At 36.0% G+C, this 143244-nt stretch overlaps 14 protein-coding genes, 2 long non-coding RNA genes, 1 other non-coding gene and 1 pseudogene across 26 annotated transcripts; 11 read left to right on the forward strand and 7 right to left on the reverse strand.

Annotated features, from left to right (window-relative positions):
• Positions 1–11299: 11299 nt before the first annotated feature.
• LOC125582627 lies at positions 11300–11406 on the reverse strand. Its single transcript, XR_007320084.1, has one exon. It is a non-coding gene; the product is annotated as a small nucleolar RNA R71 (small nucleolar RNA).
• A 6195-nt stretch (positions 11407–17601) lies between these two features.
• BNAC02G37340D lies at positions 17602–18863 on the reverse strand. Its single transcript, XM_013865334.3, has one exon. The coding sequence runs from the start codon at positions 18472–18474 to the stop codon at positions 17839–17841; it is 636 nt and encodes a 211-aa protein (XP_013720788.2). The 5' UTR covers positions 18475–18863; the 3' UTR covers positions 17602–17838.
• A 4468-nt stretch (positions 18864–23331) lies between these two features.
• LOC106401620 (inactive LRR receptor-like serine/threonine-protein kinase BIR2) lies at positions 23332–25701 on the forward strand. Its single transcript, XM_013842165.3, has one exon. It carries the CDS (start codon positions 23546–23548, stop codon positions 25352–25354), a length of 1809 nt encoding a protein of 602 aa, XP_013697619.1. The 5' UTR covers positions 23332–23545; the 3' UTR covers positions 25355–25701.
• Positions 25702–25751: 50 nt separating this feature from the next.
• LOC106439428 lies at positions 25752–28053 on the forward strand. 8 transcript variants are annotated; one of them, XR_007319098.1, is made up of 6 exons: positions 25752–26071; positions 26143–26308; positions 26540–26614; positions 26720–26851; positions 27340–27545; positions 27658–28053. It is a non-coding gene; the product is annotated as an uncharacterized LOC106439428 (long non-coding RNA). The 8 variants fall into 8 exon arrangements; XR_007319094.1 differs by having other exon boundaries at positions 25753–26071; positions 26143–26312; XR_007319096.1 differs by having other exon boundaries at positions 25754–26071; positions 26185–26308.
• A 2072-nt stretch (positions 28054–30125) lies between these two features.
• Positions 30126–31429, reverse strand: LOC106424560 (CLAVATA3/ESR (CLE)-related protein 25). The gene is made up of 3 exons (XM_048746988.1): positions 31069–31429; positions 30590–30651; positions 30126–30498 (listed from the first exon to the last, which is right to left on the reverse strand). The coding sequence occupies exons 1-2, from the start codon at positions 31335–31337 to the stop codon at positions 30618–30620; spliced, it is 303 nt and encodes a 100-aa protein (XP_048602945.1). The 5' UTR covers positions 31338–31429; the 3' UTR covers positions 30126–30498; positions 30590–30617.
• A 3682-nt stretch (positions 31430–35111) lies between these two features.
• On the forward strand, positions 35112–35690 carry LOC106424550 (60S acidic ribosomal protein P2-3). Its single transcript, XM_013865316.3, has one exon. The coding sequence runs from the start codon at positions 35175–35177 to the stop codon at positions 35514–35516; it is 342 nt and encodes a 113-aa protein (XP_013720770.1). The 5' UTR covers positions 35112–35174; the 3' UTR covers positions 35517–35690.
• Positions 35691–37297: 1607 nt separating this feature from the next.
• On the forward strand, positions 37298–37777 carry LOC106414239 (uncharacterized acetyltransferase At3g50280-like). The gene has a single exon (XM_013854924.1). The coding sequence runs from the start codon at positions 37298–37300 to the stop codon at positions 37775–37777; it is 480 nt and encodes a 159-aa protein (XP_013710378.1).
• A 7950-nt stretch (positions 37778–45727) lies between these two features.
• Positions 45728–47627, forward strand: LOC106421596 (annotated as a pseudogene).
• An 8556-nt stretch (positions 47628–56183) lies between these two features.
• Positions 56184–59335, forward strand: LOC106421627 (serine/threonine-protein kinase PBL36). Of its 2 annotated transcripts, none has more exons than XM_013862454.3 (6): positions 56184–56847; positions 57042–57367; positions 57455–57590; positions 57669–57805; positions 57882–58005; positions 58474–59335. In XM_013862454.3, exons 1-6 carry the CDS (start codon positions 56646–56648, stop codon positions 58971–58973), a joined length of 1425 nt encoding a protein of 474 aa, XP_013717908.1. In that variant the 5' UTR covers positions 56184–56645; the 3' UTR covers positions 58974–59335. The 2 variants fall into 2 exon arrangements, with proteins under 2 accessions (XP_013717908.1, XP_013717909.1); XM_013862455.3 differs by having other exon boundaries at positions 57045–57367.
• Positions 59336–60018: 683 nt separating this feature from the next.
• On the forward strand, positions 60019–62899 carry LOC106421628 (V-type proton ATPase subunit d1-like). The gene is made up of 10 exons (XM_013862456.3): positions 60019–60353; positions 60767–60887; positions 61231–61338; positions 61448–61550; positions 61660–61740; positions 61835–61920; positions 62024–62083; positions 62178–62226; positions 62304–62438; positions 62520–62899. Exons 1-10 carry the CDS (start codon positions 60173–60175, stop codon positions 62649–62651), a joined length of 1056 nt encoding a protein of 351 aa, XP_013717910.1. The 5' UTR covers positions 60019–60172; the 3' UTR covers positions 62652–62899.
• Positions 62900–63986: 1087 nt separating this feature from the next.
• On the forward strand, positions 63987–67632 carry LOC106421606 (FACT complex subunit SSRP1). Its single transcript, XM_013862435.3, has 15 exons — positions 63987–64195; positions 64299–64484; positions 64597–64702; positions 64867–65003; positions 65067–65150; positions 65226–65320; positions 65449–65557; positions 65648–65734; positions 65843–65935; positions 66034–66231; positions 66323–66468; positions 66545–66800; positions 66883–67065; positions 67146–67224; positions 67341–67632. Exons 1-15 carry the CDS (start codon positions 64142–64144, stop codon positions 67466–67468), a joined length of 1941 nt encoding a protein of 646 aa, XP_013717889.2. The 5' UTR covers positions 63987–64141; the 3' UTR covers positions 67469–67632.
• A 29-nt stretch (positions 67633–67661) lies between these two features.
• Positions 67662–69704, reverse strand: LOC106421608 (cytochrome P450 81D11). Its single transcript, XM_048746991.1, has 3 exons — positions 69157–69704; positions 68414–68797; positions 67662–68333 (listed from the first exon to the last, which is right to left on the reverse strand). Exons 1-3 carry the CDS (start codon positions 69652–69654, stop codon positions 67713–67715), a joined length of 1503 nt encoding a protein of 500 aa, XP_048602948.1. The 5' UTR covers positions 69655–69704; the 3' UTR covers positions 67662–67712.
• A 6463-nt stretch (positions 69705–76167) lies between these two features.
• On the reverse strand, positions 76168–83350 carry LOC106421607 (cytochrome P450 81D11). The gene is made up of 3 exons (XM_048746990.1): positions 82698–83350; positions 77032–77415; positions 76168–76953 (listed from the first exon to the last, which is right to left on the reverse strand). Exons 1-3 carry the CDS (start codon positions 83193–83195, stop codon positions 76327–76329), a joined length of 1509 nt encoding a protein of 502 aa, XP_048602947.1. The 5' UTR covers positions 83196–83350; the 3' UTR covers positions 76168–76326.
• Positions 83351–89723: 6373 nt separating this feature from the next.
• Positions 89724–98657, forward strand: LOC106421551 (trichohyalin-like). The gene is made up of 7 exons (XM_048749216.1): positions 89724–90098; positions 90448–90868; positions 90939–91481; positions 91569–92111; positions 92198–94017; positions 94225–98067; positions 98152–98657. The coding sequence occupies exons 1-7, from the start codon at positions 89751–89753 to the stop codon at positions 98509–98511; spliced, it is 7878 nt and encodes a 2625-aa protein (XP_048605173.1). The 5' UTR covers positions 89724–89750; the 3' UTR covers positions 98512–98657.
• A 722-nt stretch (positions 98658–99379) lies between these two features.
• LOC111210342 (loricrin-like) lies at positions 99380–102332 on the reverse strand. The gene is made up of 2 exons (XM_048746992.1): positions 101893–102332; positions 99380–101780 (listed from the first exon to the last, which is right to left on the reverse strand). The coding sequence occupies exons 1-2, from the start codon at positions 102241–102243 to the stop codon at positions 99639–99641; spliced, it is 2493 nt and encodes an 830-aa protein (XP_048602949.1). The 5' UTR covers positions 102244–102332; the 3' UTR covers positions 99380–99638.
• An 8818-nt stretch (positions 102333–111150) lies between these two features.
• On the forward strand, positions 111151–112086 carry LOC125582475. The gene is made up of 2 exons (XM_048749217.1): positions 111151–111736; positions 111851–112086. Exons 1-2 carry the CDS (start codon positions 111151–111153, stop codon positions 112084–112086), a joined length of 822 nt encoding a protein of 273 aa, XP_048605174.1.
• A 16029-nt stretch (positions 112087–128115) lies between these two features.
• Positions 128116–129421, forward strand: LOC125581476. Its single transcript, XR_007319099.1, has 2 exons — positions 128116–128601; positions 128984–129421. It is a non-coding gene; the product is annotated as an uncharacterized LOC125581476 (long non-coding RNA).
• A 2707-nt stretch (positions 129422–132128) lies between these two features.
• LOC106362638 (clumping factor A-like) lies at positions 132129–134783 on the reverse strand. Of its 2 annotated transcripts, XM_048746993.1 has the most exons (4): positions 134359–134783; positions 133121–134249; positions 132699–133072; positions 132129–132613 (listed from the first exon to the last, which is right to left on the reverse strand). In XM_048746993.1, the coding sequence occupies exons 1-4, from the start codon at positions 134704–134706 to the stop codon at positions 132302–132304; spliced, it is 2163 nt and encodes a 720-aa protein (XP_048602950.1). In that variant the 5' UTR covers positions 134707–134783; the 3' UTR covers positions 132129–132301. The 2 variants fall into 2 exon arrangements, with proteins under 2 accessions (XP_048602950.1, XP_013657960.2); XM_013802506.3 differs by having other exon boundaries at positions 132699–134249.
• Between the last annotated feature and the right edge of the window lie 8461 nt (positions 134784–143244).

Below are 143244 nucleotides of genomic sequence, written 5' to 3' on the forward strand. Positions count from 1 at the left end.
TTTCAGTTAAGTCGTCTGGACGACTTATTTTCAAGTCGTCTAAACAGACGACTTGCGAGGGGTAGAAACGTAAAAACAATTCCGTTTTTTTGTTTGGTCACAAGGGGATAGTTGTAATTTTAATAGCCTTTTAGGTTACTTTTGCCTTTGACCCAAATTGGGGTATTGTTTTGAGTTTGACTCCAAGTTTTGAGTCACACTTGGCAATTCTCCCTTCTTTCAATGTACTACCCTTGAAGTGAAGGAGTAGTAAGTACATGCACGTGATCGAATCCGTCATCTTGCGACATTAAAACCTGCGAGCAATTCCCTATGCGAGTCATGTGCGTGCCTAGCAGCCTTGCCTTGCCTTGCATGCACAGCCTTTGCACAACAAAACTCTGCATGTTTATTTATGACTACTATTTTCGCATAATTTATTTATTTATCGTATAATAGAATAAAATAGTACTATAAGGTTTTGCTACATATTTCGAGGTACGATTATAACTGGATAATGTTTTTTATACTAAAACTTAGGAATGTCAAACAGGTTGATTCGTTTCGTCCCGTCCCGTACCGCAGCGAGCTCGTCTTCGAGCGGGTCACGGCGGGTCAGGTCCGCACGGGCTGCGGTCCTCAAAATGCTGATCAAACACGTACCGCAAAATATGTAGGTCTTTGCGGATCGGTCCGCGAGACATAAAATTACAAACAGACATATGGCTCCTGAACGCTTCAAGACATGATTCAGGACGCTTTATCAGTTTCATGACGCATCAGTAAGTGAGTTTAGTCGACGATTGAACTGGATAAGGCAATACCATTGTTACTTGAAGATTTTAGTTGGATCAAAACACTAGTTTATTTACTTTTGTTAGACTCCAAACATTTTTAAAATAAATAATATTTTAGTTGTTGAATCCAAATATTATAACTCATAAGTTCATAACAAATGCTTTAGTTTTCTGAATCCAAAATTAAATAAAACCAACACCAAATCAAAGATGCGAATCCCAAAAATAGATTAAAAAAAAACACCAATCACACTTCTTGTTCTTCATCTTTATCACCAACAAGCGACAAAAAGATGAAAATTTCTCTTCTTCACCATCAAATTCATCTTCTGCAAATAAGAATAATAGAAGTCAGTTAAAGATGTATTGAAACCTAAAACTCCAAAATGTATGATAATGTGAACAAATACATATAGGCAAAACTATGAAGAGCTTATGGCGGGAACTAGATCTTCTTCTTCGGTGGAAAGTGAGTTTTCAAATTTCTTATGATGACTCGAAGAAGCTCCATCGGTGCAGATTGAAGGCGCTTGGGAGACCAGAAGCATCATCGACCCTAAAACCACCATCACCGGAGCTACATAACGTCGAATCACCTTCTCTCTCTCTCTCAATGTTTTAGGCGAAAGCAGAAATATGGACTTAGGGCTGCGGGTCTTCAAAATCCCGCAGGTTAAGCCCATCCCGCTTTCGACCCGTCCTGCTTTCGACCCGTCTCGCTTTCGACCCGTGTCGCGAGGCCCGGAATTTTGCGAGCTTACCAAATGGAGGTCCAATCCCGTTCCGCAGCAAGCCTTTACGGGACAGGCCCGCGGTCCAGATCCTTGATTGTCATGGATAATGTTAGCTAGGTATTTAATAAAGTGTGATATTATATATAGAGCCTAAATAGTCACTGGCTTACTGCTCTTCTGTTACGGTTGGAATACATCAACAACAAACGTACGTTGTTTGCTTTTGCTACATTCTGTATAACTACAGTCAATAATTACAAATGTGAAGTTTTGGTACGTGCGAATATCATGGGAATTGTTTTTACACAATCTGGACATATGATATTGTATAGTTTTTTTTTTGGTAACATGATATTGTATAGTTAAATAGCTTAACCTAATTTTTTCCAACTTGGGTCAAGATTAATGTGTATTACTATTTACTAAATATGCACCTATTTGGTCACTGTTATTTTAAGCGATACATCAGTTTCCCGGATATAATAAGCATCTTGTTGACAACAAAAAAACTCTTATAAAATAATCCAACACTGGTTCCTCCATTATTTACTTTGATTTCTTGTATGATGTAAATTGATGATCTATATATTTCGTGTATCAAATCCATCCAAAGCCTCCATTCAAAGAGCAATGTGTATTAGGTCTACATACATCTTTGTAGGATCGTAAATCCTAACATGTAAATCTTATTGTATAAGAGATAATAAGATATATTATGCGGAAAAAAGAATATTATGCGATCATAGATTATGATATTATATCCAACATTGAATCTTTGCATTATATACTGGTGAGAGCTTGCTATCGAAGCAAATATTATGTGATCAGATATTAACTGTCTTCCTTCAGGCGGGGGTCTAACTATTTCTGGTTGTCGGGTACCCGAACTCGCATTCCTGAGAATATTTAGGAGATTTTACCCGTTATACTACTACTATCAAAGTTTCTTCCAAGGATTTTCCCATATATAATTACGTAATGAAAATTCAACTATAATAAATTAAAATATATAGTTTTGAAAAATATATATTTAGTTGGTAATTAAGAATATATATATTTAGCTAATATATATATATACTAGTTATTTTGTCTGCACATGCGAGCATAATCATTTTATGAATAGTTATTATTAAATAATTTATCGTTATAAACATGAAATTTCATATACAAAATGATATATTAGTTGATTAATATTTAGTTATAAATCTTTATGTTTTCAGTCTTTAATTATTTATGATTAAAATGTATTCAGAGATAACAAAAAAATATAAAATTATCTTTTAACCATACAATATATTCATTATATAAAATATATTCATTATATAAATATTAGGTTAATGTAAATTATATAATAAATAAACTTAATTATCCACTAAGGATATCGACGACTCTAACCGTTCTAATGTTTAATGTGAAAAAATCATTTCATAAATAATAGTATAGATGCTTACATAAAAATATATATAAACGATAAGATACTAAAATATTATATATAGTTATATGGTTAATTGGTTATATTTTATTAAAATTTCCTATGAATATTTGGACTGCGTCTCTAACTTTTTTATTTTTCTATTCTACTTCCATAAAAAATATTTTATTAAATAGGATGAGTTCGGAGAGTACCATCCGTTGTTAATACATGCTGGTATAGAATAAAATATGTTTACCAGCAAAAATCACATCGGAAGTTTAAGAAAAACTTAATTAATACATAAAAGATTAAGGGCAATTCACTAATTACTGATTAATTTTAAGTTGGAAATTTATGATAAGCATGAATCTAATATAGTATCAGAGTCCATTTCTCACTTATTAATATAATCATTTCAACCGGTAATAAATATCCTACTAAACCCTCGCGACCAGATATAAGTATCCTAAAATTTCAAGATTTTTGGCCGATAAGAACCATAATGTTGAAGAGGGGTATTAAAGATGAAGTATCTCACATCCAAAGTTTAAGAAAACCTTAAGTAATATATAAAAGATTATGGGCAATCCACTTATCAACAATTGGTTTTAAGTTGAAACACAATAAAACCAAATTGTTGTGCTTAATAACCACTATCCCAACGCATTGTTGGTATCTTCATAAAAGTTTGAAATATACATATACGATGTTCTCATACGATGAATGTGTGCGTTCGCGTTTGGTCGTTTGAGAGACTGGTGTTAGTAACTTAGGATCTCAGGTTATAAGCTCGTAAAGAGTCCAAATTTGATTTCTCTGTCGAACGACCGATTTATGCATGAATAACTTCGATCATGTCTTAACGTTTACTCACTTTTGTATGTCGAACATCTATGAAAATACCAAATGGAAGAATTCTTAAAAAGTTTCTTTAAACGATCTCTAGTTTATTAGCTTGATTTTTTTTTTAATTAACCACAGTGTCTGGAGAGAGGTAAACCGACTATTCTATAGACTTCAAAAGTGCAATGTTAAATTATCTGGTGACTAACGTGGATCGGACTGTGTGTTCACCGTATTAAGATTACCCTTCAAAGTGCCATTAGCTTGACTTTTACCAAGTACAATGCATTAATGCTGAATCCCATATGCATCATTCCCAGTGTGAAAGAAAAATATAACATGTACGATGTGGGAATATGTGGAACCCACTAGTATGTTTAGAGGTCGTAGTTTTTCTTTTGTCATCAACTTAATAGATTCAAACAGAATTTGCAAACCAAACTGGTAATTCCACATTCGTATAGACATCAAAGGACGGTTGCTACTTTGCACTGCGTGCGAGACTATCCACCCTTGAATTCTGCGCGGATATACCAGTTTAGAACTTGATTGTTTCACTGTGCATTTTGTGCTAATTGAAAATTTAATACTTACTTTAATTGTATATAGTTCAAGTATTGACATATACACAATAGTACAATAATGTATATATATGTGTAATAACATCACAGATAATTACCTTAACTAATTCAGTGAGAGATCTAAATTCGAACAATACCATCACGGTTGTTGTAACTAGGCCTGGGCATAAAATCTGGAATTCGAAATCCGAACCGAACCCGAACCGAAAAACTCGACCCGTTATCCGACCTGAAACGTAAAAATACCCGAACGGATCTTGTAGGGTGGTACAAAAATATCTGAACCCGAAGTGTTATTAACCGAACCCGAACGGGTAACCCGAAAAATCCGAAATTAATAGTCAATATAAATATTTTGAAATATATATAAGTATTCCAATTAATAAATTCAATATTTGTGGTAATATTATATATAATAATAAATATTAAAATTCTAATAAATGCTTTAAGTACACAATTAATTAATTATAAATAAGTATTTTATAATTTGCTCATTGAAATAAAAAGGTTACTCTCTATAAGGCAATACATATTGTTTACAAATAATGTTTGTTTTCATGCTTGATTTAACATTTTATTGTTATTTTATCAATTTTATATGTGATAGATTAATTTTTATTTAATTTAGATTTTTTTTTTTTTTATGTTTTACTTCAAAAATTTTGATTTTTACTTTTGTTATATCTGAACCAAACCGATATAACCCGAACCCGTACGATATATGATTACTTTATGGGTTTTATGATGTAATACAATTTTGAACCGAACCCGAATTGTTATTATCCGAACCCGACCTGTACTAATAAAATTTTAATATGGGACTTAGAAACGTAAACTCAAAAATCCGAAAACCCGAAAAACCCGATCCGAATGCCAACGGGTACCCGAACGCCCATGCCTAGTTGTAACAAACTCCTCGAACTCTGGCCATATGCGCAATATCCTCAATAGAGAAGTTTCAGTTAGGTATTAAAGATACAAAATGTCTATTTTAGTTTGATCTTAGTTCGTTATCAAAAAGAAAAAAAATTTGATCCTAGATAACATATAAGAGCACTCGCATCCATTAGTATCTCAAACAAAATATCTCATAAATAAAATACTAAGAAATTTAATTTTATTTAATTTTATTAGTGATCTATATTATTAAAACAGAAGAAGTAAAAAATCTACATACAAAAATAATAGGATTATTACATTTATTTAACTTATTATAATTTTACCTACAATTAACTTAGTTATTATTAACTATACACCATAACCTAAATATTATATAAATATTAAAAATTATATATCTAGAAAGATATTATTAATTATCTTTTTCTAAGATTACATTTAATAATAGTTAGCTACTATTAATATTTAATGACATAAAGAAAATTTATGAGTATAGTTTTACGGTTTATTCCAAAAAACATGTAAAATATTGATGAAATAAAAAACTAAATGAACAAAACATAAAACATACTTTAATTTAGGTTTGGGCATTCAGGTACCCGTTGGGATACGGATTTGGCCAGTATTTTGAATTTCGGTTCTAAAAGTCTCATTTTAGTAAATTTGTAAATACGAATCGGGTTCGGATATAACAAATCGGTTTTGGTTCAAATTTGTATCACATCCTAAAACCTATAAATAACCATATATCATTCGGATTTGAGTTATATTGGTTTTGTTCCGATATATCCAAAGTTAAATCCAAAATTTGAAGCAAAACATAAGAAATAAATACTTATTTATATATAATTGGGCATTTAAGGTACTTATTTAAAAAAAATTAAATACTTAGTTTAGATATCATTTCAAAATAAATATAGAATTGAATATTTGAAGTAAATATTTATATTTGTGATTAATTTGGACATTTAACTGATTTTTCAGATTTTTCGGGCTTTATTTTTGTTTTTCGGGTTAATTGTTTAGGTTTGCCAAAATAATACGTTGGGTTCGGATATGTTTTGTACCGCACTACAAGATACATTCTGGTTTTTTTACATTTCATACCGGGTACGGATCGGATATTTTTGGTTTGGGTTCAGTTTGGAATTCGGGTTACGGATTTTATATCCATGCATACATTAAATAAAGAAAAATGTGATTATAAAAAGTTGTCAACGAAAAATATCCCGTGCTTTAAAAGGGCGGATCAAATCTAGTCTATTTATACTATTAAAATAGAAATCATGATTTCTTTCATGTGTGTGCTTTTTTATTTGGACTATCCCTAGAAAATTTATTAAATTTTACATAACTTAATTATAATATCTTTTAATATCTTTATTTTTATTTGAAATACTAATAAATATCTTAAAAAGGTCTGACAAAAATCTTTCAAATATCTTTTAGAATCTTTTAAAATATATTTTTGAAATTAGTTAATTATAATTATAATTATCACAAAGTATTATTAGAAACTAAATTTTAGTTTAGTTTTGATTGTAAACAACAATTAATAATAATATAAATTACTTTTAATAATATTTTAATGATAATAACAATTTTAAATTGATTAAATTTTCAAAACTAAATTTAAGAAATATTTAAAAGATATTTTTAAAAAGAAATATTAATTTCTATTTCTAATTTAAAAATAAAAATATCTTAACTATTTAGCATATAAATTATGACTTATTTCATATGTGATTTTCTTTTTAATCTAGACCACTTAGAAGTTATACCTTTAAATGCTTTTAACATTTAATGTCATTAGTTTACACCTCCATTGAAACATTTGATCTTTATTCATATCTTATATATAAGACTTTAATCTACTGTTATTAGCATACGTGTATTTCCCTAAGTTAAAACCAATTCGGTTTATTAGTTAAACAGCGATACTAAATTGGTTTAATTAATCACTATATACCAAGTTTTCTATTATGTAGGTTCAACTTAATTTAACTTCCACATATATTTTAAATTTAGAAATAAAAAAAAATTATGTAAATCAGTATTGTTACATAATAATGTTTTCAAATTAATTTTCTTACAAAAATACAAAATTTATAAATTTTATAGTAATAAAATTATACTCCACACAAATATTTTTCTAAAATTAGATAATATATAACACCAAATTATATTAATTTGTTGATATATTTTTTTGCATAACCTAAAATATTTTTGTATTAAAGAAAATCTGCACGGTCGTGCGGGTTAAGATATAGTTTATACTATTAAAACAGAAATCATATAACTTTTTCATGTGTGATTTTTTAATTTAGAATAAAAATTTTAACTAATATATTTTTAATTTGGTTTAATTACATTATGTTTGCTCATTTAATCCTACGTATAACACCTAATAGAATATTTCAAGAATATACTTTTGTGATCCATTTTAAAGCACTGGGAAGCTTTAGTTCAATGTATATAGGTTCATCAAATGTAGATGTATATTTTATATTAATAAAAATTATGATTCATGATTTAAAACTATACGTATGTTTAATTTGACACACATCATCCTTATATAATATTGAATATTCTTGGGTATATCATTTAGGTGACTACAATATTTAGTATGTTTGTGATTTTTAAAACTATCAAAATAGAAGTTATGACCTTTTCATCGGTAAATTTTTGTTTGGATCATCCAATAAAAAAATTATCAAATGTATGTTTTTTATTTACCTAATAATATCCTAACAATAATTTTTTATTTAACTAAACTTAAATATAAATGAAGTTATTACACAAACTTGCATACAAATTTTAAAGTTGAAATATTAAAATATTAATCTAAAATATTTAATAAATATATTATCTACTATAGTTTTCAACAACAAAACTTAAATATGACTCTATGTGCTATAAACATTTATTCATTAAGGTATGCTCCGTTTATGACATTTAGGACGCCTAAAATTATGAATATCTAATACAAAATCATTTATACAATTTCAAAAGAAAATAATTACAATCAATCAGTTTAATATCTAACAAATCAGTTGCTATATAGATATTATAAGCATATACTACAATAATATATATCCTATTAACTGAAATCATAAAAGAAAATAGTATATATTAAAATTTATTTAGATATCATCATATAGAAGTCTGTCATCCCTGCATGTTGAGTGTGAAGCATTAATATGGGCAATGGAGTACATGAATACCCTTCAATATTCTGATGTAGTATTTGCGACGGATTGTTCTCAGTTGGTGACGATGGTGTCGATACCTGAAGAATTGCCAGCTTTCTCTATACATTTGGAAGAATTTAACCGCAGTAAAAGTTTCTTCTCAGACTTCCGGATCAAAAATATACCAAGAGCACAAAACACCTTGGCGGACAAGCTTGCACGTGGTGCGAGGAGTTCTCTTTCATCTATGCTTTATGTTGATTCCACCCCACCGGTTTGGCTCTCTGAACCGGGTGGTTTAGCTACTTAGTTAGTTATTGTTGTAAAAAAAAAGATATCATCATATATTCATAAAACATAAAATGAAAACTATATATATGTATATATATACCTTCAGCTAAATCTACAAAACACCATATTGTCATACTCATACCTCTCAACATGTTCATCCTAATATTTAGAGTTTTATATTTTTTTTGGTCAAAATGATTTGGAGTAACATCTATAAATTTTTAATCAAAGACATTTTTTAGTAATAATATTAATTAAATCACATAAAATAAATTATAGAATTAGAAGATAACACCAAAATATTTACAATTAATCACAAATTTTTGGATTTGATACAAAAATCATAAATGCGTAAAACTCGTGCGGATGTAAAAATCAAGATTTAGTTATTTTTTATGTTCACCTTTTCTAAGTTTCACATATTATTTTCAGTTTTACGCATTTTAAACAATAAAAACATCCCATTTCTTTTGAAGATTACTGATCCAACAGTGCATTGATATCTTGCATATTTGCATTGTTTTATCTATTCATCCATGTGCATTTTCATCATAGAGATTAGGATTTAGACATGTTTAGGTTGCATTTTGCATACATGAGTCTCTATTAGGTACTGGAGTGCCACATGGAGTTCTTAGGGACATTTGGATGCATTTGGAGCTCGAAGGAGGTGAAATAGGTGATCATTAAACGAGCAGAGCATGGGAGCGACCTCCCGGAGCGACATCACGAAGTCGCTGTGTCCCACCTCTCAGAGCAACCTTCCTAAAGCGACGCCATGAAGTCGCTCGCGTTCTCGTTACTCCGAACCGTCTTAGATGACCCTGGAGCGACCTCTCAGAGCGACCTACCAAGGTCGCTCCCGATCCAGAGCGACCCGTTGGAGCGACACACCAAAGTCGCTCGCGACCTCTCACCCGGAGACACCAAAAATTGGCCTTGGAGCGACTTCCCGGAGCGACACCTGCAAGTCGCTCCGCGTTACTTTGCTGCCGAAAATCATGATTTCCCGAGGACCTTTTTGCAATTTATTTTGGACGTTTTGCACTTGGAAAAACCTATGTTTTAAACATCTTTTGTAGCCACGAGGCAGACCATCTTTGGATCTATTGAGAAATACACAAAAACTCTCTTGAGAAGTTCATCTCTTGGATTTTGATTGTTATGTTCTTGTGTTCTTGTTGATTTCTTATCTATTTCTCTACATGATTAATCTGAAATCCAATATGGGTTTAAGAGGAATCATGGAGATTAGTGAGTAATCACCTTTTGAATTCATGGGTTAGGGAGATCAAGGGTGATTAGGTTAGTTCTAGGATGTTTTAGTGTAGATCATTCTTGTTCCTTGCTAGTAGAGTATTCATAATGCATCTTCTGAGTTGGCCACTCAAAAGTTGATCAATAGGCATTTCCCACCCAAAAGGTGTTTGATGAAATGCCTGAGACAACTCTCCTAGGCTTTTAGTATACTTTGCCAAAGACATTTGTTGTTAAAGATGCTAAGATAGCTAATAGACTTGTTCGTAATGATTGCTTTCATATTATTCAACCAAAGACATTTGATGTTTGAGATATGTTAGCAAATGAGCATTCATCTAGACATAGAGCTTGCTTAGAATTGTGTCTAGGCTTAAGGTTGATAGTTTGATTGATCATTTGCCATCCTTAGTTCGATACTTGATCACCCAAGGTCTAATCCCTATGCCCATGAGTTCTCTTTTCCCTTAGTCAAGAAGTATCATTCTGTTATTGCTTTCTAGTTTTAGTCATAGCTTAAAACCCATCTAAATCATTGGTTGCACTTAGATTAAGTGAGTACTTGCATTCTCAGTGCTTTGATATCCCTCAGAACTGGTTCGACAATCACTATACTACAACATTTGTCTTAGGAGCCTTGAAAACTCCTAACATCAAATTGGCGCCGTTGCCAAATTCTGAGTAGATTTAAACATTGAGATTTAGTCACTTGCTTGAGACTAAGTCATTTTAATTTTGTTTTGTTACTGATTCTTCTTCTTCACCTACCTTTCACTTTCAGGTGTATGAACTTGAGGAGCAGGGGTCCATCAAACCTAGTTCCAATAGTAGCAGACATCAGAGCTTTTGAGAGGGAGTGTGCTAGAGCTAGAAGAGAAGAAGAACACCAGGCCCACTTGGATATTGATATGGCAGATCCACCGCAAGGGGCAGAACACCAACCGCGGGCAGCTCGACCCATTGGCACTTACGACCGCCCCAACATACATGGTCACAGATTGGAATCCGAGCACCAGCTGTGGCAGCCAACAACTTTGAGGTCAAGTCAGGACTCCTCAACGTGATCGAGAACAACAAGTATCATGGCTTGGCTCTGGAGGACCCATTTGATCACTTGGATAGGTTCGACAGCTACTGTGGGTTGTCAAAAACCAATGGTGTGTCCGAAGATGCCTTAAAGCTCAAGCTATTCCCTTTCTCTTTGGGGGATAAGGCACGTCAGTGGGAGAAGTCTCTACCCAGCCACTCTATCACCACTTGGGATGAGTGCAAGAGAGCATTCTTGGAGAAATTCTTCTCATCCTCAAGAACTGCTAAGCTGAGAAATGAGATCTCCAGTTTCCAACAGAAGAACTTGGAAGGATTCAGTGAAGCCTGGGAGAGATTCAAGGGCTACCAAGCTCAATGCCCACACCATGGTTTCTCTAAGGAGAGCTTGCTGAGCACATTCTACCGTGGTGCTCTTCCTAAGTACAGGGCCAGACTGGATACAGCTAGCAATGGGTTCTTCTTGGGGAGAACTGAGGAAGATGCAGAGGAGCTGGTTGACAACATGGTAAAGAGTGATGCAGTCTACAGTGGAGACCACGACAGAAGCAGTCGAACAGATGATAAGCAGACGAGGAAGGAGTTGAAAGCTCTACAGGATAAGATAGACATCCTCCTTGCTGATAAAGCCACACAAGAGCAGCTGCACTTTGTTGGTAACCCAAGCCAAGATACACCACCTGTTGTCCATGAGGTTGAGGGTTTGGAAGGTCAGGAAGAGCTGTGTTTCATCAACAACAATGGTAGCTGGTACAAAAAAGAGCCCAACTTTCAGTACAACAACTACCAACAGAAATCCTATCCCAACAACCAACAGAGTGGTTATCCGCCTCGAAACAACCAGCAAGGCAGCTATCAACCTCATCAAAACCCTCATCTGGTTCCTCTGCTCCTCAAGAGAGCAGCACTGACACCCTGCTGAAACAAATCTTGGAGTCTCAGACTAGAAGTGAGAAGCATGTTGGTTATGAGTTGAAGAACCTTCATTCCAAGATTGATGGGAGCTACAATGAGCTCAACAACAAGTTCTCACATCTTGCTTCTACAGTCAAGAATTTAGAGAATCAGTTTGCTTCCATGAACACTCACCAGACTCGCCAGCAAGGATCTCTACCTGGAAAATCTGACCAAAACCCCAAGGAGGCCAAAGCTATCACCCTTAGGAGTGGTAAGCAGTTACCTCCTACAACCCTCACCAGGGATGCTGAGAAACTAGGTGAGGAGGTGGCCATCAACTTAGATGATGAAGTGGTGATTGTTGATGAGAAATTCAATGATGAAATCTTGGAGAAGATTGTGGAAGCCAAGGGTAAAGGAAAGGTTGGGGAAGAGAAGAAAACAGTGAAGGATGGTGAAGTTCTTGCTCCAGCAAGTGAGAATTCTTTTGTTCCTCCTCCCTATGAACCCAAACTACCATTCCCTGGTAGATTCAAGAGGCAGCTGCTAGAGAAGTACAAGGCTTTGTTTGACAAGCAAATGAGTGAAGCTCAGGTTGCAATGCCCATCATCGATGCTTTCATGTTGATTCCTCAATACAACAAGTTCCTGAAAGATGTTGTAGCTGCAAAGAAGAAGGAAATGGAAAGCATGATGATTCTTACCCATGAGTGCAGTGCCATCATCCAAAGGCTTGATGTTCCAGAGAAGTTAGAGGATCCAGGATGCTTCACACTACCTTGTGCTCTTGGACCTATGGTATTTGAGAAATGTCTCTGCGATTTGGGAGCTAGTGTCAGCGTGATGCCTTTGTCTGTTGCAAAGAAGCTTGGATTCACTCAGTACAAGAAGTGTAAACTCTCTCTGGTGTTAGCTGATCGTTCAGTAAAGTACCCTGTGGGCATCTTAGAGGACCTACCTGTGAAGATTGGAAGGTATGAGATACCTACAGATTTTGTGGTGCTTGAGATGGGTGAGGAGGCTCAAGACCCATTGATTCTTGAAAGGCCATTCTTAGCTACAGCAGGAGCAATTGTTAAGGTGAAAGAGGGCACGATTGATCTCCATTTGGGTAAAGGGCATGTTCTCCACTTTGACATCAAGGAGAAAATGAAGAAACCAACTGTGTTCGGGCAAGCCTTCTACATTGAAGAGATGGGCACTCTTACTGATGAGCACCTTGAAGAGTTACCACCTGAGGACGACGAGGAGGGAGCATCTCCCTACTCATTCTCCATAGAAGGTAACCCACTACTTTCCCTTGTATATACCATTTCGTTTTTTGCATATTAGTTTTCTCTTTTTGGGTATCTCTCTCTCCTTGACAACACAGAGACTGTGTCATTTAAGTTTGGGGGAGGTACCAAGTATTTGATCACGTTTGCTTTGATGATTTTGAGTCTCATGCATTGCATTATACATATATATTTGCATAAAAAAAAAAAAATTCATTTAGTTTGCATCATTGGCATTTCTAGGAGAGTCTAGAGCATATAGGTTGCATTTACTTGCATTGGGAGCAATGATTTGAAATGCCTTGTAAAGAATTACTTTGCACCTGAATAGCTTATGCACCTCTCAAAAACACTTGTATGCTTCGAGCCTTGAAGACTCTTCCTGAAACTTGTTGATTGCTGAAACTCAGTCTTTGAAGCCAACTACAACCTTATTTGAACTGAACGAACTTAATGCTTCTTGCTCATGGTCCCTTGTGTACTGAGTCATGGCTATACACACCTGAGTTGTCACATCCTTTATGCCAATCTTATTCTGACAAACTCTAGTGGTAGACCACTCCCAAAACCTTTCCCTCCTTTTAAGCTTTCATTGTTTGATGAGTGAGGCCTTCTTCGGAAAGTCTTACATGTGCATAATGTTGAGAGTATCGGGAACGACAATGCTTGATCTTCATTCTTGCTAGATTGGGCACTCTATTGTCTAGCTATAGGTGGGGGGGGGGTGAGAGTTGTGATTATGATTTGGGAGCAATGAAAAAGGAAAAGAAATAACTCTTTGTGTTTAAGTGAATTGTCTTACTGGGATAAGTAAAAAAAAAACTTCTAGCTCAAGTTATGAAAAGTCTTGGCCCCCATTTAAAAAAAAAAAAAAAAAAAAAAAAAAAAAATATGAAAAGAAAAGAAAAAGAAAGAAAAAGGGGGCTAGCAAAGTTGTTAGGAGCTAAGTAATGTTTTGAGGTTGTTAAAATCCCTTGTAGATTTCAAAGAGAAGGAGTTAATGTTCTTAGGATCTTTTGGTGAGAGATGTGAGTTGGGTTTGACATTTGAGAATGATTGTGTAATTGTATGTTTGGGAAAAGGGTAGAACAATGGAGATTGAGCATTGTATGCATGAGTTGATCCCTTTCTTAGATATATTATGTGCAATGTCAAGGCTACTTGTTTCGAGAGTAAACCACCTTAAAGATTTTATGTTTCGAACCTCTTGAATCACTTGAATAAAAGCCTTCCCTTACTCAACCCAATGACTTGGACCAACTGACCATTTGCAAGAATTCACTTGATGCTATGCTTAATGAACTTGAGAGTTGGCTGATTTGCATGTGTGAATGCATGATGATGAGTGTAGGGATGAAAAGAGTTGAATAGGCCTAGAGAAGCTAGAGTATAATAAGAGAGGATGTACTAATGCTGAATTTAGATGTTGATTTGAGTGCTTTGTGTGTTTCTTTTGGCTATGAGCTCTCACCTTCAAACCTCTCTCCCTATGAGTTCTAGAAAGTTCACTTGTGGACAAGTAAAAGAACAAGTTTGGGGGAGTTGATATCTTGCATATTTGCATTGTTTTATCTATTCATCCATGTGCATTTTCATCATAGAGATTAGGATTTAGACATGTTTAGGTTGCATTTTGCATACATGAGTCTCTATTAGGTACTGGAGTGCCACATGGAGTTCTTAGGGACATTTGGATGCATTTGGAGCTCGAAGGAGGTGAAATAGGTGATCATTAAACGAGCAGAGCATGGGAGCGACCTCCCGGAGCGACATCACGAAGTCGCTGTGTCCCACCTCTCAGAGCGACCTTCCTAAAGCGACGCCATGAAGTCGCTCGCGTTCTCGTTACTCCGAACCGTCTTAGATGACCCTGGAGCGACCTCTCAGAGCGACCTACCAAGGTCGCTCCCGATCCAGAGCGACCCGTTGGAGCGACACACCAAAGTCGCTCGCGACCTCTCACCCGGAGACACCAAAAATCGGCCTTGGAGCGACTTCCCGGAGCGACACCTGCAAGTCGCTCCGCGTTACTTTGCTGCCGAAAATCATGATTTCCCGAGGACCTTTTTGCAATTTATTTTGGACGTTTTGCACTTGGAAAAACCTATGTTTTAAACATCTTTTGTAGCCACCAGGCAGACCATCTTTGGATCTATTGAGAAATACACAAAAACTCTTTGAGAAGTTCATCTCTTGGATTTTGATTGTTATGTTCTTGTGTTCTTGTTGATTTCTTATCTATTTCTCTACATGATTAATCTGAAATCCAATATGGGTTTAAGAGGAATCATGGAGATTAGTGAGTAATCACCTTTTGAATTCATGGGTTAGGGAGATCAAGGGTGATTAGGTTAGTTCTAGGATGTTTTAGTGTAGATCATTCTTGTTCCTTGCTAGTAGAGTATTCATAATGCATCTTCTGAGTTGGCCACTCAAAAGTTGATCAATAGGCATTTCCCACCCAAAAGGTGTTTGATGAAATGCCTGAGACAACTCTCCTAGGCTTTTAGTATACTTTGCCAAAGACATTTGTTGTTAAAGATGCTAAGATAGCTAATAGACTTGTTCGTAATGATTGCTTTCATATTATTCAACCAAAGACATTTGATGTTTGAGATATGTTAGCAAATGAGCATTCATCTAGACATAGAGCTTGCTTAGAATTGTGTCTAGGCTTAAGGTTGATAGTTTGATTGATCATTTGCCATCCTTAGTTCGATACTTGATCACCCAAGGTCTAATCCCTATGCCCATGAGTTCTCTTTTTCCTTAGTCAAGAAGTATCATTCTGTTATTGCTTTCTAGTTTTAGTCATAGCTTAAAACTCATCTAAATCATTGGTTGCACTTAGATTAAGTGGGTACTTGCATTCTCAGTGCTTTGATATCCTTCAGAACTGGTTCGACAATCACTATACTACAACATTTGTCTTAGGAGCCTTGAAAACTCCTAACATCATGCATGACCTAGATCCTCCCCCCCATCCCCTCCAGAATTTCTTTTGCTACACACCCTATAAAAATTATAAAATATATACACATGATATTTATAACGTTTAAATGGTCAATTGCTAGAAGTATTTGAACGTTTAGAATTTACAACATTTGCGTCCTCTAAAGATTCCAAGGTGATCGATCACCCATGAAGATAGTAAAAGCGACTCAGTAACTAACCAACCAACCAAGAAAGATATGACATTTATATTACCTGTATTGTTTATACTTTATAGGGTTTTACTGTATATACATTCACTAAACAGGCGCAAGACGCATATATCCACCAAATCATAAAAGACGCAGGTTTCCTTAAGTGGCAAAAGGCTTCTCAGCCATTAGTCATCACCAATTGCTTTTCAACTTGGCTTACTAGGAGTGACTATCGCTCCTTCACAACCACCAAACCTCACATCATCTCTCGACGTAGACATCGACTATGGACGATCACTATTTAGTGCTTTCGTTTTTTTCTTAGATATTTTGATTTGAGGGATTAAATACAACACAATAAATATACATTTTCATAAAATTACTCTCTCCGTTTCGTAAAGATTCATATTTTAGAAAAAAAAAAAGTTTCAAAAAGATATATTTTTTTATCTTTTCAATGTATTATTTAATGAAAAATTATAAATTTCAAAAAAAATTAATGATGTTTATTGGATTTTTATTGGCTAAAAATTATGAAAATTGTTATTCACAAAAAACAATGCATGTACAATCCAGTTTTAATGTGTTTTCTTAATACGTGCGAAAAATCTAAAATATGTATTTTTTTAAAACCGATGGAATATCCTATAAAGCGGACCAAACACTAAGCTCAACCAATAGATTTCAAACAATGACTGGGAGTTAACTGTTCAGCCAAAAAATTCTACAAAGCCATTATTTAGATTAAAACTACAAAAAAACTAGTCTTTATTTATTGTTGTACTTTAGCCCCTATTATTAATAGTAGCGTTCATATCGCAGGGTACTCAATGTTTTGCTTTGCTTCTTGCATTAATCTTCAGCCCGCTGAAGCTTAAGAACTATCCCCAACCACGACCAAAATACTCATCCTTGATGAGACAATCGATCACTTTGAGAACATAGTAATAATTTGTCCAACCAATTATCGTCAATACTTTTGGGGTTAGTCTTTTGGGCTTGGGCTCCATACATTTGGGCCGTATTTGCTGTTTATTCCGTCTCGCACAGACGGAAAAGAAAACAGTAGCTTCCAGTTTGGGCATACCAGGCAGCAAGTGAGTAGCCGATGCTACTCGTCTTGTCTCATCTCTCTCACTGTTTGTTAAGAGATGGTGTCTTGTGTACATGTTTCGCAATAGTAATTGTCAAAAAATTTTGAGGATTGTTCAGAAACTAACAAGGATATGCTATCTGATGTAAGTTCTCACTTATCAAAAGAGCTGTAGATGAGATGCAGCAGCCAACATTGCCAAGCAGAAAATTTTGCAAGTCTTAAGCTTACTTCTTCAAGGAGACTAAATATGTTGACCCTTACGAACTATATTTTTTCTCATTTCTTAACAACTTTAGTGAAAGCCTATCAAGATACTGAAGCTACATTGTTCAATATAGTATTTGGGTTCTTATGACATTAAATCAGTTACCAAAAAAAGATTGTAGAGGAACTCTTAAACAGAACAAGTGACCTCCCGACCTAAAATGCTAATGTCAGAGTCTTTTGTTCGCATCTTCTGGTTAGTTTTTCTGTCTCTACCTCTTCTTGCATCAAGTACCAAATGTTGCCTGAACGTTGTGATGAAGGCCTCTACTCTCTCGTTCAGCTCCTCGTTGGATAACCTCCCTGGCTCAGATTCATCTTCTTTGTCATGAGAGTCTACTGAATCCTTGTGAAGCAAGCAATCTTTCACAGTTTCCTCGAACTCGGGACATACACTTCTCGTCTCCTCCACGATACAGTTCTTGATCACTTCCTTAGGCTCCACGACAACGGAACAAGCTGGTTCCTCCACTACCCTTGTCTTCTTGGCCTTCTTACTCTTCCTCTCTCGCATCATCCTCAACGCACCTCCTCGACGAGTCTTGAAATTGTGATGAGTCTCGCCGGAAACAGGACGAGTCGATGTGAAGTAAACGGCTAAGAGAACAACGTTGAGTAGAAGAAATACTAAAGAACGCCATTGCTCGATCAAATAAGATACAGAGTAGAAATGTTTTAGACAAGCCATCGAGAGAACAACGAATGCAGTCAACAAAGACGTACACATGTTCTCTTCCTCCACTCTAAGGTCTCTCTTCATCTCCATTGCTATCTCTCTGTCTCTCTCTCTTTCTTTCTCTGTTCTGTTCTTTCTTCCTCCGAGCGATGAAGCTGAGATTCTTATACGAAAATATTTCAAGATTCCTTAAGGTGGGTCCAGACACAAATGGCGAACAGAAAGAACAAAATGAAAAGACAGGAGAAGGAGAAGCAGAAGGAGGAGGAGTTGGAGACAAGAACAGGCATGCCCTCTTCATATCTAGTTTTATTACAGACATTGTATTATTACTTTCTTCTCAGGCTTTTCTGATTTCCTCTGTTTTTTTTTCCTGCTTTTCCTTGGGGACCATTCTTTCTTAAAACAATCATTTTTACCAAAAAATCATTTTTCAACTTCCACTATACGTAAATGTCTTTTTCATTTTTTTTTTTTAAATATGCTAATTTAATCTACACATCAAATGAAGATTTTTCAACCTTAATGTTTAACATAAATAAATTGGTTTATAATCAATTATTGAAATTTACGTCTTTATAGATACATGCAAAATAGCTCACAATGAACATTTTTTTTGTCAAACCAATGAACATTATATATATGAAAAGTATTTGTTGCCTATTGGGTTAATATTTTCTTAGTGAACAGAAAAACCAGAGAAGTGTTAGCTACTCAAAGTTCTGTGTTCAATGGGGAACCGCATGCTAGCAAATAGGTGGGAAATGGAGTAGTTTTCGCAGAAACTTGGAATTGTGTAAACAAATGATATTTTTGAGTTGATTTTTAAAAATATATATTGAATATTATAAGTTGATAACACTACATCAGGAATATTTAAACCTACAAAAAACAATAATTAAAACAAATTACACGCCTGCTGCTCTGTCTTGTTAATTCCTTCACAGCAGTGTGGCCCCATGTTTGCTCGTCTTTCCAATATACATAATAACAACTTTGGTTCCCCAAATTCAAATGACTCGAGAACATTGGGTTGTCACAATAAGGTGGAATTAAAAAAATATGGAGCTGAACATGGTTTCCCTTTATAGTACTAATACGAACCGTCGAAATGCTTTTCATTTCACTTTCAGCCGATAGGGCATATCAAAGAAACAAAATGTTTTTCATCTTCTTTTTTTTTTTTTTTTTTTTTTTTTTTTTAATCTTCTCTTTTTTTTTTTGCTAAATTTAAATGTATAAACTCAGATTTGAACCCATGACCTTAAACATGTATACAAAAACAATTACCAATAGAGTTATACACGTTTTTCATCGTTTCACGTTCAGGATCATGCAATGAGCTAGGATCAGGAACAAAGTTAATGTTGAGAGAGAAGCAAGTATCTACAACATCTTGACTAGGATTCAAACTCTTAACAACAACCTTGTGAACAGAGATTGTTTCTTCTCTTCCTTGTTCGCAACATGTAACACACTGTAAAGCCTTTGGTTTCTCCGGTTTGGGAATCGTGCAAAACCAAAACTTAAACATACATTCGGGCTGGGCTATTTCCATCAAATAGGCTGGGTTATTTAAAAGACAGTGGACCTTAAAACTTCAGAAAAAGGTTAGAGTTGGTGATGTGGAACTATCAACTAAATTGCCATTATGGCCTTTTTGCCATTTTGGTCAATTTCACTATTTGAACACACAATTTTCAGCTGGTTAATAATAATTCAACTATTTACGAACATTATTTTAATAGTCTTGCATATGAATATTGTGAAAATCCTAGTTTAATACCTGACTAGCACTATATAAGTTTTGTGTTTGGTCTATGAAAACACTCGAGTGATAGCTACAATTAGTTTAAAGGTTGGTCAATAAAGGAAGGCCATTGGATGAGAGAATATTTTGCTAAGATTTTGTTTTTGGATGGTCGTATGATTATCAGAGCAATTGTGATCATGTATAGGTAGGTTAGTTAAAAACTATTTAAAAAGAAACAGTATCATTGAAAAATTCCTACTTGTTGAATATAAAAGTGCACATTTGACCACACTAAACCCATACAGACCTAGAACCCAATTTGCTGTCACCAAAGGTCTACGGTGACAACACACACGCATGTAAATACAGTAATAGTATTGAACTATTGATTATCAAAGATACAGATGCATTATGCATTTCTATCAGTTGATTTTTATAATCTTTTTGTTTTATATCGTTTTGAATGTAAGCAAAGTTAATATTGCAAAAAGCTGCTTTCGAGGTCATACCAGAAATACAACAAGTTGTCCATAATAGATCGCCTTAGTTATAGACCATCTCCAATCCACCCCTATTTCTATCTCTATATTTTCTCCTAAAATAGAGCAACTCTATTATAGAGATGAATAGAGCTAGAAATTTTAATCATTGCCCGCGGGTCCCGCCCCGTTTGACCCGCCGCGGGGCGAGTGCGGGTCGAACCATTTGAAATTTTTAAATCGCGGGTGCGGATGCGGGTCGAGATTATTTTGAGCGGGGCGGGTGCGGGTCAGCCGAATTTGAATCGCGGGTACCCGCCAATCCGCAAATTAAAAAAAAAACATTTTTGAAAAAAAAAACATTTTTTCGTAAAATATATAAAAAACAATAAATATTTGTATAATTTTAATTATAAATATATTTTTTAATAGTATTTTTTAAAAATAACTATTATATAAATAAAAAATAATTATTTTTAATTAAAATAATTATTATATAATTAGAAAATAATCATTTTTAATTAAAATAACTATTTTTAATATAATTAATATTACCCGCGGGTTTGGCGGGTTACCCGCGAGTTTTGGCGGGGCGGGTGCGGATATAAAAGTTTTTGTTTGCGGGTTATGCGGGTCGAGTTTTTGAATCGAAAAAATGATTCGACCCGCGGCGGGGCGGGGCGGGTCGGGGCGGGTTGACCCGCGAACCCAGCACTAGAGGTGAAAATGCTCCAATGTATGCCTCTATAACAGAGTTCCTCTATTTTTAGGGGAAAATATAGAGATATGATATTTCTACATCTAAATATAGAGGCAAAAAATAACTTTACTCTATATTTTTTTTTTAAAATAGAGGAACTCTATTATATAGGCATACATCAGAGCATTTTCAGCTCTATAATAGAAATCTCTATTTTAGAGAAAAATATAGAGGTGTAGATTGGAGATGCTCTTTTAAGTGTGGATTCTCTTAGTATTACAAAGTTTGGTATGCATATGCAATTTACTTGAAAAAATGTTGTTCGAGATTGAAATCAGTGTTGATGTATAAAAATAATACAACTAAAACTCTTTTTTTGACAACACAACTTAAACTATTTAAAATATTGACAGAGAGAATACTTGATTTCGAAGTCATAAACCCTTTTAATATTTAATTAAGATGGTGTTATGTATAATGATTAATTACTACACTAAGATAACACATGCACTTTGTGTAGGGTGAATTTATTTATATATATTATCAAAAAGTTTTTTTTTATATATATTTGATCATTTCATTTATACATATACAATGTTTTTTGTTGTTATTATATAATTTCTTTCCGATGGACCGGATCAATTTTTATTAAAAATTGTGGGACCAAACTATAATTAATATATCATGGGTTGATCGGATTAGACATTAAACAAATTATGACACAAAAATCTTAATTTTTTTTTTCACCGAGTACATTCTTGAAAAAAGTGAACAGTATTGTCTCCACAGTTGAATTATTTTGACATTTTATCTTCCATATAGTTTTGAAAGGTTTCAGATCAACCATCAAATTGATACATGTCATTTTAATGATTTTAGTCGTATGCTTAAGGAAAACTTACATTTTTGTAATTTAAAAAAGTTCAAAATATAACATATAAGAAAAAATATAACATATAAGAAAAAATATAACATATAAGGTTCCCTCACTTTTGTAATTTAAAGTCGTTTTAAAAATATTAAAATATAACATATAATGTTTTCTCATTTTTGTAATTTAAAATAATTTAAAAAATTCAAAATATAACATATAAGAAAAAATATAATTTTTTTATTATATGGTTAATGTAATTTTTTATTTTTTTAATAATATAAAATTAAAAAAAATGAAGAAGGATGCGAAAACTGTTATCAAATCTTTATTATTCATGGTTCATATCGGTTCTAGGCAAATTTCAAAATTAAAATATTAAGGTCTCAATACGCTTTCAATGCATATTTCAAAATTAACATATTTATGTATTTTAAATGGTACATAGTTTAATTTAAACAATATTAATATATATATATTAAATAAAAATTCATATTAATATGATTGTATGATCATTTGTATTTTTTCATAACAAAAAAATTAAACCATTGATCACAAAATTTTCAAAGGGATTTTTAACATTTTTTGTAATTTAAAGTCGTTTTAAAAAATTCAAAATATAACATATAAGAAAAAATCTATTTTTTATTATATGGTTAATGTGATTGTTTAATTTTTTTAATAATATAAAATTAAACAAAAATGAGGAAGGATGCAAAAATTGTTATCAAATTTTTATTATTCATAATCATTAATTGTCATATATATGTTAATCATATTAGGTAATTCCGTAGTTTTTATTTAAAGAAAAAATACACACTTCTTATATTTTGGGTTAATATAATGTTCCTTAGTAATTGAATTTGGACCAACATTTTTTCAATTGATTTTTAAGCTGTCACATAAACTAAATTGTCTAACATCTAAAGATGATCTGTTTTTAATTAGTATAAACTCAAGATTACAACTTTTTAAATGATACTTAATTAATACAGAGGAGATGCCAAGTCAAACTTGAGAAAAAATAAACAACCATATCATTTTATCAACCTTACAAACTATTCGAATATTCATCTACTTATTACAAAACCAAAGAAAACTTTCATTTTAAATGCTGATACTTTTCAAACAAATAAAAAGAGAAAAATTAGTTGTTGTTTTTTTTCCGGTCTTAAGATGAACAAGAAAATAAATACAAAAAGACAACAAAGTCGACGACTCCTCTTCTGCATCTAATCTCTAACCCTTTTGAGACGACCGTTCAACGCGTCTTGTCTCTCTGCAACTCCATTGGCAGATACCAAAAAACATTAATTCCAATCCAAACCACAAAAAGACCTCTCAACACTTCTTCATCCATGGAGAAGATCATCCCAAACCCCATAAAGCTTCTTCCTTTATCAATCTTCATCATCCTCCTCCTCTGTTTTTCTCCCCCCGCCATGGCTGCCGACGAAGACGACATAAAATGCTTAAAAGGAATCCAAACCTCCCTCACCGACCCTCAGGGAATCCTCAAATCATGGAACTTCGCCAACACAACCCTCGGCTTCCTCTGCAACTTCGTCGGCGTCTCGTGCTGGAACAACCAGGAGAACAGAGTCATCAACCTCGAGCTTCGAGACATGGGTTTATCCGGTCGGATCCCAGAGTCCTTACAGTACTGCGGGAGCTTGCAGAAGCTCGATCTGTCCACCAATCGCTTATCCGGTAACATCCCTCGAGAGCTCTGTACTTGGCTACCGTTCTTGGTCTCTCTCGATCTCTCCAACAACCAATTGAACGGCGAGATTCCTCCTAGTTTAGCTGAGTGCAGATTCGTAAACTCTTTGGTCCTCTCTGAGAATCGGTTAACCGGTCAAATCCCGGTTCAGTTATCCTCTCTAGGGAGGTTAGCGACGTTCTCCGTCTCCAACAACGACTTAACCGGTCGCATCCCTTCTTTCTTCGCCTCCTCGGCTAAGTACTCATCTGATGACTTTGCTGGGAATAAAGGTCTCTGCGGCCGTCCTTTGTCTTCAACCTGCGGAGGGTTAAGCAAGAAGAATCTTGCTATAATCGTTGCAGCTGGTGTGATCGGTGCCGCTGCTTCGATGCTGTTAGCGTTTGGCGTTTGGTGGTATTACTACGGTACGAGGAAGAGAAGGACTTTGAACGAGGAAGGAGTTAGTACCTTAGCGCAGAGGCTTATCAGCCATAAGCTTGTGCAGGTCTCTCTGTTCCAGAAGCCTCTGGTTAAGGTTAAGCTTGGTGACCTCATGGCCGCGACTAACGGTTTCAGCTCTGAGAATGTTATTGTTACCACTAGGACCGGGACCACGTACAAGGCGGTTCTCCCCGATGGGTCGGCGCTCGCGGTGAAGCATTTGAGCGAGTGTAAGCTCGGGGAGAAGGAGTTTAGGTACGAGATGAATCGGCTGTGGGAGCTGCGGCACCCTAACTTGGCTCCTCTTCTTGGCTTCTGCGTCGTGGAGGAGGAGAGGCTTCTTGTTTATAAGTACATGTCGAACGGTACGCTGATGAGTTTGCTGGAGGGTGATGAGGAATTGGATTGGTTAACTCGGTATAGGATCGGTTTGGGTGCGGCCAGGGGTTTGGCTTGGCTTCACCATGGGTGTAGGCCTTCGATACTCCACCAGAATATTTGTTCGAGTGTGATTCTCGTTGATGAAGATTTCGACGCGAGGATTGTAGATTCAGGGCTTGCTAGGCTTATGGTTCCTTCGGATAATAACGAGAGTAGTTTCATGACTGGTGACTTGGGTGAGTTTGGTTATGTAGCTCCAGAGTATTCCACCACAATGTTAGCTTCGTTAAAAGGTGATGTGTATGGACTTGGGGTTGTTCTTTTGGAGTTGGCTACAGGGGTGAAAGCTCTTGGTAAAGAAGGTTTTAAAGGGAGTTTGGTTGATTGGGTGAAGCATCTTGAGAGCTCGGGGAGACTCGCTGATGCAATTGATGAAGAGATTAGAGGGAAAGGGTGTGATGAAGAGATTATTAAGTTTGTTGAGGTTGCTTGTAACTGTGTGGCTTCAAGGCCTAAAGAGAGATGGTCTATGTTTAAGGCGTATCAGTCGCTTAGAGCTATGGCTGAGAAACAAGGCTACTCGTTTACAGAGCAAGATGAAGATTTCCCTTTGATTTTCAACACACAAGAGAATGAATGAGACAGTGTGAAGTTTAAAGCCTTATGCGAAAACCTTATCTTGAGGTAATTATTCGTCTATAGCATCTTGTACTACCGTCCTACTACCAAGTTAGAAGATGCATCATTCCATAAAGCTTCTAAAAATGTATTTGTAGACTTGTGTTATTGTAAAAGAGAACAAAGTGTATATGCTAAGTGTCTTCCCTTGTGTCTCCAAAAAGTAAAAAGACAGTCCCTCTATTCCAAATAGATGATGTTACATGACGTTTTAATAGTTTTATATTAGTTTTAGTTTTATTGAAAAATGTGAGATAAATGATATTTTATAAATTTTTTTGATAATTAATTAAATTAATTTTTGTTTATCTATATATATAAAGAAAGCATTGTATCTCTCCTGAGGGCTCCACGTCGGATGCCACGTCGGAAATAGAGTCTCTCTCGCGCTGACACGTCAGATCCGCAGCGTATCATTTAAGTGTGATCCGGTTGTTACGGGCTTGGCATTTGGGCTTCATGCTATGTCCGTACGCGGCCCGACTACCACAATCTCCTCCTGGTAGAACCCTAATCATCCTCTACGCTCGCCTTCGTGATCTCCGCTCTCCTTCGATCGGCGCAGCTGCGCTCCATCTTCTGTAACGGTTCTTCGATAATTAATGGACTTAAATCGTCTTAAATCACCACTGCGAAGCTTCCTCCTGCGCTGCTCCTCTGCTATAAAAAGATCTCACCGGTACGTATCGCGTTACCTACACTTTAGTACTCTCACGACTCATTGATACTCGAATCTGACCCACCGCTCAGTTTGCATTGCGGTTGTGTCAGCGATCTCTTCTCAATGCACAGATCATAGTGGCGTTGTGTCTTGCAGCGGCGATTGATGATGTGGAGGATCCGGTTCGGTTAAGGCATGTGTTTCTTTCTAGGCTGAAGAGAGGTGATGAATCAGAAGATGAACAGACCTGACTTTGTAGGTATCATAATTTTTCAAGATCTGTAATCGTATTATATTTTTTCTGGATTCGTAGTTCATTGGCCCAACGTTAATTGGAAAGGTGAGTGTTACCTTGATTTATGTTTAACGCTTCGAGTTTGTTCCTAAAGCTGTGTTTTTTTTTTTTTTTTTTTTTGTGCGACTTCCTAAAGCTGTGTTTTTTCTCCCTCACATTCATGTGTTTTTTGTTGCTGTTGTTTCTTGCAGTATCCAACTCAGCATACTTTGATTGGTTGGTTCCCCTCTCATATTCATCATCAAATTGCTTTCTGCAGTCTCCAAGTAAGCTATGAACATCTTTCAAGAATAGTACGTTACTTTTACTTTGAAAATTTTCAATCCTTTGTATCAGAAAGTAGTTACTAATTTGCATCTTTTGTTTTCAAGTCAAATAGTCCTAAGGAGAAGAAGAGATACAGCCATAAACAAGCATTGGATATTGACGATGCAAACACCGTCTCTATCACCATCAATCATCTGCCACCTCCAATCAGTTTAGGACTTTACTAGGATTCTGGAGTTAAGTTTTTGGTTAGACCATTTTTTTTTTTTGTTTGCTTGCTATGTGATACTTGATGTAATCTTTGCTTGAGACTGCTCCTACTTACGAATTATATGATTCCAGTCACTGTGATGTGTTTGCCTGAGTGTGTTAAACACGTCCTGTCTATTTCTATAGCAATGTGATACTTGAGAAGAAACGTTCTATGTTTTATGTTACTAAAGTGATGTTGAAGCTTTGTTTCTTTTCTCTATTTCAACCTTATATTTGAGTCTCTCTCTCTCTCTATTGTTCTGCTCAGTTATTTTAGATGAATATAGTGTATGTATCCTTTCCTTCTTTATGCTTAGAGTGTTTTCATCTTTACTTGGACAACTATCTGCAGTTTCATGTTAGAATATCTTTATACACCTTGGAGAGAATCCTTTTTGAATCGCTGTTTCCTTCAAAATGATAACCTAACATTCTTCTATTTACTTCATTACTTGTGGTGTTACATGCTCAGCTTCTTAAAGATTGCGGCACAACACCAGCTACACCGGTTTAACTTAGGAAAGCATCTGAAAACCTGGAAACTCCTCAACGTGGAAAACAATTTACATCTTCCCAGTTTGATTCTTGGATCTCCAGTTACTCTGATGTAGTGTTTCACTTGGATGAGAAAACACCTGAAGCCTATGGAGAGGAGGTTTCAGAGCAAACTCCTAGCAGGTGAAGACGTGCCAGATGTTACTTTTCTCAGCTAGATTCTTACATAACTTAATAAGTTCTGAACGTTTCATGGATCTTGAATTTACTCTTCTTTTTTTTTTTCCAATATCAGTTGCATAACGTATTCCCAAAACAGTGCAAAGATCTCCACTGGATATAGCCATGCTGGTGAAGAAAGCTAAGGAAGCATTGGTGCTGCATTCAGGGATGGGGTGGATATAACTAGGCACCAAGTTGCCACTGACAGCAACGGGAAAGAGAAAGTCAGTGCGGTTTGAATGTGATTTTGATCAGTCTTACTTATATATAGGTTTGGGGTGTCATTATTATGGAAACGAAAGGGCGCAAGTAAGGATTTTAGTCATACATCATTTTTCTCATAAGTCCATTTTCCACACACCCTATGGGCTTATTAGCGGAGGTTCTATTCGTTTTGTTCGCTACACGCCATCCAAAATGAACCTAGAATTTATTTATATATGCTAAATTATCATCTAAAAAAAAGTTTGACGATAATTTCGTTTGATAAAATATGTGTAGTACAGTGGTTATTGAAATATAATTTTTGTATATATTGTAACATATGTATAACGTTTGATTTAAAAATATTCAACAGATACATATTAGGGCAATTCTTTAAAATAGCTATTTTTAAGTTTTTGTTACAACAATAGCATTCAAAAAATAAAATGATCAAAATAGATTTTTTTTAATTTTTGAAACTTTAAATATTTATTTTTTATTTTTTAAATTTGAAACTCTATCTCCAAAACTCCACCTCTTGATTTTAAACCTTAAATCTAGATTATTAATCCTTGGATATAAGTGCATATTTACTTTTTAATAAAATTTATTTTGGTCATTTTCCTATTTGAAGTTTATTTTTGTGAAAATAAAATAAAAAAGGCTATCCAAAGAAATTTTCATTAAAAAACCACGTAAAACTTCAACATATATAATATATTATACGCAACGACTTCTAAACACAAACATTAAAATAAAATGTAATAAATTTAATCTACATAATCCCTCCACACCTAAAGATTCTTAACAGCTATAAAAATTCTAATACATTTATGTTGCAAATGCTAACACAAAACGCATGCAATCAAAATACACAATAAAATTGTCATACAAATCACACATAAGTTATATTCTGTGCGAAGCGCGGATCGATCCTAGAACGTTTATAGTTGGTTCAACCATGAACCAGTCAAGTAGTCTGATTGGATCCATGCTAGGTAAAGTTTACTGTTTTACATAATTAAAAATATATTTCAAAGAGAGTAAGAAATCAAATAAATATTAAAAATAAATATATCTCAAAGAGAGTAAGAAATAAAATAAATATTAAAAATATATAAAACATAAAATAACTTATATGTTAAATCTCAACTGCAATTCTGAATAATACCACTACCAGTATTGAAAAATGTAAAATAATGACATAATAAAATGTTTTTATTTTGATAAACATATGTTTTTAAATAAAAAAACAAAACTAAATAATAAATAAATTTTTAAATTATTTATAAATTATTAAAATAAATAAACATATATTTTTATAGCATAATTATTATTTTCAAGAGAAATTAAAATATTTTTTATTTATAAATTATTAGTTATTTTCAAAATTGTTAACATAATAAAAAGTTATTAGTTATATTTAAAATTGTAAAGACTTTTAAAATATATTAGAAATATGCATTGATGTAAGAAAAGTAAAATATAGTTTCATTTATACAATTTCAATAAACCTATTAAAAAAGTTAGCCAACAAAAAAAGGAAAGCTGAATATTAACACAAAAACTACATAAATAATATTAATGATTAATATATATTATTAAACTAAACATTTAAAAATTTAAACAAATATTAAAAAGTATAATAAAAGTCCCGCCCGTAGGGCGGGCCGACCCTAGTATTTTTAAATACTACTTGTTAGAAAACAGTGCATATCTTGATTTTTGTGCTCTCTGTCACAACATCAAACTATTTTGGAATAGAAAGGGAGTATTGTGTTTGTTTTGGTGTTTATGACTAACTGATCAATAACAAGGTTCTGAAGAGAACTGTTATAGTAAGAGCAAGCGTCTTTCTTGTGTTTTGGAAGAGTGACAAAACAAACTTTTACTTGTGTTTTCTTTTAAGAACCTAAAGGAACGTGCAGAACCAGAATATATGTCCCATGCAGAACAGGATAAAGAGGGCTTTCTCTGCAGAATCTTTACTTTAGGGTCTGCTTCTCAATACAGTCAAAATCAAACCCTGGAAAAAAGAAGTTAAAGAATGCAAGAAAGAGAGAGAAAGGGAGGTTTTGCATCAATACATCACTCCTTTTGTATTTCACTTTGTCAGATTCTCAAAGTTGAGAAGAACCCAAAAATGAAAGTAGAAGTGAATCTAAAGTTGTACAAGGACAAGCTTCTAATAAGAGGCAAAATCATTGAGACTCTCTTAGTTGTTGTAGTCGTGGAGATATATTACAAGGCATAGATTATTAATAAATCAGTAATTTAAGGAGAAAAATGAGTTTTTGAAAACAGACAACTTTAGTTTAATGGTTTGCTTTAGCAGAGGAAACACAAAAGCAGACTTTAAACTTAAATAAATAAAAGACAAAAAAAGAAAGAAAGGACTATGAAGAAAACATAAGCCTATAATCAATACAAATGTTATTACAAAAACCCTACAAAGTCCTTAAAAGTCTTAATATCTGCATCAATGTTCTCTCTACACCTTTACTTTTAAAAGTTTGTAATCTCCAGACACAATGTTCCCAAAAAGAAAAAGAGAGCAAGACTTCACCTTTGGAAAACAGAGCAAGGCTTTCACAAGCTATGTGTTCTTAGCATATAATCTGAATCTGAAGTTATGGACTGCCCCAGAAGAAAAAAGTAGCTTCTTGACGTGAAAACGCAATTGAGAAGGTCGAGTTATCCACTATCTTGTCTGAAAAAGGTAGAGAAACTGAAGATGAACTAAGCCCACAAGAGACATACATTATAATGACATGATTATCTATAAAAAAAAGTTTGCATACCTTACAAGTCGTATATATTGGAGCTAGATCATACTCGTGGTGGCCGTCTTGAAGTTTCTTTCCTGAAGAGATAGTTTTGAAACAAAAGCTCAGTAAAGTTGAGTCTTCTGCTATAGAACTTTAACTAAAGTGGTCAAGTACGTCACAAGTGTCTTTAATTAGTTCTTTTTAAAACATAGAAATTAGAGAAACAGTGATAACATTATCTGCTTTCTAAGGACAAATAAAAGTAGGAAGGAACAAGAATTCCACAGGCTAACAATCTTTCTAGAAACCAGTAATTATCGGTATATGTGTAAAGCTACATCTAATAAAATCTTGAATTCAGCAAAAAAAAAAAACTAATACTAGAAGATCAGTTTTCTTGTATAAACATATACTTAAACCAAGTTCAAGACCACATCCTCAAAATGATCTCTGATACCAAACTCAAATAAGAAAATATAAAAGATAGAACTATGAGAGAAAATATGATGAACCTGTTGTGGATAGGATCAGCTCCATTTGGAACTTTCCGCTTGCTAACATGAAACAGATTCACATCTTTACCACTAAAACGCAAACTCTTGACCTTTTCTGTTGATGGAACACTTGGTGCAGCGTTTGCTAAGATACCAACAAGAAGAAACACAATAATAACAAGAGACACAACAGCTCTAACCAAAGCACTAATGCCACTTCCACCCATACTGCAACGTATGTCCCTACAGCTGAGCAACCAAACACAAGAATAAACTGAGCAGAACATTCATGATGTTGGTGAAGTGACTGTCACATAAATAGAGAGAGAGATATGGACAGAACAAGCATTTAAGTTGTTTTTATATACCTTGGAAAGACAGATCCGTGATTGGGTCTATTTAAAAATGAAGGACACAAAGCAGCATCATACATAGGTAGGTGTCCACGTAGAGAGAAAAAAGGAAACAAGAAGAAGAGAAAGTTATGGAAAAACATATCTTTACGTAACATATGGGCCCGTTAAGTACCTTTTTTATTTGCTTTGAGATGTTATTTTTCATGCAGCAAGCCATTGGGGACCTCACAGGCTCCCCTAACTACATATATTTTAAGCCATTATAAAGCATATGACAGTGTAACCTTTTGTGACTTGAGTATTAGCAAGCCGATTACTTTCTTTACCACTATCTTATCTCACTTGGATGTTTCCTTTAAATAATAAGAATCAATTAAGAATGTAACAATGCATAAATAAGAAACAAACCTGTGAAAAAGATATAAAGCCACAACTTTCTTCCTTGTTAAGTATTCCCTCCTTACCAAGAACCAATTAGCAGAAAAGAGTATTCACTAAACAATACCTTAAAGCAGATATGAAATTTTAAACTGATTCAGAAACATATCCAGATTGTGAAGAAAAGAATCCATATCTGATTGACAGCTAGGGAAGATGGAGTCAGTTTGTTTCTATGTCACAAGCAAACTTTCTTTTGGCCTTGGTGGGAAAGAGAAGCTTGCCTTGTACATAGTAAAGCCAAAGTTTAAATAGATATAACCCCACAATTTTATTACTATATATATGTATCTCCTGTATTGTATAGGGACCTTACACATGATCATGATGGTGTCCTTCTGGTATTGATTCTTACAGTGATTGTGTGAGTAAAGGCATCTCAATATTTCCCTCTAGCGTTTTCTAATTGCGTGCTCTATGTAAGAGTAGGTTACCAAAGTAGAATAAATTAGAAAGAAGGGAAGAAAGGTTGACACATACCTCAGTTATGTCCCTTTCATAAAGGTTTTGTCTAAGTTATAAGAAATGTTTAGGATAGTTATTGATGTACATCATACATACATATATCAGTTGTGTGTAGCAAGTTGTCTCTCAGACTTAAGGCCATCAAACAAAGCCATATGTAATGGGAAAAAGGAAAAAAACTCTAACTGACATTATATCTCAAAGTGTGTACAACTGTAGTTCTGCTTCATAAACACACAGGGAGGCATACACCATTATATTAGTGCAACTTGTTTCCATGCTAGGACTTGGCAACAAACAAAATGAAATCTGATGTACAAAAGGAACTGCAAACATATAACATGAGATAGTAAGAATATGTGACAACAAGAAACAGAAATGAAAACTAAATGATCTTGGCTGTTGCAGTTTTCCTTCTGCGCAAAATTGAGGTTGCTAGTTGCTTAGGATCCCACTACTTGTGTCTGAGAACTCATGGGTGAAACAGGATCCGAGAGAAGAAAATCGCTCCAGCAGAATGTAGTATCCGGTGCTTGAGCCCCTTGGTTGATACTAAGAGAAGACGATGAGGAAGAAGAACATGAAGATGTGGTTCCACTGACCAGATGATATGGCTAGAGAAATGAAATGAAGTAGTTTGATAGATTCTTGTCATGTTTTAAAGAAGTAAGTTAGCAATTAGGTATCTTCTTTACCTGCTGCCAATGATTCTGTGACACTGAATGATAAGCTCTTCTTCATGGGGAGAGAAGCTATCATGTTTAAGGTCAGGTCTTAAGTAATTAGTCCATCTCAGTCTACCGCTCTTTCCACATCGATTCAAAACCTGCTTTCTTGGGGATCAAACTCCAGTTTCCTACACCATGGATTGCAACATAAGTGAGGATCTTAGCGTCTTCTTCTGCGGTCCAGTGACCTTTCTTGACATTGGACTTGTCACAGCATGGAGGTCTTCCCATCTTTTTGAGTATTCAGACACAAGAGAGAAGAAGAAGCTGAGAAATGTCTGAAAGTATCTGCTTTATGGAAATAGAATGATGCAATGTGAAAGATCTGAGAGAGAAACAGAAGGTGAGGATCTCATGCTTTGAAGGCTCCTAATTAACGGTAATTGCATGATTGTTACACTTCATTAGATATATAGAGCTTCCAAGTGCATGACGTAGATTAGACAACTATCATGGCGTGTATATACACTACAGAATGTATATTAATAGTTTAATACACATCATCATCATGTGTTGCTTGCTTGAGGTTGATGATAAAAACAAACTGACTTATACTAAAGTTTTGGTCATAACTGAACATGATTTTTTTTTTAAAGAGTTTGATTTTACTTATTAGTCTTAACAGAGGACTAGTCTGTCTAATTGATAAAGGTGCTGTTCGTTTGCTCACTGATCCATCTGGGTGAAGAGGTAAATCGATGTTCTACATTATAATGTTACATTCAGATGAATCACCCAGCTGAATTTTAAAAAACTCATCTCAAATTCTCACCCAAATGAAAGTGAGTCTTGATGATGTATCTCGATACAGATGCATCTAATTCAGTCCAAAATAATAAATGACAAAAATAACTTTTTAAAATCAAAATATTATTTTCAAACCAAAATTCTATTTTTTTTTGCATATACATTTTTCCGCTAGAACCGAAAGATGTATTTTCCCGCCAAAACTAAAAAACAATCTTTCCCGCCAAAAACGCAAAAATGCATTTTTTCGCAAAAAAAACGTAAAACACACATTTCCATAAAAACGCACATTTCGGCCAAACCAGCAAAACCACACTTTTCGGCCAAAAAGGTAAAACACACTTTCCCGTCAAAACCGTAAAAATGCATTTTTCCGCCAAAAATGTTAAACCGCAAAAATGCATTTTCCGCCAAAACAGGAAAACCGTATTTTCCCGCCAAAACCGGAAAACGCATTTCCCTACCAATACCGCAAAAACGCATTTTTCCGCCAAAACCGAAAATCTCATTTTCCCGCCAAAACCGCAAAAACGCATTTTCCCGCCAAAACCGCAAAACTCATTTTCTCGTCAAACCGCAAAAACACACTTTTCGTCCAAAACACATTTTTCGTCAAAACCACAAAAACAAACTTTTCCCGCCAAAACCGCAAAAACACATTTTCCCGCCAAAACCGCAAAAAACGTATTTTCCCGCCAAAACCGCAAAAAACGTATTTTCTCGTCAAACCCGCAAAAACACATTTTTCGTCAAAAACACATTTTCCTCCAAAACCGCAAAAACGTATTTTTCGCCAAATGCGCAAAAACTCATTTTTCCGCCAAAACCACAAAAATGCATTTTCCCGCCAAAACCACAAAAATGCATTTTTTCGTCAAAAACACATTTTTCCTTAAAAACCGTAAAAATATTTTCGCCAAAACCGTAAAAATATTATTTTCCGCCAAAACATAAAAAAAAAAATATTTTTATTACCAAGTTCACCTGGATGCAGATGTAAATTAGAAAATGAAAAGCAAACGAACATAGTTGCATTCAGATGATTCGATGCAAAATGAAAAAACGAACTAACACCCAGGTGTCTTATCAAAGATGTACTAACGAACAGGCCAAAGTAAGCACAAAACAAAACACACAAACTGATTTAGATTACTAAACCACAATGGTTTACATAAAAAAAAAAATTATTATCCTCATTAATGGGCAAACATATGGGCCCAGTAAAGGCCCACATTCGGCTCGCTTTCGTGTAGCGTACGTACGAAGGAAAACCCTAGAATCTCCTCCTCATTATGGGGAGAGCACTATCAAAACCCCTTTAAATACACAATTCTAAAATGCCCCTCTCAAACCCTAGCAGTCAAAAATTCTCTTAGAGTAAAAAAAAAAGATGAAGGTGATCGCTGCTTTCCTACTCGCGAAGCTCGCCGGAAACGAGAAGCCGACCAAAAATGATCTGAAGAACATCTTCGATTCCGTTGGCGCTGAGTTCGACGAGGCGGAGACAGATCTGCTCTTTTCTCTCGTGAAGGATCACGACGTGGCCGAGCTGATCGCGGCTGGGAGGGAGAAGATGGGGGCGCTCTCGTCCGGTGGTGCAGGTGTCGCTATGGTGGCTGGAGCAGGAGGCGACGCTCCTTCGGCGGCTGAGCCAGCGGCGGAAACGAAGAAGGTTGAGGAGGAGAAGGAAGAGTCGGACGATGGTGAAGGCATGATGAGTCTTTTCGATTGATTTTAGTTTATGACAGAAGGCTTGGAGGATCTGATCTTATCTGAAATATTTATCGCTTTTTCTTTTTTTTTTTAAAAATGGATGGATCGTTGTTGATAATACCTTTTTAAGGATTATTAAAGACTTGTTATCTATCGTTAAATGATCTATCTTAATTATGTTACTCAGTTATGATTTTGTTGCCTGAAAGTTGAACACCACAGTTTCACCATGCGTTTCTTTGATAAATGGTTTTAGTAGTTTGGGGATAATTGTTTGTGGCTAAGGTTAGTGTAGGCGCTGTGTAGCAGAGACGAATATAAACTTACCAAGAGCTGATTGTTTAGGATACATCAATTTTAGATTTTGAAAGGTACGCTGAAAATACACATTTTGTAAATATGGATGTGACTCTTCTAATCGGTTTCTTCCTCATTGTTAACTTTTTTTATTGATACACTCAGAAACTAACTGTGAAACTGAAGCTGACACTTTATTGAGAGACTCTTTGGAGCTGCTCTTGTTTCTGCCGATTGCGAGTCTCTCTTGTTAGACTGTATATCATGGGCTCTAGTATTTGGGCTTTTGACTTTGTTCCTAATGAGCCTCTCGAAACCCAATTGCGTGATAGTGCGTGCGATGAGAAAATTTTTACTGACATCGTGGCATTTGAAAATCCGCCATCGTGTAAAATATGTCATCCTATCTTAAAATAACTTTTCGAAAGGTACTTTTTACGTAAGAAATTAGTATAAAATTCATAAACTAATGATAAAGAAACGAAGACCTCAATGCGGCTTAGCTGTTAACTATTATTTCATAAACAGACAAAGAAAAAATCTAAACTTGTAGTCGGTGTTTGTATTAAAGGTACTACAGTTAACTAGAATTATAGAATTTTTTCTCAAATTTTTTTTTATAAAAATAACGATTTCCTTAAGAAAAAAAATGATCTTTAGCTCATACTTTACCCAATTTTAAAATCTTAAAAATGTTTAAGTGGTTCAGTAGACCATTTTTTACCACCTTTCACCTAGTCCTAAAGTTAAAGATCATAAACTAAAAAGACTAGTGACGTTATTCACTGTAATATACGCTATGATTGAACTAAATATAATCGTAACATTCAATAATATTCTGCATATATATGATCAGTTTCCTATAAAGTTAGTTTCATGGCAAAGCCCTTTCTCAAAAAAAAAAAAAAAAAAGTTAGTTTCATGGCAGCTTCCTTGGACCTCTAGAGTAGTATATAATAGACGGTAATGAAGCAACAAAACCAAAGCCAAGTCTCAAGAGAAGAAAAAAAAAACACAAAGACTCTTTCGTGCGACACAGGCAAGAGTCTTGAGACCCAAGAAACCAGAAAAAAGATGCTTGAAATCGTAGCAATATGGGGCAAGATGGTGACGAGTATTATGCTCATTTGGGCGATGTACTCGCAATACACCCCCCCCCCCCCCCCCCCCCCCGCCATATCCGATCTCACCTGGAGATGCACTTCTAAAAACTCCTCGGATGGCTCTCATTCTACGTCCACATCAAGTTCAGATAAGTTAACAAATCGACTCGAATAATAAATAATTTGACGAGTAACAGATAATGGGATCTGCTAATCAGGCCCATACCGTTAGACCACGTGGTAGTTTTGAACTGTTAGGTGAGATCGAATCATCTATATATACATACACTCGGCATATGAAGCGTTTGGTGAGATTGAATCATTTAAATATACGCACATCCCTCTTGATCACTACACTGACTCACCCATTGGTGTATAATCAGTTTTTTTTTAAAAAAAAATGGCAGATGATGTTGTAGTGGTCTCTGAGACCATAGTTCGACCAGAGAGCAACGAGGATGGATCGGATCGGGTTAAGATCCATCTCACTCCATGGGATCTCATCTTCCTTCGAACTGAATACGCACAAAGAGCTCTTATCTTCCCGAAACCCGACCCGAAAGTGAACGTGATCTCTCAGCTGAAGTCCTCTCTTTCCGCAGCTTTGAAGATCGTCTATCCATTCGCTGGACGTCTAGTGAAGATCCGCAACGAAGACGACGAAACGGCGTCGTTTTACATAGACTGCGATGGTTCGGGTGTCAAATTCGTGCATGCAGATGCTAAAACTGTGTCGGTGAGCGATGTTTTGGAACGTTCGGGGGATAACTGGAACGCGTTTTTTCCAGCAAACGGAGTTGAAAGCTTAGAAGGTGTCACGGAGTCTTTGCTTGCTCTCCAAGTAACGGAGTTAAAAGACGGAATCCTCATCGGGAACTGAACCAGGAAGCATGGAGATTCAAACGTCTTTATGGTCTCACGTTTTGGATAAATTATTGGCTGATGCTGAATTTTTACAGCATGTCTTATGTGTTCATCCAAGTCGATTGTAATTCCTTCTTTTATGTTCTACATTTCTGCTACGCAATCTGTGTGTTAAAGAAATAAGAAAAAATCATATTCGGTGTGATAATTGCACTTTTGTCTTCAAAAGCAACACTATATTTAAACCATAGACGATATTTAGTCAGAATGGGGCCTCTACATTAAACTAAAATATTTATAGTGGAGGCATATAGATTTGGATTAATAACTTACACTAAATTTTTGTTGGGTTCAATGGCTCCCACCTTGTTCTATGTGGCTCCGCCACTGATAGTGCTAGTGGTAGCTAGTACACTAACCCCTCCAAGGGCTTTTGTTCAAACTTGTTTCTCAAGTTTACGATAATATTTAATGGAAAATATATTATTTAAAACAAATGAACCTCTGCTACATCACCATAAATTAATCAGAAATATACCACCTGCCAATTTAAATATTAGGTGAAATTGTGAAAGCAACACCATATTAAACTCTAGACAATGGTAGTTAATTTTGATATTTAACTTTTAATTTTTTTTAATAAATTAATTGAAATTAGTACTATATTTTAAGAATCAAAATGTGTTATAAAATTCAATAATTTGTGTTATTTTGTGTGTATACAACTATACACTACAAAAAATACTTGTTTAGCATCACTTATTTGTATATTTGCATTAATTATAAATGATGTAAAAAGTTTTGCATCACTTAATTAAATTACTTTGAATGTGGTGATGCAAATAATTTGCATCATTATATTAACAACTGATATAAAAATATATTTTATTTGCATTAGTTATTGTATATGATGTTAATATGTATCAATTGTGAAAATTGAAATTAATACATACATCAATTTTCCAAATGATGTTAATGTTAGTATCCGTGAAAATAAATGATTTCAATTATTTATTTAATAATAAATAAAATAAATTCTATTTCTATTTTAAAAGTAGTTTAATAATTATGAAACTTAATTTAAATATTATTGTAATTTTAAAATTACGAACGTCAATTAAGTCAATAAAATTTGATGTCAAAAATATTTTTGTATTCATAACTTTCTTTCTATTGAAAATACAAATATATAGGAGAAAAAACACTAAAAAGATATACTGAGAAGTCTCAAGAAAAACAAATGAACTGAAAAAAAAGAAAAAGTGGTAAAACAAGCCATAAAATACTAATTACATTTTGGATTTATATGGCAGTGTAGTTTTAATGAAATCGAAATAAATGTGACATAATCACGTTTTGAATTTGTATGGCAAGATAATAGATATTATTCGGGTATGTGTCAAAATATATATGTGTGCAGAAAGCTCTTTAATTGTTTCATGAAGTTAAAAACTGAATATGTTTAATGTCAACTTGACTTTTTGAGTTGTTTTTTTTTAAATTAAATTTGAGTTTCAGTATTCGATATTTCAATGAATAATTTGGAAGTTTTATTTAATGAAATAAACAAAAAAAAATCTAGCAAAATGTATGCCGTTTATTATCACCTTCTACAATAACTAGCTCCTTTCTCCGCGCCACACGCAGATAATATATTTAAATTTGTTACATTTATTATTTTTATCTGTATGTGAATTTTTGTATATTAAATTATATATAACTAATTTTCAAATTTGATTTTTTTATATATTTTTAGTTTGAAGTAAGTATTTCTATTATATGTAACACAATTAACTAATAAAATATGAAGAATCAAGTCCGAGATTTTAGAGTTATGTAAGAAAATATAATTATGTATAGAACATAAATTATCTTAGTTTAAAAGATCGGAATCTCATCTCAAATAAATTCACGAAAATAAAAAGTACTCCAATAACCTACTTAAAATATAAAACCCCATTTAAAAAAAAAAGCGTACTTAATAATATTTTTTTACGTGTAATAGTTGAAAACTGACAATTGGATATCGATCTAGAATATTATTTTAATATATCTAATGGTAAAATATTAATTGTAATAAATAAATTTTGAATTTTGTAATATTACATGAATTAGAAGTCTTTAAAATCTAAAATCTATTTTATTAACATAATATATTTTTTATTCATTTATTATTTTGACGCTGCAAAATATTGCTTTAGTTTTATTTGTATATTAATTTTTTAATAATTTTGTTTCTTTTTAAGTAATTTTAAAACTATCAAGAATATAATATATTTAAAATTATTTATTTAAATTTATCCAAATATGATGTCTCATTTTTATGTGTGTTTGCGTTGAGCATATTTAATTTGTACTTTGTATATTTAATAACACCTTGTTGCGTGCCGTTTTACGGTTTTAATAGATGTGTTGTCATTTCATTTTTATTACTACTAACATGATTTTTTAGTGATCAGTGATAATGTATTTTTAACGTTATATATTATATTTTATCATATATTTTCTAACTCTTCATGCTGACACTTTTTTTAGAATCATTTTAATTAGATAATAGGTTTAAAGATGTAAATAAAACTGTGTATGTTGTAAATTTAGACTTTTTAGTGTAACTGAGCACTATCAATTATGAAAATTATATTATGATTTTATTTTACTAAATTTTTTTTCTGTGTATTTTTTTTGTTTTATTTTGTATTTTTACAATTTTATTGTCTTATTCTTTAATTGCAGAGAATTGCTATTTCTAATTTTTGTTTCATATACCTTAAAAGTCTTCGGTTAATTTTTGTTTGTTTTCTTTCTCCAATTACAATGTACAGTTCGACTGTTTCTTTTTTTGGGATCAAACTACTAATATCATCAGATAGAAAAACTTAAACTCCAAGAATGAAGTGAGTATTTGTGATAGAGAAAACTAATTTAGCCACTAATATAGTGAGATATTATAATATTAGGAGGTATGGAAACTCTTCTCTGTTGTCCTACGCTGGACATAATTAAGTTGTTGTCAATTGATTCTATATTTGTGATAACTGGAAATACATATTTATGTCTTCCTTACATCATCTTTAATTGGTTTACGGTTCGACCATTTCTAATATACTGAGAGTAACATAATATTAGATGTTGATTATCTCCTTCCACTTTACAATTTTGTCCTCATATCTATATAGAGTTAGTTTATAGATTACTCTATCTGTTTCAAAATTTAATCAGCTTTAATTAAAATCTGCAATATTTAATAGTTATTACTTTAGAAAACTGTCATTTAATATATAAATTTAATCAATTATACAGTAATTTACATAATGTAATTGGTTACACAATATCCAATAAATATAAAGTTACATTGAAATATAAAAACAATTTATATAGTGAAACAAAAAATACTTTTAAACCATTATATTATAAAATTAAAGGAATATTCAAATTATATTGAAACATTAGAATAGTAAGAATCAGAAAAGCTGAAATCTCAACGCCGATCATTTACGTCGGTCATGCCTTAGACCATCTCCAATGTATTCCTCTATTTTTTTCTCTAAAATAGAGGAATTTCATAATAGAGATGGATTTGTCTCTCATGTATTTTTATATTTTCTCTCCTAAAAAGAATATTCTTTCTAAATTTACAAATCATATTTTTTATATGTGAAAGTTGAAAACCAGCTCAATTTATTTTAGTATTTTATAAAATTATGATATTATTTACACTAAATATTTCTTTACAAACTATTATGTAAATAAAAAAATATAATTATATTTATATAAATAATATATTTCACAAAAAAAATATTTTCGGTTGTAATTGTTTAAGTAAAAAGTCAAAGGATCATTTCGTAAAAACAAATAGAGGAGGAGACATGGCAAAAATATTGTTTCTCATTGGCCGATTATTTTCGACTACATGGACACTCTATCTGAGGTTTATATCCTCCAGTTTTAATTAAAATCTGTAATATTTAAAAGTTATTAATTTAGAAAATTGTCATTTAATATATAAATTTAATCAATTACACAGTAATTTACATAACTTAATTGGCCACACAATATCAAATAAGTATAAAGTTACATTGAAATATAAAAACAATTTATATAGTGAAACAAAAAATACTTTTAAACCATTATATTATAAAGCAAATGAAATATTCAAATTATGTTTAGAATAGTAAGAATCAGAAAAGCTGAAATCTCAACGTCGATCATTTATGTCGGCCGTGCCTTAGACCATCTCCAATGTACTCCTCTATTTTTTTTCTCTAAAATAGATGAACTTCATAATATAAATGAATTTGTCTCCGAAGTATTTTTCTATTTTCTCTCCTTAAAAATAATATTCTTGATATATTATTTTCTAACTTTACAAATAATACTTTTTATTTGTGAAAGTTGAAAACCAACCCAATTTATTTTAGTATTTTATAAAATTATGATATTATTTACACTAAATATTTCTTTCCAAACTATTATGTAAATAAAAAAATATAATTATATTTATATAAATAATATATTTCACTAAAAAAATATTTTTGGTTATAATTGTGTAAGTAAAAAGTTAAAGGAACATTTTGTAAAAAAAAATAGAGGAGGTGACATGGCAAAAATATAGTTTCTCATTGGCCGATTATTTTCGCCTACGTGGACACTCTATCTAAGGCTTATATCCTCATTTTATTACTTGTTTGATTTTAGTATTTTATAAAATTATGATATTATTTACACTAAATATTTCTTTACAAACTATTATGTAAATTAAAAATATAATTATATTTATATAAATAATATATTTCACTAAGGTTATAATTGTTTATGTAAAAAGTTAAAAGATCATTTTGTAAAAAAAAAATAGAGGAGGTGACATAGCAAAAATATAGTTTCTAATTGGCCGATTATTTTCGCCTACGTGGACACTTTATCTAAGGCTTATATCCTCCTTTTATTATTTATTTTAGTATTTTATAAAATTATGATATTATTTACACTAAATATTTATTTACAAACTGTTATGTAAATAAAAAATATAATTATATTTATATAAATAATATATTTGACTAAAAATATATTTTCAGTTATAATTGTTTAAGTAAAGAGTTAAAGGATCATTTTGTAAAAATAAATAGAGGAGGTGACATGGCAAAAATATTGTTTCTCATTGGCCGATTATTTTCGCCTACGTGGACACTCTATCTAAGGCTTATATCTTTATTTTATTACTTGTTTGATTTTAGTATTTTATAAAATTATGATATTATTTACACTAAATATTTCTTTACAAACTATTATGTAAATAAAAAATATAATTATATTTATATAAATAATATATTTCACAAAACAAATATTTTTGGTTATAATTGTTTAAGTAAAAAGTTAAAGGATCATTTTGTAAAAACAAATAGAGCTGGTGACATGGCAAAAATATAGTTTCTCATTGGCCGATTATTTTCGCCTAAGTGGACACTCTATCTAAGGCTTATATCCTCATTTTATTACTTGTTTGATACACACTTTACTTCGTGGAGAACAAAAGCGATTTTTTTTTTGTTTTTTGTAATTTGTTAAAAATAGTAAAACTCTTGCAAGACCTTACTTTTGAGTTTTGAGTGATTGTATTTTTTTCATGTTTAATCATAATAATTAACTAAGTAATGAGATTATCAATTTCATTATTTTTAGATAAAAAGACATTAAGTCTCTTTAATCTAAATCTCGGTTCGGTTTTAGGTTATTTTTTTATTTTTAATCTCCTAAAATATCACTACTATTCTAAATCTATATTTATTTTGGTTTGTTGGGTTAAAATGCTTGAGGTTTTTGGTTTTTTGGGTGATAAACCAAAAACTATTATTATTAGTTTGGTTCATGTTATATGAGTTTTAGACAGTCTTGATATCGAACCAATAGTTTCATATTATAATTTCTAAACGCATGCAAAATCAAATCAAATCAAATCTAGATAATAGTAAAAGACAAAGAAAATTATTAAGACAAATTATTTCTCTACAATTTATCCGATTGTAAAAGGAAACATTAAAAAAAAAAATCTAATTTCAACTATTATTTAGTAAAAAAGAGGTATGCAATGATATGTTACTGTAATCGAGTTTGAGAGGTTTGTGAAGGAAAAAAAATGTCAATTAGTTTCTTGAAAATTGTATTTCAATTTCTATGTAGAACCTTTGTATAATCCGTTGAACTATGCATGTGAGTATATTGACAAAAAAAACCCATAAAATATTATATTAGAAAAACGATATTGTTAAAGTTTATTTAGGAAAGAACATTACAATAAATTTGTAAAGTTGGTCTGAGAAGCTCTCTACATGTGTCACGTTAGCATATTCATTCTTGAATTGCTGTGAGACTGTCACGTGGCAAACATGAACACATTAATCTCACGTGTTTTCTTTTAATATCTAGGAGATTGAAAGTAGTGTTACCAAAAAAAAATTTAATTGAAAGTAAAACTGTACTCCCTCCGTTCCTAAAAGATAGACTTTTTAGTATTTTCACACATATTAAGAAAACACATTAAACTACCATAATAAATGTATCGTTTTCTGTAATTTTCAATTTTCAATAACTTTTAACCAATAGTAATTCAATAAAGACAATTAATTTTCTTGAAGTTTACAATTTTTTCATAGAAAACACAAAAAATACATCTTTCTGAAACAAACGTTTTTTCTAGAAAGTCTATTATTAAGGAACGGAGGGAGTATTATTTATGACTATCCAGAGTTTTTTTTGTCAAACGTTCCTTTACTGATATTTTCCACCCATCACTGCTCTATAGTAACTTAGTAAGCTTATCCCATTGATTTTTTTTTAAACATCAAAAATTGCATTTTTTTTTTTATTTTGGGTAATTTATCGGATTAAAGAGTTAGACGTGGTCACGAATTAATGTAAAAACAAAATTCTTTGAGTACATAACCCGTTATCGTGTAAAACCTGTCACCACCATGTCTCTTAATAAATTTTCAAAAGCTACTTTTATGTGAGAAATTAATTGTCAATTTTATAGATTAAAGATAAAGAAACGAAGACCTTAATTACGTAAATGCGGCCTAGCTGTTAACTATTATCTAAACTTGTAGTCGAAGGTGTACTAAAGTCACTACAGTTGACTACAATTATAGTTATAATGATTGGCTTAAGAAAAATTATCTTTGGCTCATACTTTATCGAATTTTTAAATCTTAAAAATATACTTTCCTTTGTTTCTATATAAATGTCACTTTTACATTTTCACGCATATTAAGAAAATGACGGAATTGTATATAAGTTGGTATTAATTTTACTTCTCTGACCAATAGTATTTGAGATAAATAAAATTATTTATAAAATCAATGCAGTTTTCAATTAATTTTTAGCTTAAAGTAAGTATAATTTGTAAAGTGACATTTTTCTGTAACAAAAAAGGTTAAAATGACAGTTATTATGAAACAGAGGAAGTACTATCTAAGTTTTTTTTAATATAAGTCGTTTTAGAGAATTTTTTATGTTCCAAATTATATGACGTTTTCGGTTTTCTATGTAAAATTTATTAACATTTATTTTACAAATGATAATATACCTTTTATTTTATTATTGATTGATTTGTGGTTAGGTAAATAATTAATGATGTTTTTGTTTAGAAAATATAAAAAATTAATGTTTTTTTAATCTATATGCACAATTCTAAAACGACTTATATTAAAAAATGGAGGGAGTATCTAACTAGCTTTTATAGAACCGTAAGGATAATCAGTAGACCATTTTCTAGCGCCTTTCACCTAATCCTAAAGTTAAGATCGTCAACAACAAAGACTAGTGACGTTAATACACCCTGAAAGTAAACTAAATATAATTAAGAAACAAAATTATCGTAACGATTTCCACAAGATAATAATATTCTGCATATATATTATCAGTTCCCTATAAAGTTAGTTTCATGGCAGCTTCCTCGGACCTCTACAGTTCTATATAAACGCCGGTAACGAAGCAACCAAACCAAATCAGAACACACTTAACAAGTCTCAAGAGAGAAAAAAAACACAAAGACTCTCTCTTGCAACACAAGCAAAGAGTCTTGTGACACAAGAAACCAAAAAAAAAATGCTTGAAACCGTAGCAATATGGGGCAAGATGGTGACGAGTATTATGCTCATTTGGGCGATGTACTCGCAATACATCCCTCGCCATATCCGATCTCACCTAGAGATATACTTCTACAAACTCCTCGGATGGCTCTCATTCTACGTCCACATCAAGTTCACCGAGCACATAGACGAAGGTCTCAAGAGAAGCGAGAACTACGACGCTATACGCAACTACCTCTCCACCAATACCGCAGCTCGTGCTCAAAGGCTAAAGGCCAACGAGTCCAAAAACAGCAAGTCGTTGGTGCTTAGCATGGACGACCACGAGGAAGTCGAAGATGTGTTCAACGGTGTGAAGGTGAAGTGGTACTCCAACGTGAAGGTGACTCAGACACAATCTAACTACGGTCGGAACAACTCGTACGAGAGAAGGTTCTTTACACTCACTTTCCACAGACGACACAGAGGGATGATCATAGACACTTATATAACTCATGTTTTGAGAGAAGGGAAAGCTATTGGTGTGAGGAACAGAGAGAGGAAGCTTTACACTAACAACTCGAGCTCAGAGTGGTATCCATGGATGTCAGGGAAGTGGAGCAATGTTCCTTTTCATCATCCCGCGACGTTCGAGACTTTGGCTATGGATCCTGAGAAGAAAGAGAGGATCAAGAAGGATTTGGTGAAGTTTAGCAAAGGGAAAGATTATTACAAGAAGGTTGGGAAGGCGTGGAAGAGAGGTTACCTCTTGTTTGGTCCTCCAGGGACAGGGAAGTCCACTATGATATCTGCAATAGCAAACTTCTTGGACTATGATGTGTATGATCTTGAGTTAACGACTGTGAAGGATAACTCAGAGCTGAAGAAGCTGTTGCTTGAGACACAAGGTAAGTCTATAGTTGTGATTGAAGATATAGATTGCTCTCTTGATCTTACGGGTCAGAGAAAGACAAAGAAGGAGGAAGATGGTGAGGAGGAGAAGGATAAGAAGAAGGAGAAGAAGGATAAGGAAGAAGATGAGAAAAAGAGTAAAGTGACATTGTCAGGGCTATTAAACTCCATTGATGGGTTATGGTCAGCTTGTAGTGATGAGAAGATTATTATATTCACTACAAACTTTGTGGATAAGCTTGATCCTGCGTTGATAAGGAGAGGGAGGATGGACAACCACATTGAAATGTCTTATTGTAGGTTTGAAGCATTCAAGGTTTTGGCTAAGAACTACTTGGAGATTGAGTCACATGAGTTGTATGGAGAGATTGAGAGGTTGCTTGAGGAAACAGACATGTCTCCTGCTGATGTAGCAGAGACTTTGATGCCCAAGTCTGATGAAGAAGATGCGGATGTTTGTATCAAGCGTTTGGTCAAGACTGTGGAGGAGGAGAAGGAGAAGGCAAAGAAGTTGGCTGAGGAAGAAGAGAAGAGTAAAGCAGAGAAGGAAGAGAAGAGGAAGAAGAATAAAGAAGAGGAGGCAGATAACAAGAAGACAGAGGAAGACGAGAAGAAAGTTTGAGGGATCAAAAGAAAATGGTGACCTATCTGAGAAGAATGGTACCAACTAAAAGGGTATAAGGAAAAGAAGTGAAGCCTGATGTGTGTTGTTTTATTTGTGTGTTGTGTGGATTGAATAAGGTCGTTCTATTAGGCCATCTTAAGTATATAGTTGGTTGTTCTATTAGGCCATCTTAAGTATATATTTGATTGTTGTATTAGGCCGTCTCTTAAGTATATATATTTGATTGTTGTATTAGGCCATCTTTAAGTAAATATTTGATTGTTGTATTAGGCCATCTTAAGTATCTTATTTGATTGTTCTAATGTTTTCAAGTACCACCTATATTTATTCTCTTAGCAAAGGTTCAGGTTATCTCTGCCATATTTGTTCTAGGAAGATGGCAGACTAACCAAATCCAAGCATAAGACGACTTGTCATGAACTTAATGGTGTAAAAATGGTAGGCAGTATTAAGACAAACAATCTAGAAGCACAACTTGCTTCTCAAATCGTAAAGGGTTCATGCAGAAGTAGCATCTAGAAAGAGCTTGCTCGGTTCACCAGTCAAGGTGGATGGGAGGCTAATCTATTATATATATATGCCGGAGATAAACTTGAAAGTAACTTGAGTAACAAGTTATCCATACCGAGTTAGATTTGGAGTTATCCAAAATAATATAAGTCCTAGTGAGTTTAGGATTAAAGAGTTTTATATATAAGCAATGCGTGTGTGTGTTGGCTTCGTGTGAGTTTTTATGAGCTTTGTGGTTTGAGGTTTTGAGCATATTTTCCTCAAGTGATTAATAAGAAGAGTTTCTTATTGAGAGTTATATTGTGTGTATTCTTGAGACATGATAACTATATTTGGTATCAGAGCCATACAGCAACGATCCTGATCAAACCGTAACCATGGGAGACATCACGACGTATGTGAAACCTAAAGGAGGCATAGGGCCTTCTTCGATCAGCTGTCCCATGTTGAATACAACCAACTATACCGTTTGGGCTATGCGGATCAAGGTTTTATTGAAGGTGCATGAAGTCTGGGATGTTGTTGAAATCGAATCCGACGACAGCAAGAAAAATAACATGGCCACAGCATTACACTTCCAATCAATACCTGAAGCGCTGATATTACAGATTGGAGAATTAGATACTACAAAGAAAGTCTGGGAGGCCATTAAAGCAAGACATATGAGAGCAGATAGAGTTCGAGAAGCTCGTCTACAGACTCTAAGTGCAGAGTTTGATCGATTAAAGATAAAAGAAACAGATACAATTGACGAATTTGTTGGAAAATTATCAGAAATCTCTTCGAAGTCAGCCTCTTTGGGTGAAACTATTGAAGAAACCAAACTTGTCAAAAAATTCCTTAAAAGTCTTCCGAGAAAGAAGTAAATTCACATTGTGGCGTCCTTAGAACAAGTACTTGACCTAAAAACCACAACATTCGAAGATATTATTGGACGTTTAAAGGCTTTCGAGGAACGTATAGCAGAGGAAGAAGAAGAACAAGATGATCAAACAAAACTGATGTATGCAAATAATGACGCTCAACAACACAATCGTGACAACACCAACAACAACCGTGATAACAATGGCTACAGAGGACGAGGCAGAGGAGGACGGTTTTATAACAGAGGAAGAGGTCGTGGGCGGTCAACTTACAACTACGGTGGTGATCTTTCAAGGATAACATGCTTTAGGTGCGATAAGAACGGTCACTTCGCCATGAACTGTCCCGATCGTCTACTAAAGCTACAAGAAACACGTGAAGCTAAAGATGAAGATACACAAGAAGCTGAAGATCTAATGATGCACGAAGTCATACTCTTAAACGAAAGGAACATGAATCCTCAAGACTTCGAGACGAATGTGGCGGGAGAGAATACATGGTATTTAGACAATGGAGCAAGCAACCACATGACTGGAAATAGGGATTATTTCCACACCATCAACGAGATGATCATAGGAAAGGTACGTTTTGGCGATGACTCACGCATCGACATCAAGGGAAAGGGTTCCGTTCTGTTCATTAGTGGAGATGGAGAGAAGAGAGTTCTAGCTGATGTGTACTACATACCTGACCTAAGGAGCAACATCATCAGTCTCGGCTAGGCCACAGAGTCAGGCTGTGATATACGGATGCGAGGAGACTATCTCACCTTACATGATAAAGACGGAAGGTTGATCACGAGAGCCAAGAGATCAAAGAACAGATTATACAAGGTTCTCATGGAAGGTGCTAATCCAAAGTGTCTCCAATCGATGGCGACTAGTGAAGGAGATAAATGGCATGCAAGGTTAGGTCACATTGGGAGAGAGTCAATGAAGTCTATGATCAAAAAGGAGATTGTCGCTGGGATACCTAACATAGAAATCGAGAAGGAAACATGTTCCTCTTGCTTACTTGGGAAGCAAGCAAGACACACTTTCCCTAAGGCAACATCATACCGAGCAAGCCATGTTCTAGAGCTTATCCATGTGGATCTCTGCGGACCTATTACCCCCTCCACGCCGGCGAAAAACAGGTACATCTTCATGCTTATAGATGATCACTCACGTTATATGTGGTCTATAATTCTCAAAGACAAGGCAGAAGCGTTTGATAAATTCAAGAAGTTTAAGGAAATTGTTGAAAGGGAAACAGGAGCAAAGATCAAAACGCTGAGAACAGATCGTGGTGGCGAGTTCTGTTCAAACGAGTTCCGAGAGTTTTGTGAAACTACAGGAATATACAAACACCTTACCGCTCCTTACTCCCCTCAACAAAACAGAGTTGCCGAGAGGAGAAACAGAACACTTATGGGAATGACCAGAAGCATTCTAAAGCATATGTCCATTCCAAACTTCTTGTGGGGGGGAGGCGGTGAGGCACTCCACATATCTTATAAATCGGGTAGCCACAAGAGTGTTGGATAAAACGCCGTATCATGTCTTTAAGAAGAAGAAGCCCAGTGTAGAACATATACGTGTGTTTGGATGCATAAGTTATGCAAAGATAGACCACAGTCACCTCAGGAAACTGGATGATAGAACACGGAAGCTGGTGCATCTTGGTACTGAGCCTGGATCTAAGGCCTATAGACTTTATGATCCTACAAACCGTAAAATTGTGGTAAGCAGAGGCGTCATATTCGACGAAAATCAAGGTTGAAGTTGGAAGTCTATGGAGAAAGAACTAGATTATAATTCAGGAATGTTTAAAGTATCATTGGGCGAGTTTGGAAACAGAGGGATGAACGAGGAAGTTAAAGTTGAGAGCATTGGACATAATACGTTAGAGGAAACTAATGCGAGTAACTTGGACAACACCATTGCTGTTGATGCTGATGAGGATGAACCGGATCATGTTATCTTAGAGGATTATATATTGTTAGCAGAGCTCGACGGTGAAGAGCTCTTGATGTTATTAAACGATGAGCCATGGAGTTACATTGAAGAAAGAGAAGGGAAAGTTTGGAGAGATGCTTGTGATGATGAGATCACTTCAATTGAGAAGAATAAGACATGGGATCTTGTGGATCTTCCTAGTGGTGCTAAGGCGATAGGTTTAAAGTGGGTGTTTAAGGTGAAGAGAAACTCTGATGGAAGTATTAACAAGCTCAAAGCTAGACTGGTAGCGAAGGGATATATACAGAGACATGGTATTGATTATGAGGAAGTGTTCGCTCCTGTGGCTCGTATTGAGACCATTCGTTTCATCCTAGCATTAGAAGCGTCCAAAGGATGGCAAGTACATCACTTGGATGTGAAGACTGCTTTTCTGCATGGTGATCTCAAGGAGGTAGTTTATGTTTCTCAGCCTGAAGGGTATGTGGTTAAAGGAAAGGAGGATAAGATGTATAAGTTGAACAAAGCACTCTATGGTCTGAAACAAGCACCAAGAGCGTGGAATGAGAAACTAAACCAAGTTCTCGAGCAAATCGGTTTTATAAAGTGTTCTAAAGAACCTGCTTTGTATCGGAGTCAAGACAAGACTCAACTCATGCTTGTAGCCGTGTATGTGGATGACCTTCTAGTCACTGGTACTAGCATGGAAGCGATACAAGATTTCAAGAGGAGAATGTCAAGCAAGTTCGAGATGAGCGACTTGGGAAAACTAACATACTATCTCGGCATTGAGGTCTGTCAAAACGAGTTTGGAATCACTCTGAACCAGGAAAGATATGCGAGGAAGATATTGAGTGAGACCAAGATGGATGACTGCAATGCAGTCCATGCACCAATGGACCCTGGCCTGCGACTCTCTAAGGGGAACGACGAGAGAACCATCGATGAGAAGGAGTACAGAAGACGTATTGGATGCCTTAGATACTTACTCCACACACGACCGGATCTCTCATACTCTGTTGGTGTATTAAGTCGATATATGCAACACTAAAGCAAATTCTTAGGTATCTGCAAGGAACCTTGATGTATGGATTGGTCTTCACGCGTGGGAGCAATGCCGAGCTTAAAGGTTATAGCGACAGCTCCCATGTTGTAGAAGAAGATGATGGCCGTAGCACTGCAGGTCATGTGTTCTATCTCGAAGACAGTCCGATAACATGGTGTTCCCAAAAACAGGAGACAATGGTATTATCCTCTTGCGAAGCTGAATTCATGGCTGCAACAGAGGCAGCAAAGCAAGCAATTTGGCTTCAAGACTTGTATGAAGAGATCACTGGAGCAACGCGTGAAAGGGTGGTACTTCTGGTCGACAACAAGTCGGCTCTGGCTCTTACTAAGAACCCAGTATTTCATGGGCGCAACAAACATATACATCGGCGATACCACTTCATCCGTGAGTGTGTTGAGAATGATTTGATTGAAGTTCAGCATGTACCGGGAGATAAACAAAAGGCTGATATTTTGACAAAAGCACTTGGGAAGCTTAAGTATAAAGAGATGAGAGAGCTAATAGGGGTTCAAGATGTCACTCAAGTTGCATTCAAATTTAAAGAGGAGAATGTTGGAGATAAACTTGAAAGTAACTTGAGTAACAAGTTATCCAAATCGAGTTAGATTTGAAGTTATCCAAAATAATATAAGTCCTAATGAGTTTAGGATTAAAGAGTTTTATATATAAGCAATGCGTGTGTGTGTTGGCTTCGTGTGAGTTTTTATGAGCTTTGTGGTTTGAGGTTTTGAGCATATTTTCCTCAAGTGATTAATAAGAAGAATTTCTTATTGAGAGTTATATTGTGTGTATTCTTGAGACTTGATAACTGTAATATAGAGTTGAGAAAGTAGACGAATTAGCAAAGAAAGAGCATTTCTGCTTCAAGGGAATGGGACTAGAGGAGCTGAAACAGAAGTTTGAAGAAGAGACAGGTCTGAGTAAAACCCTTTAAACGCAAAACTATATCCCCTTGGGTTGCATCTCCCTTCCAACAACACAATGATGTGCTTATTGTCTTGAATTTTGATCCCTTCGTCTTTACAAGTTTAGTTTTCTTTTCATTGAGAACTTACCAAGAGTACCGTGAGCCATGAAAAATCAGGAAAATTAGTTAAGACAATGAGGTCAACATAACGTTTCCAGTTTTTTGTGGATGTTGGTTCAGTCATGGAATTGTGACAATGAGTGTAAGCACTTCTTGAAGAATGTTTCAATATATAATTGAAGAGATTGTCTTTTTATGAAATTATGCAGGGGGTAATGACTGATGCATGCATTTCTTGAAGAATGGTTCAATAATATGGAGAGTTTGATGTCCAAGACCACAAACTTTTGCTTGCTGCTACTGTGTATCTCGGTAACAAAACCTTTTTAAGGCCACCTTGGTGCTAAAAGTATGTAGCATCAGGATGTATTTTAAGTCCTAGCTAATTAGCACCAAAAATACAATACTACACCAAGAAGACATTGTGTTGGGGTTTTTGAAAGGCTTTCCATTTATTGGTTCTCTTTAAGTTTTTTATTCTAGTAAGATGAAATACTAGCCAAGCCAACTCAAACTGACGTCAAGATGAAGTGTTAGCAAGAGAAAGTTACAAGAAAATAATAAAAACAAGCAAAATGGGGATGTAGCTTAGATGGTAGAGCGCTCGCTTAGCATGCGAGAGGTACGGAGATCGATACCCCGCATCTCCATTCTATTTTTATTTTGCATTAAAGACCACTCTAACTTTGGATAAGTTACCTTTATTCAAATGGTTTAAAGAGTTCATCTCCATTCTATTTTTCTTTTGCAACCACTCTAACGGGTCGACGGTCTATTTTCCCACGAGAACTATTGTATAGCATCAGATGTCTCTCAAACTATGATCTCGTTCTATTTATCCATGAATGAAAAGTTTAAGTTCTAGTTCCCCGCAATATTAAAGTTTCACATTTATATCTCCACATATATAAAGTTTAAAATAAAAAAGCCCATAGCACATGATTTAAATTGGTTTACTGTTTTGAAGTAAACCATAAATCATTTTAAACTAATAATTAACCAAATTGGTTTATTGTTTCAACGTTGACCCAATTTCTCTCCCTTTCTCACGTTAACGTTAACCTTGATCCACCAATCAACCATTAAAGCTTCGACGGACAAGAACACCATAGCGAAACTGTAATTCTTTTTTAAAGGGTTTGACGAAACGAAACTGTAATTGTAGAGAGTAGAAATCTCTTTCCCGTGGCTATCAGGTTTCTCTCTTCAAGGTTCAATTTCCTGCTCTGTTTTATTGAATGATTTCGTTATGCTTGTAAATTCGAAATTGGGAAACGAAAGTGGTGATAAATGGAATCGATTTGATAAAGGGTTTTGACTTTGATAAGACGATTCCAATCTGAGTTTTGCCCCAAAGAACGATAAGCATAAGGCTCATAATTATTTTATCTTTGATTACAATCGATGGAATTGGTTAAAAGTTTCTACTTTAGCTTGAATTGTTTATCTAGTTGTTGAACCCTTGTGATAGAATTCTATGCTATAGGTTACTGACTGTGACATGGAAAAAAGAAGAAGAGAATGATATGAAGGTGATGACGTGAATTCTATCTCTGAGTGGTGCAAAAAAAAAACCAGATCATTAAATCTCTTGTTTGATTGTGAGAGAATAAGAGATTCGATGGACAGAGAAAAAGAGTTGATGATTCTGGATTTGTTGTGACTCGTGAGGAAGGAAAGAGATGAAGTGATTTGGTATGTTTTGGTTTAGATATGGTTTACTTGGTTCTATGTTTGGTACAGTTTCGGTTTGTTCGGTTACTATTGAGATTTAAAATTTTTGAATTTGGTTTGACAAAACCAGCATTTGTGGGGAAATAAAACTGAAACTTTAAAATCGGAGACAAATAGAACGAGGTCATAGTTTGGGAGACACTTAGTGCTATACAATAGTTCTCGTGGAGAAATAGCTCGTCTACCGCACTCTAACTTTGGATAAGTTACCTTTATTCAAATGGGGTAAAGAGTTCATTACCTGGAGGCTGGAGCTAACCTAACCATGCTAAAAATGAGTAATCGAAATCCATCTTAGTTGTAGTAACACCTTTCCTCGCACCATTGTTGGTATCATCACTTTCCACCTGGTCTTTTAGTTAGTTAGTTTTCACTGAAGATATTTATATCATCATCCTTCTTAGATTCGAATCCAACATTATGCTATATAGTACATTAGATTTATAAATGTTAGATTTTCTTTTTATATTTATTAAAATTCTTCATACGTGCAAAGATATATTTTTCTATAGGCGGCCGTAGCCCTGCATTCTCACCATCGGTCCTTGACCTTGTCTTTGGTTGTGTGTTCTTTGCCGCGTATCTCACCATCTTCTCCCGTGACTCTACGTTCACTCTTAAAAACAATCTTTCGTTTCTTTTTTTTTGGGCTTATTAGAAAGAATAAAAACAATTAAAGAGGATTATAATTTCATTGGTCTGAACTCAAAGAGTCAAAAAAGACAACCACCTGTAACTTCAACAAGTTAGTTGCCTACCGTTTATCCATTAGCTGCTGAGCACCTCAAATGACTCCATGTGTCACAAAAGCTTTTATTCTTCTAGATGTAAAGTCAGCATGCATAATAACCATCTTCCCCAAAACCAAAAAGTCTACCCTTTCGTCTTGTTCTTTTTATAATTAACTCAATTATTAGTTGCTGATTAATGCTACTATTAAAGAATCTTGAAACGAGTAAAGAAAGTTATCAACATACTCTCACATAGTCTTACTTGATTAATCTAGTATATCCTTGCATTTCTGATATCTAAAGAATAAATGACGCAAGAGAGGAGAAAACCATTTTTTATCATCAACATTTGGTTAGACTTACACTCAGAATCTCAGATCAGAGTTCAAATCCAAAAATTCAAGCATTGTTAACGGCATTAGCATATATTATTATTTAAAGTGTTGTTGTCAACTAGACTTGGGAAGGTCGTTTATTACAGAATTTTGTTTGGCTTGTTATAGATGATATAAGATTTTATAAAATTTGAATATATAATATCTTGAAGTGTTAGAATCGTATGCACTGAAGCAGAAATTTGATCAGAAAATTGTTGTACATATCATTATTATTATTTTTTTCTGAAAGGTATATTATAAAAGACCAAATCAATCAAAATTTATTCTCTTATAAAATTAGATTGTATAAAGTTATGTTTCATATATAACTTGTATATAACTTTTTGTTATATGAAAATTAAATTAACTCTTTATTTTCATAAAATGAACCCTTAATTTTCATAAGATCAACCCTCAACTAAATATTAAATTATAACTAAATTACCCCTTTTGATCTTTTTTGGACAAATTAACCCTTAATTATTTGAGCTTATTTATGTACGCGTACTTTTTTTGCTGCCCGAGCTGACCAGTTTATCTCCTCCGTGTCACACAAGCTGCCCGATCTGCCCGTTGCTGACCAGTTTCAGTCTCTCTCTTCTCTCTCTGAAGATGCCCTTTCGTAGCTCTGTATCTTTCTCAAAAAGAGAATCCATCCCTTTTGACTAAAAACTTTCTCCGGCTAATCTCCCATTCCCTTCACTCATATCGTTGTTTCTTTATCCCCAATTCAGGAGCTCAAATTCATTTCTACTTCATTGGGTCCTCATCGTTTGTTTTCAACTTTCCATCTTAAAAGTCTTACCTTTTCTTCTAAGGTTCGATTTTGAGAGAGAAAGGATCAAACTTTATCCTTTCTGAGAATTGGGTTTCTGACTTTCTGTTCTTTCCATCAATTTCACGTTCTGGGTCTGATCGAGATCGATTTCGTTTTCTGATCTCAAATGAGTATGGATGTGATGAGAGGGAGTGATCTGTTCTAGGGCTTCTCTTTGATTTTTGTTCTGAGTGGAGATTAGGGTTTGTAAGGAGACGATGGCTACAGGGCAAGACTCTGTTAAGGTGGTGGGTGTGGAGAAACCTGAAAAGGGGAAGACTTTGAGTGCAAATAAGAATTGTAAGAGAGATGGAGAGGAGAGTGAAAGTGGGTTTTGGTTCAGAATCAAGCTCATATTCAGCTGCATCACTTCTAGATCAAAAGTTGATAGCTCCTTGAATGCCACCACTACAGTTGTTGGTACTCTCCTTCTTCCTCTAATACTAGATGATCAACTTTGTTTGTGAGTGTGTATCTCTATTTGTATAGATGACAAGGTTCGTAACCAATTAGTTGCCTTCAGATTGTAGGTTGAGCTTTTTTAATCTTTTGCTGACACTTGAACTGGAAAAGACAACTTTGTTTTTATTTGTTTTGTTATATACCTATTGCAGCAGCACCTAATCATGTTATTGAGAAGCGTGAAGATCATCCACCTCCGTCTAAAGATGCTAGCCGTCCGGAGAGTGGTTCGTCGACACCTCTAATCAGCGGGGAGTTGAAATACTCTTCTAAGCTGCGGATATTCATGTTTAACGACCTCAAGCTAGCCACTAGGAACTTCAGACCAGAGTCTCTTCTCGGCGAAGGTGGGTTTGGATGTGTTTTCAAAGGATGGATTGAGGAAAACGGAACGGCTCCGGTCAAGCCTGGTACTGGTCTAACTGTAGCTGTCAAAACACTGAACCCAGATGGCCTTCAAGGTCACAAGGAGTGGCTGGTAATGAATGACCAATCTCTTTTACCTTGATAGTGGTTAAAGCACAGTGCTATAAGTTATTGATCATGTTGCTAAATTTATGTACAGGCTGAGATTAACTTTCTTGGGAACCTTGTTCACCCAAGCCTGGTTAAACTGGTGGGATATTGCATGCAAGAAGACCAAAGGCTGCTTGTTTACGAGTTTATGCCTCGAGGGAGTCTTGAGAATCATCTTTTCAGAAGTATGTTGTTTTAATCAATCACAAACCGCTGCTGATTTCTTATATTGATTCGTGTTTCATTTGTCTTTTTGTTTCCAGGGACTTTACCTCTCCCTTGGTCTGTCAGAATGAAAATCGCACTCGGTGCAGCTAAAGGTCTAGCCTTTCTTCATGAGGAAGCTGAGAAGCCTGTCATTTACCGCGATTTCAAAACATCTAACATCTTACTAGACGCTGTATGTATGAAGCTCAAATTCTTCTCTTTTGTTCTCTCCATTGTCATTTATATTGAAATAAATGTTTCTATTTCAGGAATATAACTCAAAGCTCTCTGACTTTGGGCTTGCAAAAGATGCACCAGACGAGAAGAAATCACATGTATCTACCAGAGTGATGGGAACATATGGTTATGCAGCTCCTGAATATGTAATGACTGGTGAGTAAAGTATCCTCACCCTTTGTTATTACTCCCTCAGTTTCTTCTTATTTCACTTTTGGAGTTGTATAAAGATATTTTCTAAAATATTTCTAATATGCAAGTGTTTTTAGAATTTTAACATTAAGAAGTATATATATATTTTGATGAAATTTTTTGTCATATATATAAATAAGATGATGTTTGTTTAAAATTTTGAAGACATAAATAATGACTTATCATGCTGATTTTTGAAGTAATAAGACATAAAATGGATGTTCAAAAAAAAAGACAAAACAATAATTATCCGTAAGAAGATTATGTCCGCATATGCTGACAAAAGTTTAACATAAAAATCAGTAAATTTTACATAGAAAAGTCAAAACATCATGTAATTTGAAACAAAAAAAAATCTCTAAAACTGTCATTTATTAAAAAACGGAAGGAGTATTTACTTTATGGAGTTACTAATCTCGCTTTCAACATCAGGACATTTGACAACGAAGAGTGATGTATACAGCTTCGGAGTAGTTTTACTCGAGATACTAACTGGACGAAGAGCTGTGGATAAAAGCCGTCCCAACGGTGAACAAAACCTGGTGGAATGGGTGAAACCTCATCTTTTAGACAAAAAGAAGTTTTACAGACTGTTGGATCATCGCTTAGAGGGTCACTTCTCGATCAAGGGAGCTCAGAAAGCAACACAAGTAGCGGCGCAGTGCCTTAACCGAGACTCTAAAGCTAGACCAAAGATGAGCGAAGTTGTCGAAGCATTAAAGCCGTTACCGAGTCTTAAAGACTTTGCTAGCTCTTCTACTTCTTTCCAAACGATGCAGCCTGTTGCTAAGAACGGTGTTAGGACACAAGGAGGTGGGTTTGTGGCGAGAAACGGACAGCCTCTGAGGAGTTTGTCGAGTTTAAACTTGCCTCAGGCTTCGCCTTATCGGAATGCGAGGCAATCACCAAAGCCTAAAGGCAAAGAGCAATGACTCAAGCATAGGGAATTAGTTTGTCTGACCGGATTGAAGCTGGATGTTGTTCCAGGCTTCATGTTGCATCGATTCTTTCTGATTCAAGAGCAAAAGAGATGGTCTATGGAATGTTAGGATCCTGGTTTGTGTTCTTTGAGTGGATGGAACTCAGGAAAAATATCTTTGGTCCTGAAGGTCTAAAGATTTTGATCTGTGGTTTTTAATGTGTAGAAGAAATGTAAAGGTTGAGAGTGTAAAGTTCTTGCAAGGATATACATAAAACCTGTTTGTTTGTAAAAAACTTATGTTTTACCCTGTAATATATGTCATGTGCTATGTATTGAATTTTAATCTTTTAACATGGTTCTAAGTGTTAATCATGATAGAGAGTTAACTTGCTTAAACCAAATGCAAAGGTTGTGTTAGGTACAGAAAATGTGTGGGTCCACGGACGTATGACTCGGTCTCAGTTCTTGGGTTCTAAGTGTAATAAACTTAAGAGTTGTTACTTTGCTACAGAACTGCTGCGATGAACTAGCTAAGTCCTTGAGGTCCGGACTGGTGGCATGTTGGAGATAGTGAAGCACCTTTCTTGGGAAGGACCTGATGAAGAGACACCAAATTGGAATGGCACGACGTATCTTGGCAATGACTATTGTCAAAAAGGTCCAAAACCAAGGCACACTTGCTCCATTCTAGTAACAAGAATTGAATCTTTCAGAGAAATGTCACAAGGATTGAAAATCTCAGGCTAAAGTTAGTAAAAAGGTTTTGAATTTCAATTTTTTTTGCTATATATCTTATAACTAAATGGTTTTATAAGGGCATCTCCAGTGTCATATGTGACATATTTCATTTTTTTGGTTCTTGTAAATTTTCTTGTATGTTATGTTTGGATTTAGTTTGTAGCTAAAAGTACAGAATAAAAAAAATGAGATTTGGTCTAAACCGATCAACCGAATCAACACTAATGTCCAATTTTCGGTTTAGAAGTATTTGCGCGCGTGCGAATCGTACCAGACCGGTTTATGGCTATAACAGAGGGGCATTATGGTAATTTATAAAGTTCCAAGGACGAGATTGCAAAACAAATCAATCAAATCTATCTTCTTTAACGTTTTGATCTCTCTGGCTCTGCTTCGATTGTTTTCTTCAGATCTCTCTCTCCGTTCAACCTTTAAGATCTGAATTATCTCCGTAAAGGCAAGGAGAGAAGGATGTACGGTTTCGAGGCGCTTACGTTCAACATCCATGGCGGATACTTGGAGGCGATCGTGAGGGGCCACCGTGCTGGCCTTCTCACCACCGCCGATTACAACAATCTCTGCCAGTGCGAAAACCTTGACGACATCAAGATGCACCTCTCCGCCACCAAATACGGCCCTTACCTCCAAAACGGTGCGTTTTCCCTCGTTTGATCGGTCTCTCGATCCGTGATGATGATCTGATTAGTTGACTTTGATTCTGTTTCGTTCTATGTGGGTTTAGGGTTACGAATTGCTTTCTCTGTGAAATTAGTTTTGTTTTAATCTTCATTAATGAATCTTTAAGCTGATGTTCAGACAAGACAGTGATTTTTTTTTTTTTCTGTTCTTGTGTTTGTTTGTCTTAATCTCTTTTCCATTATTGTTGTACAAAGAAAGGTTCTTTACCATTGAAATTAATTTTATCTTAATTGTAATTCATCTTTGTAAATTGGATCTCTAAGCTGATGTTTAGACAAGACAGTGACTTGTTCTGTCCTTGTGTGTTTATCTGAATCTCTAATTCGATTATTGTTGTAAAAACTGTTCCTTTATGTTTGGCTGCAGAACCGTCACCTCTGCATACGACCACAATTGTGGAGAAGTGCACTCTCAAGCTTGTGGATGATTATAAGCACATGCTTTGTCAAGCAACTGAGCCTATGTCTACCTTCTTGGAGTACATCAGGTAACTGAGATAGTTCGGTAAATCATCATGCTAGATCAACAGATGCAGTGTTCTTATTGGCCCTTTTTAGTTTCCAGATTTTAGCCTAGTAGTTTTGTTCGTATTTAGGTTTGTTAGAATCCTCTCATTGTGCATCATAGTGGGTAAGGTTTGGTATGAATCTCCGTTTTAAAGAGCTTCCAGTGAAATGGGTTTGTTCAGTATGTTGAAAGCAAAGATTTTGATCATCTTGTTGTTGTTCGCTAGCTTGTATGGTTACCTTACTTAATTTAGTGTATGATCTGTCAATAAAAGACGCTGACATTTGAGATATTGGGTTAAATCTCTTAATATTGTAATGCAGGTACGGCCACATGATTGACAACGTCGTGCTGATTGTCACTGGAACCCTCCACGAGAGAGATGTTCAAGAGTTGATCGAGAAATGTCACCCTTTAGGCATGTTTGACAGGTCTTCGCATTGACCTTATGAATCGTCTATACCTCTTCCCTTAGCTGCTTTAGATCCTCACTCTATTTCTTTTTATTTAATGTTTTTGCTCATGATTTCTCTTTTTCAGCATTGCCACCCTGGCAGTTGCTCAGAACATGAGGGAGCTCTATAGGTTGGTGCTTGTGGATACTCCTCTGGCTCCTTATTTCTCTGAATGCTTAACCTCAGAGGTACACAGCTAAAACATACACTATTTTCTTTTTTAACCACCTTGAGCCATTGTTATCTAGATGTCGGATAAATTGGTAGATTATGGCTTCACATTTATATTATTTTCAGGATTTGGATGACATGAACATTGAGATTATGAGGAACACGCTCTACAAAGCATACCTTGAGGATTTTTACAAGTTCTGTCAGGTGCTACTGGACTCTTGAATCTCTTTTTTTAACACAAATTCATAATCTACCTATTATGCTAGCTAACCCCATTGTCGCTGTGTATCCGAAATAGAAACTCGGTGGGGCAACATCAGAGATTATGTCTGACCTTCTGGCCTTCGAAGCTGACAGAAGAGCTGTGAACATCACCATCAATAGGTTGGTAATTACTGCTGTGTGTCGTCGTGCATCAAGCCACAAGACGTTACCATTCTTCTGTTATTGTCTTTATAAAGGCGCTGAAACTGATTTTTATTTGCAGCATTGGGACTGAGCTTACAAGAGAAGACAGGAAGAAACTCTACTCTAACTTTGGTCTCCTGTAAGCATTCTAGACCCAAACTGAGCTTACAACGGTTGCTTAAAACTCTAAACTAGTTTTTCTTACCATGAGGCTTACTTTTTTGGTTGTGCAGCTATCCATATGGTCACGAGGAGCTTGCTATCTGCGAAGACATAGATCAGGTAAGTTAATACTTTATAAATATGTTAATGTGTGACAATAATGGTTCAATGAATGTCATTGTCTAATTTACTGTTAGGTTCGTGGTGTTATGGAGAAATACCCTCCATACCAAGCGATATTCTCCAAGATGTCTTATGGAGAGAGCCAAATGCTCGACAAGGCGTTTTATGAAGAAGAAGTCAGAAGGCTTTGCTTAGCCTTTGAGCAGCAGGTTTGTTTCTAATTGCATAACAAGTCTTGTTTCTGATTGGCTGTTTAATACTTACAGTGGGTTGATTTTTTTTTTTGGCAGTTCCATTACGGGGTGTTCTTTGCGTATATGAGGTTGAGGGAGCAGGAGATCAGGAACCTGATGTGGATTTCGGAATGTGTTGCACAGAACCAGAAGTCAAGGATCCACGACAGTGTTGTCTACATGTTCTGAGGTCTGGTAAGAAGTGAAAGAACCGGTGTAGTGGTTGTTGGTTTTGCTTGATTGCTCCAGACTCTTGTTTTACCAAGAGAAAGCTGTTTATGTCGCTCTACGTGTGAGTGCGTGCGTGTATTAAATTAAACCAATAAGAGAAGAGTCTCTCCTATTCGTTTGTTTTTCTTTGCCATATGTATTTGCTTGGTTCTGTTGCCAATAAACCTCTTGTAATAATATCACACTATTTGTTTTTTTCTTTTCAATTCATATTGTCACTACAAAATCACTTTAAAATACTTTGCTCAAAAAAAAATCACTTTAAAATACATCCTTTAAATACAATCTATAAACTAATATGAAATCAGTTTCAAAATGCTTTATATTTTAGAAAAATTTATTACAGAAAGACACAATTTACATTTTCAATATATAGTTTTATATATTGTCTTGTTCGGTTCGCTGTCGCCAAATTTTTATTTTTCAGTTGCTTAGTATTTTAATGATTTGCGACTGGTCATACTACATTAAAACGAACAACAATTTGTTATATGTGATATGGTCGCCCGATCAATTATGCGGTAACAAAACGATCATAGTCTAACAATGATAAATCGTAAACTTACAAAAAAATCGAGTTTATTGAATTTTGATTGATTAAAAATTATTAAAATAGTTAATCATAAAAATAATGTATTTAGAAATAAAATTTAATTTTTATTTTATGTGTATTTTTAAAGGGCAATTCTCTTAAATAGCTCTTTTTAAGTTTTTGTCACAAAAATAAACTTCAAAAAAGAAAATTACCAAAATAGCCTCTTTTTATTTTAAAATTTTAATTTTAATTTTTTATTTTTTAAAATTTGAAATCCTATCCCAAAATCCCCACCCCTTAACTCTAAACCCTAATTCTAGATTAGTTAACCCTATGATAAAAATACATTTTTACCTTTTAATAAAACTTATTTTGTTCATTTTCTTTTTTGAAAGCTATTTTTGTGACAAAAAACTTAAAATTCTCTCAAATAGTCATTTTTAAGTTTTTGTCACAAAAATAGCTCTAAAAAAAAAGAAAATGACCAAAATAGCTCTTTTTTATTTTGAAAATTTTAATATTTAATATTTATTTTTTAAAATTTGAAACCTTATCCCCAAAACTCACCATTAACTCTAAACCCTAAATATAGATTAATTAATCCAAGTGAAAATACATTTTTATCATTTAATAAAACTTATTTTGATCATTTTGTTGGCAGCTATCTCGGGGAATTCCTCTTTGTTTTTTTATATATGTAAAAACTTTAAAACACAGATTTTTCTAAAACAGAATAAGTATAAATAATCATCTAATGGTAAGTAACTAGCCTTCATCAAAATTTTAAAACGGATTTATTCTTAATAATCAAATGCTTTAAATTCGCCCTCCACCACCGTGTCTGTCTGTGTGTTAAAAACTCATCAGTCTCTTCTCTTCCTCCTTGACTTGGCTCGTCTCTGTCATCGGAGCCATGACGGACGTTCATTCCTTCAACAACATCTCCCTCAGCGGCCGCGGCGGATCGGTGCGTTCCTCCCTCTCTTAGGATCTTTTCTCTTCCTCTAAGGGTTTCTCCCTCTTCCCCTCGCTTCGAAACCCTAATTTCTTTATTCTGATGGTAACTGTAGAACCCTGGACTCCTTAAGATCAACTCAGGAGGGATCCAATGGAAGAAGCAAGGCGGCGGCAAAGCTGTGGAGGTCGACAAATCGGACATCGTGGGCGTGAGCTGGATGAAGGTTCCGAGGACTAACCAGCTTGGTGTCAAAACCAAAGACGGGTTGTACTATAAGTTCATTGGCTTTCGTGATCAGGTTCTAAGCGTATCTTCTTGCTTGATGTTTTCAGTTTATTCCCATATATGTATTTGATTGAGCTTGTGTCTTTTTTTTTTTTATGCTTATGTGTGTTTGTTTGGTGGGATAGGATGTTGCGAGCTTGACCATCTTTTTCCAAAGTGCGTTTGGGAAAACGCCTGAAGAGAAGCAGCTCTCTGTTAGTGGTCGCAATTGGGGTGAGGTGGACTTGAATGGTGAGTTCTTTAACACCCTTATTGTCTCTGTTCTCCTCCTCTTAACTGACTATTTTCTAGGTTAATTTTTTAGTGGGAAAGAATCATACTTTGGTTGAGTTTAAGCTTTCCCTAGTCTTCTTAAGTGAAAAAGGTTTTAGCTTTATTCGTTTTCTTTTGTGCAGGGAATAATTTAACATTTTTGGTTGGTGGAAAGCAAGCTTTTGAAGTGTCTCTGGCTGATGTGTCACAGACTCAGCTCCAAGGGAAAAATGACGTCTTGTTGGAGTTTCATGTTGATGACACTGCTGGTGCCAATGAGGTACGTTTCTCCTTTGAAATGCAGTCTAGCTGAGTTACTGATTCTGTTATTTTGTATTTACAGAAAGACTCGTTGATGGAGATAAGTTTTCATATTCCTAATACCAACACCCAGTTTGTTGGTGATGAAACTCGTCCCCCTGCTCAAGTAAGTTGATGAAGTTTTTTTTCTTAATTATATGGGTGTGTCTTTTTGTATGTTGATCCTAAGAGCATGTCTCAGGTTTTCCATGACAATATCTTGAAAGTGGCTGATGTTGGTGCTGGTGTTGAGGAGGCCGTCGTCACATTTGAGGGTATTGCAATCCTCACTCCCAGGTCAAGATTTTTCCTTACATCTTTTCTTGACTGTTGAGAGTATTAGTTGATCACTCTAGCATTTGTTGCTACTGTGTGTTGCTGAATCATCTCATGAATACATGATTGGTTTTTTCTTTCTTTCACAGGGGTCGGTACAATGTGGAGCTTCACCTTTCTTTCTTGCGTCTGCAAGGACAAGCCAATGACTTTAAAATTCAGTACAGTAGTGTTGTCCGCTTGTTTTTGCTTCCAAAGGTGATTATTCTTTTTAAATCATATCTAAGGGACTTTTACTTATTTTTAGCAGTTAATGGAAGTCTTGTTATCTGTTTTGTGCCTGAGCAGTCAAACCAGCCACACACGTTTGTTGTTATCTCTCTAGACCCACCAATCCGGAAAGGTCAGACTCTGTACCCCCATATTGTGATGCAGGTAAACCTTACTTTTATTTTCCCTTTCATATCGATCTTCTTTTTGCAAGTGGGTTTCCTTATCTTTTTCACACTGATTTTTACATCTGTTTTTCTCTACCTTCTCTAGTTTGAGACAGACTCTGTCGTCGAAAGTGAACTCTCAATTAGTGATGATCTTATGAATACAAGGTTCAAGGACAAGTTGGAACGATCATATAAGGTCGCTGTCTGGTCTACTCTATAATTCATTTATAAAAAAAAAATATATATATATATACACTGATTGCTAAGGATATTGGCTTATTATGAATTTTTCAGGGTTTCATACATGAAGTGTTCACCACCGTGTTGCGTTGGCTGTCTGGTGCAAAGATCACTAAACCAGGGAAGTTCCGCAGTTCCCAAGATGGGTTTGCAGTGAAATCATCTCTTAAGGCAGAAGATGGTGTTCTCTATCCCCTCGAGAAGGGCTTTTTCTTCTTACCTAAACCTCCAACGCTTATACTTCATGATGAGGTATATATGGTTATTGATGATTTGGAAATTTTGTTAAGCTTTTGAGATAGTTGGTTTTGTTTAAACCGTTTGTTTTTTTTTCACATTTTAGATTGACTATGTGGAGTTTGAAAGGCATGCTGCTGGTGGTGCTAACATGCATTACTTCGATCTCTCCATAAGACTGAAAACTGATCATGAACATCTCTTCCGGAATATTCAGAGGAATGAGTATCACAATCTCTATTCCTTCATAAGGTTTGTATCTCAAGTTTCTGAGAGTAGATTGATAAGTTTCTGTGAATAAAAAACATCATCCTTCTTTTGCTACCAGCTCTAAGGGTTTGAAGATCATGAACCTTGGAGGTGCGGGTACTGCAGAAGGTGTAGCTGCTGTTCTTCAGGACAATGATGATGACGATGCTGTTGACCCTCATCTTGAGCGTATCAGAAACCAAGCTGCTGATGAGAGTGATGAGGAGGACGAAGACTTTGTTGGGGCTGAGGATGACGACGGTGGCTCACCGACTGATGATTCTGGCGAGGACGACGACTCTGATGCTAGTGACGCTGACGGAGGCGAGAAAGAGGTAAACAAAACTGTTTCATATTATTCCTTCAATCAAACTCCTTCATAAGTGAAACCATATCTTATTTTTATTCCTTCTTTAGAAATCTGTTAAGAAGGAGCCCAAGAAAGAGGCTTCGTCTTCGAAAGGATTGCCTCTGAAGAAGAAAGCGTTGGCCACAGAAGAAGGAAGTAGTAAGAAGAAGACGCAGAAGAAGAAGAAGGATCCCAATGCACCTAAGAAGGCAATGTCTGGTTTCATGTACTTCTCCCAAATGGAAAGAGACGTGAGTTCTTTCTTCTCTCCTTTTTGTTAACATTTCACTCTTAGGCAATGTCTGATTATAGTATCAATTTCACTGAACAGAACATAAAGAAGAGTAACCCAGGAATAGGATTTGGAGATATAGGAAAGGTGCTTGGAGATAAGTGGCGTCAGATGTCTGGTAAGATCTTCCCTTAAAAAACTCTACATTTCTTGGTCTTAGCTTTAGAAAGTGTGTTGTGAATCTTGTGATGTGATGATCTTTATCGTCTTTGTGTGTTTTTATGTAAACCATAGCTGAGGAAAAAGAGCCGTATGAAGCTAAGGCGCAAGTTGACAAGAAGCGATACAAGGATGAGATTAGCGATTACAAGAACCCTCAGCCCATGCTTGTAGACTCTGGAAACGATTCCGACAGTAACTAAACACTCCAATGCCCCCCAGAGATGCCCTAGTATCCAAGGTTTGACATGTTATCTTCTGGTTCATCTTTAGCTTGTGTGTTTTTCAATGTACTGAGACTTGGTTACAAATCTACTGAACTTATGTTCGATTTACATAATTATTTTAAATGAATCGAACTTCAACTCGTAACAGTATATACAAGAAGCAACAAAATCAGTAGCATGACGTTATATATTATTATACTGTTTGGAAGATAAATAAGCTTTATGAACAAGAAGCATCTAAAATCTTATGGACAATAGGACGAGCTCTGCACATAGCTTTCAAAGGTGTGGATTTGCGCATTATAGTTCCTTTCTCAGTTTCTGTCATGTCCACATATTTTTCATCAGCTCTCTCCCAATCGAAACACTGAACCAACGAACCCAGAGCCAATGTCACAAGCCGCTGAGCTAGCCCTGAACCAGGACAAGCTCGTCGTCCCATCCCAAAAGTCAACATCTTTTTATCCTCACCTTCTTTCTCAAACCTCTCTGGCTTGAACTTCTCCGGCTCTTCCCACGTATTTGGATCTCTATGAAAGGCCCATGCGTTCACCATTACCATCGTGCCACGAGGGACGTCGTACCCTGCCACGATGCAGTCTTCTGATGCCATATGAGGGAGAAGCATTGGAACCACAGGATATAGCCGTAATGTCTCTGACAAAATGTTCTGTAGATAAGGAAGTTTCACAATGTCTTGTTCCTCTATTAACCGGTCTGAACCGATTTGCTCCTCGATCTCGGTTCTTGCCTTTTTTAATACTTCTGGATGGTTCAACAAGTTGGCCATCGCCCATTCTAACGTTCCTCCTGATGTATCAGTCCCAGCAATTATCATAACCTATTGAAACCAAAACTTAGTTATAAAAAATACAATAAACCCTTAATAAAACGTTACTAGTATGCTCTCTTGTTACTTACAAGTATGATTCCTTTGATGATAACATCAGTGTAGTAACCAGGCTGAGTTTCTTGGAGAGAAAGCAAGTGATCGATCATAGTGTTACCCTTTACTTTCTCCCCACGTTTCTCGTCCACTAGACTTTGTAAGAGCTCGTCAATTCGACCCGCTAGCTCTTTCACTTGTTTCTCGTAACTCGTTATCCAACGAAGGATCGGGAAATAGTCTGCCACGTTCCCAGCGCCGCTGCTAACAGCCACCTCGGCGATCAACTGCCTCACGTGTCTTGCCTCATCGTCGTCCTCTGTTTCATCACCGTAAAATCTCTTTCCGGCCACCATCCTAAGGATGTTGTTTATAGTCAAGTTCATAAACAATGTTCTCATCTCCACCTTTGCATATTCCTGAATTTCAATATGTTATATTCAAATGATTAATAATTTAAAAAAATATCAATGGTATATTCATCTAAATTATTTGGTCACATAACTAGATTCTTATCTACCCAATTTTTAGTTTAATTATTTAAAATTTAGTTGGAAATAATATGGGGTAATATTATGTTCTAGCTTTGTTTATATTGTAGTACTATGTTACTGTAATCGATGATATACAAAATGTCTATTTGTTGTTTATATTTTGCAGAAAGTATATTAGGAAAAAAGTTAGTCAAAAGTAATGTAAATCGTTATATTTCGAAACCTTAGGTTATTATTATTATTGTTATTATTATTTTCTTAGGTTGATATTAAATGGTACATACTTGTTGAGAGTTTTTGGACAGAGAGAATATCAGCCGTCGGATCTCGTCCTTACGGATGGATAAGAAGCTATTGAGTCTAAAAGACGAGAAGATCTCAATGGTGCCAATACGACGGAGGTTCCGCCAGCTGTCACCATAAGCCGCACTGACCATGGTGCTTGAATTGTATCCGATATACTTTCCGACGATAAACTCCGGCCGATTAGCTAAAACGATGTCGTTTTTGGTGAAACATTCCTCAGCGACAGAGTGAGAAGAGACAACGAAAACGAGACGTGTGCCTAGGCGGAGGGAGAAAATCGAGGCACCGTCTAGAGATTTGGAGAGAGAGAGAAACGTACGGTGTAGCGGCAGCTTTAGGAGGGGGAGATGTCCGATAACCGGAAATGGACGAGTTGGACTCGGCGGTAGGTTTAGTTTACGCCGTCGTGCTCCGAACAAAAGTTTCAAAGAGAGGACGAGGAAGAAGAGAGATGGGATGAAGTAGAAAGTTTCCATTATGAGTTAGCTTTCTATATTTGTCTTTTCTATATTTGTTACAAAAGACAAGTGCAGTAGCTCAATTTTGGTGGAGCCCTGGCGGTAATACAAGAGGAATGCATTGGAAATCATGGGACAAAGTATGTGTCAGTAAGGAGGATGGTGGTTTAGGATTTAAAGATATCACTGATTTCAACACAGCGATGCTTGGTAAACAATTATGGAGGCTGATAGAGAAGCCAAATACCTTATTTTCTCGCGTTTTTAAAGGTCGGTATTACAGGAATGCATCACCCCTGGAGCCGATTCGTTCATATTCTCCGTCATATGGTTGGCGGAGTATTATTTCAGCTAGATCTCTGGTAAGCAAAGGACTAATCAAAAGGGTGGGAACAGGATCTTCTATATCCGTATGGAGCGATCCTTGGATCCCAACCACTCGCCCGAGACCAGCAAATAAAAATCAACACAATCTTTACCCAGACCTTACAGTGGATTCTCTTATTGATCCTCATTTGCGAAGATGGAATTCGCCGGCGCTTCGGGCTTTGGTGGACCCACAGGATGTGAAATTAATAGAAAGTATACCATTGAGTAGAACTCGAATGGCAGACAAAGATGGATGGTATTTCACAAATAATGGAAAATACACGGTTAAATCTGGATATCAAATTGAAAGGATATACCCAGATAAGGAAAGATCACCATTAGTGTTTGGACCCACAGTGGATATTTTGAAGGCATATTGTTGGAAAATACGGTGCCAACCAAAGATTAAGCATTTTCTATGGCAATTGGTGACAGGGTGTATAGCAGTCAAGAAGAATCTGCATAAGCGAGGGATACCCGGAGATATCGTTTGTGCAAGATGTGGAGCTGAGGAGGAATCGATCAACCATGTATTCTTCGAATGTCCTCCTGCACTTCAGACATGGGCTCTTTCAAAGATTCCAACAAGTCCAGCTATGTTTCCAACAAGTTCTCTCTTTGTGAACATGGATCATCTCTTTTGGAGAATTGTTCCACAGATGGAAGATCATCAGTTTGCATGGATACTATGGTATATATGGAAAGGAAGAAATAATAAAGTCTTTAGTAATCTGGATGTGGATCCGTTGGATACCCTTAAACTGGCAGAAACAGAATCAAAACTCTGGGCTGAGGCACAAATACTGACTGACCACAAGAGGATTCCACAGGTAGAGGCTATGATTCTTCCGGCAATTCCAGGAAGATGGTGTTTTACGGATGGTTCCTGGAAAGAGAATGAGATTTTTTCAGGTCAAGGATGGTACAGTACTCTAGAAGGATTTGCGGGTTTGATGGGTGCAAGGAATGTTCGGGCTTCTCTTACTCCTCTTCATGCGGAGATGGAAGCTTTATTATGGGCAATGGAATGTATGAAAAACTTACGACAATTTCATGTTACGTTTGCAACGGATTGTTCTCAATTGGTGAAGATGGTTTCAGAACCAGAAGAATGGCCAGCATTTGCAAGTTATTTGGAAGATATAAACAGCCTGAAAGAGAGTTTTTTCCGAGTAGAGATTATCTATGTACCAAGAACGCAGAACAAGAAGGCGGATAGCTTAGCCCGCAGTGCTAGGAAGGAAACGTCTTTTGTAGTTCACATGGATCAAGATCTCCCAGTTTGGTTCACAGAGTCAATATGAGTCTGTAAAATTGATGACAAAAAAAAAAAAAAAAAAAATAAAATAATAATAATATTTTACATCAACTAGTTGCATTGAAGAAGATAATTCATAAGTTATCCTTTTGCATGAAAGTAAAAGAAGAGGATAAGAGTTTTGGTTACGTCACTGCCTACTATATTTTGCTTGTCTCGATCAACATGGGAGTAGGATGTAAGAGATATAGAAAGTATATATTAGACTTCCTAGGATTATGCACTAACGTCTCTCTCTTTAGTGCTGTATATTACCTTCCTTATTTGATCATGTACTCTCATATATATGTACACATTACGTGATAATAATATTCAAGCATTCCATAACCTAATATGGTATCAGAGCTATAGGCTCCAATTTTTTTTTTCCGCCGTCTTCTCTTCTCCTCTCTTTATCTCTTCATTCTGATCCTCTCCTATCATGTCTGAGTCAACTGCTGAGCGTACCTCTGTGTTCAATACACAAGATCCTCAGAGCACTCTGCTCTCCGTTAACATGTCTAGCGTCACCAAGCTCACCACTGTGAACTATGTGATGTGGAGTCGCCAGGTCCGAGCTCTGCTAGAAGGACACGAGCTCCAACACTTCATTGAAGACACCAACACTGCCCCTCCGGCCACAATCATGCTCAACGGTGTCTCATCTCCAAATCCGGCTCATGCTCCATGGCGCCGTCAAGATCGTCTCCTTTACAGCTCCATCATCGGCTCTATCTCTCTGGCTGTTCAGTCCGTGGTGTCTAGTGCTAACACAACCAAAGAAGTTTGGGACACGCTCACCACAACCTTTGGAAACGCCTCTCGTGGCCATATCAGACAACTCAAACTTCAGATCGAGCGCTGTGTTAAGGGCACCAAGACAATCAGCGAGTATCTACGCCTCATCAAATCCAAAGCCGATGATTTGGCCCTCTTGGGTAAACCTATGGATCATGAAGATCTCGTTGAAAGGATCCTTGCTGGCCTCAGTGATGACTACAAACCGGAAGTCGACGCAATTCATGGCCGCGATACAGCTATCTCCTACGCGGAACTTCATGAGCGGTTACTTAATAGAGAAGCCATCATCATGTCTAGTGAATCGGCTCCAGTCACACCGATTGTTGCCCACGCTACTGATACTCGCTACTCTCAGAACAACAACCAACAATGGAGGCGCAACAACAATAACAACAATCAGGCTCGCAACAATCCGAACACCAACCAACCTCGCTTCACGAAGCCCTATCTAGGCAGGTGCCAAGCATGTGGGCAACAAGGTCACAGTGCAAAGTACTGTCCTCAGTTTCATATCGTCCGTGGTCCTGCACCAAATCAACAGGCGCACACTCCACAGAGGAATAACGGTCCATGGAACAATGTTTCACCATTTCAGCAATGGCCACCGACGGCTAATCCTGCCATGATGTCTGACTCCTCCACATGGTTACTTGACTCCGGGGCGTCTCACCATATGACCTCTGACTTAGCAAACCTATCGCTCCACAATCCATACAGTGGTGGTGATGGTGTGTTACTTGGAGATGGTTCAGGCCTCAACATCTCTCACTCTGGTTCCCTCTCACTTCCCTCATATACTCGACCTTTCTTTTTAAATAAAGTTTTATGTGTTCCTGCTCTTGAAAAAAATTTAATCTCTGTTTTTCAATTGTGTACTGCTAATGGTGTTTCTGTTACTTTTACCCCAACGTTCTTTCAGGTGAGGGACTTGGACACAGGGACACTACGTCTCGAAGGGAAACCTAGAGATGGAACGTACCATTGGCCACACTCAAACTCATCGAAACCTTCTCTTGCATTTGCTTCTGCCGTGAAGACAACCTTGTCGGATTGGCATTCCCGTTTGGGACATCCAGCTTTTTCAATTCTTCAAAAAGTAGTTTCTCAATTTCAGTTACCTCTTGTTTCAAACGCTTTAATGGCTCAGCCATGCAATGCTTGTTCGATTAATAAAATGCATAAGTTACCTTTTCAAAACTCTACTCTTCGTTCTTCTCAACCTCTAGATGTAGTGTTTTCAGATGTTTGGACATCTCCTATAATTTCAGTTGATGGTTTCAAATATTACGTTATTTTTGTAGATCACTACACTAGATACACATGGTTGTATCCTTTAAAGCTTAAATCGCAAGTCTTTGATGTTTTCACTCGGTTTAAAGCATTGGTTGAAAATCGATTTCAAACCAAGCTAAGAACCTTATACACTGACAATGGGGGTGAATATATTGGACTGCGAGATTTTTTGGCAAAACATGGCATTTCTCATATGACAAGCCCGCCGCATACACCAGAACATAATGGCATCGCAGAACGTCGTCATCGACATATTGTTGAAACAGGACTTTCCCTCCTGTCTCATGCATCGATGCCACGGTCCTATTGGACATTTGCGTTTGCAGCGGCTGTTTACTTGATTAACAGAATGCCTTCCTCGGCTTTAGAGTTTAAAAATCCTTTTCAAACTCTTCATGGACATAGTCCAAATTTTCAAAAGCTGAGAGTATTTGGATGTTTATGTTTTCCTTGGCTCCGACCTTACACATCTCATAAGTTGGATGCCAAATCAACACCTTGTGTCTTTTTAGGCTACTCTATTACACAAAGTGCATATTTTTGTTTAGATAGAGCAACGTCTCGGATTTACACGTCCAGACATGTAGTCTTCCATGAACATGTTTTTCCTTTTTCTCTACCTGTGCATCTTGAGTCTGATGATACTGATGATATGGATACTCCAACTTACCCTCCTGTCAAGCTTGTGTCTATACATACTAATCCTGCAGGTTCTGTTCCTCCACCACAAGAAGGACATACGCATCCCACACAGGCTCCTCCAGAACCGTCTTCGACACTGCCTGACATGACAAACCCCATGTCTACTACCACTACGCCACAGACAACAACTTCAGCGGATCCTGCTCCACCAAACCCACAGCAACCTCCGCAAGATCGTCCTCTTCCTCCGACCAGACAGAGCACTCGTCCTCGCAAACCGGTCCAAAAGCTGAATCTTCACACCAAAGTGGTTCAAACAACGGAAACACCACCTACAACAGTTGCTCAAGCTCTAAAGAGTCCCCACTGGCGGAAAGCCATGACTGATGAATACGATGCTCAAATTGGTAATCATACTTGGGATCTTGAGAACTTGACTGATGATTCTCGTTTTAATGTTGTAGGTTGCAAATGGATATTCACAATCAAGAGAAATCCGGATGGGACTATTGCTAGATACAAAGCTCGACTAGTCGCCAAAGGCTTCACACAAAAGCCGGGAATTGACTACCATGACACCTTCAGTCCCGTAGTTAAACCAGCCACCATCCGGACAGTATTAGGCACTGCGGTTTCCTCAAACTGGCCCATCCGCCAACTTGATGTCAACAATGCTTTCTTACAAGGCACACTCAAAGATGAAGTATATATGGCACAACCACCAGGGTTCATCAACAAAGACAACCCCAATGCAGTCTGCAGACTTCGCAAAGCCATTTATGGGCTCAAACAAGCTCCCCGAGCTTGGTATAATGAGCTCAAGCAGTTTCTTCTACAGGCGGGATTCTTTAATTCCGTGGCTGATGCTTCATTATTCATATACAGAAAACAGGGAGTTCTTCTTTATATGCTTGTTTATGTGGATGATTTAATAGTAACTGGCAACAGTCAATCACATTTGTCCCAGTTTATCTCCTCCCTATCTCAACGTTTTTCTCTTAAAGACTTGGATGATCTATCTTTTTTTCTTGGTATAGAAGTAACGAGATCCTCTACAGGCATGCTACTAACTCAAACTCGCTATATTGCAGATTTACTTCATAGGACAAAGATGGAGAGTTGCAAACCTACTGCTACGCCAATGTGCTCCACTACACCTATTACTCTGTTTTCTGGAATTCCTCTAGCCGATCCTACTGAGTACCGAGCAGTTGTTGGCAGTCTCCAATATCTCTCTCTCACCAGACCGGACATTTCTTTTCCAGTCAACAAGATGTCTCAATACATGCACAAACCGACCGATGAACACTGGAATGCAGTCAAAAGAATCCTCAGATATCTTGCTGGTACTATGACCAAAGGCATCCGCCTTCATGCCAACAACACTCCATCTCTTCATGCATTTACAGACGCTGATTGGGCTGGAAACAAGGATGATTATACCTCCACTGGTGCGTACATTGTCTACCTTGGCCGTAACCCTATCGCATGGTCCTCCAAGAAACAGAGTGGCGTGTCACGCTCCTCGACAGAAGCCGAATACAGGTCTCTCGCTTCTACTACTGCAGAAGTGTGCTGGGTAGCTTCACTCCTCACTGAGCTTGGGATCAAATCTCCTACCCTACCAGTCATTTACTGTGATAATATTGGTGCCACCTACTTAGCCGCAAACCCCGTATTTCACTCCCGCATGAAGCACTTGGCATTAGATTATCATTTTGTTCGACAATACATACAAGCAGGTCAACTTCGAGTCTCCCATGTCTCCAGCCATGATCAACTTGCCGATCTTCTTACAAAGCCTCTTCCTCGACCTGCATTTGAAAGACTGATGCTCAAGATCGGACTCTCTCCCGACCGTCCGTCTTGTGGGGGTGTGTAAGAGATATAGAAAGTATATATTAGACTTCCTAGGATTATGCACTAACGTCTCTCTCTTTAGTGCTGTATATTACCTTCCTTATTTGATCATGTACTCTCATATATATGTACACATTACGTGATAATAATATTCAAGCATTCCATAACCTAATATAGGAGACGGGGATGCTGATATCATTAGGCATTAGCTCATGTGTAGCACATGACACGTGCGAACTTTCATGTGATGTGTTAGACGTCATTGCATGTGTCACAACATATTGTCTTTATACTAACATTGATTGACGTCTACCAAACATTTTGAAAACCTTTATAAAAATGTCTAGTAAGGTTGAGTCTCGCCTAGAAAAATGTATGAGCCTTCGGACAGTGAGACGAGTAATGTAACAAGATTCTGAAGATGGAGTTTATGGACAAGAATTAGAAGCATCTAAAATCTTATCCACAATGGGGCGAGCTCTACACATAGCTTCCAACGACGTAGACTTATGCATTGTGATTCCTTTCGCAGCTTCTGTCATGTCCACATATTCTTCTCCGGTTCTCTCCCACTCGAAACACTGGACCAACGAACCCAGAGCCAATGTCACAAGCCGCTGACCTAGCCCTAATCCAGGACAAGCTCGTCGTCCCATCCCAAATGACATTAACTTCTTATCCTCACCTTCCTTCTCAAACCTCTCTGGCTTGAAATTCTCCGGCTCTTCCCACATCTTTGGGTCTCTATGTATGGCCCATATGTTCACCAATAAGATTGTTTTACGTGGGACATCATAGTCTGCCACCATGCAATCTTTTGACGCCATATGAGGGAGAAGCATTGGAACCACAGGATAAAGTCGTAATGTCTCTGACACTATGCTCTGGAGATAAGGAAGTTTTACAATGTCTTGTTCCTCTATTAACCGTTCTAAACCGATTTGCTCGTCGATTTCGGTCTTTGCCTTTTTCAATACTTCTGGATGGTTCAACAAGTTCGACATCGCCCATTCTAACGTTGCTGCTGATGTATCAGTCCCAGCAAGTATCATAACCTATCAAAAATTTAAATCACTTAAATAACAAAAATAAACTTAGTTAACTGTTATTATTTTTGAGATCTAGTTACTTACTTCTATGATTCCTTTGATGATGACATCGGTATAGTACTCAGGCTGAGTTTCTTGGAGAGAAAGCAAGCGATCAATCATGGTGTTACCCTTTACTTTCTCCGCACGTTTCTCATCCACTAGACTTTGCAAAAACTCGTCAACCCGACCGCCTAACTTCTTGACCCGTTTCTCATAATCTGTTAACCAACAAAGGATCGGGAAATAGTCAGCAGCGTTCCCCGCACCGCCGGCAGCAATCACCTCGGCGATCAAGTCCCTAACGTGTTTTGACTCATCGTCGTCCTCTGTTCCATCGCCGTAATATCTCTTTCCGGCCAACATTCTAATGATGTTGTTGATCGTCAAACCCATGAACAATGATCCCAGCTCCACCTTCGCAGGTTCCTGAAATTCGATTATTAAACCAAATGGTTACGTTTCGAAAGTTTATTTTTCTTATTGGTATAAAGTTATAGAAACACTCTGTTCTACAATGGATGATTTATAAATGGTGTAGCTCTTTGTTTATATTTTCATTTGCTTGAAGTCATTTTATTTTTGGACAAATTCCAGTTTTTGATTTTTCTTAAACAGACAAATATTTCAAAACATGCATAACATGCATAACAAACATGGTCGGTTGAACATAACAAAATTATTTACGTGAAGAAATGAATGTAAAAAAAAAAGATGCCCCTAAACTTGACATTGCTGTGTGAAAGAACATCATTTGGAGCGCACATACACTCTGTGCGCGCACAATAACTTCTACATTTTACATCTACATAAACGAACAAATTCACTCATGATAACACACACCTTCTATTCTCATCTTATAATACATTCTCTCTCGCATTCCTTTTAATTCAATATTATCTCTTTTCTATTTTATCTTTATTTAAAATTTTGAATACAATAAAATTATAAGTATTTTTATAACATGTTATTAGCACAATTACTGTCTGATATGGTAAAGTTTATATGTATCATATATATATTATTATAATGGTCGTTATACCACCTATATTATTACTTATTGTTTTATGATGCTTATTTTAAAAATTTAAAAATAATTATTTATTCAAAAAATATTTAAGAATGGCTATGTTTTTAAAAATTATATGGTATTATTTGCTCATAACTCATTTGTCATTTGATAAATTATTAGAAAGAAAATTTTAGCATAATATAACTCAGTTGTCATTTGCTAAATTTATGGTTTTTATTTATATTTTTTATTATTTAATTATAATATTTTCATTTTATATTTGAAAGATAAATGAATTTTCTTTCAAACAATATTTTTGTAAATGTATTTTTTAAAAGATAATCAATTAAAATTGTTATTATCATTGAATATCATTATTTTTGACATAATTTGAGTTTTCGTTTACATCAAAACTTATCATATTTTAGGATAATTTTAATTTAAAATGTAATTTTTATATTTTTCAAACAAATTCTAAAAATATTTTTTAAATATTTTGTTATAATTTTTTAAAAAATATTGAGTTGCATTTCAAATAAAAAGGTAAAGATATTAAAAATATTCTATTTAAAATATGTAAAATTTAATATAGTTTTAAGAAAATGGTCAAAATAAAAAAAATTACACATAAAATAATCCTGATTTTTGTTAACTGGGCGGATCATTATTTATATGATATCGCACACGAAAGAAAAATTTCTGTTTTTAAAATTATCTAATTAACTCTATACTTATTTTTTTATATTTTTTATATGTTATCACACATTCGTAAAAAAATAGATAGTTTAAGATGCAAAAAAAAATATTTACTTAATGAATATAATATGAACAAATATTACAAATACATCATTTAATAAAATAAATAATTAAAAACTGAAAATTCATATCCGCGCTGGCGCACGGATCATGGTCCAGTTCTCATCTTATAATACATTCTCTCTCACATTCCTTTTAATTCAATATTATCTCTTTTCTATTTTATCTTTATTTAAAATTTTGAATACAATAAAATTATAAGTATTTTTATAACATGTTATTAGCACAATTACTCTCTGATATGGTAAAGTTTATATGTATCATATATATCTTATTATAATAGTCGTTATACCACCTATATTATTACTTATTGTTTTATGATGGTTATTTTACCGCACTATTCTTGTCTTATATTAATGTGGGCGGATTACCGCCTCGTTATTATACTTTGGTTGCTACGACTGTACACCACATTTATTAATATATTGTTTTGGCTCATGATTTATTTAATATTCTAAAGTGAATAATTTTATGATCATAATATTATTGATAATTACATGTATTAAATATTATGAAATTTATTGGATTTAATTAATTGCGTTTACAGTATTTTCATATTGATTTTTGGTTCAAACTCTTAATGCCAACGGTTACAAATAATATTTTTTTCAAAACTTTTAATTGATATAAACAGTATTTTTCATCTATGTATGCACTTATATTTCACTCATTCACTTCATCTAAACATTCATGTTTAATCAAAAAAATTCAAATCACTCTCTTCCGATTTTCAATTGCAAGAAAGATGCTTCACTTGTTTTTGATTTTATGTACGATTGTAATTTTTTCTTGTATCATGGTCTCTTTCTTGGAGAATTTATTTTGGAAGAGTGCCATAAATATCAATTTACTTTTCTAGACGATATTTTCCTTGTAATTGTTTATATAATCAATGTAACAGTTCATTTTAAAGACTATAAAATTCTAATAAAGTTTATTATTTTGTGTTTAGAAAATCATATGGAAAATATTTAGTATCATCAATTTTCGGCTCTCAAAATAACTGGAGAGAACTACGTCACAAGGACCACAAATGTGCAACCCCATATAGTGATGAAAAATTTAACCGAGATGATTAACATCAGAAACAAATCCCCTACCGAGGAAACATCTAGATGATAATTTTACGCATGACTATGCAAATATAGAAAATCCAGCTGAGCTGTGGCACTCTATGAAAGAAAAGTTTGACACATCTGATGTGGGTCTTCTATGTTCGCATAGTCATGCGTCACATTCTCATCTAGATATTTCCTTAGAAAAATTATCGTTTCGGTCTTATGCTCAGAAGCCGATTTGTTTCTGATGTTAGTTGTTTCAGTTAACTTTTTCATCACTAGATGAGGTTTCACATTTGTGGTCCATGCGACCTTCTCTCAAGTTATTTGAGAGCCAAAAACTGAAGATTCCCATTTGATTTTCTAAACACAAAATAATAAACTTTATTAGAATTTCAAAATCTTTAAAATAAAATGTTTACATTAAATATGCAAATAATTACTAGAAAAAATATCCCATAGAAAAGTAAATTGTTATTTATGGTCAAATCTTCTGGAGTAAATTCTCCAACAAAGAGATCACACATAGAAGATAAAATTACAAACACACATAAAATCAAAAACAAGCGAATGATTTACATATATTGAATTGGGAAGTTGGAAGAGAGTGTTTGAAATTTTTTAATTGAAGATGAATTTTTAGATGAAGAGAATGAATGAGAAATAAGTGTATTTATAGATTAAAAATACTGTTTATAACCGTTTGAAAAAGTAAATTTTTTGTGCTGAATGTTCTTTGTGACCATTGGTATTAAAGAGTTTGAAACAAAAAACCGTATGAAATTATTGTAATAAGCAGTCAATCAAATCCAATAATTTCATAATATTGTATACATGTCATTTTTAATAGTATTATGGTGATAAAAAGTTTCACGTTAGAATATTAAATAAATTATGCGGCGATACAACCAATCCAATATATATTAATAGATGTGGTGTATTTAGCTACCTTAGTATAACAACGGAGCAACAAACTGCTCACATTAATATAATCTAAGAATGAAGCGGTAAAAAAATCAACATAAAATAATAAATAATAATATAGACAGTGTACCAACCATTATAGCATAATATATATGATACATATGAACTTCATCGCATCGTTGAGTGATCACGCTATAACGTATTAATAATTATAATTTTGTTGTATCGGAAAATTTAAATAAAGATATATTTTATACTCGCAGAAGAGAGATAATATTGAATTGAAAAGGAAGATGAGAGAGAATGTAATATAAAATGAAAGGAGAAGGTGTGTCCTACAAGTACAACTTACAATTAACGAATTCGTTCGTTTATATAAAAGTAAAAAATATTGTACATTCATAGTGACAATGGGTTCTACATAATTTTTTTTCCACATGGTAGTGTCAAGTTTCAGTGCATTTTTTTTACACTCATTTCTTCACATTTTACATTACCGATACAAAAGATTATAAGTATTAATATAAAATTATTTTTTAATTTTTATTTCTTATATATATTTTTCAATAACTATAAATACTCCATATGTAATCAATTAAAGCATTCTCAATTTTTTTTAAAAGTATAAAATTTATTAACATTAATTACTAAAATTATCTCAATAATTTAGAAATCTATTGTTGTGAAACAAAAATAAATTTAGTAAATCTATTTTTGTGAAATAAAAATAAATTAGCAGTTCCTTATTTAGAGAGTTTAAATCATTTTGTCTCTCAATGATATATATATATATATATGTATATGTTGATCATGTTGATCATTAAATCTAATATTAATTGTTTCAACTTTCAAGTCTCATAAATCTCTAGACAGTAATATTTTATTTTTATCTCTAATTTCTCGATATAAATTGTATCATACAATTGTACAATGTAATAATAATATGCTTAATTCAAATATTAAGATATTTGTTAAATACTACTTTGTCCCTTTCAAAATAATTCATGTTTTAGAATTTTTGTACTTTTTAATAAAACATATTAAAGCTTAGTTATAAATGCATATTTTTTTGTAATTTTATATTTCCTATGTTTTTAAACCAATAAGACTTTAAAAAGTGTAATTAATGTTTTTGAACTTCATAGTTTTTATTATTAGTTGATAAAAATTATATTGAAAATATAAAAATTATATCTTTTTGAAACAAAAACTTTTTCTAAAATATGTATCTTTTTGAAATGGTGGAAGTATATGGTTTATAATTTTTTTTATAATGATACTTAATAGTCGAGACCGTAACTAAGTATTGTTAAATCGCACTTACTTGTAGGCCTGGGACGGATCGGGTATCCGGGCAATTTTAAGATATCCGGATCCGGATCCTTATCCGGCGGATCCATAATTTTATTATCCTTATCCGGATCCGGGGTTTGCGGATATCCGGGTGTCGGATATCCTTCTAAAAATTATAATATCCGGCCGATATCCGGATCCGGATTTGGATCCTTAAAATAAAGAAAAAATAATATTAATATATATAAAATATTAACAATAATTTAAAAATAAAAAATATATAATGTTTTTAATTATTTCTATGTATAATATTACAAAATTTACATAAAATTTATATATACTATTATAAAAATGAAAATATATTAAATAAAATTAGTTTTTATATATAGATATTACTATTTTTGAAATAGTTATTAATAAAATTTACGGATCCGGATATCCGGACTAAAAAATCAAAATATCCGGATCCGGATTCGGCTTTGACGGATCCAACATTTTACTATCCGGATCCGGATTCGGCCCCTCCGGATATCCGGATTTTTGGATCGGATCCGGATCGGATCACGGATCGAATCCGGATCTCGGATAAAAGTTCCAGGCCTACTTACTTGTAGGGATTTTTTCGATAAACATAATATCAGCCGTCGGATCTCGTCTTTACGGATGGATAAGAAGCTATCGACCCTAATGGACGAGAAGATCTCAATGGCGCCAATACGACGGAGGTTGCGCCAGCTGTCACCATAAGCCGCACTGACCATGGTGGAGGAGTTGTACCCGATGTGTTTCGCGAAAAGAAACTCCGGCCGGTTCGCAAAAACCACGTCGTTCTTGGTGAAGCAGTCCTCGGCTACGGAGTGAGAAGAAACAACGTAAACAAGACGAGTGCCTAGGCGGAGTGAGAAAATGGAGGCGCCACCTAGTGACTTGGAGAGAGAGAGAAAGCTCCGTTGGAGCGGCAGCTTTAGGAGGTGGAGGTGTCCTATAATAGGATATGGCCGAGCTGGACTCGGCGGTAAGTTTAATTTGCGCCGCCGTGTTCCGAACAAGAACGTCAGAGAGATGAAGAGGAAGACAAGAGATAGAATCATGTAGAAAGGTTCCATTTGTTTTTGTTTTTATTATTCTCTTAAATTCGCTTAAGGTGATTTTATAATGAGAGTGGAAGGAAAATGTATTATTGCCTCAATTATTTTGAGTAAACGAGGTACGTATGTTACGTGTGTGGAAGAGAATAAAAGAGGATATCAGTTTCGTTGACGTTACTTCATACTACGTATAATTTCGTGCCACTGGCCGCTAAATTAGCAAGTGGAGTAGAATTGAATCATTGATATTACCTCACGTGAGATTACATATGTATAAGACGTGCTAAACTATAACGATGCGTGATTGTTGTAATGTTGTCTGAATTGCTTCGCTAAGCCTAAGTTCTTCACTTAGGTTAATATAGATTTGGCAAGCGAGTCTGGCAAATGGCAATGGCAAAACAATGTGATTGGATGAATAAAACCAATTAGGAACTGCTTCTGAAAATCAGAAGATATGTATAATTCGTTTCCAATTGAAACCGAGACACTACCTTACGGTTTCGTCTTCAAGTTTGATACGTTGAAGTTGACGGGTTCATCATTTAAATCTAGACAAGAAGAGCATGAGCAGCAAAGCAATGAGAAACCAATTACGTTTCTCAATAAAAATAAAATAATAATATTTATATTTTTTTTTGAACACAATAATAACATTTATATTTATAACTATATTTTAATTATCTTTAAACAGTTCTGCCTAATTATCTTTAAACAGTTCTGCCATTAATAAAGTTACGGCTGTAGAAAAATTTCATTCTTTTTCTTGTGGAAGTCTCTCCGTAACCGATTGATTCTTGTGATTTGTTACTCTCTCTCCTCCCTTTTCGATACTTTTTATTATTTTTATCATCAGAAACCTATTGAGCGACTACCACTAATGATGTCCTTAGAGCATGGACAGCGAATGAATTTGTGAGTGGAGTTTTTCTAAATATACTTTAGGATTTTTAATGTTAAAACCCCTCAATTAAGCTTGGTTTGGGTAAAAAACCCCAAACTAAGTATTTAACGAAAAACCCCTAAACTTACTTTATTTAATGAATTAAACCCTAACAGGTCATAATTACCATTACTACCGGTAAATCTTTAGTTTAGGAGTTTCTACATTAAGTAAACATAGTTGAGAAGTTTTATTATTAAAAATAAATAAAAATCAAAATTTTATAATATTATATAAAATTAGTAACTTAAAATTTTTAAATTAGCATTTTTAATTTTTTGTAAATATATGAGTTTGATGTGTTGTTAACATCAACATTATATATGTATAAATTAAACATGTAAAAACTGAAAAAATATAATAAAAATTATATAAAGAATTTAGACGCAGTAGGACTTTTTTCCCTAACTTCCGGATCAGACATATTCCAAGAGCACAAAATACTATGGCGAACAAGCTTGCACGTGGTGCGAGGAATTCTCCTTCACCTATATTATATGTCAATTCAATATTTTCGGTTTGGCTTTCTGAATCACGCTTCTCGCTTATGCTGTAAAAAAAAAGTTACTAATTTTTAAATAATATTATAAAATTTTGAATTTTTTGATTTTTTAAATTTTTAATGGGAAAACCCCTCAACTATGTTTACTTAATATAGAAACCCCTAAACTAAAGATTTACCGGTAGTAATTGTAACTATGACCTGGTAGGGTTTAATTCATTAAATAACGTTAGTTTGAGGATTTTTTCGTTAACTACTTAGTTTGAGTGTTTTTACCCAAAATAAACAAGTGAGGGGTTTTAACGTTAAAAATCCTATACTTTAACATTACAAAAATATATTGGTAGTTGAAAAAAAAAGAAAACTCCATAAAAATATATTCCAACTAAATTTTGTTAAACTTTTTAATGCCCAAACTTTTTTGCAATCTAGTTTAACTAGATCCTTTCTCCGTGCTACGCGCGGATAATATATTTAAATTTGTTACATTTATCATTTTTATTTGTATGTAAATTTTTGTATATTAAATTATGTATAACTAATTTTTATATGGGAAATTACCAAAAATACCATTTTCAAAGTACCAATTTTCATGTTTACATTAACCACTTTTACCCTCATCTTTAATGAAGGGTAAAAGACATTTATAACCTTTTGATTAACTTTAACAAAAAAAAACATATTGTTAACTAATCTAAACTTAAAACATCAACTATAAACCCTAAATCATCAACTTTAAACCCTAAACCATGAAACATCAACTCTAAACCCTAAACCCCGAAACATCAACTCTAAACCCTAAACCATAAACCTTCAACTCTAAACCCTAAAACATCAACCCTAAACCCTAAACTTCAACTCTAAACCATCAACACTAAACCCTAAACCATAAAAAATAAACTCTAAACCCTAAACCATAAAAAATTAACCCTAAACCCTAAAACATCAACTCTAAACCCTAAACCCTAACCTTCAACTCTAAAACCTAAATCTAAACCCTAAATCCTAAACCCTAAACCCTAAAACCCTAGAGTTGATGTTTTAGAGTTTAGATTTGAAGGTTTAGGGTTTTAGGGTATAGGGTTTACGTTTAGGGTTTAGAGTTGATGTTTTAGGGTTTAGATTTGAAGGTTTAGGGTTGTAGGGTTTAAGGTTTGAAATTCAGAAAATATAGGGTTTAGGGTTTAGGGTTTACGCTTAGAGTTTAGAGTTGATGTTTTAGAGTTTAGATTTGAAGATTTAGAATTTAGGGTTTAGAGTTGATGTTTCGGGGCTTAGGGTTTAGAGTTGATGTTTCATGGTTTAGGGTTTAGAGTTGATGATTTAGGGTGTAAAGTTGATATTTTAAGTTTAGATTTAGGGTTTAGGGTTTACGTTTAGAGTTTTTAGAGTTGATGTTTTAGAGTTTAGATTTGAAGGTTTAGGGTTTAGAGTTGATGTTTCGGGGTTTAGGGTTTAGAGTTGATGTTTCAGGGTTTAGGGTTCGTATTTCAAAAAAAATAGGGTTTAGGATTGATTGTTTAGGGTTTAGGGTTCGTATTTAAAAAAAATAGGGTTTAGGATTGATGGTTTAGGGTTTAGAGTTGAGTTTTAGGGTTTAGGGTTGGAATTTCGAAATAGTATAATTCGAAAAAAAATTTAAAATTATTTTTATTTTTTTAGATTTTTATTTATTTAAATATTTATTTATTATATATATAAAGAACAATAGCATAAGAGTCTTTTGCCACTTAATGAAAAAGATATTTTTGAAAATGTCCATTTAGTGGTTGTAAAAATGAAAACTGGTAGCATGAAAGTGGTAAACATGTAATTTCCTCTTTTTAAATTTGATTTTTTGTTTATATTTTTAGTTTGAAGTAAGTATTTCTATTATATGTAACACAATTAATTAATAAAATATGAAGAATCAAGTCCGAGATTTTAGAGTTATGTAAAAAAAATATAATTACGTATAAAACATAAATTATCTTAGTTTAAAAGATCGGAATCTCATCTCGAATAAATTCACAAAAATAAAAAGTACTCCAATAACCTACTTAAAATATAAAACCCCCTTTTCAAAAGAAAGCGTACTTAATAATATTTTTTTTACGTGTAATAATTGAAAACTGACAATTGAATATCGATCTAGAATATTATTTTAATATATCTAATGGTAAAATATTAATTGTAATAAAAAATTTTGAATTTTATAATATTACATGAATTATAAGTCTTTAAAATCTAAAATATATTTTATTAACATAATATATTTTTTATTCATTTATTATTTTGATGTTACAAAATATTTCTTTAATATTTTTTTAATAATTTAGTTTCTTTTAAGTAATTTTAAAATTATCAAGAATATAATATATTTAAAATTATGTATTTAAATATATCCATATGATGACTCATTTTTACGTGTGTTTGCGTTGAGCATATTTAATTTGTTGTTTGTATATTTAATAACACCTTGTTGCGTGCCGTTCTATGATTTTAATAAATGTGTTGTGATTTCATTTTTATTACTACTAACATGATTTTTTAGTGATCAGTGATAATGTATTTTGTAACGTTATGTATTATATTTTATAGTATATTTTCTAACTCTTCGTGCTGACACTTTTTTTAGAATCATTTTAATTAGATAATAGATTTAAAGATGTAAATAAAACTATTTATGTTGTAAATTTATACTTTTTAGTGTAACTGAGCACTATCAATTATGAAAATTATATTATGATTTTATTTTACTAAATCTTTCTTTCTGTGTATATTTTTTTTTGTTTTATTTTGTATTTTTACAATTTTATTGCCTTATTCTTTAATTTCAGAGAATTGCTATTTTTAATTTTTGTTTCATATACCTTAAAAGTCTTCGGTTAATTTTTGTTTGTTTTATTTCTCCAATTACAATGTACAGTTCGACCGTTTCTTTTTTTTTTTGGATCAAACTACTAATATCATCAGATAGAAAAGCTTAAACTCCAAGAATGGAGTGAGTATTTGTGCTAGAGAAAACTGATTTAGCCACTAATATAGTGATATATTATAATATTAGAAGGTATGAAAACTCTTCTCAGTTGTCCTATGCTGGACATAATTAAGTTGCTGTCAATTGATTCTATATTTGTGATAACTGGAAATACATCTTTATGTCTTCCTTACATCATCCTTAATTGGTTTACGGTTCGACCATTTCTAATATACTGAGAGTAACATAATATTAGATGTTGATTATCTCCTTCCAATTAGGAATGCACATAATTAGAGAAATTCAAGGTGAGCACACTTTACAATTTTGTCCTCGTATTTATAAATATAGTTAGTTTATAGATTACTCTATTTGTTTCAAAATGTAATCAGTTTTAATTAAAATCTGTAATATTTAAAAGTTATTACTTTAGAAAACTGTCATTTAATATATAAATTTAATCAATTACATAGTAATTTACATAATTTAATTGGCCACACAATATCCAATAAATATAAAGTTACATTGAAATATAAAAATAATTTATATAGTGAAACAAAAAATACTTTTAAACCATTATATTATAAGGGAATATTCAAATTATATTGAAACATTAAAATAGTAAGAATCAGAAAATCTGATCTCTCAATGTCGATCATTTACGTCGGCAATGCCTTAGACCATCTCCAATGTATTCCTCTATTTTTTTCTCTAAAATAGTGGAATTTCATAATATAGATGGATTTGTCTCCGATGTATTTTTCTAGTTTCTCTCCTAAAAAAGAATATTCTTGATATATTCTTTTCTAAGTTTACAAATAATATTTTTTATTTATGAAAGTTGAAAACCAGCCCAATTTATTTTTGTATTTTATAAAATTATGATATTATTTACACTAAATATTTCTTTACAAACTATTATGTAAATAAAAAAAATATAATTATATTTATATAAATAATATATTTCACTAAAAAAATATTTTCGGTTATAATTGTTTAAGTAAAAAGTTAAATGATCATTTTGTAAAAAAAAATAGAGGAGGTGACATGACAAAAATATAGTTTCTCATTGGCTGATTATTTTCGCCTACGAAGACACTATATTTGAGGCTTATATCCTCCTTTCATTACTTGTTTAATATCCAAACTAATTATTTTTCTTATTTAATACACTTACTTTTAAAACTGTGCCAATTTTAATACTGAAACTATGCAAATTTAATCAAAAATATTAATAAGTTTCAAACAAAACTTAAAAACTCTCTTAATTTCAAAAACAAAATCTTAAAAATTTCAAATTCTATTTTAGGTTTTAAGAATAAAAGTAACTAAATTTAGGATAATATTCTAAAATTTTAGAAAAATTAATTGTGAGCATAATAAACAAATTATTTAGAACTTCAGAAAACATAGTAAATTTGAAATTAAAACAAAAAAATATTATAAAAAAATTAAGATTATCCAAAATTTAGTTACTTTTATTCTTAAACGTTAGAATAAAATTTAAAATTTTAAGATTTTTTTTTGAATTTTAGAGATTTTATAAGTTTTGTCTGAAACTTATTATTAAATGAGTATACTTTGGGTATTAAAATGAACATATATATTTTTAAAAGTAAAAGTATTAAAATGAGCAAATTAATTACTTTGGATATTAAACCGGGTAGAAAAATCTTGGGTATTAAAGCGCTTAACGAAATTTAGTTGAGATATTTTTATGGAATTTTCCCTTGAAAAAACTAAACTAAACTTCAAAAAATATTTTTGAGAAATGACTAAAAGATGGAATTGATTCGAGGATTTAATATAAGAAACAGAGGACACTAAAGGCAAAGCCATAACCTCTTGTGAGTTTGCGTTGGATCATTCGGGTTTCGCCCAAACATTGTGCCGGTTCCCACCGGTTTGCTTAAAGTTATGTTTCGTTTCAGCCGTAACGGATTTAAATGGATAGGTTCTGCTTACTTTATTACCTTTAATATTCTCAAGTTCTCGAAATCCACATGATTTGGCCAACCGCTAATAAGCTATGTTTGCTATTTTTTTCAAAGATGTGTCCATCAAATTCTCCAAGTCATTCATTCCATAAATCTAAACTTAGTATTCGATTCATTTCATTATATATAACAGTTCAAGAAAAAAACATCTCATCAGTATATATCATCAATCATGAAAAAAGTTTATTTGTTGTGCTTATGTTGCATCACCATCTTGGCAACAATTTTAAGCTTCAATGTAGTTTCAGCACAGGGAATAGCCGTGAACGCGCCAAACACGATTAAAGATATTGAGTCGTACATATCTAACAGAGCCATTGGGTTTGTTTTAAAGCTGGAGGATGAGTGTCCGATAAGAGAAAAGCTAAGATCATTCTTTGAGAAACTAAAGGATCTCTTGAAGTTGGAGTCCTCTGTTACACCGATGATCGAAGAAAATGAGCCCAAAACATTCATGTCCCATATGAAATCGAAAGCCGATAATCTCCTCCAAACGATGTTGATAATTGGGAGAGGACTGGTGAGTTTCAGTGACAGAAAAAGCTCATCCTTTTGAATGACTCAAATAAATGTTTTTACTGATTGTTGATTGTGAGTGTTGATCTACGGCTTATTAATTGGTTTACTTGCTTTTAAATTATTTTTAATAAATGCTTTCGAATTTAGAAAATATATTTTGATATAAAAAATATTGAAATTTAAATATGAACATTTGGTTTTTGTATAACGTAAATTACAAATATTTGGATTTGAAGAATCAAAGTTCTAGTCTTATGTGGCGAATACTGAACTAACTTCCATGACCACCCATCTATGCTTCAAGGACTTGTGGAACTAACCAATGATTTTTATTTTTGTGAATACGACAGTTGAGTTCAAGTGTAAGGAAGGAGATGTTCAAAGTGGTGAAATCGCTCACTGAGTTACATGCTGCGATTGGTAAAGTTATTATGGAGAAACATATAAAAGGGGACGGATCAATGTCGCTTTCTTTGGAACAAAAGAACGCCGTCGAAAATGCAGTATCTCAATGGGAAGTAACAATCACCCGAATCGTGAAGATTGTTGTAGAAGTTAAGTCGAAAAGTTCAAGTGCGGCTTTAGGGGAAGAGAGCAGTACTACTGATCAAAACAATACTTCGGTGAATGAAACCATGTTGGAGTCAAATAAAGGAAATTTTGAGTCCATGCAAGAAAATGCAGATGACGTTAGTGAAAGCAATGAAGATTCCAAAAACGATGTAGCAATGAAGGCTAAAGAAGGCAATAGAGTGGAAGATGTTAAAGGAGGTAATATTTTTTTTTAGGAAGAAAAAACAAAAAACGTAGACTCTAATATATTTTTTTGTCAACAATGTAGATGTGAATAATGAGAAGCAATTAGAAGTTCAAGGAGGAAATATTGATTCGAATACTAATACGAGTTTGGAAGCTAAAGAGGATATTAACTCGGAGGTCGAGGCTAATACTGATGGAAGTTCCATTACTAAGAACTTGGAAGAAGCTAAAGGAAATGGTGGAGTTTTAACAAATGATAATAACTTGGAGAACAAAGGGAGTGAGGTTACAATAAATGATGGAGATCACATGAAGGCAAATGGTGAACAGACTCAAGAAAATAATGGAGAACTAGTGATGAATGAAAATTTGGAGAACAACAAAGATAATAAAGACGTGAAGGATGATGGATTGGTAGAGACTAAGAAAAATCATGAAACTTCTATGGAAGAAAATCGAAAACATACTCAAGGAGGAACTGAAGTTTCTATGAATGGAGAAACAATGCATACCAAAAATGGAAATGTTGATTCTAATAAGGAGAAGGAAGTAGAGGTTCGAGGAGAAAGTATTGGAAACTCCACTAAAGATGTAAATTTGGAGAATAAAGAAGATTTTAAAGGAGGTAATGGAGTTTTTTTTAGAAAATAAAACAACAAATATTAAATGTCAAAAATTAGACACTAATATCTTTTATTCTCTACAAATGTAGATGCAAATAGTGAGCATAAATTAGAGGTTCAAGGAGGAAGCATTGGAGATTCACAAATTAACAAGAATTTAGATACTAAAGAAGATGTTAAGTCGGAGGTTGATGCTAGAAATGATGGAAGTTTCATGAATGAAAAGTCGGAAGCTCAAGGAAATGATGAAGTTTCTACAAAGAATACTAACTTGGAAAATAAAGGAAGTGAGGCTACATCAAATGATGAATACCACACAAAAGAAAATGGGAAAAATACTCAAGAAAAGAATGGAGAACTAGTGAATGATGAGAACTTGGAGAACAGTAAAGATAATAAAGAAGTGAAGGATAATGGATTGGTGGAGGCTAACACAGATCATGAAAATTCTACGGAAGAAAAGCGAGAACATATTCAAGGAGGCACTGAAGTTTCTATGAATGGAAAAATGATGCATACCAAAAGTGGAAATGCTGATTCTAATAAGGAGAATGAAGTAGAGGTTCAAGGAGAAAGTATTGGAGACACCACTAAAGATGTAAATTTTGAGAATAAAGAAGACCTTAAAAGAGGTAATGAAGTTATTTAGAACGAAAAACAACAAATATTAAAGGTCAAATGTAGTCTGTTAATATCTTTTGTTTGTCCACAAATGTAGATGCTAATAGTGAGAAGACATTAGAGGTTCAAGAAGGAAGTATTGGAGATTCACACATTAACAAGAATTTGGATACTAAAGAGAATGTTAAGTCAGAGGTTGATGCTAGAAATGATGGAAGTTCCATGACTGAGTTGGAAGACACTAAAGGAAATGGTCAACTTTTTACAAATGATACTACCTTGGAGAATAAAGAGAGTGAGGCTAGAACATATGATGAAGATCACACAAAAGAAAATGGGGAAGATACTCAAGAAAATAATGGAGAACTAGTGAAAGATGCAAACTTGGAGAACAACAAAGATAATAAAGAAGTGAAGGATGATGGATTTGTAGAGACTAAGACAAATCATGAAAATTCTACCGAAGAAAAGAGAGAACATACTCAAAGAGGCACTGAAGTCTCTATGAATGGAGACGTGATGCCTACCAAAGGTGGACATGTAAATTCTAATAAGGAGAGTGTATTAAAATTTCAAGGAGAAATTATTGGGGACTCAACCAAAGATATAAATTTGGAGAATAAAGATGTTAAGTCAGAAGTAGAGACTAATAAAAATGATGAAAGTTCCATGAAGGAAAAACAAGGATATTCTCATGGAAACGATCGAGTTTCAACAAAAGATCAAAACTTGGAGAGCGTAGGAGCACACGAAGAGACTATGAATCACAAAACAGTAGATGCTATGAAAAATAACGGAGATCACTTGAAGAAAAAAAGGGAAGAAAATCAACAAAACAACAAAGAATCAACGAAGGATGAGAACTCAGAGAACAAAGAGGATAAAAAGGAATTTAAGGACAATGGATTAGTAGAGACGAAGACAAGTAATGAAAATTCTGTAAAAGAAAACAAGGAAGAGGCTCAAGGAAGTAATGAAGTTTCGATGGACGGTCAAATGGATTCCTTAGGAGTAAATGTGGATTCTAATAATAAGACGACTGTAGAGTTTAAAAAAAGACATGTTGAAGACTCGAATAAAGATTCTAAACCTAAGGTAGAGGCAATAAAAAATGAAGGCAATTCCATGGAAGGGAAGGGAGAAGTGGCTGAAGGGAACGATGGAGTATCAATAGAGGATACGAACTTAGAGAACATCAAAGATGAAAAAGAGTTAAAAAATAATATACCATCAGAGACGAAGACCAACAAAGAAACTACTATGGAAGAAAAGAAAGAGAAGGATCATGTAGACAATGATGAGTTCACATATGGTGGAAATAAGAACGAGTCTAAAGATGATAAGTTGGACGAGATTAAGAAAAATAAGAAAGAGCATATGGATAAAAAGTGGCGAGAGGCTAAGGGAAATGAAAAAAACATTATGAGAGGACACTCAAAAGAGGTTAGTATTGACAACAAAGGTTACAAGAAAGAGATTAAGGATGGAAAACCGTTGGAAGTTAAAGAAAATAAGGAAAACAAAGAAGAAACTCAAAGAAGCAGTAGTGGACAATACACAAACGTAGACAATAAAAAAGGTAAGGATGACAAATCAGTAGAGGTTAAGGAAAATAAGGAAAGTTCTAAGAATAGAAAACAAGAAAAAATGCAAGGAAGCGGTAGAGATACAACTAAGGTAGACAGAAAAGAGCCTATAGAGGCAAGGTTAGAGAATACAAAAAAAGATAGAAGCTCTGTAGATAACATGAACATAGAGCTTCAAAAAGGAAGTGAAGAGTCAATGAAAGAAGAGGAAAGAAAAGAGCATGAAAAAAATAAATCTACGAAAATTGAAGAAGAGAAAAAGAAAGAGAAAGAGCATGAAGAACACAAATCCAAAAAGAAAGAAGAAGATAAAAGGAAAGAGCATGAAAAAAATAAGTTGACGAAAAATGAAGATGAGAAAAAGAAGCAAAAAGAGCATGAAAAACACAAATCCAAAAAGAAAGAAGAAGAGAAAAGGAAAGAACACGAAGAAAACAAATCCAAGAGAAATGAAGAAGAGAAAAAGAAACAGAAAAAGAAACAGAAAAAGCACGAAGAACACATATCCAAAAAGAAAGAAGAAGAGAAAATGAAAGAACACGAAGAAAACAAATCCAAGAGAAATGAAGAAGAGAAAAAGAAACAGAAAAAGCACGAAGAACACATATCCAAAAAGAAGGAAAAAGAAAAAAGGAAAGAGCAGGAAAGAAAAAAATTGAAGAATGAAGAAGACAAAAAGAAGCAGAAAGAGCACGAAGAACACATATCCAAAAAGAAGGAAGAAGATAAAAGGAAAGAGCACGAGAAAAACAAATCGAAGAAAAATGAAGAAGAGAAAAAGAAGCAGAAATACCACAAAGAACACATATCCAAAAAGAAGGAAGAAGCGAAAAGGAAAGAGAATGAAAAAAACAAATTGAAGAAATATGAAGAAGAGAAAAAAAGGCAGAAAGAGCACGAAGAACAAATATCCAAAAAGAAAGAAGAAAAGAAAAGGATAAAGCACGAAAGAAACAAATTGAAGAATGAAGAAGAGAAAAAGAAGCAGAAAGAGCACGAAGAACACATATCCAAAAAGAAAGAAGAAGAGAAAAAGAAAGAGCACGAAAAAAATAAAACAAAGAAAAATGAAGAAAAGAAAAAGATGCAGAAAGAGCACGAAGAACACATATCCAAAAAGACAGAAGAAGAGAAAAGAATAGAGCACAAAGAACACATATCTAAAAAGAAGAAAGAAAAAGAAAGGAAAGAGCACGAAAATTACAAATCGAAGAAAAATGAAGAAGATAAAAAGAAGCAGAAAGAGCACAAAGAACACTTATCCAAAAAGAAAGAAGAAAAGCAAAGGATAGAGCTCGAAAAAAACAAATTGAAGAAAGAAGAAGAGAAGAAGAAGCAAAAAGAGCACGAAGAACACATATCCAAAAAGAAGGAAGAAGAGAAAAGGAAAGAGCACGAAAAAAACAAATCCGAGAAAAATGAAAAAGAGAAAAAGAAGCAGAAAGAGCATGGAGAATACATATCCAGAAAGAAAGAAAAAGATAAAAGGATAGAACACGAAAGAAACAAACTGAAGAATGAAGAAGAGAAAAAGAAGCATAAAGAGCACGAAGAACACAAATCCAAAAAGAAAGAAGAAGAGAAAAAGAACGAGCACGAAAGAAACAAATCAAGAAAAAATGAAGAAGAGAAAAAGAAGCAGAAAGAGCAGGAAGAATACTTATCCAAAAAGAAAGATGAAGAGAAAAGGAAAGAACATGAAAGAAACAAATTGAGAAAAAATGAAGAAGAGAAGAAGAAGCAGAAAGAGCACGAAGAACACATATCCCAAAAGAAAGAAGAAGATAAAAGGAAAGAGCATGAAGAACACACGTCCAAGAAGAAAGAAGAGGAGAAAAGAAAAGAACACGAAGAAAACAAAGCCAAAAAAATTGAAGAAGAGAAAAGGAAAGAGCACGAAAAAAACAAATCCAAGAAAAATGAAGATAAAAAGAGTGAACATGAACAATACAAATCTAAGAAAACGCACAAAGAAAACGAATCCAATGAAAATGAAGAAGAGAAAATGAAAAAGAGAGAATATGAAGAAACCAAATCCAAGAAAAATGAAGAACAAAAGAAGAGAGAACATGAAAAAAACAAATCGAATGAAAATGAAAAAGAGAAAAAGAAAGAACACGAAGAAAACAAATTTAAAAAAGAAGAAGAAGAGAAAAAGATGAAAAGAGACTATGATAATAACAAATCTAAAAAAAATAAAGAAGATGGAAAAGAGAAGACAAAAGAAAACGTAAAAATGTCTAGCGATGATAAATCAAAAGATCATGAAAAAGAAATGCTAGTAAATGCTCAAGAAAAGAGTGAGGAAAGTGAAAAGGAAATGCATGCAGAGACTCTATCAAGGAGTGAGGAATCAGATAAAGAAATGCAAGCAGATGCTCCAACGAAGAGTGAGGAATCTGTAAAAGAAATGCAAACAAAGACTCATGCAAGGAGTGAAGAATCTGAGAAAAAAATACAAGCAGAGGCTCAAGCAAGGAGTGAAGAACCTGAGAAAAAAATGCAAGCAGAAGCTCAAGCAAAAAGTAAGGAATCTGAAAAAGAAACGCAAACAAAAGATCAAGCACAGAATGAAGAACCAGAGAAAGAAATGCAAGCAAAGGCTCACATTGAAAATGAGGAATCCGAGAAAGAAATGCAAGCAGAAGCTCACGCAAAGAGTGAGGAATCTGAAAAAGAAATGCAAGCAGAAGCTCAAGCAAAGAGTGCTGAATTTGAGAAAAGAAAGAACGCAAAGGCTCAAGCAGAAAATGAAGATTCCTCGATAAAAAAGCAAGAAGAAATTCAAGAAACAAATGTGGGTGAGAAGAAAGATCAAGGTGATCTTAAAGAGGAAAGTTCCGCAGATGGCAAAACAACTGAAATCAAAGAAGGTTCTATAGAAGAAGGCTCCAAAGATGGTGAAAGTGTTGAAAACAATGGAGTTAATGAAGAAGCCATGGAAGAACATTCCAAAGATGGCAAGGTAGTTGAAACCAATGGAGGTAAAGAAGATTCCATGGAAGAAGGTCCCAAAGATGAAAAGTTAATTAAAGATAATGAAAACACAACTGAAATAAGTGGAGGCAAAAATTCTACGGTGGGAGATTCTGATGATGGTAAGATAGTGGAAAACAATGGTGGCAAAGAAGATTCCCTGGAGGAAGGTGAAGATGGTAAGCCAGTTGAAATGCATGGAGGTAAAAATTCCACTGAAGAAGTTTCTAAAGATAGTACGGCAGAAATTAATGGCGGTAAAGAAGATTCAATAGAAGAAAGCTCTAAGGATGGTGATATAGATGAAATAAATAGTGATAAAGAAGAATCCATGAAGGAAGGTTCTGAAAATGGTAAGACAGCTGACATCGATGGAATAAAAGAAGTTCCAATAGAAGAAGGTTCTAAAGATGGTAAGACACTTGAGAATAACAATAATAGTACAGAAAATTCAGTGGAGGAAGGTTCTAAAGATAGTAAGACAGTAGAAGTCAATGAAGGCCAAGATAAATCCATGGAGAAAGGTAATGGAAGTCAAGATGTAACCATGGAAGAAGCTTCAAAGGATGGTAATACAACTGAACTAAATGGAAGTAAAGATAACTCAATGGAGGAAGGTTCCACAGATGGTAATACAGTTGAAACGGATGGAGTCAAAGAAGATTCCATGAAAGATAAGGCGACGCAGGTTCAAGGAAACAATAATAGCTCCACAAGCGATACATCAATGGCGACAGAGGTTCAAGGACATAATAGTAGCTCCACAAGCGATACATCAACAGATGTTAAAGGAGGCAACATATACATCAGTGAAGATTCTACAAAGAATAAGACACTTGAAGCTCAAGGTGGAGGTGCTGGTGACTCAACGAATGGTGAAACAGAAGAGACTGCAGAGAGTAATGATTCCATGAACAACCAAAACGTGCAGCATGTTGAAGGAGATAACATAGACATCAATGAAGATTCTACAAAGAACAAGACAATGGAAGCTCAAGGTGGAGGTGCTGGAGACTCAACGAATGGTGAAACAGAAGAGACTACAGAGAGTAATGATACTATGAACAACCAAAACGTGCAGCATGGAGAAAACAATGCAAATTCCATAAATAACCAAACATCAGAAAGTTCCTCAACGGAAAAAAAAGTGACAACAGATATCGAGAGCAGTACTTCAAAAGAAGTCACAAGTTTCATATCAAACCTTGAGCACAAATCACCAGGAACACAAGAGTTCCAGAGCTTCTTCCAGAAGCTTAAAGACTACATGAAATACGCATGGCCGGTATCTTCAACATTTGAGGCAACGGACTCAAGATCCTACATGAGTGAGATGACAAATATGGCAACAAAAGTCTCGGATGCTATGGCTGTCTTGCAAGCCAAGAAACTTGGGTCAGGACTGGTGAGTTAACCTAAAACAACTAAAAGAAAAATCCAAGAAAGTAGAGGATCATAACGGAAACTTTGATCTGGTTTTCTTTGACAGATGAAAACAACACTACAAGGATATCAACAAGAGGTGATGAAGACTCTTACCATCTTGCAATCGGTTTTGAGCAAAGCAGTATCGGGACAACAAAGCCAGAACCCTGGCTCCTTGACGCTTACGTTATCACAACAACAAGCAATTAAGGAAATAACTTTGAAATGGGAACAAGTGATGTCTCAGTTCGTAAGAGTTGCTACGGAGAGTGAAAAACAATTTTCAATGGAGACTTCCACTGGAAACGGCTTTCATATGAAAAAGAGTTTTAGCTCTAGCTCTAGTAGTAGCTCGAGTTCAAGCCCGGGTTTGGATTTCAATCTCAACAGTGAAAGTCCGGAGATGGTGGATGTGAATAGCTAGAGAGTACATTATGTAGATAAAAATATGATTATGGTTCATTAGAATTTTACACTGTTGTAAAATAAACCCAAGTCGCCTTGAGGTTTAGACTTTTAATTCTAGGGTGGGTACAATATAGATCGGAATACAAATTGTGAACTTGGGATGTAAATTTTTTTCTCGTGGATATGCAAGTAGCAGCAATTACTCACTCATACCATGTATATATACATTTAGGACTTGGATCATTATGCATATGTTTGTGTGTTTTGTTGGAGACAATTTTTTTGTTTCCTTTAGTGTTTTATCTGCATTATTCCGGTGAATTAGAGTTGATTCTGAACTTGTGGAATACGTCTATAGACTTGCAAAGATTATTATTTATATTTTTACTTGGACTCGTTAAGATTCAGGGTAACATAAACATCCAAAAGATACCATCATAAAGAAAACTTCCCACGGAAGGATAAAGTTAAATATGGCTAGAAGATTAAGATTTCACTTCGCGATGATTTGATGTAGATCGAATCAATGGATTTACAGAAGCAATCATTTCAGAATCTTGAATTGGAGAAAAAATGATTTAACGAAACATTTGTTTTATAAATTTTTATGTACCATTTCTTATAACGAAGTTCACGTGGAATATATATATATATATATAATTTTTTTTTTGTAACAACACGTGAAAAAATATTAACTTTAGAAATATTATTAGTTAAAAAAAACAATATTATAATAGTATTTCGTTGTCAAAAATAACAATTAAGAGAACGACTGAAAATCTGATAATATTTATTTGAATGTTAGGCTCAGTGTATGCGAACTTGTTATTTGAATGTTTCCGGCTCGTAAACTTTTATGAACTTGTTTCTCTCTGGCAAAAAAAAATAAAAATAAAAATCCTTTGTAACTTTTACTTTCTCAAATTTGAAGTATCATGTACTCATAATTTATTATATTCATATTTTACAACATAATTAAAAAAAAAAATCCTAAATTGTCCATGCAGTAAAAGCTAACGCATGTAGGTGATTCTCTAGTATTTAGCAAAAACATTCTACAGCTCGCTGTTGTAAATTAGCAGGGCCGTCTCTTTATTGAAGTTATAGGATTGATATATGTTTGTCCTGAACCTACGAGTTTAATTAGACGTTGCCGGAGCTTTTCTCTTCTGAGGAATGGCTGAAGGAGCTCTTGTCTGAGGATTTTGAGTGCGTCTTTTGATAGTTGGAAGAACCTTCATACCTCGTAGAGCCAGTTTTTCCTTTGAAAGATTTGCCTTCGGAGGCTCCTTCAGCTAAACCTGAACCACCCTGTGTACTTCCTTGGGCACTTGTTGTGGAGCTTCCTTTAGCAGAATATCCACTATTCTTTGAACTTGCTCCTGCAGCTGAGCTATCAGTTGTACTTCCACTCGGCCCACCTGCGGAGGCTCCTCCAGCTTGGTAAGATGAGCTTCCAGTTTCACTTCCAGTGAAAGAGCTCCCACCACTACCAGAAGGACTCCCGGTGGGGCTCCCCATGGTGTTTCCACCTGTAGAATCTGAGTAGGAATCTCCATTATTCATGGAGCTTTCTCCTGCGGCGGTGGTTTTAGTTGAACCTCCACTTGCACCTCCGGAAGTGCTTTCCGCACTGGCGCTTCCACCAGTGGCGATTTTACTGTCCTCAGAAGAATTTCCACCACCCATAGAACTTGATTCTTCCGTAGACATATTAGATGTATTTCCGCTTGAACCACCAGCACCAGAGGTTTCACCACCAGCACTTTCACCTGAGCGTGAGCTATCATCAGTTGGACTTCCACTTGCGCCACCAGCAGAGGTTCCACCGCCGCCGCTTCCACCATTAGAGCTTCCACCACCGGCACCAGTCATACTTTGGGTGTCAACAGAGCTTCCACCATTAGAGCTTCCACCACCGGCACCAGTTGTACTTCCGGTATCACCAGAGCTTCCACCCTCGGTACCCGTTGTACTTCCGGTATCACCAGAGCTTCCACTAGCAGCACCAGTTGTACTTCCGGTATCACCAGAGTTTCCACCCTCGGCACCCGTTGTACTTCTGGTATCACCAGAGCTTCCACCAGCAGCACCAGTTGTACTTCCGGTATCACTAGAGCTTCCACCCCCGGCACCAGTTGTACTTCCGGTATCACCAGAGCTTCCACCCTCGGCACCTGTTGTACTTCCGGTATCACCAGAGCTTCCACCAGCAGCACCAGTTGTACTTCCGGTATCACCAGAGCTTCCACCCCCAGCACCAGTTGTACTTCCGGTATCACCAGAGCTTCCACCCGCGGCACCCATTGTACTTCCGGTATCACCAGAGCTTCCACCAGCGGCACCAGTTGTACTTCCGGTATCACTAGAACTTCCACCCTCGGCACCAGTTGTACTTCCGGTATCACCAGAGCTTCCACCCCCAGCACCAGTTGTACTTGCGGTATCACCAGAGCTTCCACCCCGAGCACTAGTTGTACTTCCGGTATCACCAGAGCTTCCACCAGCAGCACCAGTTGTACTTCCGGTATCACCAGAGCTTCCACCCCCAGCACCAGTTGTACTTCCGGTATCACCAGAGCTTCCACCCGCGGCACCCATTGTACTTCCGGTATCACCAGAGCTTCCACCACCACCCATGGAACTTCCTCCTGCTGCAGTTGAGCTATCAGTTGGGCTTCCACCCGGGCTACCGCCTCCACCGCCAGCAGGACTTCCAGTTTCACTAGACGGAGTACCACTGTCGGAGGATGGACTTCCACTGCCACCAGTACTTCCATCTCCCATACCAGTGTTTCCAGCTCCCATGGAGGAAGAACCACTGCCTGAGCTACCACCTCCAGTCCCTCCAGCTCCGGGGTAGGGAAAACCACTTCCAGAGCTTCCATCTCCAGCGCTTCCAGCTCCCATGGAGGAGGTACCACCGCCAGAGCTTCCACCTCCAGCGCTTCCAGCTCCCAAGGAGGAGGCACCACCGCCGGAGCTACCACCTCCAGCACTTCCAGCTCCCATGGAGGAAGAACCACTGCCGGAGCTTCCACCTCCAGCATTTCCAGCGTCGTCATCTCCACCTCCAATGCCAAGAGATGGGAGATCAATATCACCGTCACCAGTCTTCTCACGTACAGTTTTCACAAACTGACCAATCACTTGTGCCCATTTCATCATAGATGTGATCAGCACTCTCCTTTGTTCACTTGTCATTGTTAGTGAACCGCTCCTCTTATACTCAGCCATAACTTTTCCCATCGACATCAAACTTTCAATCAACTTGCTTGTATCCGCCTACCACAAAGCCAAAAAAAAAAGATAACACTCATCAAAAACATTTTTTCATTTCAAATTTAGATGAACATGTACTAATACTCAAATGAGATAACAAAATATAAACTCTTACCGATGCTTTGACACCCAATGCAGTGATGGCCTTGAAGAGCCCCTCAGAATGTGCTTTCAACTGAGACTCAAATTCTGACGATGAAGACTTCCCTGCTGTTGAGTTTATGAAGATCAAAAAAGCCTTCAGCTTTGAGAAGAACTCCTTGTACTCCACTTTCGAGGAGCATAAGCTCTCAAGGTTGTCTATAAATCTAATCATAATCTTGAAAGCGAAAGGTTCAAACTCGTTGGCCAGTCTAGGAAGTTTCCTCAAGTAATGCCTTAATAAGAAACCTCCTTGCGCTTCATATACCGTACTTGATGCTACTATTATACACATTAGACATATTGCTAAAGGAAATCTTGTCATTTTCCTGTTAGATGGAAAAAAAAAGAACTAGAGTGATTTATTAAATTTTTTTTTTTAAGTTTCTATTTTTTTTTGTTTATTGAATGATTTTATTTCATAAAAGAACTCGTTTATATAGATGCTTAAGAACGCTAAATTTGCTTTAAGAGAAATTGGTGGATCCATCGAAGGCCGAGAGAGAGAATAGCAAAATGTTAATGGCTCTCGTGTTCCATAACCGATTAAGACGGTAAATTGTGTTTCTACCATTCAATTAGAAAATAAATATATCACTGTTATAAATAATACTATGGATGTCAAAACCGACCCGGTCCATAATCAGCCCAATACCAAAAAAAAAGAGAGAGGCGGCCACGCATGGAGAGAGAGAGAGAGGCGATTTACCTAGTTAGAGAAAAAGAAACCCTATTTTCTTTTCCTTATATTTGTACATTTTCCATATTTATGTTTTTCCTTTTATCTCTTTGTAATTCTCATATATAAGGGCACTTTATGTTTGAGTAATAAAACAAGAACTTACAGATTCTAAATCCTTAAGTTTACAACACGTTATCAACACAAAACTCTAAAACACCCTGAGCCAAAAAAAAATCGATAAACCCTAAAACCCTAACCGTACCCGGCGTATCCGACGAACCCTAATCCGATCGTGTCTCTTGTTCTAGCTCACGTCCCCGATCAGCTCCAGCCCCAAGGCGTTCCTGATCCTAGACGAACTCAGCCCCATCTCGCATCCAGCTCGCGTTCCAGACAGCAAGCGTCCCGTTCGCATCAGACGATCAAGCCGCTCGTGATCCGACAGCAAACAGCTCGCGTCTCCGATCAGCCGCTCGCAACCTCAGCCTCAATACCGTTCGCGACTCGATAGGAAGCAGCAAGCTCGCGTCCCGTTCCTGTCCAGCTCGAGGTTTATTCTTTGGTGGTCCGGTTCATCAAACAACTAAGCTAAAGGTAATTTGAATTCTAAGAACATATGAATCGAATGTGGATTGTTTGTAAAGAATGAAACCATAAAACTTAATCTTGATGATAAAAGCCATAGGATAATAGATCAAACCCTAATGAGTAAATCGAAGCTCTAAAAGTTCGATACCCCAAACCCTAAAATCGAGATTGATCTATTGATCAATTAAAATCAAAATCCTTGATGATTTTGAATCTCAAATCAAACCCCTTTGATCTAAGATTAAATCGAAACCCTAAACCCTAATTTTCAAAATCGGTTTTGATTGTTTGAATTTGAAATCTTGATTGATTGATTTGATCACCTAGAACTGTTGCTAAGATTGTTTAAACTCGAATCTGAATGAATTAAAATTGTTTGGCTTGTTTAAACTGAAACCCTAATAACCTAGTCTAGATTGTTTTGATATCAAATCTGAAACTGCATGCTAGGTTAATTGTTCTAGACTTGATCAAACCTCGTGGCCGTGCGGCCTTGTTGCACTCATACACAATTGATTGATTGCAATTACACTTAAAACCTCATTCTAGGAATGGTATTGAATTAAAATCAAGTAGCCGTATGGCTTGTTCTTTGCTTGACCGAGAGTTTGTTTGTATTGATTGCATCGTATGAATTGATAGAAACAATGTATGTTAGGATTGCAATTACACAATGAACTAAATGCATAAGATCGAACTGATTACATCCATAGCTGTGTGGCTTACCTTGCATACATATAACTTGGCCGTGAGGCTTAGATCTTGGCCGTGAGGCTTGATTGCTTGTTTAAACTTAAAAACTTAGTTAAACATTAAAATTATTCCTAAAAGATGTAAATTATATAATCTATGATTTCAAATGTCGAAAATCAACAATTTGGATTTTGCTGCCCTAAATCCCTCTGGAGATAATTATCTTCAATGGGCGCTTGATGCTAAGATCATCCTGAAATCCAAGGGTCTCGGTGAATGTATCACCGAGGACAATAATGCTAGTGAAAAAGATCGTTACAGAGCCATCTTGATCATTCGCCATCATCTAGCTGAGAGTCTCAAAGATCAGTATCTGACCATTGAGAATTCACTAGATCTTTGGAATGAATTGAAATCGAGATATGATCACCAGAGAACAATGATCTTACCTAAGGCTCGGTTTGATTGGAGGGATCTCAGAATCCAGGACTTCAAGTCCGTGGACGAGTACAACTCGGTACTGTTTAAGATTGTTTCAAAACTGAAATTGTGTGGTGAAAGTATTACGGATCAGGATATGCTTGAGAAAACCTTTTTCCACTTTCCACACAAGCAATGTGCTGTTACAACAACAGTACCGTGAGAAAGGTTTCAAAACCTATGCTAATATTATTTCTTGTCTCTTGCTCGCTGAGCAGAACAATGAATTATTGATGATAAACAGTGAGATGAGACCTCCTGGCTCAGCCCCACCACCTGAAGCACACGCCACAGAGGACAATAAAGAATCCCATCACGTCCAAGGAAATGGCCATCATGGCCGTGGCCGAGGAAAGTGGAACGGACGTGGACGTGGCCGAAGCTCCTTTGGCCGCGGGCGAGGGAATCAACATGGTAGAGACCATGGGAATGACTGTGGCTCATTTGGAAGAGGTCATTGGTCGCGGCTGTGGATCTTCATTCAAACCTCAACACTCGACCAACTCAAGCAAATCAGTGTGCCATAGATGTGGAATGGAAAATCATTGGGCTAAGACTTGTAGGACTCCCAAGCATCTAGTTGACCTCTATCAAGAGAGTTTAAAAGGGAAGAATCCTGAAGCCCATATGACTTATCAAGATGATGAAAATGAGTTCGATCATGGCGATCTTATGGATTATGAAACTTCAGATTGTCTAAAAGACTGAAGATCGATTTTGACATTTGTAATCTAAATTCTGTGTTCTTTGCTTTGGTGTTTTTCATTTCTATTTTGTCATTTCTTTGAACTTGTTTTAAAAGTTAATAATAAATGAATGATTTTATATATGAAGTCTCTAAGTATCATCCTATGAATCTTGTTTTAGAAATGAACGAGAACAAGGATGTACTCGTTGTGGACAGTGGGTCAAGCCACACGATCTTAAAAGACAAGAGATACTTCATAAACCTAACTCTGAAAAACGCCAACATCTCCACCATTGCGGGTATAGCTAGTCTCATAGAGGGTCACAGCCATGCCAACATTCTGTTGCCTATGGGTACACATCTTGAGATATCAGATGCCTTGTATTCACCCAAATCTAAGAGAAGTCTATTAAGCTTTAAAAACATTCGAATGAATGGCTTTCATATTGAAACCACAGGCGAAGGAAACAAAGAATCCTTTCAGATCTTTGAAATCGTCCATGGCAATAAGAAAGTTATAGGATCCATACCCGCACTATCTACTGGTCTTTACCATGCTAAAGTCAGTATGATCGAGGACAATGCCACTTTTAATAAAGAAGAAATCGACAACTTCACTTTATGGTACGACCGGCTTGGCCATCCCGGTTCGACCATGATGCGTAAACTGATCCTGAACACTAACGGCCATACCCTTAAAGAGAAACGAATTATCCCTAAGCACCTATCGTGTGTTGCTTGTTCCCAAGGGAAACTCATTTCTAGGCCATCACCAGTTAAAGTCACTAAGGAAATGATAAACTTTCTGGAAAGAATTCAAGGAGACATCTGTGGACCAATACACCCACCTTGTGGGACATTTCGATATTTTATGGTCCTTATTGATGCGTCCACTAGATGGTCGCATGTATGTCTCCTGTCGACCCGTAACCTGGCATTTGCTAGATTGCTTGCTCAGATAATTCGATTACGAGCTCATTTTCCAGATTTTCCTTTAAAGACTATACGTCTTGACAATCCTGGTGAGTTCACTTCCCAAGCGTTTAATGATTACTGTATGTCCATGGGGGTAACTGTGGAACACTCCGTGGCACATGTACATACACAAAACGGCTTGGCCGAATCATTTATAAAATGCATACAGCTCATAGCTCGACCATTACTCATGAGGTCGAGACTTCCCGTCTCAGCGTGGGGACACGCCGTCCTTCACGCGGCCGAGCTCATACGCATCAGGCCATCTAGTGAACACAAATATTCCCCATCACAATTGCTTACGGGTCATGAGCCAGACATTTCCCATCTTAAGACATTCGGCTGTGCCATTTATGTTCCAATTGCTCCACCACAGAGAACAAAGATGGGACCTCAAAGGAGGATGGGGATATATGTTGGATTTGATTCTCCCATGATTTTAAAGTATCTCGAGCCAACTACGGGTGATTTGTGTAAGGCCAGATACGCGGATTGTCATTTCAATGAATTCAAACTTCCAACATTAGGGGGAGATAGCAGTAAAATGGTAAAAGAAATATCATGGAATCAAACATACATATCTTGGCAAGATCCTCGAACTCAAGAATGTGATCTAGAAGTTCAAAAGATCATACATTTACAAAAGCTAGCTAATCAATTGCCAGATTCCTTTGCTGACCATATTAGAGTGACAAAGTCACATATACCAGCTGCAAATGCACCAATAAGAATTGATGTTCAAGAGGGACACAATCAAGTTGCTACAGAGTCTAGACAACGTTTGAAACGTGGTAGACCAATAGGTTCCAAAGATAAGAACCCTCGGAAAACAAAGAAAGGTGCTGAAATGGAAACCGAGGGATATGATATCCGAGACACGACCACAGCTGATCCGAAATCCCATGACACGGCCGTGGTCGACCCTGATGCCCTTGATGTGGCCGGCTCTGATGTACCAAACAATGATTCTTGGGACGTTAAGATTCATGGTACTGAAGTTCCTGATAACAATTAGATCTCAATAAACTATGTATTGTCTGGGATACAATGGAACCGAAAGGATGTCGACATCGATGATATATTTGCATACAAGGTAGCACTTGAACTTATGGATTTAAACAAGGATCATGAACCCACGTCTATTTATGAGTGCACTCAACGATCAGATTGGATCAAATGGAAAGAAGCTATAAACGTGGAGTTAAACTCTTTAATGAAGAGAGGTGTTTTCGGCCCTATAATCCGAACACCATTTGATGTAAACCAGTTGGATACAAATGGGTCTTTGTGAGGAAATGAAATGAAAATGGTGAAGTCGTGAGGTATAAAGCCCGGCTTGTTGCACAAGGATTCTCACAGAGACCAGGAATCGATTATGAGAAAACATATTCCCCTGTGGTGGATGCAACAACTTTCAGATTTCTGATAAGTCTGGCCATAAGAGAAAACTTAAACCTACGGTTAATGGATGTAGTAACCGCATACTTATATGGTCCACTGGATAATGAAATTTACATGAAAGTTCGAGAAGGTATCGAATTGAAAAGCAAAGAGAGTTCTCGAGAACAACATAGTATTAAGTTGAATAAATCTCTTTATGGACTGAAACAATCCGGTCGGATGTGGTACAATCGACCGAGTGAGTACCTAGTGAAAGAAGGATATAGAAATGATCCAATCAGTCCATGAATTTTCATAAAGAAATTAGAAAACAAAGGATTCGTGATCATAGCAGTATATGTTGATGATCTGAATATCCTAGGAACCTCTGGAGAGATTTTCCAAATGGTTGAATACCTTAAGAAAGAATATGAGATGAAAGATCTCGGAAAAACGAAATTCTGTTTGGGATTACAAATTGAGTACATAAATGATGGTATCCTTGTGCATCAGATGGCATATACAGAAAAGGTACTCAAGAGGTTCAATATGGCCGATTGCCATCCTCTGTCTAGTCCCATGGTCGTGAGGTCTCTCGGCCTGGACACTGATCCATTTCGTCCCAAGATGGACGATGAAGAAGTCATAGGTCCCGAAGTGCCATATCTTAGTGCCATAGGAGCTTTAATGTACTTGGCAACTCACACACGACCTGATATAAGTTTTGTCGTGAACCTACTATCTAGGTTTAGCTCTTGTCCGACCCAAAGGCACTGGAACGGGATTAAACATGTTCTTCGTTACCTACAAGGAACGAAAGACTTGGGTCTATTTTATACTAACCATAACAAAGATGGTTTAGTTGGTTTTGCTGATATAGGCTATCTTTCAGATCCACATCATGCTCGATCACAGACATGTTATGTCTTTACACATGGAGGTACGACCATATCATGGCGTTCCATGAAGCAGACGATCGCGGCCACATCTTTGAACCATTCAGAAATATTGGCCATACATGAGGCCAGCCACGAATGTGTCTGGTTGAGGTCGATGACCAAACATGTCCGATCAGATTGTGGGATGGTCGAGTGCAAGAAACCGACCGTGATGTATGAGGATAATGCAGCATGTATTGCTCAGCTCAAAGATGGCTACATCAAAGGAGATATAACAAAGCATATTTTTCCCAAGTTCTTCTTCACCCACGAGTTGCAAAAGGCTGGAGAGGTCCAAGTGGTTCAAGTACGTTCCAGCGACAACTCAGCTGATCTATTCACCAAGTCACTTCCGACTTCTACATTCAGGAAGCTCACGCATCAGATTGGGATGCATAGACTGAAGGATCTTCAGTGATGATTAGAACATGTGGAGTATACGTGTTGTACTCTTTTTCCTTCACCATGGTTTTGTCCCACTGGGTTTTCCTGGTAAGGTTTTAATGAGGGAACATCCAAAGCGTATACAATCCCTGTATGGTTATGGTATCCAAGAGGGAGTGTTATAAATCATATTATGGATGTCCATAACCGGCCCGGTCCAAAACCGACCCAATACCAAGAAGAGAGAGAGAGGCGGCCACGCATGGAGAGAGAGAAAGAGAGAGGCGGTTTACCTAGTTAGAGAAAAGGAAACCCTATTTCCTTTTCCTTATATTTGTACACTTTCCATATTTATGTCTTTCCTTTTATCTCTTTGTAATTCTCATACATAAAGGCACCTTATGTTTGAGTAATAAAACAAGAACTTACAGATTCTAAATCCTAAGTTTACAACAATCACTTAAATTATAACATTAAAGTTCTCAAGTACTAATCCCTCTTTTTATGTTTTGTAGAAATATTAAAATCTGCTCATTCATTATTACATTTTTTTAATAACATGGTATACATATTATATTTGAATCCGATTGTGATAATAACAATACGTATATAAATATAAAGCTTCTATATATATATACTAGTATTTGAAAAGAGAATATTACGTTCAGAGTCACTTATGTACTTATGAATGTCAGTCCAAGTCACATGTTTATACAAGAGCACTTTACCTTAAAGATCTGTTAGGACTCAGCTTTTCTAGTTGACTCTCAACCAGGAATCTCTTTAACTAAACTAATAAATTGGCGTGCTTCAGTCTCAGCCATTGATCTTTAAAAAACATGGACAACCCAGATTCAATTATTCAGATCCAGACAAGACATATATCTGCCTCCATTCCACACACTTAGATCTGTTACTGTAATTTTCATCACGGACGGCCCAAGTTATTCTGAGATCTCACCTGGATTTACCATCGTCGTTCACCATTGTGGAACACAAAATCCTCGCTATTCCTTCACGTACAAGGTGTGTTCCTCTTTTAAATTGCATGATTAAGCTAGTCTGACTGCTAATCATTTATGTCTTCTCCTCTTATCTTATTTGGTATCAGCCGTTGTCCATGGCGGAGCATTGTATGGTCATCGCCGGCAAGTGGGAAACCTCTGCAGACAGCCACTGGAATTTCTCCATAGACAAACAGCACATGACAAGGATTGTTCCTCTTCGTAATGGCATTCCCTTGACCGAATTACTGAGCAATGTATTCAGGGAGTTCTTCGACAACGTCGATGTCATCCGCACCGCCGTACTTAGTTATTGGCCACCAAATTCCAAGGAGCTTGCAACCGGTCTTACCACACCGCCAGTCATGCTGACAAACGACAAGGTTGTCTCCTACTTTTACCAGCACTTTCAAGCTAACAAGAGAATGAATTTGTTTGTCACTTTCAAAATCCAACCCTAACCCCATCCGATTAGTCATGTTGATGAGAATCCTTTACCGTTCACTACGCCCAACCAACCTATCAAGAGGACCCAAAGTCCCTATTCTTCGTCTGCACGGCGACATCCTTCAACCGCTGGGTCTCAAATACCAGGCTTCTCCCTTTTCAACGACGACGACCTCAAATTGTCTCAGGGTTGTCTGCCTGTACACTCTTAGAATAGTCCGCATGTACAGGCGGAGTTATCCTCAGAGCTGTCCGCATGTACATCGCCCTACAGCTGTCTCTCAGATTCCAGGCTCCTCTCTTTCCACCGACGATAACCTGGATCAAGAATTTCCTGTTGTTGGGAACTCTGGTCCATCAAAAACTAATCTCTTCTCCCTCCTAGACGAAACCCTCTTCTGCCAAGATGAGCTCCTTGAAAATATGTTCAAAGAAGACCCCGACAACATACCCGACAGCTGGGCTACCGACGAGGACGAAGACACTGCTTCTGATGCTTCTCTTCCTGCTGATATTGACGGTGTTCAAACCCATGGGTATGACCAAGACTTTTGGGCTCCTCTTATTGGTAACCCCCTAGGTGGGTCTGATGCGGCTGAGGTTATGGCGGGTATCGCAGTGCCCAAGACTGCACCCCATATCATCCACTGCACAGCTGGTGACGCTTTGACCACACTGTCCTTGTCTCCGGCGAACTACCACCGTACTGCAAAGCGGAAGTTGGCTCATCATCGCTACCCGTACATCCTCGTAGTTGTCCACCCGTACATCCTCGAACTGGTGAGCCCGTACATCCTCGAAGTGGTCCATCCGTAACTCCCCAGAGTTGTCCACCCGTACGCCGTTCTACCGCTTCCACAAGTTCGGCTCGCACATCGTACACTGATCACCACCAGCCCCATCCCCCACCCCGCCTCCGCGTGAAACCCGTCCCCTTTTAGAAATAAGTGACGAGGAATTTGATGTTCCACCCATGTTTGATGATACCTTGTTTGAAGCTGAGGACGTTCCAGACTTGGATATTGATGATGATGAACCTTGCGTTGGGAAATTGTATGCATCAAAGGAAGACTGTCAAATTGGGCTCGCCATCTACGCAATCAATGAGCAGTTTTATTTCAGGCAGACTAGAACTAGCAGGCATTCCTTCGTCCTCAGTTGCCATGACACTCGTTGTGAGTGGAGAATCCGTGCTAAAGAGCTCACCACATGCGGCTACTACACTATTCAGAAGTGTTATCTGGACCATACTTGCGAGACTGAGACTCGCAGGCTTTACAAGAAACGTGCTACCTCAAAGGTTTTAGCACATATCTATCGCTCCAAATACGGCGATACAGCTGATGCACCAAAAGCTCTCCAGCTCCAGCAACTTGTTCTTGAAGATTTGCGTGTCTCTGCTTCCTACATGAAATGCCATCGGGCAAAAGGTCTTGCACTTGACATTACACATGGGAATGCAGAGGACTCCTACCTCAACATAGCAGGTTATTTTGACAGGCTGAAAGCAACTAATCCTGGGACAGTCACTGCTATCGAAATTGAGCTTGATGATGCTGGTGACACCCGTTTTCTATACGCTTTTCTGTCTTTTGGAGCCTCAATCCAAGGATTCCGTCGCTTACGTCATGTCTTGATTATTGATGGCACTCACCTATAAGGAAAATACTAAGGTTTACTCCTCATTGCAAGTGGACATAATGGAAACTTCCAAGTCTTCCCTGTTGCCTTTGTTGTTGTTGATGGTGAAACTGAAGAGGCCTGGACATGGTTTCTAACCAAGCTTGAGAGGATTATAGCTGACTCAAACACACTCACCATCATCTCTGATCGTCATGTCTCCATCATTAAAGCAATAAGTCTGACATTCCCAAAAGCACACCATTATCCTGCATTGTGCATCTCATGAGGAATGTTGTTTCCCGGTACAAAAGCAAGGGTCTCGCCAAGATGGTTTGTGAGGCTGCATTCTCATTTTGGCGCTTGATTTTGATGCTAACTTTGCAAAAATAAAACAAGCTAATGCACCCTGCTTCAAATACCTTAAAGACATTGGCACCGCAAAATGGTCTCGCACTTACTTTCTTGGAAACCGTTACAATCTCCTCACCAGCAACGTTGCTAAACAGCTGAACAAGGCTATTTCCAAATCTAGAGCTTCTCCAATTGTTGTGATGTTCATGTTCATCCAACGCATGCTCACTCGGTGGTTCTCAGCTAGGAGGATAAAATCAGCAAAACAGAGGGGCTTTGTCACCCCCGAGGTTGATAAAGTCATGCAGACTCATATCAAACTCACCAAAGGCAGCAAGATTTATCCAGCCAAAGAATGGACCTACTCGGTTAGGGGTCTTTTTGGTCACCCTAACACTGTCCACCTCGATACTAAAGCCTGTACATGTCAAGTGTTCCAAAAGCTAAAAATACCATGCGGACATGCTATGTTGGCTGCTGTAACAATCAGTCTCCCATACACCCAATTAGTTGGTGATTGCTACAAAACACAACACTGGATCGACACCTACTCTGGTGTGATCTTACCTGAGGCTCCCTTAGGCAACCATTCTATCCCCCTACTATTGCGGATGTCACCATTTACCCACCAAGGACTCGCCGCCCATCTGGCCGACCGAAGGACAAACGGATTCCTTCCACAAGAGAGGTTCAGGTAACTTATTTTTCTCTCACTAACTACTTCAACTCCACGTTCCTTACTTACTTACACCAATCTTGTCTTCTCTCAAGCTCTCAAGAAACCCAAGGTCGTCCCCAACAAATGTGGTCGTTGCGTAGGCACTGGCCATAACCGCACTCGCTGTGTTGTCCCCATCTGACAGTGGTGAATCTTATATCCACCGGACTTCTCTTTTGGATAGCGAATTTACCTAGGATAAGCCCCTTTTGTCTTTTCTCGGTGCTTTTGTTTTGCATATCTAAACCTTAGAAACATGTATTGGCTGTTCCTTTTTGGTGGCTTAAAACGCTTTTGTTTCAGGAAAAATGTTTCACTTATTATTCTCATGCCCACGTGTACTGTCTGTTCCTATATGCTCTTACTAACATGCCTTCACAAATCTGCCGTCCATATGTACAGGAATTCGTCTTCAGCCCTCCTCCATATGTACAGGAAGTCGTTGTACACCCTTTTCCATATGTACAAACAACACCCATTTCGTTGTAACCCTTGTACATTCAAGGATCACAAGATGACGTACATATAACGTTTCATGTTGACTCAATCATACTCGTGGTCCTACCGTGCCTACTAAATCCAAGAACGATAACCCTCCTGATTGGGAGGAATGAGGACACTCACGTACAACTAATCTGTTGTACAAGTATACCTATATGGTACATATCTTCTAGGTAACAGTTCATAGGTACAGAAAACATGTTCAACCCTTGTCCATATGTACAACCAACACCCATTCCTTAGCAACCCTTGTTCGTACGTACACATGTATCTATCTTCAACATATTTTCTAAATCGGTGATGTACAACTAACGGTTCATATGTACATACAACGTTTTCAACCCTTCTACAGTGTGTACATCTGTACACCTAATCTGGTGTACAACTTATACCACTTATATATTGTTCTATGTACAGATAACGGTTCACGCATTCCTTCCTTCGTTCATCTCAAATAAAACGTGGTCCTACCGTGCCTACTAAATCTAAGAACGATAACCCTCGTGATTGGGAGGAATGAGGGTACTCACGTACAACTAATCTGCTGTACAAGTGTATCTATATGGTACATATATTCTACGTAACAGTTCATATGTACAGAAACAGTTTCCAACCCTTGTCCATATGTACAACCAAAACCCATTCCTTAGTAACCCTTATTCATATGTACACATGCATCTATCTTGCACATATTTTCTAGCTCGGTGATGTACAGATAACAGTTCATATGTACAGACACCGTTTTCAACCCTTGTAATGAGTGTACACATGTACACCTAATTTGGTGTACAACTTATACCACTTATATGTTGTCCTACGTACAGCTGACGGTTCACGCATTCCTTCCTTCGTTCATCTCAAACAAAACATGGCATCTCAAACAAAACATGGCTACAGATAACGGTTCACGCATTCCTGCCAGTTCTAAATACATTAGTTCGAGTTGCACATACCAAAAAACAGTTGCTACGCCATAAGCCCACCGTACATAATCAACGTTTTAATACATCACAAAATCCAACCCTAGCCCGACTATCATACATCACCACAACAAAAAAAAAATTATTGCGCCTACTTAGCTGTGTCGCCCCCCATGTACAAGGGTACAATCCAATCTCGGTACACGTCCATAGCATATTGCTTCCTGAATATGTCAACCGCGTTGTCTGTTATGTCGCCAAGCCCTGGTTGCTCTACACTTGTCAAAGACAACTCCATAAACTTCACTGCCACTGGCCCGCAATCACCACTGCGTCTATTCTGATACACAACCTCCATCCGCTCAACCACAAACGGTTCCATGCCATGCCCCAACAGAAACTCAGGTGGACATACCTTCCGCACTAGGTAAGGTAGCATCTGAGCTATTGGTGACATTATCACCATCACCTCTTCCATGCTCCTCAGACTGCGATCTGAATCAAACACCTGAACACGCCAAGTGCGGATGTTTATGGCCAAACCAACCCAGTGATTTGTACCCCAGATCATGGGCCCATACACTATGTCCACATCCACACCGAGTTTCTTCCCCTCCTTCGTTAAATATCCTGCTAGCTTTGGATCCGAAAACACTCTGCCTTTGTATGTTTCCGCCTTAAACGACCTAGCTTTGCCTAACAGATGATCTACAAACCATGGATCTACAAACATGTCCCTGTTTTCCTTCAACAGTGCCCCATGCCTCTCACTGACATAATCCACCAACACTTCCATATGCTGCCACAAGAAACAAAAAAATTCACCAATATATCTCACAGATATAAGTTTCACTAACGAGAGGTTTGGAATGACGTACCTTCGTTGACATCCATTTACATGGTGTTGCAAGGTCAAGGAAAAACTGATTATCCAAATCATACTTCCCCGCACCAAGATGCAACCTGCACCGAAAGAAACCACCGCTTATTCATACATTCGCGATCAGCAATCACACATCCACACTTATGCACTTACACTTTCGGGTTTGTAAGCAAGACCTTCTCAAAATACCCAAAGTCAATGTCTTCCACAGCAGGCACAATTTGATCAACGCTAAAAGGTTCCTTCGCCAATAGCAATGAAGCCAAATTAGCCTCCGCCTAAGCCGGCTCATGCTTCTCGCTTCTCGGACACGGTGAAGAGTCGCTAGAACACGTTATCATCTCACTCCCATCGCTTGCCTATACAGCTCCTACATCTGCAACATCTTCAACACCATCTACCTGCATTACAACCCACAAAAAAATATATATTACCACCTGAATATACGACTCTCATGTACAACAATATCCACACCGTCCATATGTACAACGCACCTTCCCAAGTCCTTTGATTTCACCCCCTCTTCTCTCCAGCACCAGAAACAGGGGTAGAAACTTTCTTCCCTCCTTCAGGATACGATTCATCTTTAACCTGCACAAAGCAAGACAAATTAACTCACAACCCGGACCATCAAAACAACTCATACACATTTACAGCTCACACCAACTCGTACACATGGACAGCTCACACCAACTCACACCAACCCCTACTCTACACCACACTAGACGTACAATTCACACCAACTCGTACACATGTATAGCTCACCTTAATTACTGCATTGGCTTCAAGACCCACATCTACTTCCCCAGATGTACCCCTAACAATCGCTCCCACCAGTTTGTCCAGCCCAGATAATTCCTGCGTGTCAGAATCAAAGTTGTTCAGCGCACACACACAACTAAAATTCACTACACAAAACTACTAACAGAAACTTCACATCCGTACTCTCCTCAAACTCAACTCCGCCCACATCCTCTGCTCATGTGCTTAGTTTGACAACTTTGCCCTGAAACACCCTCAAACTGTTTACCCTTCCGTACCCAGCTACAGATTGTCCATATGTACAGCTTACCTGCGCGACTTTGGTTGTACAGTCATCCATGCCTCCATCTCCAGAAGGGCCTACAGGTTCCTTTACATTCACTCCATCCGATTCCTGCATCAAATCACATTCAAGGCTTTCAGTAGCCAAACAAAACCTACTGAAAGCAGAAACATCCATTAAACACACACCTTCGACTTTGCTTCGTCCCCATCCTCTGCAACATTGGCACCATCCTTTGCTTCGCCAACAACCATCTTTCCAGAAGCTCCACCATCAATGCAACCCTGCATAATTACTAGAATTACAATACGGAAACATGAAACAATGTTAACCCACAAGTCATTTGCTTACCTCATCCTCACTCACAAAGAAAGTTTTATTAGTTGTCGCCCTGTACAGTACGCAACCACTCTTAGCAGTTGCCCTATCATCAACCCACTGCAGCGGTACACCATTTCCTTCCTTCAATGGTGCAAGCACTTCTGGTGGTTCTTCAGACGACATCCCCTCCATCTCCACATCTTTCGCTCTGCTGCCCTTCTCTTGATCATCCTCCTCTTCATCCTCACTAACATTATCTTCCACGTCTTCCTCGTCTTCCGCTTCCACATCCTCACTCTCAGCAGGTAAATTTTCATTACCTATACCTACATCATCTTCGTCCACGCTCACATCCTCGCCAACATCTTTTACAATCGGTGTTTCAGGTATATCCCCTTCTTCTTATGTGTCCTCATCTGACAAATATTTCTCCTCGGCCGCTGCTGCACTCTTCTTCTTTTTTTCCTTCAGCCTTCTCCCACTACAGAACATCTCCTTCCTCGGTGTAACCCCTATCCTCTTGCGCCTTCCTAACCTTTTTATCATCCACCCAACAATCTTTTCCAAAGCATCAAACCGTGCAACTAGCTCTTCATATTTATCATCATCTACCAAAGTCGGCCTCCTGATGTAGGTGCTCAACCGTCTTTGCTTCAACACGTGCCCCCCCCCCCACCCCCAACATTGGTTCTTGAACTACCGCCCTGCCTTTTCCTCTTATTTGTGGCCTTACGCTTCTCATGATCATACAAATCCTCTGCTGCGTCACCACCGCGCCACATATACTTCTTGAACTTATGTCCGTCTTCGATAAGCCGCACCATGTACTTCACCCTCCGATCATCTATCTCATCATCCCATTCTCCCCACCCGTCGGGCTTGTCGGGCCCTATCTCCATCATAGGCTGCACAGTCAGCTGCACCCACCAGAACACCAAAACAATTAGCACAAACACAAAACAAAATCTGAACTACAGTACGCGCGTACACCAGGTACCCAATTGTACATAAATTCACTTAAACTTTCGTGTACACGCGTACTCCACATAACTACAATTACAGAACGTTACCTCAGGATGGTGCTCAGCCTCCGAGACGTCCACCAAGTTCAATCCCGTGTGTTGTGGGAGGCTTTCATAGTCTATGATCTCCTGGTCATCGTTACCACCAAGCCTAGTCAAAAGTTGCGGTATGCATTCATAGGCAACTAGCTGGAGCGCCAGTGGCAAACCAGTCATTTTTTTAGTTTTCTGCCTCAGCTTGGTGCAGAGCTCTCCCGTCGGGTCATCGCATACCCCCATTATCCTCTTGGGTGGAATCATGCCGCTCACTGTCCAGTAAAATGACTCCTTCCCCAACTGAAAAGCCAAGAAATTCTTCAGACTCTCAACCCGCTTCACATGCTTAAGTGTAGGCCGAGCTGGTTGGGTTGGGGCTATGAGCACCCCATCAACAATTATTATCAAACACAACTTCAACCGTCGGCTGCGATAAATGGTTAGGTCCTCTGTCACCATCTGAACCACGTCAGGAATAGTTATGTCGCGCCTGCCGTCAAACAACTTGTCCCAGTAGGCATAGTCCTTCTCTTTGTATTTCGGCTTCATATCTACAACATATCATATCCTTCCTCAAACTCTCCACACGGGAGCCTAGTGACATGGTAAAACTCCACCATTGAGAACCTTAGAGGGTTGCCCCCAAACACTGGCCAGGCTTCATACCTCTTCTTCGTCACCAACTGCCTCGCTAGCAGCGTGTGTATCATCACAGAGGAGTAGCTACATCTACGAACAGGTAATTCAAACAACTTCCCAAAACAAGAACCCAGAATCCGATCCATCTCCGGCGTACCACGAAGAACATCCTTCACCGCGACTAGGAAATCCAGACTCAAATAAACATTAAGACGCCGACTTCGATATCTGTCAGTCGCAAACAATCTCTCCGGCAATCTCTCATCGGATCCGCCGCCGGAATTATCCTCCTCTGCAAACGAAGAAAAAATTTATAATTAGCAAATTTTCACTCCTATACTGACTCGAACACCCACCCCCGACCTTCGATTGAACCCTCCATCATCAACCCACAAAATTACCAAAACCCTAAAACTCAGTGAACCACACGAATATGGTTAGATCGGAAACTCACCACCCACGTGCTCTTTGCCTGGCCGCCTACGCCTCGTAGTCATCTCGGAATCTACAAATCTCTCCACTCAACTATCCTCGCAAACTATTTCTCTGTCGCCTTCGCCGGAGCCACGAGTTAAAAGTTTCTAAATCTGAAAACAGCAATGCTTCCCTATCCCTTCTCGCGCCCCGATGGAAATACACAAAATAAACTACTAATAAAAAATGCTGGGATTTCGAATTTCAAAACCCAAACCCGCGTAAAGACCCAAACTAACTAAACCCACTCTAGTTTGCTTTTCAAGGGGTACTATAGTATTTTACCACTCAGAATGTGTCTCACTAGCCCAAAGTGACCCAGCCTGTTAGACAAAGTTGAAAAGTGACCCACAAGGTAAATCACTCATTTGAGAAAGCCAACACTTTCTGTTTTTGGGCATCTGTCCGGAGAGGACTCTAAAATTGCTTTATATATATATATATATATTTGAAATAAAACTGCATGTCCTCTATCATTTATTTAAATGGTACTATGCGTTTATAAATCGCGATTCAGTACGGCACAAATGATTTTCACGTATTGCAAAATATACAAAATATTCCTTATTAAATAAAAACAATTTCTTAAAAAATAGTAATATATATGAACGTAAGATATTTGTACATTTTTTTTTCAAACACCAAATGCTTATATTAAACTAAAGGCCAACGGGCTAAGTCGATTACAACCGGAGATATTTGTAAAGTTAAAAACTAATATTAAGATTATAGCATATTCGATTTATTATGCATTATACAGTAATTATTGATAAGATAACACATTTTAGTCGAGTTTTGAAATAGATGTACAAATACCCTAAGATTAACATTATTTTTAGGGAATTTTCTACTAAAGAACAAAAAAAACTTACCTATTGTTTCCTTAGAATCATTTAGACATTCTTGTCCACTTAGAACTAACATTAATGTTAATCCAATTATGTCCTTCTAATAATAATTAAACTTGTTTAAAATAATCTTATATATTAAAACAGAAGTCACAACATTGATTCATGTGTGATTTTTTTTTAAAATAGACCTAATGGACGTATTTCTAGAAAGTCATGTTACTTTTAATCTCTAATCTTATCATTTAAATTTTGGACCTACCAGAAATTTTTATTGAACTATCAATAATTGGATTTAAACAATAGATGATCTATTGGATTTATATATAATATAAATTAAATAAATATAATTTGATGTTGTAATACTATACCTTCATATGTTAATTACTTAAATATTTGTCGATGTTAACTTTTAAAATTATAAAAAAAAAAATTTTAATAACAAAAATCATATTATCTAACAATGATTAATATTTACTACCTTAAACCAATGAAAATAAATTTTAAACTATATAGTTTATTTTAAAAATTAAACAAAAACTAAATATTTAATTATTTACTCGATAATATAAATCTATGAAGCGAAAAGTTTAATTTTTTAAAAACTTTCTAAATTTGTGAAATGTTACAATATCTTTGAATATGACAATAAAACAATATTTTACTAATCTTTATATATATAGGTACGATTTTAATAATGAAATAATAATCTGAAAATATATATATAGAAGAAGATACAAATACATGTGAAAGTTTGAAACAATCTATTCAATGAAAAAATATACCGTAAACTTGCTATGATTTAAAAATTGATAGACGCATTTATACATAATATATATCAATTTACAATTGAAAACAAAATGTTTATACAAAAATAAATGAAAACAAAAACTCGCGCGGTTGTGTGGGTCGAGATCTAGTAATAATTAAACTAATTTTTAATATAATTTATTTTTACATTTATTAAAAGTTAATGAGGTCAAAAATAGTTTCTCCCGAAAAAACGTCAATTGTTATGAACCAGATTGTGGATGGCTCATAACCATGAGATTATGATATGTAATCTTTCTATTTATCTATGACGGTGTAATCTCCTTTATAAGAAACCTCTATGTTATGAATAAAGATAGACTTTTTCATTACTTTTACAACACATTATCAGCACGAAACTCTAAATCTCTGAGCCAAGAAACCAAATCGAAAAACCTCTAAAACCCTAACCCTAGCCGCGACCCGACAAACCTTAATTCCCGATCGCGTCTCTTGCATCCCGATCCGAGGCGTTCCCGATCCGATAGCCTCAGCTCGCGATCCGTCTCATCTAAGCACTCAGACGACCTCAGCCTCAGCACGCATCTGACGATCAAGGCATTTCCAGTCAGCTCGTGTCCAGCTCGCGGATAGCTCACGTTCGTTCCTGTTCGTATTGCAGCTCGCGGTTCATCCTTCTTGGTGGTCCGGTTTCAACAATCATCTAGGTTAAAAGGTAATTCGAAATCTAAGAACCTATGATCGAATTTGAATTGTTTGATAAAGAATAAAACCCTAAAATCCTAATCTTTACGATAAAAGCCATATAGATCAAACCCTAATGAGTAAATCGAAGCTCAAAAGTTCGATACCCCAAACCCTAAATCGAGATTGATCTATTGATCAATTAAAATCAAAATCTTTGATGGTTTTGAATCTCAAAACAATCTCCTTTGATCTAAGATCAAAATCGAAACCCTAAACCCTAATTTGAAAATCGGTTTTGATTGTTTGAATTTGAATCTTGATTGATTGTTTTGACCACCTAGAACTGTTGCTAAGATTGTTTAAACTCGAATTTGGTATTGAATTGATTGAAACCCTAATATTGATAGCTTTGATAGTTTTAAATTAAAATCACTAAGACCATATCATCTAGTGGCCGTGCGGCCTTGTTGTATTCATACCTAACTTGATCACATTGATTGATTGCAATTACACTTAGAACCTTATGCTAGGATGGTATTGAATTGAAATCAAATAAGCCGTGTGATTGTTCTTTGACTTGGCCGAGAGGTTTTGATTGCATCATGAACTGATAGAAATCATCTATGCTAGGATTGCAATGAACTTAATGCATTAAACCGAACTGATTGCATTCATAGCCGTGCGGCTTGTTATCTGTCTTGGCCGTGAGGCTTCATTGTTGGCCGTGAGGCTTCCTTGTTGGCCGTTAAGGCTTATTGCTTCGTTTGATCATTAGAATTGCTAAATTATGTAATCTATGATTTGAGATGTCGAAAATCAACCTGGATTTTGCTGCCCTAAATCTCTCCGGAGATAATTATTTACAATGGGCATTGGATACAAAGATTATCCTAAAGTCAAAGGACTTGGTGAATGAATCACAAAAGGCGATAATGCCAAATGAGAAAGATTGATACAAAGCAATATTAATTATTAGCCATCATCTTATTAAGAGTCTCAAAGATCAGTATCTGACTATAGAGAATCCTCTAGACCTTTGGACAGAGTTAAAAAATCGAGATATGATCACCAAAGAACGGTGTTATTACCAAAGGTCCTATTTGATTGGAGGAATCTCAGAATCCAAGACTATAAGTCCGTGGATGAGTCTATTGCTAGCTGGGCAAAATAATGGATTACTGATGAGAAACAGTGAATTGAGACCTCATGGATTAACCCCATTACCTGATACCAATAAGGCCGCAGAAAAAAAAAAGGTAACTACGTCCAGAATGATAGACCACACGGTCATGGCCGTGGAGGGTGGAAAGGACGTGGTCATGGCCACTATTACACATTTGGCCGTGGGAATCACTATGGCAGAGGCCGTGGGTATCAACCCAATTTGAGCCATGGTCAAGGCAGTGGCCGTGGTATATCCTTTAAACCACAAAGCTCGACCAAATCAGTGTGCCATAGATGTGGAATGGGGAACCATTGGGCTAAGATATGAAAGACCCCCAAAGAGAGTCTGAAAGGGAAGAATCCTGAAACCCACTTGGTCTATAAAGATGGTGAAAATAATTTCGAACATGATCAAGATGATCTTATGGAATATGAGACTTATGATTGCCTAAAAGAATCAAGTTGACAATCTGATTTCGACATCAAACTTGTGTGATTGCTTTGCTTGTATGATTTCTCTGATTTTTATCTCCTTGAATTTATTTCTATTACATTGTCTGCTTAGATTAAATGAATGAATGATTTTTCTATATGAGTACACTGAAAAAACGCCAATATAAGTACTAAAGCAGGTATCGCCAGTCTGAAAGAAGACTATGGCTAGGCTAATATATTATTGCCTAAGGGTATGCATCTAGAAATCAGTGATGCCTTATATTCACCCAGCTCTAAGAGCAAGAGCATCCTATTGAGTTTTAAAGATATAAGAATGAATGATTTCCATATTGAAACAATGGACGAAGGAAACAAAGAGTTCCTTCAGATATATGTATAAAATCGCCCAAGGCCATAATAAGTCCTAAAGACTATACCTGCATTCTTTACTGACCTAGACTATGCATAGATCAATATGATAGAGGCTAAAAGCCTGCGAAAATATACACTTTATGGCACGACCGGATTGGCCATCCTGGTCCAAACATGATGCGAAAATTGATATTCAAAAGGCACACATTAAAAGATAAGAAGAGTTATCCCAAAGAATCTCACGTGTGTAGCATTTACACAAGAGAAACTCATTAGGCCATCACCAGTAAAACGGCTACGAGCCCATTTTTCATAATAAAGACTATATGTCTAGATAATACTGGTGAATACATGTCCCAAGCGTTTAAATGATTATGGTATGTCCATGGGGGTAAGTGTGGAGAATTTTGTGATACATGTCCATACCAAGAACGGCTTGGCCGAAATCTTTTAAAACGCAAATAGCTGATTGATAGACCATAATTTATGAGGTCAAAACTCCCATTCAGCTTGAGCCACACGAAATTTACATGCACCTAAGTTAATACGCATCAGGCCATTTAGCGAGCATAGATATCCCCTATCACAATTATTAACGGGTCAAGGCCAGACATACCCCATCATAAGACATTTGGATGTGCTGTCTATGTACTAATCGCTCCACCACAGAGAACTAAGATGGGATCTCAAAAGGAGGATGAGGATATATGTTGGATATGATTCTCCCACAATAATAAAGTACTTTGAGCCAACTATGGGTGATTATATTTGAGGCCAGATACACTGATTATTTTAAGAACAGGAGGAGAAAAAAATAATAAAGATGGTAAAAGAATGGTAAAAGAAATAGAATGAAATCAACCATCAATGTCTTGGCAAGATCCTCGGACTAAAGAATGTGAAATAGACGTCCAAAGATTATACATTTACAAAGCTAGCTAATCAAATGCCAGACACATTTGCTGACCCGAAAAAGAATGACTAAGTCATATATAAACCAGCTTGTAAAGCACCAACGAATTTGATGTTCAAGAAGAGACACAGTCAAGTTGTTACAAAGTCTAGACAACGTATGAAACGTGGTAGACCAATAGGTTCCAAAAGATAAAAATCCACAGAAACAAAAGAAAGGTGCAGAGAATGATAATCAAAATCCAAATCCGAGGTTACTAAAGAAACCATCCCAGACATGGAGATAAGGCCGGCCGGCTCTAAGGTACATGTACCAAACAATGTTGCTTGGGACGCCAAGCTCCAAAGTAGTAAAGGTCCTGATAATAATGAATCTCAATCGATTATATCATGTCTGGAACATAATGGAACCAATAAGGAATGTCGACATAAGATGATTTATTTGCATACAAGGTAGCACTTGAATTTATGAATATAAGCGAGAATCATGAACCCACGTCAATATAAGAGTGTGTACTCGTAGGACAGATTGGATTGAATGGAAACGTGGGGTTAAATAGTTTAAAGAAGAAAGGCGTATTTGGCCATATGATTAAGACGCCATATGATGTTAAAACCAATGGATATAAATGGGTCTTGTGAGGAATAGAAATCGTGAGATATAAAGCTGATGTTGCACAAGGATTATCACAAAGACCAATAATAGATTATGAGGAGACATACTCCCATGCGGTGGATGCAACTACTTTTAGATTTCTCATAAGTCTGGCTATATAAGAGGAAAAATTAGACTTGCAGCAAATTGATGTAGTGACTGCATATTTATATGGTCCACTGGATAATGAAGGTACTAGAGGGTATTGATCTCAAAGAACAGCAAGTTTTCGAGAACTATATTGATAATCATCAAAGTATATGATCTGAATATCCTAGGAACCTCTGGATACAATTTTCCAAACAGTTGAATATCTCAAGAAAGAGTTTGAGATGAAAGATTTTGGAAAATAAAGTTTTGTTTGGGATTACAGCTTGAGTACATTAACAATGAAATCCTTGTGCATCAAATAGTATATACAGAAAAGGGTACTCAAGAGATTTAATATGGATCAGTCTCACCCATTATCTAGTACATGGGCGTGAGATCACTTGTTTTGGACACTGATCCATTCAGTCCAAAGGTGGACAATAAAGAAGTCCATTTAGTCATGAGATGGACGATACAGAAGTCTTGTTTTAGACACTAATCTGATTGGTCCATAAGAAGGACGATGAAGAAGCCTTTGATTTTGGTTTATTTTATACTAACCAGCCCAAAGAGGGGTTATTTGGTTTTGTTGATTTGTTTTCAGACAGATTATGTTTTACACATGGTGGTACACGCATATCACAGCAACATCATCCAAGATTTCGTGTGTGTGTATTTGAGGTCGATGACTCAATATGTTCGATCAGATTGTGGCATGACCGATGGTAAAGAAGAACCAACTATCATGTTCGAGGACAAAGCATATTCTGCCCAAGCACTACAAGAAAACATCGGTATTCTGACGGACATTCCGACGGAAAATGAAATCCTCGGAATTTCCCGAGGAATTTGGGTTTCCTCGGAATTTCCTCGGGATATACCGACGGAATTCCGAGGAAACATCAATCCGTCGGAATATTCCGAGGAAATTCCGACGAACTAGTGATCGATCGATGCGTTTTTGGACATATACCCATCGATCGATCACATTGTTACGCTTTGGTTCATCATAGTGATCGATCGATGCGTTTTTGGACATAAATACATCGATCGATCCGTTTATAAAAAAACATTCGAGATTTTGAAACCCCAAACACTAGTTCCTCAGAATTTCCTCGGAATATTCCGAGGAAATTCCGAGGAACACTTGATATCCTTGATCGATCGATGGGATAATCTCATCGATCGATCACATTGTTACGCTTTGGTCCATCATAGTGATCGATCGATGCGTTTTTGGACATAAATACATCGATCGATCCGTTTATAAAAAAACATTCGAGATTTTGAAACCCCAAACACTAGTTCCTCAGAATTTCCTCGGAATATTCCGAGGAACACTTGATATCCTTGATCGATCGATGGGATAATCTCATCGATCGATCACATTGTTACGCTTTGGTCCATCTTAGTGATCGATCGATGCGTTTTTGGACATAAATACATCGATCGATCCATTTATAAAAAAACATTCGAGATTTTGAAACCCCAAACACTAGTTCCTCAGAATTTCCTCGGAATATTCCGAGGAAATTCTGAGGAAGAAAAGGGTTTCCTCGGAATTCCCTCGGAATATTCCGAGGAAATTCCGAGGAAATAGGGTTTTTAAACCGAAAACAACGTTTTGCGGTTTGAATAACACCTATATAACCCTTATTAAGTGTCTTACGTTCATTATGAAGTCAAAAATTTGTTCATTACCCTATAATAAACACTTTTCCGATTGTATGAACGAAATCCCCACAACATAAGAGAAACACTTATACACTTTAATGAACGGTAAAGGGAATACTTACAATTCGTTTTGAAATTTGTTATTTCATGGTTTATGCTCATCTATACAAAGAATCTTCAATGGTATGCATTACAATTGTATAAGAAATGAAATACGGCAAAAAAATTGATGTTTTGAAACCCCAAACACTAGTTCCTCGGTATTTCCTCGGAATATTCCGAGGAAATTCCGAGGAACAATATAAATTAATAGAAATACATGCACAGGATATTCTTTTTCCTCGAATTAATAAAAATATTCCGAGGAAATTCCGACGGATATTTAAGTGGCCGTCGGAATTTCCTTGGAATATTTTCATTTAACCGGGCAAACAAGCCGCCAAATATTTCGCGAAAATTGAAATTGAAAATACTGAGGGAATTCCGACGGAAAATATCCGTCAGAACCAAGGTTTTATAAACTCGAACCGCATCTTCTTCCCATTTCTCTCTTCTTCCCCATTTCTCTCTTCTTCCTTTCCGGCGATCTCTCTCTCCTTCCGGCGTTCTCCACCTTCTCTCGCGACGATCTCTCCGGCGAATCCTTTCCATTCCTTTACAAATCATGTAAGGACCTTATCCCACTCTCTTAGGTCCTATTTGTTAGGTTTTTAAGTAGATTTGATGATTTTAGAAGTTTTTTGATAGATTTTTGTTAGGGTGATTGGGTAGGATTGTGATTTGTTGTGTAATAGGTTTAGAATTGTGATTTGGTTGTGTTGAATTGATTTAGATTTTTTTTTATAAATTGTTTATTATTTTTGTATTTACAAAACGTTTATATAAATTCGATTTTACAAAACGTTTTTGTATATAAATTCGATTTTTGGATTTATAAAAGATGATTTCATATTTATAAAAATATTTATATTTATTAAAACTAATTTTGTATTTATAAAATATTTTTTTGATTTATAAACACTATTTTTTTATTTTTGTATTTATAAAAACTATTTTTAAATATACAAAACGTTCTTTCTATATAAATTCGTTTTTTGGATTTATAAAAGATGATTTCATATTTTAAAATTAATTTTGTATTTATAAAACATTTTTGATTTATAAACACTATTTTATTATTTTTGTATTTATAAATACTATTTTGTATTTATAAAAATATGATTTCATATCTATAAAAATATTTATATTTATTAAAACTAATTTTGTATTTATAAAACATTTTTTTATTTATAAACACTATTTTATTATTTTTTTATTTATAAAAACTATTTTGTATTTATAAAAAGATGATTTCATATTTATAAAAATATTTATATTTACTAAAACTAATTTTGTATTTATAAAACATTTTTTTATTTATAAAAACTATTTTATTATTTTTTGTATTTTAAATATGTTTTCTATCTCAATTTTAATTTTATATTTTTGAATTTCAATTTAAAAAAATAAATTTATAATTTTTTTTTTGAATTTTGGAAATATTCCGAGGAAGTGTATCCCTCGGAATATTCCGACGAGATATTCCTCGGAATATTCCGAGGAATTTCCGACGAAAAAAGTCTTCGGAATATTCCGAGGAAATTCATTTCCTCGGAATTCCGTCGGAAATTTCCGAGGGATTTCCGAGGAAAGATGAATTTCCGAGGAGTTATTTCCGAGGACTTTTTTCGTCGGTATGTCGTCGGAATAGCGTTATTCCGACGACATACCGACGATTTTTTCCCTCAGTATGCCGCTGTTTTCTTGTAGTGAAGATCTCCATCACCCACGGATTGCAGAAAATTAGAGAGGTCCAAGAGACCTTCAGTAATGTTCAAATCAGTGGGAGTAATTTGTGTTGTACTCTTTTTTCTTCACCATGGTTTTGTCCCAATTGGGTTTTTCTGGTAATGTTTTAATGAGGTCAGGCAACATTAAAGCACATTACAAGCTCTAAATGGTTATGGCATCCAAGGGGAGTGTTATGAACCAGATTGTTGATGGCTCATAACCAAGAGATTATGATTTGTAATCTTTCCATTTATCTATGATGGGTAATCTCCTTTATTAAGTATCCATTACTTTTACAACATCAATGATTTTCTTCGTTTTGTCTTTCTGATCCAATGAAAAGATTTTCTCCGCCGTTCATTGGTCAAGGGTCGTTTGGTCGCTAGAGTTGTTAGACGATATTGAGCTTGTCGTCAAGGCGTCAACGATCCCTTCATCACCACTGAGCACATGGTTTGTTTCTTTCCTTTGACGTCGTTTCAATACTGGATTGGTTCATTTCATTATGTGATTCAGTTTAGTGGCTATGATCGCTTTGACTTTGTCTGATTTGAGAAGCCCATCACGTCAATAACGTCACGTTTATGCATGTGTGGTCTCAGTGTCGACATGAATGTTTACTTACTCAGTACTTAGATCAAGAATCTGGTTTAGCTTATTGATTTTGATGTTCATGATTGTTTCAGAATCTTTGTAGTTTTATCAATTGGCTGTTTTGATTGATTGCAGAAGATTTGAGTCTTAAGTCAGAATTTGAACAACATAATTGATTACTCTCCGTGTTTGATTGTTTGATTGTTTGATTGTTGCAAACTTATATGTTCAAGTATGATAGTGTTCACAGTCGAAGGAAATACCATGAACTCAAGGTTAAGGATGAGAGACCCTTCGGCATTAGGTACAATACAACTACCGGATGGTTATCTTTTCTCAGTGTATGATCGGCTCAAGCTCTAATGATGAATAAGCAAGAACGTTTCCAGACATTGTCAGTCCTCTCAGAGCAGCATGGCAAAGGAGGCTAATAATGGCGATCTGCTTCAGTTTAGAGTCAACCCTTGTCCTTGTTGGTCTCACAACATCCCTCTTGATTCTTCCGCCATTGCCTCATCCTTCTTTTATGCTGCTTCTCATTCGTATTGGGATTATGGTTTGCTGACGGTTCTTGATTTATACCGTCTTCTTCTTCTAATGCAAAACATGTAACAAGAACTTATATGTAACGAACCAAAAAGGCAGTTTTGTGTCTATTGTTGTTAGTTTGTTTACACAAGGTTTCCGAGTAAAAGCATATATATGCGCATTTTCTTATGTTAGATAGACAATAGAAAGAAAAAAAGAACAAGGAAAAGAAGCAAAAAAGTTGATGAAATAAGAAAACATGTTTTCCTGCAGCAAATTAAAAAAGGAAATAACAAGATTTAAAAGATTTAGGAAATATTTTCTAACCATTTTTAGCTAGATTTTCGGATGTTAGTTACAAATCTTATAGAATTCACATTCTATCATAGTTAAAAAACAGCCGAAAGCGTAGAAATATCATATCGCGGAATTAGATGACAGACCCGGTATAAGAATTATCTTATGGAAAAGTAAATATATATGTTTAATCTTTAGGCTTTTTGAGCTACTCGACTTGCAGAACATAGAAGCAGATGAAGAATGGTTATTCTTCTTCAGTAGATGGATATGTATTTGGTATATTGCGTATTCTATGTTAATTAGGTCATTGTGTTTCCATTAGATTGTCTATTCTAAGTAGATAGTAGATGGTAGATGGTAGATGGTAGATGGTAGATCAGATTTACTGACATTTTCAACCCATTTTTGAAATTGCTTTTCCAAAAATAAATTTAACACAAAAATATTTTTCCTAAACACACATAAATGTTAATACCATGTTTTACGTTTTACTTATTTTTGCCTTGTAAATATATTAATATGAATTTGTATAAACAAAAAAAATAGTAAATTTCCAAAAGTGACAAAAGTTGATTTTGTTCTAAAAGCATTTCCAATGTGAAACTCCATTTTTTTTTTCAAAATGGAGTAAAAGTGGATATGAAGTAAAAATGCTTTAATTCCACTTCATTTCTCACTCCATTATGGAGTGATATATGGAGTTGAGTCGGAACATTTTTTACTTCATATCCAATTTTACTCCATTTTAGAGTAAAAATTGGAGTTGGGTTGGAGATGCCCTAAAGGGAAAAATGGAGAGGTTAGTTGTCCTTTTTTGGCAAAATTTCCTTTTGAAGATGTTTGATTAAACATATGTTAACTCTGCTTTCAATTAACTTTATTATCTATATTATTAAAACTGAAATATCTTTTGGTATTGTTTGGAAACATGAATAAAAAGATAAATGAGAATTGTTTGGAAACATGGATAGCAGATTAATTACTTCTTTTTATTTACACATTTAGTCATTGCATTTATAATAAGTTACATATTTCCTTTTTGCATTTTTTTATTTACAGATTCTGCCACTACATTTAAAATAAATTACAATGGTTGTTGTTTCTTTATGGTGAAAATAAAAACTAAAACTAAAATATATAGTATATATTATATAAAAGAATTTTAAATATAGTATTACTTTATTTAGTTAAGTCAAATATAAAAATTTTGAGAGTTCAATTTTCAAGAAAAAAAAATATCATAAAATTAATAATAATGCATAGAAAACTAATGCAAAATTATAACTTTAGGTATGTTTTTTCATTTGAAAATAAATTAAAAAAAAAAACAGGTTAATATATGAATAGTACAATTACATCAAATTGTATTAAGTTATAATAAAAATATAATATTATGTACAAATAAAAAAATTATTATCAAACATCTATATTATTAAAATAATATATTCTACTCTATATGTAAACTACAAAACATATAAAAATATACAAGGATTTTTTTTTTATAAAACCAGCAGTTTATGAGTTTATATTGAACACAAATTAAATCAAACACCCGTGCGGGGGCGAATGTCAAGTTCTAGTCTATATTATTAAAACTGAAGTACTTTTTGGTACTGTTTGGAAACATGAATAACAGTTTAAATGAGGATTGTTTGGAAACATGGATAACATTATTTTTATTATTTCCTTTTATTTATACATTTAGCCATTACATTTACAATAAATTAAGTTTTTCTTCTATTTATTTTTACTTACAGATTATGCCACCATATTTAAAATCAATTTAAATTAATTAATTACAATTCCAAAACTTATCTAACCAAATCAATATTCATATACTGACCATTATTAATAATGTGCGAATATTAACTAAGTCGCATGTGTTAAAGAGATAAATTTTTCGTGGGATTAACTAAATCGCCAAATTGCAAAACATCTAAAATATACATTAAATTTTTTTTACAAAACAAGTTGTTTATGAATTTACGTTGAACACAAATTAAATCAAACATCCAAGTTCTAGTTGTTAATTAAAAATTTCAGTGGACAAGATGGTCCGAAATCGAATCTCCTCATTGAGGGGATGCATACGAGGATGCCATGAGGCTTTGGTTTGATACAAGATAACAAGTTCAGTTACTTGTTTTCTGGTTTTGTGAATTATTCATACACACTATGCTTGGAAATCACACTCAATGTACATAAGTTTTTTTCTCTGGATAAATTTGACATTCTTTCAAAACAATTTTTTTTTTGTTATTGTTCATGTAAATGATATATGAGTGAACTGAATACATTGCATGTAACATTTATTATTTTATTATTTAGCAAACAAAACATTTATTATTTTATTTAGATAAATTTCTATAAATTTATTATATTAGAATGTAAGATAATAATATTCTCTTATTAATTCCTTTCCACGATTAAATTTGTAACCACTAGTCCTCCTAGAAACTACCATGATCATAAGAATACAAGTTTAAAAACAAAATATGGGTAGGAACACAAAACACTATTCAAAATCCCTTTTAATGGGTCTCGGTTGCTTCTCTTTGTAAAGCATAGAGAGAGCGCATACAGTGTACATTATTTGCATACGTCGGTCTATAGGTAGACATTGCAGCCTACACCGATCTTAGTCTTATTGAAAGAAACAAAAACCTCTAGTTGGTAACTGATTATCAAATATGGCGGTACTAGTTTGTCTTTCTTGATGATTTGAGTCGCATCAATTGGTCTCAGTCTTCATGGTACTGCCCTGCTGAGACTGTTGAGACTGATGAGATTTTTGAGACTGTTGAGATTGCTGAGACTGAGAGGAAGATGAGGAAGATGAAGATGAAGAACTCGAAGAAACAAGATTCTCCACAAACTGGGTGGTGACTTGTTCCCATTTACTGAGTGTCTGCTTAAGCTCTGACTTTTGTGTGGACGACACTGTCTTGCCTTTATTCTCGCTCACTATTTTACTGTTTACGTCTTCTAGTTCTTTGTAAGTCTTCATCAATTTTTCTTTGGAAGATTCCATGCGGCTCTTCGCCTAGTGCACCAAAAAAAGATGAGATTATTTTAATCAAAAGAATATAAGATTAGCTGAAAACATGATTATTTTTTTTCATACGCACCTCTGGTGATTTGGCTAACTTTGAACTAACAGTAGTTGCGGCCTCGGACACTGCACTAACAGCAGAACTCATTTTAGAAACGAAGCGTTTTTCGTCAGTGTTAGAGATCTTTGTGGAAGCAGACATGGAAGTCTTGAGTTTCTCGAAGAAAGTGTCGAGTTGTACCGTTCCTGCGTACTTCTTCTCCAGGGCATGAATGAACGACCTTGCTTCTTTGGATGTTTGAATCTCGACTTCTTTCGCTGATGTTGTTGATGAGCTACTTGTTGAACTTTGTGAGCTTTCGCTGTCCATGGGACTTCCACTCGGGCTGTCCGTGGGACTTCCACTCGGGCTGTCTGTGGTTGTACCAGAAGGGCTGCCCGTGGGACTTCCATTCGGGCTTTCCGTGGTTGTACCACTCAGGCTGTCCGTAGTTGCACCACTTGGGCTGTCCGTAGTTGCACCACTTGGGCTGTCCGTGGGACTTCCACTTGGGCTCCCCGTGGTTGCACCACTCGGGCTGTCCGTGGTTGCACCACTCGGGCTCTCCGTGGTTGCACCACTCGGGCTCTCCGTGGTTGCACCACTCGGGCTCTCCGTGGGACTTCCACTCGGGCTCCCCGTGGTTGTATCAGTCGGGCTCTCCGTGTTTGTATCACTCTGGCTCTCCGTGGTTGCACCACTCGGGCTGTCCGTGGTTGCACCACTCGGGCTGTCCGTGGGACTTCCACTGGGGCTCCCCGTGGTTGTATCAGTCGGGCTTTCCGTGGTTGTATCACTCTGGCTGTCCGTAGTAGCACCACTCGGGCTGTCAGTGGTTGCACCACTCGGGCTGTTCGTGGGACTTCCACTCGGGCTCCCCGTGGTTGTATCACTCGGGCTGTCCGTGGTTGTATCACTCAGGCTCTCCGTGGTTGCACCACTCGGACTGTCTGTGGGACTTCCACTCGGAATCCCCGTGGTTGTATCACTCGGGCTCTCCGTGGTTGTACCACTCGGGCTCTCTGTGGTTGTATCACTCGGGCTGTCAGTGGGACTTCCACTCGGGCTGTCACAACCAGTCGGGCTCTCCGTGGTTGTACCACTGGGGCTCTCTGTAGTTGTATCATTCGGGCTCTCTGTGGTTGTACCACTTTGGCTGCCCGGGGTAGAACCGGCGGATTGTGTGGTCATGGTAGAAGAAGGGCTGTCTGCGGGACTTCCACTTGGACTGCTTGAACCTCCACCGGTAGTGTCTTCGTAAATGATTGAACCTGAATCAGTATTGCTTCCTGAACTGGTGGTTGTGGGACTATCACTGCCAGGGGAACCGCTTTCTGGGCTTTCATCACTTCCACTTCCAACAATGGAGTTAACATCAACGTCAAGCCCTAGGTTCGATACATCAATAGACTTTCCTGCTGTCTCTACGGCTGTTTTCACCAATGTAGCTACCGTTTTAGTCCATTGCACCATAGCCGCAACCAACACTTTCTTTTGCTGATGTGTCATGCGCTGTGAAGTACTCCTTTTCTGCTCAATCAAAGTCTTTCCCATTGACAGCATGGTCTCTCTAAAATTCGAATTCGACTGTTCCAAAAAGATCAGTAAGAAAATAATATCTAAGACAATCCACACTGAAAATTCTTTAACCATAGTCTCAATACGAACGTTACAGTGTTACGTTATAGGTACTTACTCCGCTTTTAGTACCAGTCAACACAGATATAGCATTGGTGAGGGCGTCAACTTTCGTTGTTAGCTGAGTATCGGTATTCGATGTGGTAGGTGCCGTTTTGATGAATTTCACGTAAGACGTGAACAGTGAAAAGAAAGTCTTGAACCCTTCAGTCGCGGGACACCCACGTTTAAGTCTACTCATTAATAATAACATACCTTTGCATGCGAATGGTGTAAAGTTCCTTGTATTTCGTAAAAATTTCCTCTTCAAGTACATCTTTAGCAAGAAAGTTCCTTGCGCCTCGTAGACCACACTTGATACTACTAGAAACATCAAATATAATCCTAGTACGTTTTTATTAGCCATGTTCCTCTCTCTTTTTTTTGTTATATAAATGTTTTTCTTTCTTTTTTTATTTTTTGAATTTTTGGATGATTTAGTTTGGAGAGAACTGAGTTTATATAGATACCTTGAAAAAAAAAACTATTTTAAGTGAAAAAGAGAAAATTGTGGATTAATCTACGATCGCTAGAGAATAGTAAAGAGAGGTTCTCTCATGTTTTATTTCTTTTGACGACAATTATGAATTTATGTTGCTGTCCGCGTTTCTCTTCAATCTACATTTAGAGCATGCTCAGCAATAGAGCTTTGCTGAGTTTTTCCCCTAAAAATAATATTAAAATATTACAAAAGCAGGAGAGAAGAAGATAAAACATCAGAATCGTCTCCTCTTCAAGAAACATTCGCAACTTTTGGAGAGATTAAAGTTACATGTGTCATCTTGTGATTATATTATCTTTTTCATATTTAAATTTTCATCACATAGTAAACTTATATTAGTATTAAACCGGTATTAAATGGTTGAGGGACTTTCCAAAGAAATTGTGCCACTAATGATGCTCTTAGAAATCGAAAATATAAAATAAAATTTGTAGTATAATTGATTAATTCAGCTGTGTGCAAATAATAGATACTGAAACTTTGGGTCATGCTTTTTAAACCATTGACTGATTCGTCACACGCAACACGCGCTTCCATGTTACAAACATTTCTTACTATAGCTAGTAATAACCTGTGCATATTCCTATGACGTAATTTTCGTTAGTTTCACTGTAACTAAACATCTTTCAACACTTGCCGATAACAACAATTTAGTTCAAAGTAGTCTCATAAACCTATACACCAAATAATGTGTATATATGATTTATTGTTTCTATGGTCACATCACATAATAAATTTCTCCAAGATAAACATGTAAAATACAAACTATTATGGGTTTTTTTTCTTTTTCTAAATTTTCTATTTTGATGTCCCTGTGTCAATGAGACAATATGCTAAATCGTCAAATTTCTACAATTATAGTAAACCTTAAGGATTTTCTTGATCTAAAGTCAAATGAGCAATTAAAAATATATGAAAAGATAAATAACTTTCTGAAAACTGACATTCAAGTGTTATATTTTAGAAATCAATATATGTTAAAGTAGATTTTCCTCTCTTCTTACGATTTTTCTAACATCGAGTCATTCCCCAATATTTGGATGCGTAAACTAATTTATTCATCACTTATTCACTTATAAAAAAAAATTGGTCAACGGAGATGATTAGACCGAACCTAAAAAGTCAACATAAATTGCTAGAGGTTAACAAGTGCACTCGTGGCGAGACATATATTTGTCTCATGGACAAAGTTAAAACAGATAATGCGAAAATCTAGTCCTAATAACCGCATGTCATGTATCCTATTTGACTCCTCATCCGGGAGGACATACCTAAGAGCCGTTACTATAGCACATGCTTCGGCCATGAAGAAAGATGACACATCTTGTGACGTTTTTAAGTAAAGTGGGAGACAGTGCTTATTCGAATCACAAACACAATTGTACCGGGCACAAAAAAAATCTTTCTTCCATGGAACAGTCAACGAGTACAAAAGGGAAGTTCAATCTCTGTCGGAAGTAGAATCTTCTTTACTGGTGGATGCTCGATCAGTCCTAGTGTAATAATAATGTTTATTCTAATATAAATAATAATAATAATATAACATGACCTTTAAATTAAGAAAAAATCAAATAATTTTTTTTGATAAATGTTCATTCCCAATCATGTTTAATCTCATCTCGTATGTTGTTAATGTATTGACCATGAATTGTTATTTCTTCTTCTTCAAGTCTACTAAGCTCTTTTTCTTCAATCTGTCACCTTTGTTGTGTTTGACCACTGCTATCTCTTTCCTCAAAATCAGCATTTGGAAATTCGTGATGCCTGATAAAATTGCGAAGAACCATTGTTTTATGCACAATTCTATTTTGGGTCTTGACGTCATAGCGAGGCAAGTTATCAAGAACTCTCTATTTCATTTCCAAACTCCGAATATTCTTTCGATGACTAAGCGAAGTGATGCATGCCATTTATTGAACAATTCTTTTTTGTTCCTAAGAGGACCATCATCAAATTTCGAAAGATGATATATGATCTTTTCTTTAGTGCCTCCTCTATATGGAGCTAGAAATCCTCGTTTATTGGCATATCCAGAATCAAAAAGATAGTATTTACCGATAGGAGGTTTAGGGAATATAGGGTCTCTATCTATTGCATATTGCAACACGCCAACACCAATGAATCATGTGTAGACCCGGATGCACCTAGCCATGCATAAGTGAAGATCATGTTTATATCACATATCTATCTTATTAAAGTAGAAGTACATTTAGGAAGTGTTTGGAAACATGTATATCAGTAAAAGAAAGAATATAATATTGTTTAGAAACATGTATACTAGTATATTAAGAAAAAAAAGTAATAGACTTATGTTATTAAAAAAATTAAAAGTTCATTATATTATGAGAAACTATATATCTAAGTGATACCACTCAAATTACCCTAAGGAGTGAATTACTCTCTCAAATAAGAGGTTCAGTTGCAGTACTTAGGGATCGAATCCACAAGGAGCTAGGGAATCTATTAAATCTAGTCAGGTTATTAATTCTAGGTGTTTGTTGTTTTATGGTTTAAAAGTAAATACCAATCCTAATTGAGCAAGTCTATTGCTCGACTAACAAGATGATTGGGGTGTAACTTTATTGGAAGATATTAGATGCATGGTTTCTATTCAGGTGTTATAGATTATAATCCTATAGATGCCTAACAGTTGCATGCATGATATATTAGAGCTCAACTCCTTAATCACAGTGATCAGCGATGGCAATGTTTCACTGGTTAACTAACTAGATCTTAGATCTCAACTGTCGTCTTTTGATCACAAGAAAGTGTCGATCGATGATCCTATATGGATATGGATCGATACACCTTTCGCAATATCGATCGATTGTTAGAAGACAATATCGATCGATAGCTTCTAGCTAAGCCCTAGGCGCGGGTTGATAATGCTCACTAGTCTCCTAGATCAGCGGTTAGCTCTCTCTAGCAGTCCTAGCATGACATATTAGATTCAGGACATGATGATCAAGGATGCTTGACACATGCAAATTCCTAGGTTCATGTTCTAGTTAGCAAGGCTAAAACAAGCATTAAGAACAATCAATCAATGAATATCACAACTCAGCAAATCTATAGTTGGAGCTAATCCCTCTAACCTATTTGAACCCTGAATCTAACCAGTAAACTACTCAGATATAGCTAAGCAATTCATGACACAAAATATAGATAAAAACTGCATATAATAGAATAGATGAATCAATGGAGTTCCAATCACAAATCTCTCTATGATTTTCTCTCCTAAAACTCTCTCTCTCTCTCTCTCTCTTGCTGAAAGTAGGAATACAATGGTGGCTCAAAAGCTCTCTGCCTCCTAACACTTAGGCAAGTATATAACTATTAGGTTAAAAACTCGTCAGGGGTAATCTTGTAATTTGGTGAAGCCTTGGGTTTAAAGTCGGCTGGAACCAAGTCGCGCATCTCGCGTCTCAACATCGATCGATGGTACAGGATGTACATCGATCGATCATAATTTTCAATCGTCGAGGCTTCTCTTCTGTATCGATCGACGGCACTGGATGTGCATCGAACGATTGCTTCTTCTTCGTATCGACCTCTAATGGTCAGCTCGGATGAAATCTCTTTTAAGCTCCTAAATGCTCCATAATCATCACTTTACTCCAAGATACTGCTGAACCTGAAAACATACCTAATAGGATAGAATATATAATATATAGATAGTAAAACACTTATATACCATGGATGAAAATGAGTCAAATCCATGGTATATCAACTCCCCCAGACTTACCCTTTTGCTTGTCCACAAGCAAAACAAACAGACAGTCTCTCTGAAAGAGGTTTGAAAACAGCAGGGACTCACATATTTAAAACATAGAAATCATCACCTCTACAATTTCGCAAACCACATCTAAAAAGTCCTAATAACAAAAGCACATTATGCAATATCCTAGCTTAGCAACCAAATTCAACTAGTCTACAACTCAACAAATCATGTCTGGCATTCCCCTCTACTAACCTCATTTCTTAGCATAAATATAAAAGTGCATGCTTTACCTTGGGAGTATCGATCACAGGATGCAAGGATTTTTAGACAAGTATCTGGAACTGCAGGTAAAAGTTAGTTCCTAATTTTTCTCTATCTAATTTCTCTCTTGAGTCAAAGTCTGCTTCCATTGCAGGATCAGTGACCAAGATTGGACAGGATTCCATGAATCAAGACTTAATGGTGGTTGCCACCAAGCCATGTTCACTTCTGTTTGACCTATATCCAAGAATTCTTTGTGAAGCGAGCCTTGAAGATTGCCGCATCCAAGTCCCGCTCGAATTCTTTTATTCGAATCTTTATGAATCAAGCCTTAATGGTTTTAGCCACCAAGTCCTGTTCAGACTCCTCCTAACTAGATCCTAAGTCCTAATTAAGTAATAAATTTCAAATTTTTTTTTATTTAGATAATATCACTTACTACTCTAGGGTCAAAAATAGAGAGAGAAAATGTGATAAATGAATCTACACAAGGCGTTACCTTCCAGACTTGTCTGAAGAATCTGATCCCATGTATACCAAGCCCCAAGACAAGCGATTATGTCAGGTTTAGTGTTGGAGGTCAGCTTTGGTTCCTTCAAACAATCAAGGCAAGTGTGTATAGTTGACAGGTTGATCCACTTTAGCATCTTTAGTACTATCTGCAATTAGTAAATCTAGAATGGTGCTAAAGAGTGGTTAGACAGTCAAGTATAAATCAATAATAAGAACATAGTCCCTTTCACATAGCTAAGCATAACTTTATTAAAATCCTTTTATAAGAATCAGAATAAATAATATCAGTAAACCTCCCCCCAGACTTAAATTACACTGTCCCAGTGTAACACAGTCGGAGTTATGGTTGAAATAAATCATAAGTACTCAATGTAACAAGTTAGGAAGATAAACCTGACCGGAGTGGGAATTGATCGATGTCCATCGGTATGCATCGATCGTCGTATGTGATTGTAGGTCGATCGATGTCGACGTATTGTCCACAGTCGATATGTTGGTAATCATCTTACCTGGGTCTTGCAATAAATCTGAAAGAATGAAAACGAAAGTAAATACTAGTAACTAAGAAAACCAATTAAAATTACCTAATAGTGGGTTGCCTCCCACTCAGCACTTTGTTATAGTCATTTAGCTTGACTGTGGAGGTATGTGGCTAATTGGTGGAAAGACAGTTACTTGTTGGGAAACAAGCATCCACCTCATCTCTGCACATTCTAGACCAAGCTGCAATGAAACTTCTTGTGGCCTCTGGTCCATCTCTCATCCATCTTCTGTATTTCATTTGAGATGTTCTGTAGCCTTTCTAGGATGGTTTCAATGCTGAACTGATGCCATCCTATCTTGTTGTCGGCGTATGCTGATAGCTCATTCACTTCCTCATGCATTGACTCCATTTTGTTTTGTATCAGCTGCTCGTCTTCTGGTGTAGACGTGGTATCGATTGATGCAACCAAGTGTTTATCGGTCGATGCTGGTGCCTTACTGTTGATCGATTTGGAGCGTTTTCTGGTGATCGATGTTGATATATGGTGTTGAGATGCGAGTTTCCTCTGAATGGCTTTGACTTCCTTCTGTAACCACTCTGCTTGGCTATCCAGTCCAGCGAGTCTGACGTCGAATGGAAAGTAGATGTCATCACACCGCTTCTCAAGTCGTTCCTCCATGGTGTCTAGAGCTGTGTAAAGCTTTGATGTGATCTGATCAACCTCTGTTGTTGTGTAGGGAAGATGTTTTGTAGGTTTCTTGTCGTCGAGCGATGCCCTACGGAACCTATCGATCGATGTTGAACCTTCTTCCTGAAAATCATGTTGATCATTAAGCTTGCCAATGTCCCTCTGGACAATCTTCATCTGTGTAGACAAGGTGTCCAAGTATCGCATGATAGGTGAGGTGAAACGGTCGTGCATATCCTCGTAGGTTTGTAACCTATCTTCCATGGCTGCGAACTTGCTGTCGATCGATGTGATGGTGCATATATTGATCGATGTGGCTGGTTGTGGATCCTTCTTGCGAATGGTGTCCAAATATTGTTGTAGCAGATCAATTCTCGTGCTTAACCAGTCCACGTTGTTTTTGAGAGGGTTGTATACGTCGTTAATCCCCGTGTTGATGTATGCGATCTCCCATTCATCCTTCTTCTCTGCCAAACTTTTCGGTTCTGCAGGAATCTGGGATGTCTGTGGCTTGACGTCGATCGATGTTGCTTTGTTGGCGTCGATCGATGGTAATGTCGTAGCTTCTTTCTCAAGGTTATGCTGCATACTCTCAATCTATGTCCTCATCTCTGCCATACTTCTGAAAAGCTCATTGTAACCTCTGTCCAAAGGCTGATAAGTGTCATCTACCAATGCCTTGAGTTCATCTCCTAGCTTTTCCTGAGCTCCACAAATACCAGTCACCATCTCATTAATCTCATCCTTGGTGTAGATCTCTGGTGCCAGATTTGTAGGTGTGAAAGAAGTGGCATGTTCTGGAAGACATAAGTGCCTCTCTTCAAATAGGGATGCTCTCTCCAGAATTTTTCTGATGTTGTCCTTGGTAACAGAGATTATATCACCAGCTACGCTCCTTGCATATCCAGACTCATCTCTGTAGACACCATATTCGTCCTTCTGTTCCCATCTGAACTTTCTGGCTCCATAGATGTCATAAGCGTGATGTCCAAATTTATAACGTCTGTCGATCGATGGTGAAGGTTCCTTGTCGAGCGACATTGGTGTTACCCTGTCGAACGATGTAGGAGCAACCTTGTCGATCGATGCTTGGCCAACTGGTCGGCACGATTGGTGTGAACCAATTTCTGTTGTGTTGGCCCTTGGATATTGGTCTGGAATAGCTGGAATGTTGTCTGGAATGCTATGTTGCTGCATAAACAAGTTGTCTAGTCCATTGGCCACTTGAAGAATGTCTGCTATGTCCTCTCTGGATACTTGTAGAATCCTTCCATCCATACCTCTTGCATGCCCATCTGGGTCCCTGAAAATACCTCAGGAGTTAGAAAACCGTAATCAATACTCATATTCTTCTTAGTAAATAAAGAAAGTTTAGGTTTAGAATCAGAATCGATCGATGTTGATACTGGAGTATCGATCGATGGTAGACGTTTGTCTGCTGAATTAGGGTTTTTGGATCGAATGCTCTTCCTTGATGTTCCTTATGATTGGTTAGTGAGAGCATTCATCTTTTCTGCTTCGGTGTTGTGATAAGTTTTCTAGGGTGCAAAACTCATTATATAGGTATTGGTAAACCTACTTGGGATTGGAATATTTCCTTTCTCGTTTTTTAAGGCGACGGTTTTAATATCGATCGATGTATCAGGTGTGGTATCGATCGATGCGTAAGATTTTTTTGGTGGATGAGGGTGGGTATCGACCGATGCTGAGTAAACTCTGTCGATCGATGGTGGAGACATGTTGTTGAAGGAATGGCTTGAATATCTATCATCCTACATAGCAATCTCTATAGCTCTTTCCTTCCAGTAATCCTCATCATACTCCTCAGTAGGATCCTCATTGGATGAAAGAATTACAGTCTCTACTGCAAAACTGTCATGGAATCCACTGTCTGCCCAACTGCCAATGGAATAGTCATCACGTCCTCGTTTGTTGGGTTGTTGAAAGGCAAAGTTTGGACAACACTGATCTGGTAACGTGAAGTGGTCAGCCAAATTCTTCCCGTCGAGCGACGTGGGATAGTGTTCATCATTCGTCGGTGACTCATTGGAATCGATCGATGATGCAGTGTGAGTGTCGATCGATTCTGAGTACTCTATTTCGTACTTTGCTCCATAATGGCATGCTACAATGTAGCCAAGATCATTTCCACGCTCCACGAGGTTGACCTGTTGTCTCACAACTCGAACTGGGTCATTGTGGACGTCTGGATGTATCAGTGTCAGACACAATCTGTTGGTGTTCATGTCACATATAGCTCCTACTGTAGCCAGGAAAGCTCTTCCAAGCAGAAGTGAAGAGTTCCAGTTAAGCTTGATGTTCATGACATGAAAATCTACTGGGACAAGGGCATTACCAATCTGTACCTCAAGGTCTCTTATGATGCCTCCTGAGCTTCTTTCTGAAAGGTCCACGAAGGTGAAAGATTCTGATGAGAGCTCTATTTTCAGACCCAGCTGGTCTGCCATAACCTTAGGTAGTATGCTGACTGATGCTCCTGTGTCACAAAGTGCATGGGGAAATTCAATACCCTTCACCACACATGGTATTGCAAACTTCCCAGGATCACTCTTCTTCTTCAATGTGATCCTTAGTTTCATCCTTTCCCTGACATGATGAAACATTCTCCTAATGCTCCTCAGTCTCCTTAGTCTTTCTGAAGAACATCCACAACCGGTGTGTGAAATAAACTTCATCAAAAGGTTTCTCCACTGGGATTCTGAGGACTCTCTTAGT

Source organism: Brassica napus, chromosome C2 (assembly GCF_020379485.1).
Source record: "Brassica napus cultivar Da-Ae chromosome C2, Da-Ae, whole genome shotgun sequence".
In the NCBI taxonomy this organism is placed as follows: Eukaryota; Viridiplantae; Streptophyta; class Magnoliopsida; order Brassicales; family Brassicaceae; genus Brassica; species Brassica napus.

Coding starts and splice junctions, on each gene's coding strand:
- BNAC02G37340D (XM_013865334.3), bottom strand. CDS start 18,474: ATGGAGATGAAGAGAGACCTTAGAGTGGAGGAAGAGAACATGTGTACG.
- LOC106401620 (XM_013842165.3), top strand. CDS start 23,546: ATGGAGAAGATCATCCCAAACCCCATAAAGCTTCTTCCTTTATCAATC.
- LOC106424560 (XM_048746988.1), bottom strand. CDS start 31,337: ATGTTCTGCTCAGTTTATTCTTGTGTTTGGTTGCTCAGCTGTAGGGAC. Junction 30,652..31,068: donor GCTGATCCTATCCACAACAG/GTTCATCATATT, acceptor CTATCTCTTCAG/GAAAGAAACTTCAAGACGGC.
- LOC106424550 (XM_013865316.3), top strand. CDS start 35,175: ATGAAGGTGATCGCTGCTTTCCTACTCGCGAAGCTCGCCGGAAACGAG.
- LOC106414239 (XM_013854924.1), top strand. CDS start 37,298: ATGGCAGATGATGTTGTAGTGGTCTCTGAGACCATAGTTCGACCAGAG.
- LOC106421627 (XM_013862454.3), top strand. CDS start 56,646: ATGGCTACAGGGCAAGACTCTGTTAAGGTGGTGGGTGTGGAGAAACCT. Junction 56,848..57,041: donor TGCCACCACTACAGTTGTTG/GTACTCTCCTTC, acceptor TACCTATTGCAG/CAGCACCTAATCATGTTATT. Junction 57,806..57,881: donor CTAACATCTTACTAGACGCT/GTATGTATGAAG, acceptor TTTCTATTTCAG/GAATATAACTCAAAGCTCTC.
- LOC106421628 (XM_013862456.3), top strand. CDS start 60,173: ATGTACGGTTTCGAGGCGCTTACGTTCAACATCCATGGCGGATACTTG. Junction 60,888..61,230: donor ACCTTCTTGGAGTACATCAG/GTAACTGAGATA, acceptor ATTGTAATGCAG/GTACGGCCACATGATTGACA. Junction 61,551..61,659: donor CTGAATGCTTAACCTCAGAG/GTACACAGCTAA, acceptor TATTATTTTCAG/GATTTGGATGACATGAACAT.
- LOC106421606 (XM_013862435.3), top strand. CDS start 64,142: ATGACGGACGTTCATTCCTTCAACAACATCTCCCTCAGCGGCCGCGGC. Junction 65,151..65,225: donor AAACTCGTCCCCCTGCTCAA/GTAAGTTGATGA, acceptor AGCATGTCTCAG/GTTTTCCATGACAATATCTT. Junction 65,936..66,033: donor AGTTGGAACGATCATATAAG/GTCGCTGTCTGG, acceptor TGAATTTTTCAG/GGTTTCATACATGAAGTGTT.
- LOC106421608 (XM_048746991.1), bottom strand. CDS start 69,654: ATGGAAACTTTCTACTTCATCCCATCTCTCTTCTTCCTCGTCCTCTCT. Junction 68,798..69,156: donor TGTCCAAAAACTCTCAACAA/GTATGTACCATT, acceptor ATTGAAATTCAG/GAATATGCAAAGGTGGAGAT. Junction 68,334..68,413: donor TCATCAAAGGAATCATACTT/GTAAGTAACAAG, acceptor TGGTTTCAATAG/GTTATGATAATTGCTGGGAC.
- LOC106421607 (XM_048746990.1), bottom strand. CDS start 83,195: ATGGAACCTTTCTACATGATTCTATCTCTTGTCTTCCTCTTCATCTCT. Junction 77,416..82,697: donor TATCGAAAAAATCCCTACAA/GTAAGTAGGCCT, acceptor ATCGAATTTCAG/GAACCTGCGAAGGTGGAGCT. Junction 76,954..77,031: donor TCATCAAAGGAATCATAGAA/GTAAGTAACTAG, acceptor AATTTTTGATAG/GTTATGATACTTGCTGGGAC.
- LOC106421551 (XM_048749216.1), top strand. CDS start 89,751: ATGAAAAAAGTTTATTTGTTGTGCTTATGTTGCATCACCATCTTGGCA. Junction 90,869..90,938: donor AGTGGAAGATGTTAAAGGAG/GTAATATTTTTT, acceptor TCAACAATGTAG/ATGTGAATAATGAGAAGCAA. Junction 92,112..92,197: donor TAAAGAAGACCTTAAAAGAG/GTAATGAAGTTA, acceptor CCACAAATGTAG/ATGCTAATAGTGAGAAGACA.
- LOC111210342 (XM_048746992.1), bottom strand. CDS start 102,243: ATGACAAGATTTCCTTTAGCAATATGTCTAATGTGTATAATAGTAGCA. Junction 101,781..101,892: donor CATTGGGTGTCAAAGCATCG/GTAAGAGTTTAT, acceptor GCTTTGTGGTAG/GCGGATACAAGCAAGTTGAT.
- LOC125582475 (XM_048749217.1), top strand. CDS start 111,151: ATGTTTGATGATACCTTGTTTGAAGCTGAGGACGTTCCAGACTTGGAT. Junction 111,737..111,850: donor AATTGAGCTTGATGATGCTG/GTGACACCCGTT, acceptor GAAAATACTAAG/GTTTACTCCTCATTGCAAGT.
- LOC106362638 (XM_013802506.3), bottom strand. CDS start 134,706: ATGGCTAATAAAAACGTACTAGGATTATATTTGATGTTTCTAGTAGTA. Junction 134,250..134,358: donor TGACTGGTACTAAAAGCGGA/GTAAGTACCTAT, acceptor TTTTTGGAACAG/TCGAATTCGAATTTTAGAGA. Junction 132,614..132,698: donor AGTTAGCCAAATCACCAGAG/GTGCGTATGAAA, acceptor TTGGTGCACTAG/GCGAAGAGCCGCATGGAATC.